Source organism: Molothrus aeneus, chromosome 4 (genome assembly GCF_037042795.1).
Source record: "Molothrus aeneus isolate 106 chromosome 4, BPBGC_Maene_1.0, whole genome shotgun sequence".
Lineage (NCBI taxonomy): Eukaryota > Metazoa > Chordata > Aves > Passeriformes > Icteridae > Molothrus > Molothrus aeneus.
In genome coordinates, this window is record NC_089649.1 from 5,543,084 (window position 1) to 5,686,329 (window position 143,246).

General features: G+C 45.5%; 2 protein-coding genes and 2 long non-coding RNA genes across 9 annotated transcripts; 2 read left to right on the forward strand and 2 right to left on the reverse strand.

Moving 5' to 3' along the window:
• Positions 1–944: 944 nt before the first annotated feature.
• Positions 945–23,740, forward strand: SMARCA5 (SWI/SNF related, matrix associated, actin dependent regulator of chromatin, subfamily a, member 5). 2 transcript variants are annotated; one of them, XM_066549485.1, is made up of 24 exons: positions 945–1,167; positions 3,496–3,570; positions 5,752–5,918; positions 6,517–6,617; positions 7,258–7,358; positions 9,332–9,511; positions 9,859–10,014; positions 10,131–10,262; positions 10,531–10,599; positions 10,976–11,085; positions 11,919–12,145; positions 13,587–13,708; positions 13,797–13,949; positions 15,209–15,345; positions 15,801–15,945; positions 16,331–16,450; positions 16,684–16,794; positions 17,333–17,446; positions 18,064–18,186; positions 19,414–19,546; positions 20,519–20,637; positions 21,759–21,971; positions 22,436–22,546; positions 23,446–23,740. In XM_066549485.1, the coding sequence occupies exons 1-24, from the start codon at positions 1,030–1,032 to the stop codon at positions 23,509–23,511; spliced, it is 3,123 nt and encodes a 1,040-aa protein (XP_066405582.1). In that variant the 5' UTR covers positions 945–1,029; the 3' UTR covers positions 23,512–23,740. The 2 variants fall into 2 exon arrangements, with proteins under 2 accessions (XP_066405582.1, XP_066405581.1); XM_066549484.1 differs by lacking the exon at positions 21,759–21,971.
• Positions 23,741–29,117: 5,377 nt separating this feature from the next.
• Positions 29,118–38,387, forward strand: LOC136555837 (uncharacterized). Its single transcript, XM_066548869.1, has 8 exons — positions 29,118–29,178; positions 29,448–29,564; positions 29,818–29,994; positions 33,167–33,291; positions 35,373–35,645; positions 35,998–36,152; positions 37,254–37,379; positions 37,716–38,387. The coding sequence occupies exons 1-8, from the start codon at positions 29,118–29,120 to the stop codon at positions 37,966–37,968; spliced, it is 1,287 nt and encodes a 428-aa protein (XP_066404966.1). The 3' UTR covers positions 37,969–38,387.
• Positions 38,388–50,879: 12,492 nt separating this feature from the next.
• LOC136555884 (uncharacterized) lies at positions 50,880–55,054 on the reverse strand. Of its 2 annotated transcripts, XR_010783546.1 has the most exons (6): positions 54,785–55,054; positions 54,195–54,259; positions 53,522–53,585; positions 52,783–52,858; positions 51,905–52,026; positions 50,880–51,231 (listed from the first exon to the last, which is right to left on the reverse strand). It is a non-coding gene; the product is annotated as an uncharacterized lncRNA (long non-coding RNA). The 2 variants fall into 2 exon arrangements; XR_010783547.1 differs by lacking the exon at positions 54,195–54,259.
• A 4,027-nt stretch (positions 55,055–59,081) lies between these two features.
• Positions 59,082–65,190, reverse strand: LOC136556333 (uncharacterized). Of its 4 annotated transcripts, none has more exons than XR_010783647.1 (3): positions 64,539–65,180; positions 64,326–64,452; positions 59,082–62,482 (listed from the first exon to the last, which is right to left on the reverse strand). It is a non-coding gene; the product is annotated as an uncharacterized lncRNA (long non-coding RNA). The 4 variants fall into 4 exon arrangements; XR_010783646.1 differs by having other exon boundaries at positions 64,734–65,177; XR_010783645.1 differs by having other exon boundaries at positions 64,326–65,190.
• Positions 65,191–143,246: the final 78,056 nt, after the last annotated feature.

Consider the following 143,246-nt stretch of genomic DNA (forward strand, 5'->3'; position numbering starts at 1 on the left):
TCTGTTTATTGTCAACCCCCCCCCCCTTCATCTTGTAAATCATGGTCTGGCTCCGTGCAGTCTGAAAGGAGGTAGAAGAAGCCTGGTTCTTCCCAACAAGGAGGCAGTAATTCTTCTCTTTGGGATTTCAGTGTCTTGTTACTGTTATTTCTGTGTGAAGTATTTCTTGATTATCTTATCCATTCCTTGAGCTAGTTAGAAAAGTATCTTCCATCACATCGTTTCTATTTTAATGTTATGTTGTTCTAACATAACACATACAATATTCATTTTAATATTTGCGAAAAGCCAATCATATAATACGCATTTTTCACAGGTTGGATTCAGGAAAAATCATTCCCCCATAGGGAGGCTGGGCCTGCACTGGAACAGGCTCCCCAGGAAAGTGGTCACAGTAGCATTGTGGTCAAGAAGCATTTGGACCATGCTGACAGGCACAGGGTGTGACCCCTGGGCATGTCCTGTGCAGGGCCAGGAGCTGGACTCGATGATCCTTGTGGGTCCCTCCCAACTCGGAATATGCTGTGATCTTACTCAGGGTATGGAACCTGATGCCTGCCCAGATTTGACCCGATGCTGCCTGTACAGCCCTAAATCAGGGGGAGGTGATGACTCCGCAGTTACAGAGACGACTTCCGCTGCCGGCCCGGCCTCAGCGGCCCCGCAGCCTCGCTGGGATCCCGGCAGATCCCCGGGCGCTCCGTCCCGGGAGCTCCCGGCCACAGCGCCCCCACCGGCGGCGGCGGCGCCGCGCGCTTCTCGCTGCCCGCCGTCCCCGCCGCGCGGGGGGAGGAAGTCTCGCGAGCGCGGGCTCGCGGCGCGGCTTGCGCGCTGCTTGGCGGCTCCCGCCGGGACGGGCCGGGCCGGGCCTCGCTCCGTCCGCCGGCCGCGCTCCGGGAACCGCAGGCCGCCGCCTCTTCCTCCTCCTCTGCCGGGATCCCGGTTTTCGCCCGCGCCTGCCCGCGGCGTGCAGCCCGCCGGACGCCAGCCCGAGCCTCGGCGGAGCGCCGTTTCCTCACGGCTGGGATCATGTCCGCCGGGCAGCCGCCGCCGCAGCCGGACGAGCCGCCTGCGCCGCCGCTGCCACCGGGCGCCAACACCAGCGAGGCCGGGGGGACGGGGCCGCCCTGCGCCGGCGGCCTGGCCGGGGGCGACATCAAGATGGAGGTGAGTCGGCTTGGGCCGGCGGGGTCCCGCCGCTCCCCCGGCGGCAGGTGGGACACCCCGGCCGCGTGGGGCCGCGGGAGACAATGGAGGAGCGGCCGCGGGGCCGCACCTGGCAAAGCCAGGCCGCGCTCCTGTCCCGCCGCCCTCCCTTCTGCCCTCCCTCTCGCCGGGAGCGCGGCCCGGCGGGGTGGGGGTGTCTGGGGGCGTCCCACCCCTCGGCGCCCCCTCCCCGCCACGCAGGGGCCCTGAGAGCCGCGCTCATGCTGCCGCTGGGACACGGGGACGGGAGCCCTGCGGCCGGGTCACGCCGCTTGTTTGTTGTCTAAAGCGGGCGGCAGGAGCCCCCCGCGCCCCCGCAGCCTTTCTGTCTGCTCCTGCCTCCCCGAGACCCTGCCCAGCCTGTGCACTTCCTGCTCCAGCGGCGAGCCAGCCCGGCGTCTAAAAAGCATGAGGGATGCTTGTCTGCTGAAGTGCTTCAAAACTTTTTTCTATTTCTTTTTTTTTTTCTTTTGAGGGGGAGGAAGACGGTGTGAGGGTTGTGGGAGGGGTTGTTTTGGCAACAGGTGCATATATTCCAGAAATTTCAAGGGGTTGGAAGTGATTGCCTGGAGATGCTAATTCTATCCCAGCGTTGTTTCTTTAATGATAGCAGGAAACTGGTCGGTCCTGCTTTTAGCGCTGGGTGTTTTGTACCCTGAGTCACGCTGGGCTGTTCAACCTACTTGTTCTAAATAAATTTGCAAATGCCATGTTTTTCGGATGAACAAGTTGCCAAAGTACCGTGGGAAATAAATCTTGCTCGAACCTGTGGAAATAGGGCAATTCCAGGCTGGAGTTTAGCGTGTGCAGCCTGAGAAACGCGTGCTCTCGAGGCGCTTGTGTGCGAGGGCTCTCCGTGCTTGCCAAGTCCATTCCTTTTTTACCTTGGGAAGGGATTTCCTGGCATACAGTGAAGTTTGGAGCTGGAATGCCTTGGAGCCGTGAGCGTTTGAAGGACTGCCCTTCCCCGGTCTCCAGCTAAATTGCAAGGTTTTGTCATGTGTGCAGCAGATGCTGGGCTCGGATGGCCGTGCTGCTCTGCCGCTGTGCTTTCCAGGCTGGGCATTGTGGGAGAAAGGGGGATTGCGAGCAGAAGTTCCAACGGTCCTCTCTCTGCTTGTGCTCGCTGGGCGTTTGCTCAGACCGGTGAGGGATAAGAGGATTTGGTTGTGACTTCACAAGAGCTTTAGCCATAATTTCTTATGCTCAATTCTTTATATTTTGACTAGTGAATTAAACATTTGTGTTAGGATTTTTCTGTTTCCACATGCTTTACCTGCCAGAGGAAATACCCACTGACAAACATCCTGTTTCTTGCCAGCCTTTGTTTCATCTGTTTCTTACTTTTCCTGTTCCTTTGTTCTGTATTTGCCGGTAAAGATTGAATTTAGCCCCATTCTTACTTGGCTCAGATAAACAGACGGTTAATAAACACTTGAAAGCATCTCGTTTGTTTCATTTTCTCACCCTTTCAAGAGTTATTTTGTAATATGTTACCTTAGCATTGTTTATCAGGGAAGAATCATCTCACTCCTTTTAGTTTTAACAACAGAAGATGAAAATGCATATGGGAGATGGTGTGGAAAGTGTTAACCTAATGACAGAAGAGACAAGGATAAAAAAGCCTTGATCCAAAAGAATTGGTAATTGAAGGCAGTATGTCAAGGATTTGGCAGGAAGGGAATGAGGGAGGACTGCCCTCTCCCAGCCAGCTGGTTGTACTGTTGTTAGTAGTACCGTGGGTGATAAACATTATTTAATTTATTAAACTACATAGGAGAAAAATGCAGTTTCATAAACTCCTCAGTTTTCAGCACAAAAGTGCAGTGTGTATTCTTGTTTAGATTCGTTCCTTTAATACAGAGAGATGAGGGATTGGGGTAATCTGGCAAAAACCTTGAAATTACCCTCACTTCAGGCCTGGAGCTGGTACTTTCACAGTCCACCCCAGAGCCAGCTTCAGCAGGGGGTGGCTCAGCACCCTAGAAGTGGCATGCTGATCTCCTGGACCACAGCTGTCTCCCTCATTCACATGGATGTGATGCTTTAATGATGGAGCTAAATCAGGTTAGAGATCAGCTCTGTCCCTCACCCCGTGGCAGGGATCTTGATCCATCTCCAAGTAATTGTATAGGAAATAATAATAGAGAGCTGACTACTGTCTGTCCACCATCAGGTGCTACAGCCAGCTTTTGCTGCTTTGATACAATGTGAGACAAGCTTGTTCTCCTTTAGATGAGTATCTTCCCTTTTTCAGAAATATTTCTTCTTAATTCTTTTTCATCTCAGGAGTCTTTTGATGATGCGTCTTTGGCAAAGCAAAAAGAAATCCAGGAAACAGATCCTACATATGAAGAGAAAATGGTATGTAATATCTGGGACTGTGTACAGCTGTTCAGTACTTATGCACTTATTTTAAAAAAGTAAAATAATATTGTTTGAAATACCTTAAATGGATTTTATAAAGATTTGTCTAGGTATTAAAAAATATTTAACTTGAAACAAAAAATATGCAGAAAAACACTCCTGGGACCATTCTCCTTTCCAGCATTTTAAAGTTACCTGTAGAGCAGTCCATCCTGTGGGCAGGGGGGATTATAAAGAGTTGAGCATTCAGCTTCTCAGTCAGAAATGGAAAGATTCTCTAGGAATCTCTTTGGGAAGCTTTTATTAGAGTCTTCAGGTTTTTGAAGATGGGTGCTGATTCTGTGCTTCACAGGTTAGAAAGGAGAAAATTTGTTATTTTCATTGGTTTTTATTTTTTCATAATTTTTATAATGTAAGAGATGGAGTCGCCCATTCTTCACCATCTCATTGCAGTTTCTTTCTTGGTTGCTCCCTGTTTGCCTTTTTCCTGTTTGTAATTTGTGACTCCATGTGAAATTTCTTCATAGGAAAGTGAAACTGATTTTTAAAATTTGCTGCTTCCTGTTACTTCTTCTTTCCACTGAAAATATCCCCATCATCTTCTGCATATTTATTTGTGCTACTTTGTGGCACACTGGAGGAAGTGGACTTGGAATCATCTCCTTAATTTCTAGACAGACACAGTAACAAGGGCAATTGTGTTTTAGAGATGCATTGAAAAAGAAAATGGGTAGAGTGTCTCTGTTGGTATAAGGATAGCTCAGGGTTGCAGAGTACAGCCTGTTCTTTTCTGTGTGCTGTCTTAAAGACATAGATAATGTTTGTTAGTCCCTTAAAAGAACATCCTCAAGTGCAGTGAAAGCAAGTGTGGGGATGTGTGTGCAGGGCCAAAACTTGCAGAAGATTCCTTACTTAAATTTTAGAATGAGGAACCTTCTGCAATGCAGTCTGCATCTCTTCTACTTCTGTTTTGTACAGCCAGTTTAAAAAAAGAAAAAGGGTCAGCAATTTGGATGGTAGTGAGATCTTACCTAGTTTAAACCTCAGAAACTTACAAAGTAAAGAAACAAAACCTATGAAGAATAGACAGGAAAACTTCAATATAGTGGATGTGGATTGTAGCTGTGTCATTCAAGCTTAAAATACCCTGAGAGTGAGTCTGAGTCCTCTGTGGCACATGGAGGTCTCTTTTGTGGTCTCTTTATACTCTAATATTTTGTCTTCCTGTCTCTTCCATAGTGCAGGATCTGCTCACACTAAGAAGGAAAACACTCAGAGAGCTGCCATTGCTCTTGGAGAAGCCTGGAACATATGTTCCTTTTTACTAAGAAAACTGACTTCCTGTAGCTGTGCTGCAAGTTGCTAAATACCAGGTTATGCTGTGGCAGAATGTCACAGTGGTTACTGTTGGCCTTGAAGCTGCTTTTGGCCTGTTTGTCTGTCCAGAGTTTTGGTGTAGCATTGGCAGGGCGTGTTGATTCCAAATGGAGCCTGTCTCAACGAAGCTGAACCTTTCCGATACCAATGCTGCCTGCTGTAATTTTTCTTGCGCAGCAGAAACAGCAACTCCTATCAAAGGGGCAGCCTGATGAGTTAGGCTGAGCATATCTAAGGTCTCTGCTACTGAAACAGATGTTCTGGCTTGTGGCTATGAGCTGCTCTGTCCTCACTGTCCCCTTTGATGCCAGCTCTGTTGCTTATCTGGCAGCACAGGGAGGTGCTGTATCTCGCTGAGCAGGCAGGTCATCAGTGCAGCAGGGAGCAGCTGTTGCCAGTTTGGTTAGAAATGAATTAGTACAATGAAGAATCCTGTGTGTGATGTGTGGGGGGAAATTTCTTGGGAGTGGGACTATCACTTTTGATTGAATAAAGTTGTTAAAGGGAGTCTGGCCTTATCTAGTGAGTCTTGGGCAATCTTTGTGCCAAAGTCAGATTGGCCACAGGTCTGTCTCACATCTTGGATCTTGGTGCGTAGCAAAGATGAGCCTTGGCCCCACAAAAGAGTATTGAATCTGTCAGCAGCAGGTATACTGATGTTACTCATCTCTTCTTTGGTGTTGTAGTGATGTGTATAAAGTAATGTGAATCTATATTGAAAAATATTTGTTTGTTTTTTCTTTTGCATTAATGCATACTGGAATGTCTCACTTGTTCCATTTAATTTTCCTTTGTCACCAGCAAACAGACAGAGCAAACAGATTTGAATATCTCTTGAAGCAGACTGAGCTCTTTGCTCATTTCATTCAGCCTGCTGCTCAGAAAACTCCAACTTCACCTTTAAAAATGAAACCTGGACGTCCACGAATAAAGAAGGATGAGAAACAGAATTTACTGTCAGCTGGCGAGTGAGTGATGACACGTACTATAAATAAGATTTTATTGTACTTTAAAAGTGGAAGTTGAACTTGCTAAGCTTTTGTCCTGTGTCTGTGCCTTTTTTTTTCAACTGCCCATCTGTAAGTTGACAATTGCTTAAGAATTCAAGGAGTTACAAGAGATTTGTGTTGATGCTTTCCAGCATGAAGAAAAGCAGGGGCAGAAAAGTAAGGCAGTCATGGCTTTAAATTGTAAGAGCTCATGGAGAGCATCACTGTGCAACACCTTGCAGGCAGCTTGAAAATTGTAAGTCTAGAAATTTGGATTGCCTTCATTGCAGCTTGTGTGGCTGCAGTGCTTGGCAGGTGCAGCAGAACTTAAATGCAGTGTTGTTCCCTGTCTCAAAGGCCACTACTGATGCACACATTAATCCCTGTCCAGTCACTTTGGGCTGGTATTTGAGCCTGCTGAACATGAATTCTAGGGAAGAATGCTGCCAGAAATTTCTTTGAGTGTTTGCATTCTGTATTGCAATATATACATTAGTTTACATGAGATTTAATTTTGCAGCAACTTGATGTCTTTTAAATTTGTCCAAAAACTTACTACATTCTTGGACTTTTCCAGCTATCGGCACCGTAGAACAGAGCAGGAAGAGGATGAGGAGCTGTTAACAGAAAGCTCCAAGACAACAAATGTCTGCACTCGATTTGAAGAATCTCCATCATGTGTGTTTCCTTCTTTTTTTTTCTTTTTTTTTGCCCCTGTTCTTTTTCTTCAAAACGTTTAAAATGAATTTGATTTGCATACTCTCCAAGGATAGTGAAATAATTTGGTGGGACAGGAGAGGGAGGAACTGAGCACTGAGCTAATGGTACAAAATGTATTGTTGAGGAACTGCTTTCGTTCTGGTCCAGAAAGATGGTCCAGTGAGTCTTGTCCCTTAGAAATCCAGTTGCTATGTTTCAGTTAATAAGAAAGAGTTTTTAAGTTTGTCATCTTATTATTTTTACATATGTAATTTATATTCTGATATAAAGCACCTAACAGGTTCCAGTTCATTTAATGGTATTCAGTATTCTGTTGTTTTAATGTTTGACTGTGTTCTCATTTTGACAGTGATGATGGATTTAGAATTCCTATGTGCTTTAGGTCCTTGTAGAAAACAAAGCGGTTGCAGCAACTTGCAGAAACAAAATTAATATGTTGCTGTCTCCACTCTGCATTGTCCTTGAATTTATTACATGAATTTATTACTGGAGTTTGTTCTGCAGCTTTGGTAATCACTGTCAGTTAGCAGCCAACAGGTGGTAAAGTTCTTTCCAAAGTTTTTGTCTATCTTTTAATCTATTCTTTGATGTCTTTTAGATGTGAAATGGGGAAAGCTGCGTGATTACCAGATCCGAGGACTGAACTGGCTCATTTCTCTGTATGAAAATGGCATCAATGGCATCCTGGCAGATGAAATGGTATGCACAGAGGCTGTGTTTAGGATCACTTAAGAACACATGCAGTACAATGCCATTTTAGTCCATCAGTGTGTGTATATATATGGGAGATTTAATAACACAAAATGCAATATATAGTTTGCCAGTCTTATTTTTCTACTGTGTTTAAAGTCAATAATTTTGAAAGTGTCAAAGGTATTTTAATTCAAATAAATCATGCAGGCAGGTTTCAAAAATACGGAAAGGGAATCCATCAACCTTCAGGAACATGAAGTTGGTGGAGGGGACTTGTTCCACAGAATGACATGTCCTTTGTTTTCTTTCTAAATTGCAGCTGTTATGTTATGGTATTCTTCAGCTGCCCTTGTGAGGAGAGTGTCATATATGAAAAGAGCATCAAATGTGGAAACACTTCCTGTTGTTAGGGCCATGTGTAGATATCAGGATATGAGTGTCCTCTATGGACTGATGTCCACAGAACAGCTACAGCAGGGGGAATTTTCTTGAAAAAATGATGCAAAGATAGATGTACCTAGGCAGCTGTGTTAAAATTTCTCATACATCATGACCCTGGGCATTTCAGTTGGCACTGGCCAACTGTGTGTTTTTTATTCCTTTTCCCCAAAAGATAAGGGATGAATGCAGAAGAAGTTGTAGTAGTTTCGAAGGCAGGTGTTTTTGTCCCCTTAATAATTTGAGATGTATCTCTTTCTCATAAGGAGTAGAAAAGAAGAAACAAAACTCTAAAATCTAATTCATTTCAGTGTATTGCATTTCCTGTATCTTGTAATTTCTGTGTAATAAAACTTAAAGATAAGTTAGAAACAAAAGAGTTTAAATTACTGTTTAGTAACATGCTTCACTTTTAAATACATCAAGGTCTTTTTAAACATACATGCTTATGAATAGATGATTTTTTTGGCTAAGTGGAGAGGGTTGTCTTAACAAAAACACCTCGGAGGCTTTATGAGTCCTTGGATTTGTGGTGTTCCAATATCCATTTTGTGTTAAAGATATTAGATATTATTATTAAAATTTTTGTTGTTTTTTCTTAGGTATTCTTTTTTTTTTTAAGTTATTAACACATCTGACACCGCCTATAAACACTTTTCCACTTCTTGTACCTGGTGCATTTTGGTTTTTTTTGAAGACAGAGACTTGAATTTTAGAAACAAATTACTTGTGCTGAAGACATTTGGGGTTTTTAATTCCCATGCATTTGAATCATATTTTTTAATTACTTAAAGTAGAGGAATGATCTGTTTTTTTCAGTTCTTCCTCAGTTTTCTTTTAGTTAAAATTATATGTTGAAGATACTGTGTTCTACCAGACTTTCAGTATTTGTTTTCTTCTTTGAGATATGCAGTTTTTTACACTTGTTTGGCTCTTTCCTCACAGGACCTGATGTCATTTCTGGCCTGTGGAAGCCTCCTTTTAAAAATTATTTAGAACATATTTACGATTATGAAGCATTAATAACATAATCTATACAAAATATGACAGCATATATGACAATACATAATATTGTGGTAACAGTGTTATTAATATTAATACTTAAGTAATTGAATAAATTAAAAATTCCTAAGGGTTCTTAATTTATTCACTTTTATGTCAAGTTTAAGAGAATACCTAAGTCAAATTTTTAAAGTTTGACCTCTAAATAACCTGAGTACGCCATAGTCTACAAAATAAAGTTTTAGGAAATAATGTTTCCTTGTACTTTTAACATGTTGTCTTAGTTGAAAGGTAAGGCAGAATTCTAACTTCTTAATCCAAGGTTTCAAAGTGATACTTTTGCTACTTTGTTGTTATGAAATGGGGGAAGCCCTGCAAGCTTTTCTTAACCCATGTTTTGATACCCTTTTTGTAGCTCCCTCATTCATTCACGCTTCTGTGCCTTCCGTGCTGAGCTCAGAGCTCACTCTTGGGTTTTCATTTTCAAAGGTGTTTTCTGAGAGGTTTTCTTTTTTCTAACACATTCATGTGTCTTACAGGGTCTTGGGAAGACACTGCAAACAATTTCTCTTCTTGGCTATATGAAACACTACAGAAACATTCCTGGACCTCACATGGTGTTAGTTCCTAAGTCCACTCTGCAGAACTGGATGAATGAATTCAAGAGATGGGTACCAACACTTCGAGCAGTTTGTTTGATTGGTGACAAAGACCAGCGAGTAAGTTTGGATATGGTAGTTTTACCTGTGTGTTCCTGTGTAAATCCAGCAGTCCTTTCCCTTGGCTTCCTGGGGAGGGACATTACTTGGATTTGTAGTGGTTTAAGACCTACAGTGCTGCCTACTTGGAGGTTAACCAGCTTAGAACTCATATGTGTGTTGCCCAGATAATGCTTCATCGCTTTATGTTCATAATTTCTCGTTCAAAGATTTGCAGTCTCCTTTTATGAAGACAAGACACTGCCTTCATGAGACTTAGAATAGGAAAATTGTAACAGTGCTGCTGTGGTTTTTTTTGCTTTAAATTTGACAAAGCCTCAGTAACCAGCTGTCACCTTGTTACCTAGGCTGCCTTTGTGAGAGATGTGTTGCTGCCTGGAGAATGGGATGTCTGTGTAACATCATATGAAATGCTTATCAAAGAGAAGTCAGTATTCAAAAAGTTCAACTGGAGATACCTTGTTATAGATGAGGCCCACAGGATTAAAAATGAAAAATCAAAGGTAATTTATTTTACACTAAGCAAGAGATCTGTGTGGGTTATTTAGGTGGTGGTGTAGGGACTAGTAATGTTTATATATATGTGTGTGATATTTGCTCATGTCTCACTGTCCTTCAGTTATCAGAAATTGTAAGGGAATTCAAGACTACCAACCGACTGCTATTAACTGGAACTCCACTTCAGAACAATTTACATGAACTCTGGGCACTTCTCAACTTCCTTTTGCCAGATGTCTTTAACTCAGCTGAAGTAAGTCTTTTGTTTCTGAATCAAATTAATTTTGCTGGTTTTCCCAATTTGAAAGTAGACCTGGATATGTATAGTTAGTGGTGTCAGTTACTGATAAGTGATAGATTGAGTTGGAAATGTTTGTTATAAAGCTTTTCATAAAATAGGCCAAATAAGGTAATTTGTTCTTTTACTTCCTGGCCATATGAGAGTTGTATTTGTTCACCATTGTGATGCTATTGTACCTTGAAAGGAAGCCTCTTATAAACCAATGATTTTGTTGATACAGGATTTTGATTCGTGGTTTGATACCAACAACTGTCTAGGGGATCAAAAACTGGTGGAGCGCCTTCATATGGTGAGTCCTTTTGCCTTTTATACAAGGGTTACATTTACCTAAGTTAAATCCCAAACAGTTCTTCTCATGCTTCCTATGATAGACTATTAGGATGAGAGAGATTATTCCACAACTTTTCAGTCAAGCAAAATTAAGTCCAAGGACACAGAACCATGTGAAAGATCATTTTGACCTAATCTTTGAGTCTTTCAAATAAAGCACACGTATATCCTATGTATAGCAAATAATTTCTCCATATAGGTTGCGCTTTTTTTTTTTCAGATTGTCTAACACTAGATGATGTATCTGTGATAGAGAATATCTGCTCTTTGATTCATCCATTGACCTGATCAGTGTTTCAGTTTCCAAAATGCATTTAATGATGAACCTCTTTCAGGTGCTACGACCATTCCTTCTCCGTCGCATCAAGGCTGATGTGGAGAAAAGCTTGCCTCCAAAGAAGGAAGTTAAAATTTATGTGGGCCTCAGCAAAATGCAGCGAGAATGGTAATTAATGCATGTGCTTGACTGGGCTGTGGTTCAGGCTCAGAAGGAATGTGCTGTCTGTGACTTGGAGGTAGTGTAGAACTCAATTTATTCTCTCTGGTATACTCCCAGTTTATACCTGTTTCTTTCTGACACTGCTGTGACAGAACCATGCCTGTCAGGGAGATTTACCTGATTAAATGAAGGGTAGGGTGAGCTTTAGACAGTATTTGTAGCCTAAAGACTTATGAAAACTTGCTTAACTTCTTGCTCAAAGGAGAGGAGGTTCAGGAGGAACCTTTTTGCTCTGCACAACTCCTGGATGGGAGGGTGCAGCCGAGGGGGTCATCGGCCTCTTCTCCCAGGCAACAGAACAAGAAGAAATGGCCTCAAACTACACCAAGGGAGGTTCAGGTCAAACATCAGGAGGAATCTCTTAATGGAAAGGGTTGTCAAGCATTGGAATAGGCTGCTCAGACAGGTGGTGGATTCACCATCTCTGGAGGTATTTAGGAAACAGCTGGACGTGGCACCCAGTGGATGGTGGTGTTTAGCCTAAGGTTGGAACTGATGATCTCAGAGTTCTCTTCCAACCCAATCAATTCTGTGAGTCTGTGCTACATTTCTGACTTGCCCAGAGGCAGAAGAATGACACCCAAACCATGTCCCATGGCTGCCATGATGCTGAGGGCAGGTTCTGTCTCCCACAGGCTTTTCCTGGTTTATGTGTATTCAAACCTTTCCTCCTCCTCCCCCTGCACCAGCGAAAGATGCAGCTTGTAAATCATCCCCCAGCTTCATTTTAGACTTCATTTGAGAGTGAACAGAAGGGTTTTGTTCTTTCCCTGCTGTAGGTATACCCGAATCCTGATGAAGGATATAGATATCCTGAACTCAGCTGGGAAGCTGGACAAGATGAGACTGCTGAACATCCTGATGCAGCTGCGGAAATGCTGCAATCACCCGTACCTCTTTGATGGAGCAGAGCCTGGCCCACCTTACACAACAGACATGCATTTGGTCACTAACAGTGGCAAGATGGTAGTTCTAGACAAATTGCTACCTAAGTTGAAAGAACAAGGTATGCATCTCCTTTCTGGGGTTTTGAGAGTTTTTTGGTTCAGTAACGTTTGTGTGTATTCTGAGCAAAACCCAGCGGACTTTAGCCAGGATTACTGTTGGTTTCTAGTATGATACCAGCTTGGATCAATAGTCCATTATGGCTTTTTGTGCTGAAGTGTTTTGATTTCTTTTTTTTTCCCATTTTTTCATCCCAGCTAAGTTCACACCATAAAAACATCATTTGATTGGGGCTTTAGATTTTCTTTCATAGTTTTCTTAGCTATCTGAAATATAATTATGTAGTATTTTAGCCACACCTTTGATTCGCCATGAAGGACCATTTCAGATTCAGAGTCCTCATACATAGTTCAAGTCAAATCCTGTGTGAAACGTTGGTCTTTCTTGCTGGATGTGATTTTGAACAGTACCTGAGGTTTTTCTGTGTATTCTATAAACACTCAGACATGGGGGAACTCTTGAGTTGTTTTAAAGTTATTTGAGCTTTGAAATGGGTTACTGTAAAGGTCACTTGCAACAGAGTTTTTGACACTGGAATAAATTTTTAGCTCACTATTTTTTGAGTATGCTTACAGTAGTAACCTTGCTGAAGAAGTTGGATGCAGGTTTGTGAGTGGGGACACTTTGCAGAAAAACAAAACCACGTCCAAACCTCAACCTTCTGTAGTATAGAAGTAAACTGTACTTTCTATCTAGGTATCATCCAGGCAGCTGTGACTGTATAACTCAAGACTAAAAACCAAGCAATTCAGTGGTTACTGTGCTTTTTTGATCTTGGTTTCTTCCTGATATCAGGTTTATTGATGAGGTGTTGTAATTAATACTGAACTGGTCTCAAATCAAATTAGCATCTTAAACAAGAGAGTTCAGTATTAACCCTTGAGTCCAAAGGACAAAAGGAAGTAGAAACTTTGTTATATCCTGTGTTTTACTTAAATTTCTCCAGTAGACTAGAAATGGTTGAGTGTATATGCATAAAGTACTGAACCTTTTTTTTTAAATTTAAGTTGTTCTTGGCAGGTAAGTAAACTGACAAGTACTTAAGAAGAATTCACTTTATTTCTAGAGATCTTAAATCCAAAACAATCAAATACTTCAAAATTTTATTATTTATACTTGATGATGTTTTTATGTTTGTGTTACCATCTTACTCTGCCATGTCTGGGAACTTTTTCTTGAGGAGTACAGCACAAAATGAAAAGGAGAAGCCAGCCATTAATTAGACAGTGACATATCAGGGTAAGACAAAGGTGTCCTATGGCATGGATGTGCTGTGGCAGCAGCAGCTGCAGCCCTGCATTGTAGTTTGGGTCTGAAATTCAAACGACTTTTCTTCTTAGTACATGGAATTGCCCTCCTTCCTTTTCTGGTAGTGCAGACTTGGAGAGTTTGTTTAATCTTGTATTTTGGTGAAAGCATAAGAAACCTTTTTACCCAAACAGGCTCAAGGGTTCTAATCTTCAGTCAGATGACAAGAGTTCTAGATATTTTGGAAGATTACTGTATGTGGAGAAATTACGAATATTGCAGACTGGATGGACAAACTCCTCACAATGAGCGACAGGTATTTACAACTTCAGGGATTGTATTTATGTAAAAATACTACTTGTAAAACATTTTGTTTAACTGATACATTCTTTTCATTTATTTAGGCTTCCATTAATGCATTCAACGATCCTGACAGCTCAAAATTTGTGTTCATGTTGAGTACACGAGCAGGAGGTCTTGGAATCAATCTGGCTACTGCTGATGTTGTAATTCTCTATGATTCAGACTGGAATCCACAAGTAGATCTCCAGGCTATGGTAAGATTCCAGATGGAAATTATGGGATTTTTTTTTTTTTTCTTATTCTCACAATACTTTGCTAGAAATGTGTACTTCCAAATTAAACTGGTATTTTCCCATTTTAGCACAGGAGCAGGATTTGTAAGACTAATTTTCAGTTCAAGTGCAGCTTCCACTGTGTGGAACCAGTAGTCCTCAGTCACATTTGGGTTATACAGTGTTTTATGTAGTGGGAAATGCTGGGTGTGTGCTACACCTCATAGTATTGTTTAATGCAAATAGCCTACTTGAGTAAGCAAAAATGAATTAAATCTAGGTCGTTAATCCCAAAACTATAAAGCTGTTGTGGGGAGTGGAGGTGAATGTGTTTTCACTGTTTTTCCTGCGATCTTGAAAATGAGATAAAGAAAAGTTGAATTAAAATTTTCAAAAACTGCTTTTATGGTGATGGTAATGAAAGGATCTCATTTTAGCGACTATCCTTAGGAGTTTTTTTAAGTACATGTGGATGCATCTCCATCCTGGATACATGTCAAGGACATTAGTGACCACCTAAGAAAGCAAAGCTGTCTAAAAACTGCCAGTGGATTTTTGGATTTTTGGTTGGGTTTTTTTTTTTTTTTTTTTTTTTTTTTTTTTTTTTTTGACAAATGAGGCCTTTCAGAGACAAGTCTTGGAAATGTCTTAAATTATTTCAGTTAACCTGTGGGTCTCAAGGACTCTAGCAAAAATCACTTCAAAAGAATGATGGAACTGGTGTCTAATAGCTCAAATGAGGCAGTACCAGCTACCACTACAGGTGTGTGTTGAGAATACTGATTCTCACAGTGGTTCGTGTTTCACTAGTCAGGAGAGGCAGGGTATTGTATTTTTCTTGAACTATTCATGGCACTACTGAAGGATTTTGAGAAAGGCAGCTTTTGATCAGCAGAGAGATGATTTCTTCATGCTTTGATTCTACAGAAGGTTGCTTAAGGTCAGAAGCATCCAAATCTTCTCCTCGATGTGATTTAATGAAAAACCCCAAATCCTGCTGTTTTTTAGCTATGACACATAGAGGCACACTCACTGTCAGTGTTATTGAAAAAAAAAACCCAAACCTGCAATGTAGATAAAAATGTAATATCTTGGGTAGCCATGGATGGCTGTAAACATTTAAGTAACCTGTGCTGTTGTGTTTTGTAAATTTGTGTGCTGTAAATAATGAAAATCTTAAACCTCATTATGTAGTCATGCTGGAAGGCAAGTGCTGAATTTTTTGTTACTGTTTTGGGCAGGATCGAGCGCACAGAATTGGGCAGACCAAGACTGTCCGTGTGTTCAGGTTTATTACAGACAATACCGTGGAGGAAAGGATAGTGGAGCGTGCAGAAATGAAACTGCGCCTGGATTCCATAGTCATCCAGCAAGGCAAGTATAGGAAGGCACTTGGGATCTAGGATGAAATTCCCTTCTTCTCCCATTGTAAATCATGGTGCAATCAGCCAGTAAGAACCAGTGGGAGTGTTGCTTTTGCCTCATCTGAGCTCTGAAGGGAGTTCATGTGCAAAGGCCTCATCCACTTGGAAATTTGTTTTACTGTAGGAGTAGGCATTTCCTCACTAACTTTTTGCTTACCTGCCTAGTGGGATATAGTCAGATTTGACTTTTTAAAGCACTCACTTTCTTCTTTCACTTTAAATTTAAATGAATGCCTTTCCTTTTTCTAATAGACAGAGAAAAGTAAGGTAACCTTAGTTGACTTGCTTGGAATCAGTAATATGTAGTTTGTATGTGGAAATATAAGGGGGAGAAAATCCTGTATTGCTCCTTCCATAACATAAACTCTTTAGTGAGTTGCTATCCTCAAGCATTTTTATCTTTAGGAAGATTGGTGGATCAAAACCTGAATAAACTTGGAAAGGATGAAATGCTGCAAATGATCAGACATGGAGCAACACACGTGTTTGCTTCAAAGGATAGTGAGATTACAGATGAAGATATTGATCACATTTTGGAAAGAGGGGCAAAGAAGGTGAGAAGGTTTGAAAAGGGGAAGCTCACCTGTAGATTTAAATGTGATGGCAAGATAGTGAGTCTCTGGATGATAACTTGGTTCCAAGCTGGAGAGAAAAGGGGTTTTTGCTGTAGAGGGTTTTTGTGTTACTCAATCGTGTCTGTTTTTTCTGATGTTGTCAATAAGATGTTTTATAGTCAAGTACCTTCTAGAATGGCTCCTCTTCTTTCTGGCAATGGGATGTTTTAAAATGAAGTACCTTTCAGAGTGGCTCCTTTCTGGAATGAGGTGTTTAATAATGACGTGCCTTCCAAAATGGCTCCCGTTCTATCTGGGAATGAGATGTTAAATAATGAAGTACCATCCAAATGGCTACTATTCTTTTCTGTATCCCCTGTCCAAGACTGCGGAAATGAACGAAAAACTTTCAAAGATGGGTGAAAGCTCCCTTAGGAATTTTACTATGGATACTGAATCTAGCGTGTATAATTTTGAAGGGGAAGACTACAGAGAAAAACAGAAGGTAATGTTTTAAGTTTCTTTTGGAGGAATGCACTGAATTGCATGTTTTAGTCATACTTATTTAAGAGGTATTGGGTAAAATACAGTGTCATCTATGAAAATAGTTTAAATAACACTTATAACACTTATAATGAAGTAGATGTAGATCTAATTTTACATAAAACTTGTTGCTGGTCTCATGATCTTGCAAGACTTAATTTTTGGTTTTGGGGGTGATGGGTTTTGTTTTTATAGTTGGCATTTACAGAGTGGATTGAACCACCTAAAAGAGAAAGAAAAGCCAATTATGCTGTGGATGCTTACTTCAGAGAGGCTCTTCGAGTCAGTGAACCAAAAGCACCCAAGGTGAGTTGACTAATCAAAAGAAATAAATTTTTTCAATATGTATGGTAAATGGCTAAAGCTCTAAGCAACAAATAGGTCTTGAGTCATAAAAACTGCTCTGTTCACTTTTATAAAGTGGAGGGACTATCTAAATTTAGAAAAAATTTCCAAAAGACTTGAGACAAACTTCTGTGAGAAAAAATAAGAACAGTATGAAACTTGTAAGACGTTAGGGAGGCTAAGATCAAGTTTTTTCTAGTTCTTATTTAAGCAGCTGTAAATTTTCCTGTGCAAGATTAATGCTTTAAACACATGTGACTTTTTCACCAGCCACCTCCTCCCAAAAGACCTCTCTTCCCCTTCTCTCACTGCTCTTTTACTTTTAGAATTCTTTGTGGTGGTTGGTGTGTCTTGCATGGTGTGACTTTTTTCCCCCCAAGTTAAGACAGTGCATTTTTGTAACAATAATGCTTTTTGTTTGCTCATAAACTTAAATTACTTCTTACAAGCAAGCAGATTCTGGATGTGAAAGGGAGCAAATGCAAACTTTGTGTTTCAGGCTCCACGGCCTCCAAAACAGCCAAATGTACAGGACTTCCAGTTCTTTCCTCCTCGCCTGTTTGAACTGTTGGAAAAAGAGATTCTCTACTACAGGAAAACAATTGGTTACAAGGTAACTGAAGAATTTCCTTGACCAGAGGGATGGAGCACCTCTCTTAAGAGCAAAGGCTGAGAGTTGGGATTGTTCAGTCTGGAGAAGCAAAGGCTCTGGAGCAACCTGATTGCAGCCTTTCAGTACCTAGAGGGGGCTTGCAGGAAAGCTGAAAAGGGACTTTTTACAAGGGAGCAGCTTTAAACTGACAGAGGGCAGGTTTAGGTTGGATATTGGAAGGAAATTCTTCACTGTGAGTGTGGTGAGGCACTGGCACAATTTGCCCAGAGAAGCTGTGGATGACCCACATTCCACTTGCTTGGAAGTGTTCAAGGCCATGTTGGATGAGCCTTTGAGCCTGATCTCTAAGCAGAAGGTGGCCCTGCCCATAGCAGGGGCTTGGAAAAGAGGTGATCTTTAAGGTCCAGTCCCTTCTGTGTTATTCCCTAAATTCTTGCAATGGAACAGTTTAATGCAACAGTTGGAGAATATGTACTTTTCCAGCCTTTCACAGTAATTTAAATGAAATAAAATCATGTTCAGCTGTAGAAGCTATTAGGTTATATTAACAGAAAGGTGACAATTAGTAATTATCTGTGAAAAATTAATTCAGTTTTACAAAGTGCAAAACCTTTCAGGTACCTCGTAATCCTGATCTCCCAAATGCAGCCCAAGCACAAAAGGAAGAGCAGCTTAAGATTGATGAGGCTGAACCTCTTAATGATGAAGAACTGGAAGAAAAAGAGAAACTTCTAACCCAGGTATTGTTGGGTCTTCAGTGAGACTGAAATCAGCCAAAGCTTGTTTTGTGTTTCACAGCATTATGGGAACATTTCTTGGTCACTGTGCCGTAGTTACCACATCTGCAAAGTTTGGTTCTGACTGAAAAGAGTTTCTAGCATTAGGTTTGTCATAGGCCTATGTCATAGGATATCTTTGAGGAATGTGCACCAAGGATTCTCCTGAATCCTAGTCTGGCGTTCACTATAGACTGTGATGTCTTTCCATGAGACCTTGCAGAATGGCTGCAGAGCTGGGTGTGCTGCATTCCACATTATTTAATGCACATATTCTGCCTCACTTTCACACCCATATGGAAGTGAATCTTGGAGTCTGAATGGTCAGTTTTCCTAAACCACATCTGGTAGTGGATAGTTCCCCTCACTGAAAGAGGGTGTGAGCTGAATAGGTATATAATTAGGAAGCCTGTATATTTAAATAATTTAAAGCCAGGTGAATGCTTGATATGCCTTATTTGGATATTTTATTTACACATTGTATTTTGGCAGGGGATCGGAATTACAGGACAGGATTTCTTGCTTGCGTAGTAATGAGCTGGAACAGCTCACTGTGGAGACACCAGAATCACAGAGGTCAGGAATCAGTACAGTCCAGTAAGCTGTGGCTAAATCACAACATGGCTGGCAGAACTTGCTACTTCCCACTACTTGTAAAAGCTCTTGGTAATATGAAATGAACCTACTTTGGCTCATGACTTCAGCAGTGCCACTTGTGTCTCTGCTGAAAATCAGCATCACGAGATGGCTTTAGTCCTTCTGAGGGAGAGTGACCATGCAGTGGTCACTGCAATGATGCAATGGCTGAGGGTGTCTGTGAGGCACTTGGGGGCCTTTTTGACAAAACAAAAGCCATTACACTACTTTCACTTGAGCAATTTTTTTTTCTTAGAAAGTAATCCCACAGAGAGACTATTAGGAGGAGGGATTAATTTTTCAGCTAAAAACTTACCAGAAATTACTAGGTAAATAAAGAAGTAGTGCTAGTCATTTTGCAGTATTTAAATAGAGAGACTACAGTGACTGCAGTATGAAAAGAGTTCTACTAAATTAAACTGCAGAGAAAGAAAAGGTTTAACACTGTGGAATGATGGAAGTGTTACAGGCAATTTCAAGAAACCAGTTGAATCAAATTCGGAGATGGACAAATCCTGAACCTCTGTGCAATGTTTCCTCTTGATTGCTGTATAGGGCTTCACTAACTGGAATAAGAGAGATTTCAACCAGTTCATCAAAGCCAATGAGAAATGGGGCCGTGATGACATTGAAAATATAGCACGAGAAGTCGAAGGAAAAACCCCAGAGGAAGTCATTGAGTATTCAGGTAACTTAATTCTGTACTCAGCTCTGAGAGTATCTAACTCTGCTTGGCTCATTTGAACTGCCTGAGAACATGGTAACATCCTACAGCTGACAATTTCTTACACTGCTGTTTTAAGATTTTTGGGGTAGAATTATATTGATGTATTTTGGATCTGCTGCTCTGTCTTTTACCATCATTACCCCCCGCACAACTAAGGCTGTACTAAAATGCACACATGAACTCCTGCTGAGCCATTTCACTATATCCTGAATCTAACTGGGTAGCACTGTCTTCAGTTCTTGTTAATTTTTGCAAAGGGAAATGCTGAGAAACACTGCTTAGCTGAAGAGATTTCCCTTTTCCTTGTATTCATTAATGAGAAGTTAACCTTTACCTCCTCCTCGAGAGCAGAACTCAGTAAATACATCACGATTGAACCTACAGCCACCACTGGTAACCTGAGTCTTAACCTCGCATTAGAAGAGATTTTTTATTTAAAAAACTTTCCACTGTAGTGCAGCTGCAAAGTCCTGGCACTACATTTCTAGAGGTACAGAGCAAGTTGAAAATGTGAAAAAATCTTGTACAAAAACCCCTTATTTAAACACCTAATGGTCTTTCAGGCACTTGCTTGTCTTCGGGCACTCAGTTGCCCTCTTGCTTCTCTTGATAAAACTGTATTCTGTTACATCTGTTTTCATTTGAAGAAGCTTTGTTTCCTTTGAGGAGACTGACACACAAAAGTCTTACTGGCCTGTATTGTACCTCACTTAAACTGAAGATTCCTATATCTACCCTCTTCAAAACAGCATTTTTACTACTGCGGCACATGGTAGCTGGAAGGGAAGGTTTCTTACCAGCTCAAGGCATGTCTGTTGTCACACAGCAGTAAGCTCTGGTAAAAGGAAGGAACAGCTAACATCCTTTTTTTAAGGTTAAACCTCTGACTTTTACAATGCATGATAAGATACTAAGAAGTTGTTCTTTTCTTAGCTGTGTTCTGGGAAAGATGCAATGAACTCCAAGACATAGAGAAGATCATGGCTCAGATTGAAAGAGGAGAAGCTAGAATTCAGAGACGAATCAGCATAAAAAAGGCTCTCGATACAAAGGTGGGTTTGCTCAGTTTCTTTTTTTTTTTCCTGGTGCCAGTGAGGGGAGATGCATGACCCCTGTCTGGCCAGTGCTGCTGATGTATGAAGACATCTTGGGCATGACAGTGGCCTCTTTGCATAACACTCAGCAATTTCTTCCTATGGGTTTTCCATCCCACGGAAGTGCTGTGATGACACCCTTAGCTATGGTCTACCCTGGTGTTTGTAACAGTCTTCTGTATTACAGCACACAGTTCAGAGTGCTGTGTAACTCCACATAGTACAGGCTTTGGGGAGGAGCACAGTTCCTTCTGGACACATGGAACTGAAATTAAGAGAGAGAGAGAGAAATGGAGAGAGGGGGATGGAGAGAGGGAGAAATGGGGGAGATAGAGGGATGGAGAGAAAAATGGAGAGGGATGGAGAGAGAGAAATGGAGGAAGAGAAGGGAGAGAGGTAGGTGGGTAGAGCAGTGGGGGAGAGAGAAACATAGGAAAACAGGTGGAGAGAATTGGAGTAAAATAGAAACAGGTAGAGATGGCAGAAGACAGAGGGAGTTAGAAACATGAGATTAGAGAGCACTTAAAAAAGACTAATCCAACAGAGGAAGCTTTTGTTCTTGTTCGTGTTTCACCAAGTAGTTGGTAGTGAAGAGATTTATAGTTAATTAAGACACTTTGTCGCAATTTTCTCCCCACTTCAGGTTTGCTGAGTTAGTTGTCTTCTAGGGAAGAAGTGTCAGAGTCAATAAACCAGAAGGCAGCCAAACCACGTGCCAGCTGTCACGTACCTTTTTACTCTTACTCTGACTTTACCGGTTCCTGAAGATTTTTGTCCAAAAGGATCGTTGCCACTTGAATCCTGACCAGTCTTGCCTGTTTTTAAGTGTAGTGAAAGCCTGCCATTAGTCAGAAGATGACAAAGCTGTCTGTTGTCAAAACCAGAATTTGCCTCTTTAGATAGCTTTGATAAATGCACTGTTCTGAACCTAAAGTCATTTTCTTGTGAAGACTTAGCATGGGAGATGCTTAAAGTTATAGTTTTCTGTCTTCATGTGATTTAATGCTTTTATACAAAAGACTTCCATGCTAATTCTGACCTATTTCTTAGCTTTATGTGGTCTTATTTGTTTTGTTCAGATTGGGAGATATAAAGCCCCTTTCCACCAACTAAGAATATCCTATGGTACTAATAAAGGGAAGAATTACACCGAAGAGGAGGATCGCTTCCTAATCTGTATGCTTCACAAACTAGGATTTGATAAAGAAAATGTCTATGATGAATTAAGACAATGTATCCGAAACTCGCCGCAATTCAGATTTGACTGGTTTCTCAAGTCCAGAACTGCAATGGTATATATATATATATCTATCTAAATATATATATATATATATATATATAGCTCCTTTTTGTTCATGAATGCCTATCACAATATTAAATTAAGTTAATTAAATTGCTGCTGAAATACTGAGGTAGGTGCATGGGAACAAGGTTTTACCTCTTAATAACTTTCTGACAACTGTACGGGTGTCAAATGTAGCCGTGGCAAATGGGAGGAGAAGTTCAAAATTCTAAGGTACGCTTTTACAGTTTGAGTTAAATATAAATGTCTTTTACAAAGCAAACATCTGCAATCAAATCCATCCCTGTGAAGCCAGCCAGGAAGTAAGTAGCATGAAACATTTAATTGTTTCTTTGTTATTCTGACAAGATCCAGCAAAATACTTACCTACTCACCAGCATTTTTAATATTCTGAGAGGATTTTTACATTAAGTGGCTGCCTAAGGTACTGATTGAATATGTTGTGTAATGCAGGAGCTACAAAGGAGGTGTAATACTTTAATCACACTCATTGAAAGAGAAAACATGGAACTGGAAGAAAAGGAAAAGGCAGAAAAGAAGAAACGTGGACCAAAACCATCTTCAGTAAGATTTAAAAAGGCATTTCTGTGAAAAAGCTCACTTGAAAACAGCGTTTTTCCAAGTGTCTAGGACAAGTGATATCTAAAGTTATTTGAAACCAGCAACTTAGAGAGCAATGTTAAAAGCTGCCTAAAGTTCATGTCAGTGTTCAGCTAGTCCAGTTGAGGATGTCAAATAAAAGAAAAAAGGTTCTTAAGTGTAGCTCACATGCTTTGGAGCAGATAAACTTGTTAGGTTTTGGATCACTGGGTTAGTACACTGTATAGATTTACCCTGGTAAGTACATCAGGGATGTATTTGGCATTTTGATTTATAGAATCTGCTAAATCATCCACAGATCTATTTACAAATGGGCCTGTAGAGCTAGATTTGGGAAAACAGCACAAATGCTTGACAGCGCTCTTTGCTGACTAAATTCAAAGTATTGCTAATATGCAAATAGGCCTATTTTGTAAATAAAATATCACCTTTATGTATTTTCCTACCTCCATTTGTTCAGGTTGTTGCCTAGAGCTGTTGAAGCAAAAACTTAGAAGCACAACTTAGTTGACAGATGTGCAGAAATCAGTAAGGTTAATAGTGATGGAATATTAAGTTTCTTAGACGTGTTCACAGAATATTTAAATGGGTATTTAGAAATACCTTTTCATAATAGGAAGCTTTATACCATCCTTACTTGTTTTTTATACACTTTCTACCTCTGTGAAATCATGCTCTTCCAGATTTGGAGCATGAAAAACAACAGAAAAGATGTGCATATTTGCTAAATGCCACATTTGCAATTGATCATATTTTAAAGCTGCCAGGGTGTTGATCTTCTCCATCTGCTTTGTTTTGAAACACATTGCTTGCTCACAGCCTTTCTGTATGACAACAGCTTAGTATAAAATCTTACCTTGCAGGCACAGAAGCGCAAAATGGATGGCACTCCTGATGGGCGTGGGAGAAAAAAGAAGCTAAAGTTGTGAATGCAGAACTTTTTTAATCTCTAAATTTAAGAAGTAGTTCTTTAATTTACGGGTCTTCATAAGATGTACTGTATAATGCTTAACTGTTTTGAAGAACATTGGGTTCATCTGTTTATTGAACTAGAACATAGTACTTAATTGTAGTTTCACTTTTTTAAATGCAACAGCTGTGCTGAATTTTTTTTACCATTAACACTTGAAGTAATAAATTGTCTTCATTTATTAATAAGGCTTCTTGTGGCCTTTTTTTCACTACTGTTTCCACTTCAATGCATAGTTATTTAGTCATCCCCCAGTTTGTTTCATCTTGGGTTGCTGTGAACATGATGATAAACAGAACTGTTTAGTGGTGTTTTCTTGGTACCAGCCGCCACTCAAACTCTATTTCTGGAAATTTTGTGGCTCTGACTTTACCTTTACTGAACTTATGGTACCAATATATTCAGTTCCTTGAAATTTGTGGAAAGGCTGGTTATTTACTTTTAGAATAATGATTGGAACAAAACTGTTAACACTTTTTGCTTAACATCTGAGCCAGAAGAAAGGTAGGTGAGTCAGGCTGAGGTCTGCACTTCATTAGAATGGCCTAAGCACGGCAGAATTGGGTCTGTTGGCAAACAACCACCAGGACAGAACAAGGAAAATGTGGGAAACAACCCCTTCTCTCACACACTCAGCTGTGGTAAGTGCAGTGACGGTTGTGACTGGAGTGAAAGGAACTGGTGCTGACTCCAGCTGTGCACAGTTGTAGTTTGCAACTCTCATTCTGCCCTGAGCCAGTCAAACAGTGCCATGCATGAGTGATCCCTACATTGTCCCTTCCTGATGCTGTATCTGGCATCTGCTGACTGAGATGCCATCATCTAACGTAGCATAATTTTGGAATCTACTAAGAAAACAAACAAACCAAAATGGAGCGAATGATCATAAGCTCTGCTCAGTTTTGGCCTGGTAAGAACCCAAATCTAAAAGGCAGCAGCTTTGTGTAAACAGAAATTATGAAAAGTCAGTTTTGCTGAGGAGTCCCAGATGCAGCACAGTTCTTACTGGCACGAGACACGAGTTTCTGTTTGTCTGTGACTGGTTTGCAAACCTGCTGCAAACAGGATGAGTAATCACACTTGCTCTTCAAATAGTCCAACAACATGATAACGTGTAGCAGTGTTAACAGCCAGGCCACAGCATCTCACACATTGAATTGTCCTGGCAGCCCTTGAAGAAATCAGTTTACCTGCTTGAACTTAGCATACCCTAAAGAAAAATGCTTTAATGCTGAAGCCTTCCTTTAAAAACATCCATTTTCACCAAAAAAACGCCAACCAAATACTATCAAAAAAACTCCAAAAGAAACCATGAGCATTTGTTTTAAATAAGTCTAAATAAAAACTTTAGGAGCAAACAGAAGGGAAAGATGTATTATGTAGTTAAGCAGCACTTTATTTGTAATGATTGTCAAGTGTCCACATGCAGGAAGTGACAGGAACTAAACTTTACTCTCCCAAGTGGTGTTCTACAAGTTAGAGAAAATGCGTTTGCTTTCAATAAGTAAGGAAAACAATGAAAATATTTGGCTTGTAGGTTATTTAAGTGTTTTCCGAGTGTCATCTGGAAAAAAAGCAAGCTGCCTTTTCATAAGTATTTGCCTGTGTTTTGATGTTATTGTCAAGCAAACAAACAGACATCCATCCCTATTCCTGGTGGTCTGACTGTACTTAGGCACTGCCCAGGGCAGAGGAACACCTCCGTGTTGCAGCTGAAGGAGTCACAGAGATTCTGAACTGGATCCACCCACAGATCTCAGATCCTGGTAAAGCAGATTAACACCCTTCACCTTATGCCAGTCAATCTAAAATTACTAAATCAAGTTGTTACCAAGCTGTTATCAAAAACTCTCAGGAGAGGAATTGCCTAACTTTAAGTGTATTTATTTTTGTATGTGAAAACAGTGTGTTCCATGACTATCACTACTGGTTTATCATGGGTTTTAGGCTCATTTTTAGTCTCATTTTCTGTTACAATTCATCCTAAATTATTGCCCTTATAGTGCAGTTCTTTTTAAGCAAAGTTCTCTCTTCTCTTCACTAGAGGGCACCCCACAACCATACATATGCACCTACCAATCTGCTAACATTACAGCAAGTAAAATAAAGTTCTTGACAGGACAACTGAGTTTTAGACTGATAAATGAGGGACTAATTAAAACCAAAATTATTTCTGGTCCAATACTGCCATTACCAGAAGTTTCCCTGATTACAGTTCCCATCAGTGAGTGAGTTCAGTGGCTGTGAGCACCTGCCCTGGGCCAGAATCAAACCGAGATCAAGAACTATTTTCATTTTTAGGTGAGTTATTCTGCATCCAGTCTGCAACTGAGAATAATCCAAGTCAAGGAGCCTCGGTGTACAAGTGTTCTATCCAGCAAATTCAACTGCTGCAGTTGCAGCTGAACTTGGTGGCCAAGTCTGTTCTGACAGTGTCTGGCCTGGAATGCTCAATCTCTTTTCCCCCCAGAAAGTTCCCTACTCTCTTGGTATTTCTCCTTTTATATGATCATGCTTTTGTTAAAACTTAGAGTAGCCATTCAGAAAAATCCCTTTTCCTTTTCCCTCTCTTTGGGCAGGATGTCCTCCTGAGGATGATGGGTCACCCCTTGAAGACTGATCTCAGGAAGGACAAATCAATTCTGCAGTGAGTCCTGGTGCTCCTTTTAACAATCAGCATTCCTGGTTCCCAGGGCTCTTCCTTTTCAGTAAGGCCTAAACACCTCAAGTTGTTCCTGCATATTCCCTGGAGTATTTCACTGTCTCAAGACAGACGAAGGGATCTTCAAAACTTTCTGAATTGGTTCAGCATGAGGTAACAATGCACATTTTATCCCCAAAACACCACTCTAAAGGCAGTGTCTGATTGCCCGTTTCTGAGGGACTCCAGGGCCACAGGGTGGGGTCACTGCCCATGTGTTGTACAGGGGCTGAGCCTGAACCATCTGATGATCCTGGGCCCAGAAAATCTCTTACTCTGCATAATCCCCGTGACCTTTTCCTGTGCCACTCACAGGGGCTGAATAATTTCAGACTCATCGGAGATGGAAATGTTTTGATAGCAAGCGCTCTCACAGGGTCCAGCCACGGTCAGACAGGAAAAGTCTCCTCCTCCCACCTTACTTTTCTTTGCTCTGATATAAACCTGTCCCTCTCTCCCCATCTCTGGGAGTCAGCACCCACATTCCTTCGTGCACAGTGAAGGAAAAAGGAAAGGAAGGTCTGGTTCCCAGTCCCTCCACAGGCAGAGTTTGAGTTGTTTACGTGAGGAATTCAGGGAGCAGAGATCTTCACTTCCATCAGATCTGTCCTGTCAGGAACAAGCTGACACCCTGGGCACCAAAACAGATCACAGGAGCTACAGCAAAAAGCAGAGCTCTGCCAAAGCTGCAGGCAGGAGCCTGGCAGGGAGAGTGATGGAGCAGGAGAGTGGTGTTCTAGCAGACACAGGGGCAAGGAAGGAAGAAAGGAAGAGTGAAAAGTGTAAGAAACTGGAAGAGACTTCAAGGGACACAATGCTGTTTAATGGGGCAGAAGCTGAGAGACAAGTGAGCTGCAGTGCAGGGTGATTTGCATTCTTGCAAGATGATTTGTAAAAGTTGTAGATGAAATGTTTTGATTCGCCTTTATCTCACTCTGCCTGTGCACTTGTGTCATTCATTTCATGTAGTAACCTCTACTAAACAGTCAGAGGCTGCAGCATAATTTTGTTGACCCTAAATTAAGGCAAAAAAGCTGCAGTTCTGGAATTTGGAGCTCATAGTACCTAATTGGCTGGAGGGCAAAATAAAGAAGCAAAGATCAATCACAGCTTTTCGTGTCATGTGAAAAGTCAAGGCTCATGCATCAGGGAACTTGAAAACAATCAGATTCATCTAAGTTCAACCTATGTCTCAATCCTAAAATTGCATTAAAATTAAACTCCCTGTTTCTAATTCTCATTCAGTGGAGCTTAGATGAGCCTCAGATTTTTGGTGTTGCCACGATGGGAGTTACGGGAATTGATTGATTTCTTTGCAATGTGAAGTGCCAAAAATGGGAAACAGTGGCATGTTTGGGGGCTCTTTCTGCTTTCTTTCCTTTCTATTCCTGTCTATCCAACATGGCAGAAATGCAATCTAATTGAGTAGCAGGAAGGGTGACCTCCATGAAGTTAGCAAGTGAGGGAAAAAAAAAGTTAATCTTTCAGGCTTTGAAGGAGCTGATACCAGGACAAAAACTGTGCCTGCAATACAAAGCCAGAAGTTATCAACTATCCCGAGAGATGTTTTCACAAATCAACAAAGAGCACAAGCCAGGAAAAAGAAAAGAGCATTGCTCTGCTCTGTGTCCCTAAGATGGGAAACTGAAAAGCTGTGAGCATAGAGCAGGTAGGAGCTGCCTGTCAGAGGAATGTCAGCTTCCAGCTGAACAGGAATAACTCAGACGTCTCGGGATGAGTCTCTGCTGCCTTGCACACTGTGCAGTGTTTCAGTCAAAGCCCAGAAGGAGCAGAGTTTCCAGGCAGCCACAGAACACCACGTCAGGCCGTGCAGAAAGAGGATTGCAGCAGAAATGGGGCTCCTCCAGATCTACCTAAGACCCAGAAGTGACACTAGATGAGGCTCAGCTGGAATAATTGTCTTAGTTCCTTCTTTTGTCCTCTCACCCCAAATATGTTTAGCTTGTATTTTGCTTCAGCATGCTTCTATAAATCTTCAGAGGATCCATCTGGGAAGCACTTCCAGGATGGAAATGCTCTGACCTTTGGATGTTGACAGGTGAGGTGCATATTCTCATGTTCTGTATTATTGACAGTAATGGCAGTGCTTCCTTTTTTTTCTGTGGGCAGTGTAAGTTTTACGTGTTTGTATGACTTCAGTATATAGTTACCCTCCTACAAAACAGAATTTATATGCCAATGCTTTTATTCCAGGGATGTAGATGCCGTTCCCCATATGGATAAGCACATGACACCATTTAAGCCAGTGTCTGCAATGGCACCCATCCAAGTCCTCTGCAGCACGAGGCCATGGATGTGCCCACAGAGGCAGGAGCCCAGGCACGGCCAGACTGCTCAGGCAGCTCCTGTCTCCTGTGCTCAGGGTGATTCCTTTTCCAGACCAGCTCTGTGCCAGACCTTGCTCCTGCAGATGTGCCCGCTGGCACCTGATGTGTGGCAGCTTTTAAGGGCGAGTCTCCACTGATGAGGGCTGCACAGCACTGCCACTCATCCCATTCAGCACTTGGACAAAATGTAGGACTGAACTCCAGAGGTAGGAACCAGTTCTTTGTTATTTCATTGTCTGAAACTTTTTCCTTGGAGCGTGTTTGGGGAAGGATGGGAGATAGACCTTTTAACCTTTCTGCTTTTGTCTCTTTCTGTGGTGCATCATATCCATCCCTTCCATAGCTGTGGGTCTGGACTTTGTGACAGGAATTCAACAGAAAGCTTTTTCAATCTTTTGTCCCCCTAGAAGCAGCCCAAGTTTTTGGGGCAATCCGTCTCAAAACATTTCTGTCAAATTTCCTTTTAGTTCTTGATGCTGCTCAGGGCTATCAGACTGACACAAAACCCCCTCAGTCATGTCCCCAGCCCCGGTGGAACGGCTGAGCTCTCTGAACTCCAGCCTTGCACTGTCCCACCGTAATTACATTGCAATTGTAGACAGAATTGTGGCAGGTTCTGGGCCACTGGCTCTGAATCCTCCTGAATCCTCAGGGCTGACCATGGCATTTGTCTGTACTTTCCTGTCCCTGGGGCTGATCACTCCGTGCTTGCCAAGGGACGGAACGCTCGCTCTGCACAGCTCCTTGGAGCTGAGGGTGCCTGCCCACACTGAGAGATGGGTGAGTGAGCGACGCCGTAATGTTCAGGTTGCTTCGGCTGATCTCGCGTTGGTTCGGCTTATCTAGTTCGGTTGGGCTTATCTAGTTCGGTTGGGCTGAACGCGGTTCCGTCGCGTTCCGTTCAGTTCACCTCAGCTAAGGTCGGATGGATTCGGCAAATCGCGGCCAGAGTCGGTCGTTCGGGTAGGCTCGGCTGTTGTCGGCTCCACTCGGCTGTTGTCGGCTGCTGTCGGCCACACTCGGCTGTTGCCAGCTCCACTCGGCCACGCTCGGCTGTTGCCGGCTCCACTCGACCACACTCGGCTGTTGTCGGCTCCACTCGGCCACGCTCGGCTGTTGCCGGCTCCACTCGGCCACACTCGGCTCTTCGGCCCTGCCTGACTCTGCTCCGCGCTGCAATGGCGGCCGCTGGCAGGGCCCCGCTCCCCGGCCTGAGCCCCGGGAGGGGACAGAGCGCCGGGACAGCCGCCTCAGCCCGGGTCATCCTGTCCCTGCCCGCCCCCGCGTCCCCCGGAGCGCGCCCTGCAGCGCAGAACGCGGCCTTTGGGCCAGGAGCGGGGACAATGCCCTCGGCTCGGCAGCAGCGCCGGGAGGCAGCGGGCGGTGCCCTCAGGTGAGCGGCCGGAGGGGAGGGAGCTGGGCCGGGGGCACCGGGGCCGGGGGCACCCACAGGGGGCCGGGGCTGCTTTGGGCGCTGCTGCGTGGGACCCGCTGCGGGTGGCACGGCTCTGTCCCGAGCCTTGCGGCTCTCTGGGATCGTGTGCCGTGGAATAAAGCTGGGGCTCGTCCCAGCTGCGGGAACAGCGTTTTATTGGGTGAGAAACAGAGTTCACTCTTTAGAATTTTTACACGTTTGTTAAGGGATAAAAGGCAGCGCTGGGGTGCTTGGCTGTTTGCCAGGAGCACCCGGTTCCCTTAAACCGTGTTCTCTAGATTCTGTTCCATTGCAGTGGTGTGTGCATATTCATTAGAGTTTATACATATTCAAAGAGTCCTTTTCAGTTTAGATGTTCTTTTGCTTGGTTTGAACCTTCGTGCCATCTTGTGGATTACACCAATATACTTTATTTCTTCCTGTGGTGCCATCCTGTTTTATTTTCACTCAGTAAATTTTTCCTTTTTTTTTTTTTCAGTGCTCTGGTTTCTGTTTCTGTTATCTTGTGTTTCAGATAAGATTGTCCCCAGCTGTGGGAAATCATTATCTGACACCATTTTCTGAGTTCCTTACATGTAACAGCATTTGAACATTTCACAGTCTCTATGATGCTGCAGTCTAAACTAGTGTCTGTTACAGTGCTGTTTATGAAAGCTGTGCAGTGCATACACGAACTGACAGATTATCCTTGATCCAGAGCAGTAGTTACAGACTGTCCCCTCTCGGGAGTTTTGTGGTCAATAACACCGTGCCAGAGCTCAGACATGAATGGCAAGGGCAATACCTGCATTTGTTATGTTTCATTCTGGGCTGGGCTGAGCTCTGTTTGCCGGGAAGCAGCGGGATGGGTGTCCCTGTGCCCACCCCCCTGGGTCCCAGAGAGAAGCTGCTCCTGTGGCTGCAGCTGAGGGGCACTGGGAAACCTGAACAGTCCTGATGGAAACCGATGCCAAACCGGGTTTGGGACTTGCCATTTTCCCCTGATCCGTGGGTTTTGCCTTAGGAAACAGGAACTGGGCACCAGGACATTTTGTTAGCCTAGAAGGGGCGAGTTTGTTTGTATTTATGTCCTGAGGCACCTGGATCGATTTGGATCTCAGTTGGCACCCGAGAGCCTCCTCTGTGTCCTGGGCGGGGTGGTGGCTACCAAAGGGGTAAAAGCTGGAGCAGGAGGGTGGGTGGAGAGGAGAGCAGTGGCTCTGTGGGGATTTGCATCTGGAAAGGGCCCTCAGTTTCCTGGCGGGAGTCCTGGAATCAGAGCTGAGAGTCGCTGAGCAGTGAGGATCGTGCAGCTGCAGTGCCGAGGTGCAGAGGCTGCAGTGGGCGTTGTCTGCTCGCTCTCCTGATGTCCCATCTCTCATGCTGGGCTGGCACCCAGGCACCTGCAGGGCTGCACACCCTCAGGGCAGGGGTGGTTTGTAAATGTTTTAAATGCTGCAGCAGCTCCCTCAGGCTGGATGAGTGTGAGGATATCCAGCTTTGCCTTAGGGCTTGGAGCACGGCAAGGGTGCAGGGCTCACGGTCAGTCTTGTTTAAACACTTGTAATAGCAAAATATTTTAAAGCAGAGACTGTGAGGCAATAACAAAGGCGAGTCTGTGGCAAGGATAGGTCCGAGCTGTCTTTATTAAAGATCCACACTGCTGGATGTTGTGTCAGAGCCCTCTGGGGACAGAAGGTGTCCCCAAAGCTTCATGAAGCCCTTGTTTCCTGCTGGCAGGGCAGGGTGTGAGCCCAGCCTCGGGGGCTGTGTGGCTCCTCCTGCCTGGAGCAGGGACAGCCCGCGGGGCTGAGCCCCAGAGGTTCAGTTGCTGGAGCAGGTGGGGATCTCTTTGTGCCTGGGAATTGTCGCTGCTGCGTTCCTGGCCCAGCTGCAGGGTTCCCTCAGAGCCCGTGCCCTGCAGCAGCACTGGGAGCTCCTGGGCTGGGCAGGGAGCAGCTCTGGCCTGGGGCTCTCAGGCCCATCAGTGCCCATGGAAACCCAGCGTTTGTTCTGCTGCCATCAGCCTCTCTGCTGTGCCAGCCTCGCTGCCAGGGCACAGAGCTGTGGGAAGGCTCCATCCCATCTGTGCCAAGCGCTGCCAGCGCTTCCAGCAGCGCTGCTGGGGCACCAAGGGCTGCCTTTGGAGCCTGGCTGGCACAGAGGGTGACACACTCTGCCCTGCAGCACCCAGCTGCATCCCACAGCTGCACAGTTCAGCCAGCAGGGAGCAGAGTCAGCTCTGGGCCCAAACCAGGTTTTGTCCCCCAGAGAGCCACTGAGCTTCCTGAGGCAGCACACAGATGTGCCCTGGCCTTTGGGGCTGATGGTGAGGGCTGCCAGGGGATTGTGATAAGGCTGAGCTGGAGCTTTCTTAGAAAAGCCATCAGCTGTAAGGAGAATCTCTGGCAAACAGGTGGCTGGGGCACTGGCTGGGAGCAGGTCCTGGCCTTTTCTCTTCTTTGCTTTAACCTGTTCTTAAGAGGAGCCCAAAACTGCAAAATGGAAAGGAAGGGGGCTGTGGGGGTGAAAGTTGCTTTGCATTTTTTGAAGTGTTGCTGTGGATTTTGGTGTGTCAAGTGGCACTACCAAAACAGCATTGGAATAACCAAACTTCAGGACTCTGCGCTTAATTCCTTGAATGTGTTTGTGTGGGTGCAGGAAATGCCAAATCCCAAAGCAATTCCATGTCTGTAACTTCAAGTGCAACATCTTTAAAAGCAAGTGCTCAGTGTGGGCTTTCCATGTGGATGCAAATGGCCCAAGGCCTTTCTTGTGTCCCAAAAGCAAAGAACCTTTCCCTGGGAGGTTTTGGAGGGGATTCTCTTTGGGATTTCTTGTGGTGCAGCATCCCGGGTGTCCCTTCCTTTGTGCAAAGTCCAGTGGGAAAGGATGGAATGGCTGCCACGTGGGCTCTGGGATAAAAATGGTTCTGTTCAAATGAGGCAGAGAATGCAAGATGAAAAATGAGCATCCTTTTATTGTCTGAAATAGTCAGGAATAAAAGTGCTGGCAAAGGACACGTTTGTGTTTGAATTGGTGTCACCTCTCATGGGTAAAACCCCATAGTGAGCCAGCAGAGCAGAGCTATGAGAGCAGGGATCCTTTGACTTCCACAGTGGACTTAATTTTCTTTTCTCCTCTCTTTCAGGGCAGGAAAAATCATCCAACTCCTCCCATCTTTGCCCACAGCTTTGGTGTTGGAGCAGCCAAAGGCAAGAGGCTTCAGCAGCAGGGCTCTGCGCTGGAGGGCTCTGGTCCTGCCCACGCTGTGGGGTGAGTCAGAGGGACACAGGGCTCCCCTTTTCCTCTCTGCTGGCATGAGCTGCCATGGCAATGCCATTGCTGCCAGCCCAGCCCCAGCTGTGCCTGCTGGAGAAGGGCAGAGGTGCAGAGGCAGTGCCAGAGTTCCCTGGGGATGCTGGAGCTGTGGTGCTGGCTGTGCCCTAGGGCAGCTTGGGCACTGTCTGTGCAGCCCAGGGCTGCTCTGGGCCTTCCTTCGGGAGCTCTCAGTGCATGCCCAGCTCTGCCAGGGCTGGCAGCCGCTGCAGGGCTGGGTGACAGCCTCTGCTGGGGCTGGGGGCAGGCACGGCCCTGGCACAGGGGCAGGGGCAGGGCTGGCAGCATTTGGGAGCCATGGGAGCAGAGTGAGGGGGGGATGCTGGGCACAGGGGTCAGCCTGTGCTGGTGTCAGCACAGCCCTGCAGGGCCCTGGCATCTGGGAGCAGCTCCAGCTCTCCTGGGGCCCAGGGATGGGCTCTGAGGGACTGGCTTTGCCTGGGCCTTTCCAGGGCACAGGAACAAGGGCAATGTGGTGCCAGAGCTGGGGCCCAGCAGGCTGTATTTCCCTCTGGGAAAGCAGAACAGACTCTGGGCTGAGCTGAGTTTCCTGCAAGGGCTCAGAATCCAGGGAAAAGGGAGTTCAGGAATTGCATCTGCTGCTGGGAACATTGCCTTAGGCTTGCTCAGTTTGTGTCTGTGAGCAGTGGGCTCTGGTTTGGAGAGGGGCTGTTGGCAGCAAAAGATGGAGTCAATGCTCTGCAGGGATGTGCAGGGAAGGACTGAGTGGGAGGGAAGGGCAGTGTTTAGAAATGAGATCAGCATTTCTCCCAGAATTGGGGTGCAGCAGTGATGGGGGTGGTTGTGTTTGCTCTGGGCCTTGTTATTCCTTGTGCAATTTGCAAATTCTGCTGCATGATTTACTGTCCAGTATCTTTCTAACAAAAACTGACAGAAATTGAGGTTTAGGATTAGAACTGAGGTCCATTCACTGCACAATCTTGCCAAGGCTGGAGGACTGGGATGATGGCTGCTCTCAGCAAAGGTCACTTCTCAATGCTGTGTCAGATTTGCCTCAGTGCTGGGCAGCAAAGGTGAGGGTTTGGATCAGGAATTGTGCAAACAAGGCCTGGGTGTGGTTGATTTGTTTGGTTTTTCAGTGAGCTGGGGCTGGCACAGGGAATGGTGCAGGTGCTGCTCTGGCACCAGAGCTGCTGCTCTTTGGAGCCATGTTAAAGGTGTGACCATAGAACACTTTGGGGGCTGTTTTCAGCACTCTGGGTTTCAGAGCTGCTGTCCCCAGCCCGTTGCCAGCCCTGGGACATCTGCTCTGGTTCCAGGCTGTCCTTGCTGGAGCAGCCTGGTCCCTGCCATGCCCAAGCCCTGAGACACAGAGGGAGCCCTGTGCCCAGGGGCCTTTGGCACCTTGTCAGGAACGTGGCAGCAGCCCCGGGAGCAGGCTGGAGGTGGGAACTGGGTGTTGGGAACTGAGGAGTGCTCATCTGGCTGGGGGGAAGGGGCAGGAGTTTCCATGCCCCTGGAGCTTTCCTGCTGGCATGGGGCAGCACAGGGAGCAGAATTCATTGTGCCCCTCCCACGGGCAGCGCTGGCCTCGGTGTCTGTGCTGTGCCACCAGAGCGTGGCACTTTGCTGCTGTCACTGCCACTGCCAGCCCAGCTGGGGGCTGTGCCCTCCTGCCAGCCCCAGCCAGGAGCTCCAGGGGTGCCTCTGTGCCCTGCTGGGAGCGTTTGCTGGGAATGTGCCCCATCCCTGGGAGCGTCCCTTTGTCCCTGGGCTGCCAGCCAGAGCTTTGGGCTGCTCAGGCTCAGGCTGGGATTGCCAAAGGCACCGAGAGGGAGCAGCACAGGGAGGGGGCTCAGAGAGGGGCTGGCAGAGCCCAGCTGGCAGGCTGGGCTGGCTGCTGCAGGTGGGGCTGTGTGCCCTGCAGGCAGGGAATGTCCCCTTCCCTCAGCAGCCCTGCAGATCCCAAGGGCTCCCAGAGCAGGATTTTATTCCTTGCCTCCCTTTGTGGAGATTCATTCTCCACATTGCCATGAGCAATTCTTGGATTTCTCTAGGAGCAAACCTCCCAGCAGAGCCAGATTGCAGTGGAGGCCAGAGCTGTGTTTGGAGCAGGGAGTGCTGAGAGCTGCGTCTGCCTGTGCTGCCCCAGCCTGAGCACAGGCACAGGGAACAGCCTGGACAAAGGGATTGGGGCAGTGGCTGATGCCCACGGAGAAGAGCACAAACCCACAGCCATTCAGCCTGACAGTCCCCTCCACCCAGAGCTCAGCACACATCCTCACAGGGAAGCCCAGCAGCTGAAGGAAAAAAACCCACAGAAGAAAAAGGTGAGTTATTTTGCTGTAAAGTTATTTCAAGTTGTTATTAAAGCCCAACCAACATTTGCTCTTGCTTTTGGTTGGGTGAATAACGAGCAGTGGGCACAGGTGATGCCATTCATGTGGCTGAAAACCTGGTGTGATCTAGAGGGGATCCAAGAACTGTTTGTGTAGGGCAATGGAATGTGAGGGGATGTCAGGGGCAGTGAGGTGGCATTTTGGAGGGAATTGCTGAGGTCATTGAAGGGAGACCAGCAGACAATTTCCCTGGGAAATCCCAGGCCCCTCGGGCCCACAGCCAGGACTCTCCAGGGCTGAGGGGGCAGCACTGGAGACTCCCTGTGTCCTCCTTCCTTGGCAGCAGCCAGCAGGGAAGGGAGAAGAGGATCCCTGTGGGATGAGACTGCAGAGAGCGAGCAGAGGAGCAGCCTCGGGCTGGAGAAAGGCAAAGGGACCAACACGGTGGCACCAGGGCACCTGTGAGGAACAGAATGGACACTTGGAGGCCACATGGAGGTGAGGAGTGCATGGTTTGGGCAAAATGTCAGTGAATCTCCAGAGAGATAAGGAGGGGATATTTAGGAGGGAAACGCTGAGGTGATGAGTTCACCCAGCCTGGCACAAGGTGTGTTTGCACAGGCTGGGGCCAGAGGTGGAGGTCAATCCAAAGCCAGCCCTGCTCAGCCTCTCAATCCCAGGATAAGTTGTACAGGCTGCCCACTGAGGGATTAAAAATACATAAAAATGAAACCAAGAGCATTAATGAGACTCCTGGGAATCCCATTAACTTGTTGGCAGAGCTCCTGACACAGTTTGGAGCTTTGATGACAAGAATGCATTTCATTATTTGGATTATTCACTGTGTGGGATATGGGGTTTGTTTGGATTTTAAAGCCCTCATGGTGGTCCTGACATGCTCAGGAGCTGGTAGAGAAGCAGAGTCAGAGCTCCTGGCAGGCACAGGGTGTTTTCCCCCATAGTGGATTGTGGAGCAATTGTCTGGGACCTGGATTGTCCCTCTGGGTGATGCCACTTGCTGTGGTTTGTATCATTCCATCCATTTAATTCCCAAAACCTCCCAGCCCAGGGGTTGGAGCTGACAGGGCAGGACAAAGATTGTTCTCTGTGTGGTGCCCAGATTTGGGGTTCCCTGTCAGCTGTGCCAGTTCTGATGAGTTACACCCATAGCCCCAAATTCCCTGCTCCATTCCCGCTGCAGTAACCTCTCAGTGCCCCATGGAGTGTGGGCATTCCCATGCAGAGCTGCTGCCTTGGACAGCAGCTGTGTCAGGAGCCAGCAGAGCTTCCAAGGAAGCTCAGCAGCACAGGGACAAGGCCAGGGTTCTATTCCATAGAAGTGGCTGTTGAGAACCCTCAGCCCAATGGTGTCCCTGGGCTCACTGGCCAGAGCTGCCTGGAATGGAGCCCATTTCACCCCCCTGAGCTCCAGGATGGAGAACATCCAGTGGATGGTTTAGAGCAGGGGAAGGCAGTGGCCAGATGTGCTCCCAGCCTGAGCTGAGGCAGCCCCTGTGCCCGGGGGGGACATCTCTCCCTGCAGAAGCTCAGCTCCTTTCAGAGCCTCAGCAGGGGCCTCTACAAATTCTTTTCTCTCAGGAAAGGGATGCACAGCTTTGTCTTCAGCACACATCCAGTGGCACCTACCTGGGAAAGCTTTCCATCACTTCTGCACTTCCAGCTGGATCCCTGGAAAACTCCAAACTCCATCCCACTGATTTTCAGGTACCTCTGAGGGCTGCTGCCTGGGATGGAACATCTGTGGGGGAAGATGGCCTTGGCTTTGATGCTGCTGATGGCCGATGGCCTCAGGCTGGGGAGGAGGGAAGGGATTTGGGGTGGCTGGGCCACAGCTGGCAGCTGTGGGAGCTCTGAGCCAGGAGTTGCTGCATGAGCCCCTCTGCAAAGGGCCCGTGCCTCCATTCCCAGCAATGCCAGCTGCTCCTTGGGGTCCTGCTGGGCTGCTGGTGGTCTCTGTCCGGGCTGAAGCATTTCCAGGGGCCTGCTCAGAGCAGCCCCTGGCCCAGGAGCCACGGTGCAGGCACAGCTCCTCCCCTGCAGATGCCAAAGACACGAGGGGCTGCTGCCTTTCAGGAGCTCCTGGCCTCCTCCTGCCCTGCGCTCCCAGCCAGCTGGGACACAGCCAGGGAACACCAAGGAGCATGGCTGGCAGCCAGCAGGAGACACCGAGGCCCCTGGGCCAGAAAAACAGCCCTGGCCCCAGCAGCCAGCATCGTTTGGAGCTGGCAGCACTCACCTGCAGGCAACGCCCCCCGGCACTCTCCAGAAGAGCTTTGGCCACGGAGCAAGGTAACCCTCAGGGCTTGTCTTGTTCGCTTCTTCCTGGGGAAACAAAGGGACATTGTGGGAGCACATTCACAGCTGCTGGGGAAATCCTGGCAAGGGCAGAACAATCAGGGCTATGGGGAAGAGTTTGGTGCTGCCATGTTGAGTGCCAGCCAGTTCTGCCCCATAGCCATTGCAGGGGCTGCTGTGTAAAGCAGCAGTAGCAGAAGGGAAGGAGCTGCATTTGTAGAGGAGTTCTCTTAGTGGTAGCAGTCATTCCCATCCCACACAGGGCCTTTGGAACAGCCCTGGGATTGGCTCAGGTGTTTGGAGCAGGGTGCTGAGAAGGCTAAAATTCTGGGTTTGATGCACAGCTGGGCCGGTCACTTCTCAGCATTTGACTTGATGATTTTCACGGCTCTGGAAATAAAGAACAAACTGTTTGCACTGGTTTTTTAACCCATGGAGTTTTTCCTAGCATTTCCCTGGGGCTCCAGTCCCACCCCAGGCACAACGGGAGCAGGAGCAGCAACGCCTCGGCCCCAGCGGCCGTCGCAGAGCGGCTGCTCCTGGCTGGGAAGCTGCAGCCCCCAGCAGGGGCTGCGGGCACGGAGCAGGGGCTGCGGGCGCTGTGGCTCGTAGGGGAGCGCGGCGCTCGTGGCGTTACCGGGCCGGGGGCTGCGGGGCGGTGCCGTGTCCGCCAGGGGGCGCCCCGCGGGGCGGGCGGCGGCGCTGAGCGAGCGGCGATGCCCAGGGGGTCCCGGGGCCGGTACGGGCGGTCTCGGTGTCCTTCCCGCTGCCAGCCGCGATCCAGAGGCTGCTCCGGGGAAGCGTCGTCCTCCTGGCGAGCACGGCAGCGGCACAGCACCGGCTCCCTGCTGCCGCAGCCGGAGCGTGCCTGGAGCCCCGGCGGGACCCAGCCCCGCGCTGGCTGCAGCCGGAGCGGCAGCGCCTGTCCCGGAGCGGCTTTTCCCGACCACAGCGATGATGGTCGATATCCCAGTCCCCTGTCGATCCTCCGGCCCCAGTACCCATACCCTATCCGCCGACGAAAAAGTGGCTCAGTCCAGATTCCACAAGAAATACCGGCAGGACCAGGATGCGAATCCCCAGGCCTAGATCCCGGTCCCAGCCGAGTGCCTTGGATCCCGCGCAGCCCCAGTAGCAGCCCCTGATCCGGATTTCCGCACAGCGCTCCAAGCAACGCTCCCGCCGCCTCCCGAGATGAGCATCCCCCGCAGAAAACGGGACAGGCGCCGATCCGCCGGGATTTATGGGCGGGCGGGGGGCGGGGGGAAGGCGGGGCCCCGGGGGCGGGGCCGGCACAGGTGCGAGGGGCGGGGCCTGCACAGGTGTGAGGGATCCCAGTGCGGCTGCGCGGGGCGGGGCCTTGGGGGATTTAAGGCGCGGGGAGGGCACGGCGGAGCCATTTGCTCCTGGGCGTTGGGTGAGGGGGGTTGCTGCCGGCCGGGGCCCTATATCTCTTTTTCTCTGCGTTTCTTTTCTCCTGCGTTTCTATTGTGTTATATTTCTGTGTACTTCTCCTTTCTACCCTCCCTTCCACCCCTCCCCCACCCCCTACACCCTCCCCCCCCCAAACCCCCCCCCTCCCTCTCCCCCCTAGCCCTCCCCTCCCTCCCCCCCTGCGGCCGCCCCTCTCTCGTTCTTTATCCTACCTACCTTACCCTACTGTTCCATCATCTGCTTTCCCTCCCCAGCCGGACTCCCCCCTGACCCCGCTCCCAGTTCCCCCTTCCCCCCCACCAGTCGCTCCCCACCCGCCCTCAATCCTGCTCCTTCCTCTACCCTGCCTTCCCCCCAGCCCCGTCCTCTGCTGTCCTGCACACCCCGATCTCTCCCCACCTTCTTCTCCGTTCCCCTGTTCTCGTTCTCCATTCCCTGCTCTCCTCCTTTCCTCGCAGCCGCGGGGCTCGGGGTGCCGGGCAATAATAAAGCCCTGAGGGCCGGAGCCCGGCGCCCCCGGCCTCGCTGGGGTCCCCACACGGGGCCGGAGCCGCTCTGCGGGTCCCCCCATTGCAGTCCAACACACGGCCCGACACCGCCGGGGCTCCGGCTTTCCCAACATCACACTGGGGGGGTCCTGGGGCGGGGGGCCCGAGTTACAGGGGCCCCCTCATTAGGAGGGGGTCCCAGGGGGGAGGGGGGGTTAGGAGGGGCCCCCTCATTAGGAGGGGGTCCCAGGGGGGAGGGGGGATAGGAGGGGCCCCCTCCGGAGGAGGGGGTCCCTGGGGGGAGGTCGGGGAGGGCCCCCTCCGGAGGAGGGGGTCCAGGGGAGGGGGCGGGGCCTGGGGGGGTAATTCCCCCTCCAAGCCCCGCCCCCTCCCCTGGATCCCCTCCTCCGGACGGGGTCCCACCCCGGCCCCCTCCAGGGACCCCCCTCCTCCGGACCGGGGCCCGGGGGGGAGGGTGGGGCGGGCGGGGACAGGACGGCAGGGGACGGTCGTGTGTCTGGCATTTTTTTTTTTTTTTTTACGTATGTTCACGCTGCAGAGTGACGTGCCCCCCTCCCCACCCCACCCGCCCTCCCCCCTCCCGGGCCCCGGTCCGGAGGAGGGGGTCCCTGGAGGGGGCCGGGGTCGGACCCCGTCCGAAGGAGGGGGTCCGGGGGAGGGGGCGGAGCCTGGAGGGGGAATTACCCCCCCAGGCCCCGCCCCCTCCCCTGGACCCCCTCCTTCGGAGGGGGCCCTCCCCGACCCCCCCCAGGGACCCCCTCCTCCGGAGGGGGCCCCTCCTATCCCCCCCTCCCCCCTGGGACCCCCTCCTAATGAGGGGGCCCCTCCTAACCCCCCTCCCCCCTGGGACCCCCTCCTAATGAGGGGGTCCCTCCTATCCCCCCTCCCCCCTGGGACCCCCTCCTAATGAGGGGGCCCCTGTAACTCGGGCCCCCCACCCCAGGACCCCCCCAGTGTGATGTTGGGAAAGCCGGAGCCCCGGCGGTGTCGGGCCGTGTGTTGGACTGCAATGGGGGGACCCGCAGAGCGGCTCCGGCCCCGTGTGGGGACCCCAGCGAGGCCGGGGGCGCCGGGCTCCGGCCCTCAGGGCTTTATTATTGCCCGGCACCCCGAGCCCCGCGGCTGCGAGAAAAGGAGGAGAGGGGAGGACGGGGAGACAGGAGAGATGGGGGTGGTGAGGACGGGGAGGGAGAGGGGTCGGAGTGAGGAGGGAAGCGGGAGAGGAAGGGAAAGGCCGAGGGGGGACAAGAGGGACGGTGCAAAGAGGAGGAATAGAAGGGAGTAGCGGGGAAGGGACACGACAGGAACGAGTGAGGGGAGTCGGGTTTGGGAGGAGAGGAAAGGAGCGTTTTAGGGCGAGAGGGAAGGGGGAGAAAGAAAGGGAATACGCGGGGAAGGAAGGAGGGATAGAGAGAAGGACAGAAAGGGAGGCCGAAGCCTCCGCGCCTTACCTGCGGAGCCCGCACAGGGAGCTCCCGTCCGCACCGTGCTCTGAGTGAGCAAATGGCAGCCGAGGCGATTTCCGGGGTCTAAAACACCTCGGCCCCGCCCCGCGCAGCCGCTCTGGGGCCCCGCACACCTGAGCCGCGCCCGCCGTGCACACCTGAGCCGGCCCCGCCCCTGGTCCCGCCCTTTGTGCCGCCTGGGCCCGCCCCCGTTCTCTCAGGCCCCGTCCCTTGTTCCGCCCGGTTCCGCCCCTGTCCCCGCCCCCTGTTTTCAGGCTCCGCCCCCCGCACCGCTGTCCCCCGCCAGGCGGGGGCGCAGTGCTCGCACCGCGCTCCGTGTCCGCCAGAGGGCGCCCTGCGGGGTCCCGGCCCCACACGGCGGCTCCGCACCGGGGAACGGCCGCGATCCCGCACCCGGCAGCGCCCCGTGCCCGCCGCCATCCCGGGCCCCAAACCGGTCCCGGGCCCGATGCCGCTTCCATCCGCCCGACGGGGGAGAGGCGGCACCGCCCGGCACACCCCAGCGGCGCTCTGCCCCCCGCCCACGGTGGCGGTGGCACCGTCGCATCGCCCCGTGCCCGCGCTCCGTGGCCCCGCCCCTCGCACCTGTGCCGGCCCCGCCCCCCTGTCCCCCCCGGTCCCGGGGCTATCGCTCGGGAGCCTCGCTCGGCGCTGTGCGAGCCCCGCCCGACGGCTGCTCCCGCCGGGGACCGCTCGGAGCCCGGGGCGCTGCGGCGGGGCCGTGACCGCGGCCTGGGCTGCGGGGGCCGAGCGCTGCCCGGCTCTGCCGGGAGTCCCGGCCGGTGCCGCCTCTCCCCCGTCGCCATCGCGACTTGGATCGCTATGGGGCGGGAGGGGCCTGGCTCTCCTGAGCCCGCAGAGCCCCGTCCCGGTGTCACCTTCCGTGTCCCGGCGCCGCGGGCGGGAGTGGCGGCCAGGGAGCGGCAACCGCCGGCCCCGCCTTCCCGTCCCGCTCCGTCGGGCCCGGGCTCGCCGAGCCCCGGCCGGGACCCGCCCAGGCCCGGGGACACCGCGGCTCCCGCCCCGCCTCCTGCCCCCGGCACCTCCCCGCCCGCCCGGCAACGGCCCCGGGGCCTCCGGCACCCGAGACCGCGGCGGGGGCTGGGCCCGAGCCCCCGAACGCCGGCCCCACGGGCCCCGCAACGCCGCGCTCCCGGCTCCTCACCCCCCGCCCATCGGCACCGGGGAGAGGCCCCACGAGTGTCCCGGCTCCGGGAAGAGCCTCGGCCGCAGCTCGGCCTCCGCTGCCGAGCGCCACGAGGGAGCGCCTGAGCGCTTCTCTCAGCCCCGAAGCCGCCCCCGTCAGGCCGGGGCCGGGCCCGGGCCCCAAAATGCAGGACTCGGCCTCTGTGCTCGAGGCCTGGGCGAGCCTCGTTCTGCACCCCCGAAACACAGGGCTCAAGTCCCGGCTTCACAGCCCTCGGCCTGCCCAGCTGGGACTGGGTCCAAGTGCCAGCAGCGGAGGACTTTGTCCCTGAGCCCTCCTCACCTTCACCACCACAAAAAAAACAAACAAACAAACAAACAAAAAACCCACAAACAAACAACCCACAGGACTTAAGACTCCGATTCTGAGACCAGAAAAATGCCCAATTTATTAGTCTCAGTTCACAGGGTCGTTGACTGCGGCCATCCCCACAGATGGTCACAGGGAATGGACCTCTCACCCATTTGATTCTCCTGTGAGAACTGCTCCAGGCTAGCAAAAAACCCACCCGTGGCATTAGAAGGTAGGAAGCCTGCCCTGAAAGGATGCCATAAAATGCAGCCCGTCTGCAATACCGCGTTATCCCAGCACTGTGATATCCCATTATCCCCAGCCGGGTTTGTTGCGCCGCCTCCGGCTCACGGAGCGATGCCGCTCGTGGCTCCGGGCGCTGCCGCGGCGCGGGGAGCAGCCCCGGATCCGCTCGGCCCGGGGGAACCGAAGGGGTGCCCGGTGCCCGGGCCGGAGCGGGCAGCAGCGGGTGACGATCCGGGCGCTCCTGCCCGGCTCCTGAGCTCAGGCTGAGGCAGCTCCCAGCTGCCGCCGCCGGGAAGGAGCAGCTCCCCAAGGATGGCCGCGCTCCCGGGCCATGGCAGCTGCCCCGCCTCTCTCAGGGACAGCGGCAGCTTTGGCAGAGGAAGCGGAGCCCCAGCGGCCGGGGCTCGGCAGCAGCCGGCACCGAGCCCCTTGCACTGAGCGGGAGCAGAGGGACGGGCCCGAGCCCGGGACTCGCATCCCGCCCGGGGACTCGGGGACGCGGGCTCTCTGCTCGGGCTCCGCCAGGAGGAGGAGGCGGATGGGAGTGCCCGGGAGGAGCCGGCACTGCCGGCCGACAGGGCTGCTCCTGAGGGGAGAACTCGCTCTGTGCTCCTTGGGCGGGATCAAGGCATGGCCAGAAGCTTTCATATTCATTTTACAGACTCTCGCACACCGACCGCTACCAACGTGCACTGTGCAAAGCAGCCACAATGGCTGCAGGCTCCAAAACAAAGATAAACAACGCTGTTCTCCTTTCCTTCTTTACGCAATCACACCTAGCTAAGATTCCTAACACCTGATGCCATTGTCTGTTTAAAACTCTGGCCAATACCATGCCACTGACTAGGTCTCAAAAGCAGAAAGATGACAGCCATCAATTAAAGCTGATGCCAGATCTTTGCCTATTTAGCTTTCCATGACAGAAATGCCTGGATGGATCCACGTGCTCCTCTGCTCCTATCAGCTGAGCTTTTGTCTCACTCTAATCTCATTAGGATGCCCTAAATCCAACCTGTTCTGCTTCTCAGAGCAAAGCCTGCTGCCATCTCTGCTCGTGACCTTTGCATGGCACACATTGTTAGCACACTGATAATGGCAAAACAAATTGCCTCTCCTTCTTTCTGCAGTGAACAGTTCAGCTTCTGGGGAGCTGCAGCTGTGACACTCATGAGCAGCTCTCAACGTGATCTCAACGTGGAGCTGCTCTTTTCCAAGTCTGCCCCTGTAGAAAATCCACGTTGTTGGAAAATGTCACCAAAGCGGGAATTGCTGCTGAAGCTCTCTTAGCGCACAAGGGCAGAGCCATTCCTGGGGCTACAAGTTCCTCATTCCCACTTTTCACTGCTCTTGGATCAACCTATGTGTTCATTTCCATCTTCCTGAGAAGCCTTGATCTTTTGTAGTGGAATCAAAGCGAAGCAGAGCTGAGCAAAACCCCACCTGTTGCTATGATCCTTCCCACTGCTTTTATTGATGTTGTTCCAGCTGGATTTATTTCATTATGAAAAGGCAAATTCAAGAGTCTTTTTATCTCCACGGTTTACATTGTCTTTTGCTGGCTTGGACTTTTGCTTTCTGCCCTTTGCCGGTCTGGGCACGTTCACCTTTCAGGATTCCCATCCTCTGCCCTGCCCGGGCTGCCTCTGGCTCAGCTCCCTTGGCAGCCGCTGCTTCCACCTGAGCTCTCGGCCTTTAGCTCGCGTCCCTTTCCATGGGCCACGCCTCCCAGCTGCTCCAGCCCGGGCATTCCCGCCTGGGAACAAGCAGGGATTCCCTGCCCTGGCCCAGGGAAGCCTCCGGCCCTGCAGGCATTGCCGAGGCTCAGGGGCCGCTCCAAACCTTTGGTGTCCCAGAGCTCCCGGATCAGTGCCAGGGCAGAGCTGGGAGCCTGTCCTAAGGAGCGGGACTGACGCACGCGGTGCCTGCAAAGTCCCCCATGGATATTGGATCCAGCTGGCAGGAGCAGGTGCGGCCAAGGCAGCCCATTCCATTTCCTGCCCACCGAGAGATCTCCAGCACTTCAGCCTGCTAAGGCTGGCACACAAATCCCTGCCCTGGGGCACGGCAGCGACTGCAGCGCACCCAGGAGAAGGCAAACGCAACGACCGGGGCTCAGTTCTGAGGCTGGGATCGAGATTCATTCTCAGCCATTTCAAACAAGGATTGCACCCCACTGCTCAGTTCTTTCTGCAGCTGGGACTCCAGGAGGAGGAGAAAGGAGGCAGTTTACTGGAGCCCCTTTCCTGCCAAACACTGAGGGTCATTCAGGTGCTGAGAGAAAGCACAGCCAGGGAGAGCTGCCCCTGCTCTGCTGGGATTGCACCCTGCACTCACGAGGGACAGGTGGCTCTGTGAAATCGGTCTCAGCATTTTTGTGCCTCATAGCTCCCACTGAAATGATTTTGACCAGAACTGAGGCTGCTGAGCGTCACTGAGCAGCACAGGAGACATCCAGCAATGCCCATGAGCTGGCAGAGATGATTGCTGGCGCTGGCCTGAGCCCTGGGCTGAGAGTTCCAGTGGCAGCAGCAGTGACAGCCACCCCGGCATTGCCCAGAAACAGGAGAAACCGCCCCTGCCCTGCCTTTGGGGAGAATGTCTGCTGTGCATCTCCCAGTTACAGCCCCAGCGCTCCCTGGGCTCCTGCAGACATTAATTCCTTCTGCCTTCCTCACAAGGCATCTCCACTCGTTCCATCGTCTGCCTGCTGGGCAATGCTCCCCTCCTTATTGCACAGGGGAGAGCGAGGAACTCTGCAATTGCCTGCACTGAGCTCCTCTCCCATCATCTCCCACTCCTTTCATGGCCTCACCAGCCAGGAGAAACATTCAAGGGGGAAAAAGTGTGCTGTGCTCTAGGCAAGGCCAGAAAGGGGCCTGAAGAGACAGATTTTGGATTAACTCTGGCTGGAGAAAACCAAAGGCAATCAGGATTGCCTCAAAATGAAAACAAGAAAGGAGGGGATTGTTAAAGCCATTTATAGAGTCACATTAAGGTCTGTTCCTCAAGGTTTTGGCTTTTGGCACTTCCGTAAGCAGCACGACAGACTGTGGGCAACTGCGACAGACTGCACAGAGGAGGGGGTTTTTATAAATAATATAAATAATATAAAAATAGATATATCATTTTTATATTGTATATTTCTTATATTTATTTATAATAAATATTTATATATATTGGTGTATATATAATATATATTTTTATATTTGTATTTCTATTTTTATATTATTTATATTATTTATTAAAAACCCAGCCTATAACCAAATAAAATCAAAAAATCCCCAATTTATTTTAACTATATTTAAATATTTTTAGATTTACAATCTATATTTATATATCTTTGGATATATATATAAAATAGACTATCATTTATATATATTATGGTATGTTACAATAATATACTATATATTATAGTTTTATATATTTATCTATTTGTTTTCTATATTTATGTTTACCACTATCATTTTATATTTATTTTTATATTTATATTTATTTCTACTTTAATTAATCTATATATTAGACCATATCAATTCATTAACCCAACGCATCAGAACCACAAAAATCCTGCGCCTTCGTCAGCACCGGTACGCAGCCCACGCTCATCCATCGCAGCATATCCAAACAAAACCTATTTCTAGGACTAACAGAACAAAGACCCCACGACATTTAACCCTAAGAAAAACTCAAATCAACCGAACTGTAAAGAAATTTGAAATCCCACTATAACTAGCCCAAAAGCTCCGTACATTCTCATCATAAACTTCCTCCTAAACCAATGGCTCAAAACCCCAAAAAACTCAGATACACATGGAAAATGACAGAACTGCTAGTAAAAACAAACACCCATGAAAAATTAAATCCAACCAACTCACTAAACTCAAAACCCTACAACTGACCCTAAACATTACTAAAAAAAGCCCCCAAAGCTCTACCTTTATGCTAACTCACAAATAATAACCAATAATCTATTAAAATTATTTTTAAAAATTAAAAAAATAAAAGCATGAAAATAAAAACTCTAAACTATTAAAATACTAAAAAATATCACTACCCAAATTTAAAAGCATATTGCCTATAAAAACCCACCATATAAATGCCCCTGCCTCCAAAAATAAAACTGAAAAAAAAAATCAAAGCAGAAAGAAATTGGAACTTAGGAACGCTAAAACCAGAACGTTCAAGAAGTTCCACCATATCCCTGATCATACACCAACTACAAACAACGTGAAACAATACAAACAATTCTTAAAAACCGCCTTAAAACCACTACATTAAAAACCCTTTCAACAATTCAAAACTGCATTGAACAAAAGCCATCTCATAAATTAACACCCAAAACTCCAGCAGCCCAGCTGGCCCTACCAAATCTCTCTGTTGATACATACAGTAAACAAAACCAAAATCCCAGGAATACCTGTCAGAAGTCTAGGAAAGAAACCTCTTGAAATTAATCCTACCTCAAATACAAACCAACCCGTCCAGAAAGTGAGCTTCACTCAAAAAACTATTTACACAGAGTTAAGAAGACCAAGAAATAAAACAACACACCATATACCACCAATTAATAGAGCAGTGAAGGAAAAAAACCCACGTTTTTTTCTTTGTTCTTTTTTAAACTAACTTCTTTTCTTAGCTAGAACCAAAGATTTTGCCAGGACTGCAACAACTTCTCCTTCTTCTCCTTCTGAAATGTCCCTTCTCCTTCCCAAATTCCTTACAACTTCTGAGTTTAAATCCAAGCCAAAAGCAAAATTCGTGCACTTGTGAGTCCGGTGCTCCTGTCAGATTCTCTGTCTCACTCCACATCTTCTCACACTTTCAGTCTGAACGCTGTCCTGCCCTGATGAGTTTGACAGAAGCATTGGCACATGTTAAGAGAGCATTTCCCTCCCTGCCTCCCTCGCCAGAGCTGGTTTCCTTAGCGCATTTCAATCGATCCCAAGCCCGCAATGATGCGCGCTCACCTCAAGGCTCACAGCAAGCACGCAGCAGCTCAGGCTGACTTGGCTCCAGGGCTCCGTGCCTTGGATAGCTGAGAAAACTTCCCATGAGCCTCTGTCCCAAGACATTGGAATGCAATTTCCCTGCGCATTTGGTGGCAGCTTTGGGTCCCTCTGGGGGACGGCACCCAGCGTGACCCCCGCCCCTCGCCCGCCCCCCACCTGCTCCTGCACCGCAGTGGGGCTCCCTCTCCTGGGCACCTCGGGGTGCCCCCAACGGCATCAGAGCCCCGAGTCTTCACCCCCCCTTTTCCCGACCCCCAAAGAAGGCTCAGAACGAATCCGCCTGCCCTGGACAGCAGCACAGCGCTTCCCCCAAGCCCTTCCCACACGTGCATGGCCCCAGCAAGGGATTCTGCTGCAACAAGAAAGCGGGGGCAGCCCCCAGAAGGCTTGAGGTTCCTGCCCAGCCTCGCTGTCACGGGCCGGGGGCAGCGAGAGAGGGAGCGGCACAGACGGCGGGGACGGCCCGGCACAGGGCGGGGGCCGCTCTCAGCGCGATGCCGGCAAAGCCGCAGCTCCGGCGCTGTCGGCCGGGCTGCTTGAGCGGCACGGGGGGATCCGCCGAGAGCCTCCGGCCCCGCGCGGGGACTCCTGCAAGGGCCCAGGGGCGCCGGGCTCCGGCCCTCGGGGCTTTATTCTCCGGCAGCCCGAGCCCCGCGGCTGCGGGGCAAAGAAGGAAAGGGGGCACGGGAAGAGAGGAGCGAGAGCAGGGCATGAGAAAGGGCGGCGAGGGAGCTCGGGCTGCGCAGGAAAGCGGGACGGGAAGGGAAAGCCCGGGACGAGGGTACAGGGAGGCTGGGCAGAGGAAGGAGAGAGGGGGAACAGAAGGGAGTAGCGGGCTAGGGACAGGACAGGAAGGAGCCGGGTTTGTGGGGGGAGAGGGAATGGGGGAAAGGGAGCGAGAGAAGGCGAATACGGGGAGAAGGAAGGAGGGCTAGAGAGAGGGACAGGCGGGGAAGCCTCCCAGAGCCCCGGCCGCACCCCGAGCCCGGCCCGGCGCCTCGCCCTGCCCGGGATGCTGCGCTCGGCGGAGCTCGGCTCGCTCCGGAGACGCTCGGCTCGAGTCGGCTCTTGTCGGCTAAACTCGGCTATTGTCGGCTAAACTCGGCTCTTGGCGCCTGCATTCGCCTCTTCGGCCGAGCTCGGCTCGCTTCGGCCCAACTCCCAGCCGCTCTGTGCCTTGGGCTCCGCTCGCCTCGGCTCGGCTCCCTGAGGGCGGGCGGGCAAGCGCCGCCGCCTCACGTTCAGCTCGCCCGGCTCGGGGCTCTCCCGCTGCCGCGTCCCACGGGCGGCCCGGCCGTGGCGCGGACACGACCGGGAGCGCGGGCTCGGGCAGGAGCTCATTAGGCTGGGACCGCACTGGCGCTAATTAGCGCGCACGAGAGCGGCAGGCTCGCTTCGCCTGAGCTCGGCTCGCTTCGCTCCAGGCAGCCTCGGAAGCCTCGCCTCGGTTCGCTCGAGGCCGTCAGGGTCGGCCGCTCTCGCCTTGCTTCGGCCGAGCTCGTGCGATTCCCCCGAAGGCGGCGTCGTTCGGTTGTGTTTTTAGAAATATCTTTCTCTATCGATTGCATCTTTCTATAGTTAGATTTATATTTCTAGAATACTTCTATTAATCCAAATAAAACAGCCATCTCTAACCAAATAAATACAAGAAAACACCTTCTTTTAAACGATATCGAAATATTTTTATATTTTGTATAATTATATTCACATTTATATTTATAGTTTCTTTTGATGCAATCTATTAATAATTATATATAATATCTATAAAATTCTAGACATGTATTTAAAGTATTATTTATATTATGTATCGTATCTACTGCTGCAACTGATTTTTTCTTCTATTTTTAAACTTTATCTGTATGTATTTATGATATATTTCTAGACTTAGATTTCTACCTTCATATTGTTTGTATTTATAATTTTTATCATCAAAACCCTGCCTATTGACAAGTAAAAAAACCCGCTTTATTTAACGACTTAAAAATATTTTATATTTATAATTTTCCTATTTCTATTTATCATTTGCTCTCTAGTACGTGATAACATACCTGCTCCTGCACCGCAGTGGGGCTCCCTCTCCTGGGCACCTCGGGGTGCCCCCAACGGCATCAGAGCCCCGAGTCTTCACCCCCCTTTGCCTCTAGTTAGAAACTACACTGGAACTTTTTTCTGGAAACAAAGACACGACCTAAATCCTCTCCCCATGTCCCAGACAGACAGATGTTCAGTTCTTAGTTGACTGGGCAGCAGTTTCTTCAATAGAATGAGAAACAATATGGAAACGTTTTAGCTACAAGCAAATAGGCAAATCTGAACAAGGTCCTGGTGGCCAGCCGCTGCAGTTATTTTGAAGCCATTTTTTAAACAATCCAATACTGATATCACAAAAAATAAAGCAAAAAGCTGACTACTGGCTAAGAAAGAAGGAAAAATTAACTTTTGACGACAACAACAACAACAACATTCCAAGGACACAGTCTTTTTCCCAATGTCATACCTTATTACTACCTCTCTTGGGAATTCTCATGGTGGATCCCAAAAGGAATAAATCCCTCAGAGTGTCCTAAAGCACAAAGTAGCACGCTGGAGCTCCTCACACTCCCAGGAGGGCAGCACAGCATGCACCGAGTCTGCAACAAATTCTGCTCAGTGAGGGTCTGCAAACAAAGTTTCAAGTGATGAACTGAACTCATTTTCAAGGGACGCTTCCTAAGCACAGAAGCACAACAAAGAACAAGCAGAAACAATCCTTACAAACACCGGCGAGTTTTATTTAGCATGTATGCGACTGATTGCCACCCTATGGCTTCTCCCTTGGTTTGTCTGTAGGTTCAGGAGGATGATAATGCACACTCTGCCTTCCCTGAACCCCCCAGCAGCCGAGCGCTGCTCAGCGCGTTCAGACCATCGGGAACTGGGTCACGCACACCCGGATGGGCCGGAGCTGCTCTGCTGGAGACTGGGGAGACGAGAGCAGAGAGGCGCTGGCCCAGGCGTCGTCCCAGTTCTATTGCTGTGTGACGAGAAGGAGTTTGTTCCCAACAGCTGCAGCAACCCTCAGCTCGCTCCCGTGCTGAGTATCAATGGCACACAGAGGGCAGCCTGAGGAAATAATGGGCTGGGCTCTAAGGGGCTGGGACAGGCTCTGATTTTTTGTTTTGTATTTGCATGATCATCGGTACAACAGGGCTCTGATGGGTGACTCGGCAGCACGCAATTAAAAACTCCTCCGTAGGATTACATGGACTTGTAGGAAAAGACAAAAGCCCATCACCCTTCTGAAATCTCCTTTGAATCCCAAGCACGTGGATTGTCACTGTACTGCAGCTTCCAGGTTTTCAAAGCAGCTTACTTCTGAAGGCCAGGAAACATTTATTCCTACAGAAACAATGGGCAGCACCCAGGCTAATCTAAGCACTCCTGTTTGATAGGGGATCTGCAAGTGTGCCAGTCCAGCCTAAGGTGTGCTTTATTTCAGTCTAACGTCCCCACAAAATTCTTCTCATATCTCCCATCCCTGAAACCTAAAGCTTCTCATCATTAGCAAATTCAAAGTAACATGTTCTTTTTTACAACATTCAAAAATGTCATGCTGGACTGAACTAGAGAGTAATTTTCCAATATAAGCTTAGCAAAGTCTGAATTGACTCGTCCAGACAGAAAACCTACAAGTGAACACCTACAGCTGCCTAAAAAGACCTAACGAGCCCCTGGCAGCCACCGGCATCAAAGCACAGGGGATGTTTCTAATCCAGGCTAAGGAGAACAATATCACCTTTTGTTCTCTCCAGTTTGTTTCCTCTGCAGTCCTATTTGCTCCTTATGATTTTTACAGTCTCTGTATCTTCTCGGGCAGCGCTGAGTCTGACGACCGGGATACGAGAGTCCTTCCCTGCCCTACGGAGAGAACCAGGAAAAAAAGTTAAAAAAAGAACAGGGCAGTTTGAAGTTAATACTTCCGACGAGAAGCAGCACCTGACAAACAGAGTGAACAAAGCGTGACACCTCCCTGGGGACAGAAGACTTACAAACTCTCCGGGATTTACAATCCTAGTAACCAAGCCCTTCAGCACAGCAGCCAAGTGTCCCATTAGGTGGTGCTGCACCAAGGAATGATCCGAGAGGTTCCAAAGAGTGAAACGCACGTTATTTTCCAAAGACGCAAAACCTTGCAAAATACCAAAACTACAATAGATCTAAACTACAGGGCAAGAGTACAAGTGTTAACTTGAGGAGCTGGAACCATCCAGGTGAGCAACTGCTACCTGGATCCTCAACAGAGTTTGAGGAACCCTCCAGGATACAGAAGGGTTTTCCCCAGAAATGTCACAGGCCGAGTTTTGATAGAAGTACACTGGCCAGATGCTCAGAAACGTCACCCATCCTCCTCCGGGTGTCCTGAGAGAGCTGCGAATGGCTCTCACGTGGTTTGAGCTGGTTCTGTAAGGGCTCAGGGTGAATTTCACCAGATGCAGCCAAACTGGGCAACACCCAGTGGGACAGAAGGAACCCAAAGCTTGTTTTACCCAAAGCTTGGGTAAGCAGAGCTCCAGCAAATACTGAGGAAACGGACAGAACAGGGTAACAAATAAAAAACATACCTTTTTTTTATGTAGGTGAACAAAACAATTAAGGAGAAGGTGAAAAACTCACCATGACTGAACATTTCATCATCTGTAAGCTGACCATCCCTAGCACAGAGGACTCCAAATTTAAAATTCACCGATCCCTGGAAAATAAAACCAAATATTATTTGGTAAACAGTCAAACAGAAGATGTAAAACTTTGTTTCCTCTAAGGACTTTCAAGTATGTGTGTATCTTTGTATACATGCTACACATTAGAACGTACATCTCATACGACCTCCTAATACATAATCATTTACCTTTACATTTTGATAGTATAGCATAAAATTATTTCCTTAAATTGGTGATCTATTATTATTAAGTTGGTGCTTTAAGCTATTTTTGCTATCATGTTCAAAAAAACATTACTTATTTTTACTGTAACGAGCAATTGATTTCCAAGCCATCATAAGCCCATCAAAATACAAAGCTGCATTCACCGGACGGGTCTGTGAGCAAGAAGTAGTCAGGCTTGTACTCACCTCTTGCCCTTCCAGAACCAATAAATCCTGTCAACAAAACCAGCATCTTTAGCCCCCTCCTATTAAAGATTCTACAAAGATGATGGTTTTATTTGTGTTTACAAGTTTGGATTTTAAATGACCAGTTCAATGGATAAAGAGACAGTTTAAGCAGTATCACATTATAGTTACTACTATTATTATCTGCTGCTGGAACAGACAAACCAGTGGTATCTATACTTAATTACTTCTATTTCCAGAAAATAATAAAGAAAAAGAACCAAACAAAGAAAAGTCCTTTCCTACCTTTTCTATCTCAGGATGAAAAATGTCTCTTGGGCTCTTCTCCAGTTTCTCCAGACTCCTGGCACTGAAATGCAAAGGAACGAGTGCTTTAGAGGAGGGCAAGTGCACATTCCAACCCCGAACCACCAACCGATTGCAGTTACAGCGCTTACAAAATGAATCGTTCCCAGAGCCTCTGGGAAATGGAACGATTGGTGCAACTGCCATTTCTTCCCCAAAATACTGACTCCCAACACTTCCTAAACTTCGTTTGCATTTTAAAAACAGAAATTAGGGAGACTCAGGGTGGAGATCAGGTTGAAATTGATTTCCTTCCAAAGCACAGGGCTCTGTTCCATCACCCTTCACTTTGGCTCCACACAGAATCACGGGGAGCATTTTAGGAGGGCTCAAGAACCAATTCTATTTCTCTCTTTTTCTAGTTCTCTGTCTTCCTAAATAATTCAAGGCAAGTCAAATGAAAAATGACAAGTTCAGCATCAAATCCACACTTTTCCCATTTGTCTGCTCAAGAACAGGCTTTAAAACCACTTCTTGCTGCCTTCAACGATTAAGACTTGCAAAACCATTTTTACATGTTTTATAGGTTTACACAGAACGCAAGCTCTGAATTACAGGAAAAGGTACACAGGCAAATATCTCAGCTGATGGTGGCTTATTTGTCAATCCATACCTTAACGGAGATTGCACTGAGAATGTTTCAGTGGGACTCTAAGGGAGACAGATTTTCTGAGTACCCTGTAAACAAGAAAAGCTGGGATATATTACAGGACATACCCACTTTTTCTGCATATTCAAATAGGATTATCAATAAAAACATGTCAGTTAAAAAAGAAGGAAGAAAACCAAGGTAATTTTACTCAGCTATATTTACTGCCGATTTAGAGAAAAAAAAAAAAGTCACAGGTGCTGCAAAGAAAAAAAAAGTGAACCATAAATGCCTACAGCAGAACTTTAAAACAATTGCTTGGATAAAAGCAGCTCGTGGAACATGAAGTAGAAAAAAAGCGAAACCAGGATCAGACCTGCCTATTTTCTTACCATTGCACAAGAAAATCCGACAAGCGGTATAAAGTCACTGCCTAAAACCGATCCTAGGATGTAACCAAGAACAATTGAGGCATTTGCTAATCTAAACGGAAACCTTTTCCGGACCCTAGTGTCAAATCACACGTTTTGTCTTGCAGCAGCTCGAGGCTGGAGAGCATTTCCCCTGGGGGTCGGGAGGGTAGGGGCACCAGGGGCTGAGTTTGCGGATCGCACCTGTGCCAGCAGAAGGATCCAGCCCGGCGCTCCTTGCGCTCGCCATTCTCCGGGCCATCGCTGTGTTTTACTGCTCAGCGATGCCGCTCCATCTGTTTGCGTGGAAGAAAGAGCCACGAGCACTGAGGCACTCAGCAGCCGTGTCATTCCAGCCGCTCGTCCGCCCCCGCCCGCAGCAGCGGCAGCAGCCCGAGGGACACGGCTGCAGCTCGGCGGCTCCCGCGCCTCCGCCCGCCGCCGCACAGTGACCGCGGCAGCGCCCGGCGCCGCTCGCCCGGGGCGGCTCCTGCAGCTCCCGGCCCGCGGCAGCAAAGCACCGCCTGGCGCTCCGCCATCGGCGGGCTGCAGCGCGCCCCGCCCGAGCTGAGCCCCCGCCACCGGGACCGCTGAGCGAGGCCGAGGCACCGGGCGGACGCCCCTTCCGCGCCGCTCGGCTCCGTGCGGGCGGCCGGCCGGAGGCTTCGCCCCTCCAGCGTCGCTGCCGCGGCTCCGTCCCGCGCGGGAGAGGCGCCGGGAGCTCCCCGCGCCCAGCCCGCTCCCCCGGCGCGCGGCCGCCTCGGCCCGCCAGCCACTCCTACGGCGCGTCGGCCGTTGCGTCAGACGCCGCGCTTTACGGCCGCAGGGCCTGCCGGGAGTTGTAGTCTCGGACTGACAGCCACCGCTCCGTTTTCCGCCACCGGGAGCTGCGGTCCCGCCGGGGGATCAAACGGCTCCTTCGCTCCTGGGCGCGGAAGCACCTTAGGCAGCACCGCCCCTCCCGAATGTCCTTTCTTTTCCACTCCAACTCTTTCTTCTTTTTTCACTCTGTTTTTCACCCCCTTTTACACTCTCACTCCTCCTTTTTCACTCTCATCCTTTTCCTTTTTCACTTTTTTTTCTTCCTTTCTCTTCCTTCTTTTTATTTCTTCATTTCCTTTTCCTCTTTCTTTCTTTCTTTCTTTCTTTCTTTCTTTCTTTCTTTCTTTCTTTCTTTCTTTCTTTCTTTCTTTCTTTCTTTCTTTCTTTCTTTCTTTCTTTCTTTCCTTTCTTTCCTTCCTTTCCTTTCTTTCTTTTCTTTCTTTCCCTATATTTTTAATCTTGGCTTTCCATTCTAGCTTTAGAATAAAAAAGCAGCAGTAGAAACGTTCAGGCTACCTAGGAGTGCAAAAAACCCCAAAACGGTAATGATTTTAGGAAAACTATTTCCTCCATGGGAGCCTGAAATTTTCTACAGCTGCAGGTGACATAGAGCTTTTATTTCTTCTTCTGTATAGTTTATACTTTACACTCTATTTATACAGCGCCCCCTGCCGTCTGCACCGGCGCACTGCAGGCACAGCGCCCCCTGCCGTCTGCACCGGCGAACTGCAGGCACAGCGCCCCCTGCCGTCTGCATGGGCGCACTGCAGGCACAGCGCCCCCTGCCGTCTGCACCGGCGAACTGCAGGCACAGCGCCCCCCGGCGTCTGCTTTGGCGCACTGCAGGCACAGCGCCCCCTGCCGTCTGCACCGGCGCACTGCAGGCAGAGTGCCGCCTAATGACGTCAGCCCGTCGACACGGCCCCCCCCGGCCACGCCCACTCGGTCGGCCGTCGCCATCTTGTACGGCATTCCGCGACGGCCACGGCGCTGCCATGTTGTACGGCACCCCGTGACAGCCAGGGCGCCGCCAGCCTGTATAGCACAATTTTACGGCAGTGGCGCTTTACGACAGTTTTTTTGCGACAGTCGCGCTTTACGGCACCTTTTACGACAGCGGCAATTTACGGCAGTTTTGCGACAGTCGCGCTTTACGGCCCCTTTACGACAGTCGCGCTTTACGGCCCTTTTGCGACAGTCGCGCTTTACGACCCGTTTTACGACAGTCGCGCTTTACGGCACCTTTTGCGACAGTCGCGCTTTACGGCCCCCTTTACGACAGTCGCGCTTTACGGCACCTTTTGCGACAGTCGCGCTTTACGGCCCCCTTTACGACAGTCGCGTTTTACGGCACCTTTTGCGACAGTCGCGCTTTACGGCCCACTTTACGACAGTCGCGCTTTACGGCACCTTTTGCGACAGTCGCGCTTTACGGCCCCATTTACGACAGTCGCGTTTTACGGCACCTTTTGCGACAGTCGCGCTTCACGGCCCCCTTTACCACAGTCGCGCTTTACGGCACCTTTTGCGACAGTCGCTTTTACGACCCGTTTTACGACAGTCGCGCTTTACGGCCCGTTTTACGACAGTCGCGCTTTACGGTAGCTTTTGCGACAGTCGCGCTTTACGACCCGTTTTACGACAGTCGCGCTTTACGGCTCCTTTTACGACAGTCGCGCTTTACGGCCCGTTTTGCGACAGTCGCGCTTTACGGCCCCTTTTGCGACAGTCGCGCTTTACGGCCCCTTTTACGACAGTCGCGCTTTACGGCACTACCCTTTATGGAAATTTTATGATACTTTAGAGCACTTTACAGTTTTTATTTTGTTTTTCATTTATTTTTAATTAATTTTATTTTTTAAATTTTATTTTATACTTAATGTTTATTTTTAATTTTTCTATTTTTAAAGCTTTTATTTTATATTTAATTTTTATTTCTAATTTTTCTATTTTTAAAGCTTTTTATTTTTTTATTTTTATTTACTTATTTTTAATTTTTCTATTTTTAAAGCTTTTTATTTTATTCTTCTAAGTTTATTTTTATTTAATTTTTATTTCTAATTTTTCTATTTTTAAAGCTTTTCATTTTATTTTTCAAATTTTATTTTTTATTTACTTATTATTTTTAATTTTTCTCTTTTTAAAGCTTTTTATTTTATTTTTTTAATTTAATTTTTAATTTAATTTTTATTTCTAATTTTTCTATTTTTAAAGCTTTTTAATTTAGTTTTTAATTTAATTTTTATTTACTTATTATTTTTAATTTTTCTATTTTTGAAGTATTTATTTTATTTTTTATTTTATTTTTTATTAAATTTTTATTTTTAATTTTTTAATTTTTAAAGTTTTTATTTTATTTTTTTAATTTTATTTTTTATTTTTAATTTTTCTATTTTTAAAGCTTTTCAGTGTTTTTTTTATTTGCTGCTGCCCAGACCAACTGAAGCTGGTGATTGTGGTGGTGTTTGGGGGTCTTGCATTACGGCACTACCTTTTATGGAATTCTTACAGCACTTTACAGTTTTTATTTTGTTTTTCATTTATTTTGGATTAATTTTGTTTTTTTAAAATTTTATTTAATTTCTATTTTTAATTTTTCTATTTCCAAAGCATTTTATTACATTTTATTTGTTGCTGCCCAAACCTGCTGTAGTGCATTTTTATACTTTGTAATACTTTGAAGTCATTTTGTTTTGTATCCCCATATTTTTCCCAAATGGTTTATCCCCAACTGTACCCCCCTCCTTCTACCTGTGTTATCCCTCTCCCGGGATGAGATCATCCCCAAACGCCCACCCTGGCTCTCTGTCAATCACTCAGCCTCCCATCCCCTCCATGCAGAAGTTTCGGTCCAAGTCGTCGAGTGATCAGCCAGGGGCCAGGGGTCAGCCCCCCAAGCCTTGCCCCATACGCTGTCCTATATGTCTGTCCCCCAGCATCCATCCCTTAGGGTCACTTAATGGTTGGGAAGATGTTATCTACTTTTGGTTTCCACCTCCCTTTAAAGGTGACCTTGACACATCTCCCTGGGGCTCTGGGCAGGAGGCCCCTGAGGTGCAGGAACTCCTTTGGGACTCCTAATAAAACCTTGGATTAACCCCTGCTAAGAGTCGGCCCTTTATCATCTACCGATGTCTCTGGTGTCTCTTGTGCTGCACAGGGGCCCAGCCCAGGTGCCCTCAGCACCCTCGGGGCACACACAGAGAGTGTCTCCCCCCAGCCCAGGTGCCCTCAGTACCCTCGGGGCACACACAGAGAGTGTCTCCCCCCAGCCCAGGTGCCCTCAGCACCCTCGGGGCACACACAGAGAGTGTCTCCCCCCAGCCCAGGTGCCCTCAGCACCCTCGGGGCACACACAGAGAGTGTCTCCCCCCAGCCCAGGTGCCCTCAGCACCCTCGGGGCACACACAGAGAGTGTCTCCCCCCAGCCCAGGTGCCCTCAGCACCCTCGGGGCACACACAGAGAGTGTCTGCCCCCAGCCCAGGTGCCCTTAGCACCCTCGGGGCACAGAGGGTGTCTCCCCGCTCTCGGCCGTGTCGGGGCTGCCCCCCCGGTGTCTGCTGACTCAGGACCGGCCAAGGGTTCCTGAGAGGCTCGCACAAACCCGCTCGGCCGCTGATTGTGGTGGTGTTTGAGGGTCCCCAGGATGAGGGAAGAGACGAGAATCTTGACTCCACCTTTCAGAAGGCTGAAATATTATTTTATGATCTCTATTATATTGAAAGAAAATGAGATATTAGAACTATACTAAAAGAGCAAGGAGACATCAGAAAGCTGGAAAGGAATGAATAATAAAAACCTGGGACTGCTCACAGCCCCAACACAGCTGGACCATGATTGGTCATCAAGTAGAAACAATGCACAGGAGACCAATCCAAGATGCCCCTGTTGCTAAACCACCTCCAGCCCACACTCCACAGCCAGCAGATTGTTACTGGTTCCATTTCTGTTCTGAGGCTTCTCAGGAGAAAAATCCCAGCAAAAGGATTTTCATCAAACACGTCAGTGCCAGGTGATGGCACAGGCAGCATCGGCCGGCCGAGGTCACTGTGTCATCCCTGCCAGCCCAGGTGTCACAGCAAGGAGCAGAGAGTTCACCCTGTACTCACCCTGTGCTCACCCAGCCCTGCCAAGGGACCGGCTGCCAAAACAGAGCCGTGCCATGCATGCCAGTGTCTGCATGGCAGAGAGAGGACATGAAAAGCCGCTGAGGAAGCTGCCACCTCCTCCCTGAGCTCTGCCCTGCAGGCCGGGCCATGGGCAGCCACTTTGGGAAGGCTGCATTTGCTGCCCATCAGCTGCTCTGTGTCTGACAGGAATTGAAATAGCCCAGGTTTGGGTTGGTGCTGAGCAGAGGGCAGGGAGGAGAAAGGGAGAAGGCTGTGCTGCAGGCCAAGTGGATCCAGGCAGAGCCAATTTGGGCAGCAGCCTTGCCTAACAGCATTTCATTTTCCACTTCTACTACATTACGTTTCATTTTGCACTTCTGCTAGAACTGCATGTCAACAGCTTTCAAATATCCTCCTCAGTCCCAGCAGCCTGCTTGAAAGTGCTGTGTCTTTATCAGACCATTGATGGTCCTTCTGAAATGTGAGTCTCACTGGCTGCATCCAAACCTTGTGCTTGAAGAGCATTCCTAAAAATTAAAGCAGATTGGGCCTTTGGGGACAAAGGGGCTGCAAAGCATCTCCTAAAGCATTTTCTACTCCAATTTCATTGTGAGGAAACACACCTGAAGGATGATGCAGGGATTAGGATTGAGACAAAGATGAGTTTGGTAGGTCAATTTTACTTTGAGAGCTTGAGAAGCACAGGAAGCCCAAGTGATGATCCCAGAGGGTTGAACACAGAGGTTTCACCCTCCCAGATATACAAGGGCCTTACCTTAAAACCACTGCTCACAGCACGCAGTTGTCTCAACACTGCATTAATGTTTTCTCCTCTTTGTGCACGTGTAGAATTGAAATCCCTCTTGGGGAAGAAGCTTATTCCAAGTAAATTCCTAAACAATCACCTGAAAAAAACCCTGAAATGTTCTTTCCTATCCTTATATATTTTTAAAGCCTTTGACATTTGAAACACTGTTCCCCTGCAAGGCCTTCTCCTAAATCCCAGCTTCTCAGAAGGCCCAAGGGGAGAGGGTTGGCCAAGGGTGGAGCTGTTCTGGATTTGTTGGTGGTGCCTTGTAGCAAACGGTGTGTTCAGAGCTGCTCTGCTGCTTCTGCCCATCATTTGACAGGGAAGGAGTGTGCTGGGATATGATAAACCACTAAATTGTCACTTCTAAATGCTGCTTGCAATGAAAACACTGTGCATAAACCCTCCTAAATGGTGTTAAATTTGTCTCCTATATTTCTTCCCTCCCACCCCACCACTGCTGCTCTAAGATCCCTTAGTAGCTCAGTCTTTCTTTGTGTTTTGTTTGACATTTATGCCCATTTTCCCCAAAGCTCTGGGGGTTCTTTTTAAAATATGATATTGATTTTTTTCTTGGTTTTAAAAAAAACCTGAAACACACACACACACACACTAAAGAAGCAGGTCTCCATGGCTCAGCCCTGAGTGGTAAAGGAAGAGCAACAGGAAGGGTGGTTTGTGGTGCTGGAGAAAGTCTCTGCCAGGCTTAAAGGAGCATCCCATTTCCACAGATGACTTTTTTTTTTTTTTTTAATGGGTTATGGTGCTGGGAAGATCTGGAAAGAGTGCAAGTCCCTCATTCCAGTTTGGATGTCTTGTTTTAAGAAATGTGTTCTTTCAGTTCTTGGAGAGCATAGTTTTGGATTCATCCTCACATCCTCCAGTCTTGGTGGCTCTGTTGTTTTTTTATTTCCCTTTCTCTGCCCTTTTCCCTGCCCTCACTCCCCTGATGGCTGCAGGGGATGTGATTCAGGCACTCATCACTGCTCTGTAGCTTCTTTACAGAGCTAAAACTGACTGGGTCTCTCACCCTCCTCTCACAGCAGTGGTGCAGAGTGAGACACGTGGCAGGGCAGGGCTTTTAGCTGTTGTTTTATCTTCTGGTTTGATGTTTAACACATGAGGCAGAACCCCAAGCCCCTGCTCACCATGTCAGGCTAGGCTGCAGTGGAGCACATTGACAGCAAAACAGTGGCTGCACCACAACCACCATCAATCAATCTGATGGAAAAAGGGTTTAAGGCTTCTAACAGTGCCACAGTGACTGAGCTGAGCCCATCCTGGGTCTAGCTTAATCCCTGATCTGTGTAAAGCCCTCTTCTGTGCTTTCCTGAGGCTGGGACAGCTGGAGATGTTGCTCTCCATGCGCACAGGATGGCAGCTGTGGGCTGAAACTCGCTGAGCTGCCTCCCCAGTAGGGGATGGGCTTGTGAGGGATTTAAAAGAAAAAACATTACCATGTCTTTGTCAGTCTGCCATGCTCACTTAAGCTGGCTGTTGGTGATTTGTAGTATTTTTTAAAAGAAAAACCAAATGCTTTCCCTTTACAAGGAAATATGCTATGAAGAGGGCTTCAAAGGAAAGGTGATTAGTTACTATCCAACTGTTGCTAAATTCATTGCTTGATGGTCCATATACTGCATCTTTTAATGTTACTGATACAGACCATTCCCAAGCTGTTTGATAATTATTTATCAGCCATCTGCATCAGCATCATCTGCATGACCAGTGATGGCCAAAAAGCAGGAAGGAGAGAAAGGGCTTAAGCTGTAGGCAGGAAAGGGAAGGCAGAAACCAAGCAGCAAACAATTGGCACCTGGGCTCCATTGAAGACTAAAAGTGGGAAAAAATGGCTTACTTGAAAAATCTGCCTATTGTGTGTGCAGTCTCCAAGGGGAAACAAACAAACCCATTCAAAGGAAGGGAAAAAAAGGCAAAGAATTAAAAAATCCTTGTGCTGTTATGCAGAATTGGGGGGTTTAACTCTTCCCAATCTCTTCCCAGTCTCAGGCAGAAATATTTCTATAACCAAACCATCTCCCTTTTTAAAGCATTTAGTTGGATTGAGTAATTTCTTAAGTCCTCCATCATCAGGACCAGTTTGGGTTTGGCAGCTCAAACACCTTGGCAAGGCCAGGACAAGTTCAGTGGTTCTCCCTGTCCTGAAAGAGAGGAGAAAAGGGAAGTTAAGCTCACTGCAGAATCAAAGCCTCCTGCATTTCATCTTTTGGCTTAGATTGCTCACCATGGAGTATGAGCCATAAAAAAAGGGGAGGTGGCACCAAATTGAATTAAAAAGTGCCCTTTCCCAGTGCTTTTATTCCAGACATTCAAAGGAAGCTCATTTTTCTTCTAGCATTCTTTCCCTCATTTTAGCAGAACCATTCTCATCCCAGACCCCACTCAGCAGTTGTTCAATCTTTTGGCACTGGATCTGGACAAAGGAAGGGACACATCTGGGTCACAGGAAAGCACAGAGGGAAACCCTCCAAAACTGGCCAGAGAAAAATGAAATGCAGGAAGACTTACCTGCAGCTGGATGTTCTTTGCACTGGGCGTCCTTTAAAGGAATGGATTTGCTGCTAAACACATCTCAGGCTCAGATGTGACCAGGGAGAAGGTGGGATGGAGATGAGGAGTCAGACAGGGAATAGCCAGGGAGATGCAGGGCCCAGGAACATGAAGGATGGAGAAGAGAAGGAACAGGGATTGTTCTCCTTGTTTAGATCCATCAGTGCTGGGAGCTTGGGAAGCACATGAGGGTACCAGAGGGATGCTGGGCAGGAGCAGGAGAACTCCAGGATAAGGGCAAGCTGCTCCCACTCCAGGGCTGGGCCAGGGAAGGAGGGGAATTATTTCTCTCCCCCTTCCAGTGGGATGCAGGTGCCACCCCATGCAGAGGCAGGAAAACTGCCTTGCAATCAAGTACAAAACCTGCCTGGCAAGCCCAGGATGCCAGCAGCCATTTCTCCTGGATTTCCTGCTTACAGACAATTTAAGCTTGCTTTGTCTCAAAATGCCCTTTTTTGCCAAGGGCATTCCCATTTCTTTTGGATCCTGAACAGAGGTTTGGAAAGCTGACTTTGATGAGGGAACTGTTTCTATTTTGATCCGTGTTAACTTGGGAGTTTCCCTTGGCACCAAAATCAGGGGGTGAACCCAACCCTTGAAAGGCCATAAGATCCTAACTATCCAATCCCCAATCCCCTCAGCATTGGCTTGTGGAACCTTCTCAGGGTTAATTTAGCAAATTAAGGGTTTGGCAAGTTCAGGATCGAAACAACCAAAAAGATTCATGAAAAAGAAATGGAACTGAGGCTGGCTAAAAGCTAACGACTCATTACAACAATTCAGTGAAAAGGAAGCAGGAGTGATCCTGTGAAAAACGCCAATCACTTGTTTTTAAAATTTTAAAAGTTTAACAGTAATTACATGCTTATAAAAATAGTAATACAATCAGAGTAATAATAATTTGGACAAATTAAATTAGGACAATATGAGACAATAGAGACAAAGAGTTACAGACAGTCCGGGTACCTTTTTCTGGGCAGCATAAGCCCGAAAAAGGACCCCCGTTAACAAAGGATTAACCCTTAAAAACAACAGCCTGTTGCATATTCATACATCTCATACATGAGGAATAAATTCCATTCAGACACAGGATTCTGTCTGGTCATCATCAACTTCTTCCTCTGAATCCTAACAGTGCCTTTGAGGCAGGAAGAAGTTAATTTCTTCCAATAAGAGAGCAATAAATTCTGTTTTCTCTGAAAGATTTAGGTGTCCTGTAGCTGCTATCTCACTGCGAGTCCTTTCTTTAAAAAAAGTCTCCTACATAACATAGTTTCTCTTTTAACATTTTGTTATAACCTAAAACTATATTTAGCACGCTATTGAAGAGAATTAATACAGCATTACTTTTTAACACAACACATATCATATTCATTTTAATATTTGCGAAAAGCCACTCACAAAATACGGATTTTTCACATTTTCAATACTCACCAAGCCATCTGGCCAGAGTTCTGTGCCCACCGAGGACACAGAAACCAGCAGGGACCTTTCTCCCATTCTCCAGCACAGGCTTCTTCCCTCCACACGCAGGGAGCTGCAGCCACTCAGGGAACACCGACTTAGACACAACAGGAGAGGTACAAGGATAATTCGGAACTCCTTGCAACCTCAATGCCGCCCAGACCCAGGAGAAAGCACTCTTACCATCAGACGGAGCGGGGTATTTCCTGTACCGCCCTCTCGTCCCCCTACCCAAGGCGCATGAGCACACTGCCGCCATCATTGGAAGGGCAAGTGAGTGCCGCCCTCAGCCGCCATCTTTGGTGTGGCGTAAAAAGGACCTTTTTTTGTCTCCCCTTTCCAGTTTTCACCCCCTGCAGAGGCAGGAAAACTACTTACAAAACCTGCCTGGCAAGCCCAGGATGCCAGCAGCCATTTCTCCTGGATTTCCTCTCCGCAATCTTTGGTACTGGCAGAAGCCACTCCCGGCCGAGCCGCCATCTTTGTTGTGGTACCCTTAAGCATCCCCCGCTCCTCACACAGGCGTTTCTCTTGCTGGCTGCCTCAACCCGGTCCCGACGCCGATCCCGCGCTCTCAGCGCCATTTTCTGCTGCTTTTCCCGGCGGGAGAAAACGGTTGGCGGGGTCAGTGGCACCGGAGCCCCGCGAACCGCGGCAGGGAGCGGCGGAGTCGCCTCTGCCGGAGTCGCCTCTGCCGGAGTCCTGCCGCGGCCGCCATCTTGAGTGCGGCTGGAGCCCGATCCGGCTCACGCAGGATCCTGGTACGCGGGCGCTTCGCCATCTTGAAACGGGAGCTCTGTCCCCTGCGCGCCTCCGCCGCCCGCCGAAACCGGCCCCGCCGCTGTCGTTCTTCCCAGCCACCGCCCCGCACGGCGGCCCCTCAAGCCCGGCCGCGCCCCTTTGCACTCCTCGCTGTGCTTCACCGCTCCCCTCTGTGCACAGCACCGCTCTGTGCCCACAAGGTGGCAGCACCGTCCCCCGCCCGGGCCGGGCTGGACGCGCCTCGGGGCAGGCAGGGAACGGAGACCGAAGCTGCCGGAGATTGATTTTGGATTGATTCCCTTCAGCCCCAGCAGCTGTTCCTACGGTTTAAGGGCACTCGATTCGTTCATTCCTAGGTAAAAACGTTATAACATTGGTTTCAAAACGACTACGCATCTCTAGTCAGAGTTTCCTGCATTCCTGTATACAATAGAATGGATAGATTCTTTCCAAATCATTCTTTCCAAATGGTTTTAGAGATAAATTCCAATTCTTTGCCCATACCTGTAAAAACGAAAAACTTGACAGGTTTTGGTGTTCTACACCCACCCCTCCGTGTGAATTTTCTGGCAGCTTTTGGTCCCTCTGGGGCAGGGTAACCCAGCATGACCCCCCCTCATTCCCCACTCACCTGCTCCTCCATCACAGCCTGGTGTGACCGTGTCCACAGGAGTCTGAGGATGCGGGAAGAGATGAGGAGTTGACTCCATGTTTCAGAAGGCTTGATTTACTATTTTATTATCTATATTCTATTAAAAGAATAGAAGAAAGGATTTCATCAGAAGGCTAGCTAAGAATAGAAAAAGAAAGAATGATTTCACAAAGGCTTGTGTCTCGGACAGAGAGTCCAAGCCAGCTGGATGTGATTGGCCATTAATAAGAAACAACCACATGAGACCAATCCCAGATGCACCTGTTGCATTCCACAGCAGCAGATAATCATTGCTTACATTTTGTTCCTGAGGCCTCTCAGGAGAAAAAATGCTAAGGAGAGGATTTTTCAGAAAATGTCATGGCTACAGCCTGGCTCTCCCTCCTAGGGACATTGCGGTGCCCCAAATGCCATCAGAGCCCCCAAGTCTCCAGCCCCTCTCCCTCAGCCTTACTTCCTCACCCCCAAAGAAGGCACGGAAGGAATCAAACTGCCCTGGACAGCAGAGTGGTGCTTTATTCAAGCCCTTTCCACGAGTTCATCTCCCCCAAAAGGAACTCTGCTGCAACAAGAATGGGGGGCAGCCCCCAGAAGTTCCTCCCCAGCCCTGCAGTCACAGGAGAGAGGCAGAAAGAGGGAGGGGCAGCAGAGAGGACACTGGAAGAAAAGTAAGAAGGGGGTGCAGAATGAAGTTGAAAAAACAACTAAAAACAAAAACAACAACAAAACCTGGGATGGGCAGCATAACAGAGAGGGATTAAAAAAGAATGGGTTTTGGTTCCTCAACTCTTCCTCATCAATTTCCTTATTGGTGACATTCAGCAGTGATGCCAAACAAGCACAGAAAACAAGTGCAAGAAGAAATGCAGATAGTCAGCAGCCACCACCTATCAAAATTCATTTTAAATAGTATTCAAAGGTCTCTAAGAGCAAGGTGAGGTGTAAATGGAGATACTCACACAGAAGTACTGCCAGCTGCTATTTTCAACATTTCCTCTGAGTTTATGTCTCACCTAAACAAGAGAAAAAAACCCCAAACAAATGTGACCTTTCAGGCAGACAAAAAATGTGGCTGGTCCTTAAGAAAGCATTTTATTCTGCCTGTATAATAACCTGTTGGGAACAGTAGGAGCTTTTAGCAAAACATCTCTGTGCTGTTGCAGTTTTTCTGCCACTGTGAGAAATCACAGGCACGGCTGCAAGGCTCCTGCAGCTCACCCTGGTGAGGGTCAGAGACCACTTATCCCTGCAGGGATCCCTGGGAATAATGATGGTGGGAAATGTGGAGGGAGCTGGATGAATAAATACTTGCCATTTCCTTACCAAAAAACCCCTCAAAACAAATCTATAAAAACAGTTTGCCTCTGAATTAGGAGAATTTCAATTAACTCTTTTAGGTCTGCTTTTGGTTCAACATTCATCAATCTGAATTGGAATATGCATAGAGGAAGTAATTAAAGGTAGCTGAAATTTAAGAATAAAGGTCTATTTCCTTGTTCATAACCTACATTGAAAGACATTAAAACCCAGTGTTTTGCTTTAGAGCTGCTTGGCATTGACTTCATTCAGTCTTAGACTCATCAGGTTATAAAAAACACAGGGAAATATATTCTTTGTTTCATGAAGAATGCATTATTAATGAGAAAGGCATAGCTTTATCAGTCACTGCTGATACCAACATTGCTTGGCTAAGTTCAAAGTACTGACACAAGAACATCATAACAAAAGCAATGTCCAACAGAGCCTCAAACATAAAGAGTTAAAAGTTTTTCAGATGTCCTACAGTTGCTAAGGTATCTCCAGAAAGATGAGCAAACCGAAAATAGCACAGGAAATTTTAAACCCATTTCCCTTTTTTTTTCCCCTTAACTTCCTTGTGGGCAAGAGAAAACTCCTAATCCAGGGAATGAAATGTAGTTTTCATACCTCAGTCATGAGTAGTCCCCTCAGTTTCAAGCAGACCCAGTGCTCAGTGAAATCTTAGAAAGGGTCAAATCATCAGTATGAAATTCCAATTCTATTTGTGAAAGTAGCCATTTTTTCTCCATTCCCCTCCCTCCCCAACATCAAGTGGGAAAGGCTCAAATTGAAAAATAATTCTTACAAAATTATACTTTGTCCTAATAAGGTCGCTACAAGTTGCACCAGAAAGGAGAGCAGAATCAGAGGTTATCAAACTCAATAGAAAATCCAGCTCATGCTATCTCCAAAGGCCTCATTTCATTTATCCAGGATTTAAAAAAAACCCCACATAATAAAAACTTCACATATTTTGTTAAATGCTATCATTTCTATATGAAATATTAATTACTACTCTGCTTTTCAGAAGTGAATTAGAAAGTTTTCTGCACCCACCTTGCCCAAATCTGATTCTAAGTGCTTGCCAGTTTAATCCCTTAGGAAGCAAAAGTAGCCCCATGTGTCTCAGGATCAATAGAAACTAAACAACAAAGCTTGACAAAGTCTATTAAATTGTCAATAAAGTCAATAAATATTTTCCACTGTAGAGACAGCTATCACCAGCCTGTGAATTTTGCTAGGGCAGGTTTAGTGAAGGAAAAACGAGGTCTTCATTGCCAAATCAGTCAGGAGTTGTTCTACTCTACTGCCAGTGTGAGGTGAGTGTAAACACCACATTCCTCACAGCATCCCCCACAAAGAATTCCTCTTGAAAATGAAGGCTGCTTTGAGTTGGACCCAACAGATGAGAACTCCCTGGTGTAGCACAGTGATGGCAGCATGGCCAGGCTCTGCACTGGAAGGCTGGGACCCAGCAGCAGATTCCTGACCAGATCTCCAAGGCTGAGTGTGCAGGGGTGCTGTGGTGGCCTGGCCCCCCTGGCCGCGCACTTCCAGCCACCATCACCTCCTCTCAGAAGGACAGGAGAGAAAATAAGAAAAGCAGGAACTGCAAAGTTCAGGCTAAAGTCAGGCAGGTCACTGATGAAACAGGGTTAACTTGAAAAATCTTATTTATCAGCAAATAAAAAGAGTATTTAATTATGTTATTACACACTATTATTAGACAGTCAGCCAGCCTGACCCCAAGCATGCTGCAGCATCGGGGCCAGGCAGTGCCCATCTCCCAGGAGCTGATTTACCCATCCTTCTCAAGGGAATTGACCTGCACACAGTTCCACAGTGGAGCTGCCAGGCTGCCAAGAAAAATATCTCTGGCTAAGAGTCAAACCCTAATACATAAACCATATTAAATGATTAAATGATATTGTGTTACTGGCTCTTTCTTCTATTTCAAATTTTGAAAATTATTCCCAAGAATTTTCAAAATATTTCATAGGAAAAAGGTCTTTTAATGCTAAGATGTAAGGTGTGCATGATTGAATGTTTCATTCCACATCCTTACAAGCTGAGCCTTGACCAAGTTAAGAGGTGGAAGGACATGCTCACTGTAATGGAAAGATGGAAATAATGAAACTCTGAACACAAGAGAAAGGTTCACAGAAAGATTAAAATTCCTTGCTGAGCCAAGACAAAGGAGATAATTTTATTCAACAGATAGAAAAGCTCAGGTCAGAATAGTGACCGTTGCTTCTCAAGAGCAACATCCATTGAAACACACAGTCTGCAGGTGGAATAAGGTTAAACCTTGCCAAAATGGGAAAAAACCCTTGACTCTGACCTCGATTATTTTTTCATCTACACTTATTTACCATTTGGAAAATAGTACTAGAGTGTTCTTGTGACTTAAAAATCTTTGTCTGAAAAATCACCACATTAGAGAAAATTTTACGTCAGGATAACCTCGTGTTGAAATTATCCAAAAGAACGGGATAAAGTGAAATGATCATGCTGCAGACTTTTTCTGATTTTTAGCAAATAGAATGCACTCATATTGAGGGATGTTTTGAACAAAACAAACACACTGACATTACTGCATGGTCATGTGAAAAATATTCCTCTTCATCTTCGGTATCTCTCACAGAATTAACAGCAGGATGAAGTTGCAAAGTGAAAAACACTGTCTAAGGAGTGGTGTTGCCCCACACACGGGATACCTGTGTGCGCTTCAGAGAGATTCATCCTGAGTTTGCTCCAGCCCCTGTCAACACCATAAACATGAGGCAACCATGGGACTGTTCCACAGCTTCTCTCCAAGCTTGTGACATGGGTTTATGCTCCCAATAGCTATTGCAAGGAGTACAAGTCAACAGCAAGGGGTGGCGGAATTGGACAAAAATACCAGCATTATTGGCACATGAGAAATTAAATATTGATTACCTAAAAGACCTGAACTCTGCACCTTACCTAGTGCAACTTCAATGCTGAGGCTTTCAAACAGACACTGTAATTTACAACTTCTAATTTTTATGTCCTGTAGATGTGAAATCCCCAGCCTCCCTCTCCAGAGTAACCAACTCAGATCTCTTCACTATGAGGATTTTATACCATGGCCTTATTGTTTACCATATTTCTTTCCAGCAAACATCCCAGTTGCATGAACAGCTAAACTCAATGTATTCCCCACCATTTGCAAACTGTTACAAAGAGAAATAGGGGTTTTCTGAGCTAATTGTTGACATCATATGTTAGCAGGAGTAGAGTGAGTAAGGAGTAAGATTCTAGATAGCAAAATAGAGAATGCTCCTAGACACAAAACCCTCCATCCTAGCCCTGAAATCCTATCTTTACTCATTTCTTTGGCTTTGGGAAGACATTAAGACAGCCTGCAGCTTCCCCAGAAATGTAACATTGACACTGACAATCCTAGTTTAGGCAGCTGTTCTGGAGATGCAAAGGAAGATGTAGAATGTTTCCTGGACAAGCAGCCTGAAAATTACTCTCTCACAGATGAATAAGCATCAACACAAAACACACTGTTACAAACCTAGTATTTCCATATAACAGATAATGAAAAACCATCTGTCCATTCTGGCTATTTGCCAAGCAGCCAGCCCAGCACACCATTTTACTACCTGTATCTAAGGTATCCTACTAATAAAGACTATTTCTCAACTGTTTTCATTTTGTCTGGACATGCTGATTAATAACTTCATCATTTAACCCACCTCTTCCAAAGTCAGTCATGTACATAACAAGGAGATTAATTCCTGAAAGTATAACTGTGCTCCTCTTTTGGATTTGGAAAAAAAAAAAAAAAAGAAGAGCTTCTTTAGTGAAATCAGTGAAAATTAGGGCCAACATCTTATTGTGCAGGAATTTTCCCAGTTAAGCATAATATTTCTATGGCCTTCTATGATCAATATCCTGTGCTCTCAATATCCAGTTCCAGTCCTGGTTGTCTTTTAGATACCAGAAGCCAGCGGGTATTAAGAGACAAATTGTACTCAGCGCTACTTTAGTCCAACATTTAACATGAAGAGTATGTTTGCAATTAAAATTCACACAATGCAGTATTTGAAGTGAACACATTTCACTATCAGTAGCAGCACAAGGCAGTGATGAAAAATCCCCAATTCCAGCTTCACTTCCTGTAGCTTATTTTTTCCTTGTGTTTTCTAGGAAGCTGCAAGCTTATAGCTGCTTCTAAGGAACCTGAACAACGTGACCTTCATGTGATCCAGTGGCTTCTAAAGCTCATTCCCTGCTCCTTGCACAGGTCAGAACAACTCTTGTGTGGTTTTTATCTCCTTTATGTGACCAACTTGCATACAGGCAAGCACCTTTCCCCATCCCTAGAGATCATCTGTCACTGTAACCTCGAGTGTTCATCACATTCCTATTAAATCCAAACCGTTTCAGTAGAACATGGTCACAGTCATTTTTCTTTTCTATCCCTTGCATCATGACTTGCCTCTTCACTTTATTATACTCAATTTTATATTTCAGATTTCAAGCTGAAGAAAAATCCCTCTCTCTGAAGAAGATTTTCCCATCAAGTGAGCCATATATATTTTTAATAGGGATATCAAACCCAGCCTGACGGAACAAACACCTTGAGACACCTTCTGGACATGAATGTCTCTTTAAAAATATTAAAGCTCTAAAGGTTGAATTGTTTGCAGGTTTATCTGAACTGAAAGAATAAGAGACGTTGCAATAGGACAAAATGATGACTCAGGTCTCTATCAATTTTATAGGATTTCTCCAACAGCCCTCGTCCATGGGGGTTTGTACTCCTGTTCACCCATTTAACATAGAAAATATGTACACTTAAAAAAGGGTTACCAAACTATAACACCATTTCTTTAATCTATTAACAAAAGCTAAATGAGATACTTGGGAAAATCCTAATGCAAAGAAACATTTTGAGTGTAGCATTTTACTATTGAATAAGCCCTTATTCTCTTAGCCAGATTACTGGGGTGGAAGCTGGCCTTTAGTTTACATTTTTAACACTAATATTGTGAAATGGGACGAGAGGACCTTTAGTTCCAGCTGCCTGTGCTGGTTTCTGCTGACCCTATATTGACACCAAATAAACACAGTGCTGGGGGTACATATAAATTGCTGCAGTAGAAGGAGAACTTCAGTTATTTCTTCAGAAAGAGTCCCCTACAACACCATAAAATTTCTTCCCAAGCCAAGGGAAGTTTAGCTCCCCTCTATTAATTTTACTGCGTGCGTGCTAGGTGGAAATACAGAACTGTGAAAAGGCTCATTTTAGCAGGGATAACAGCTCATAGAAGTTATTCTGAGGACTGGGCTGGAGGGAATCCCATTCCCACGTGGCTGGCAGCAATCAATGCTTCCTCCTAGCAAGGCCACTCCGGGGGATGGAGAAATCAGAGCTGTGACCAACCCAGGAAATTCTGCCTGACAGCTCCTGCAGGCAAACCGCCCTGCTGGGCACTGGGAGCGCGCTGGGATGTCGGGCCCTGCTGCTGGGAGCAGCCATTCCACAGGGGATCCCATAACCCACTGCCCTCCCTGGGCCCGGGGCACCGAGGGGCTGGGGAGCTGGGGAGCAGTGCAGATGTTGGGGTGGCAGAGGTAGGGAGCAGTGCAGATGTTGGGGTGGCAGAGCTGGGGAGCAGTGCAGATGTCGGGGTGGCAGAGGTGGGGAGCAGTGCAGATGTTGGGGTGGCAGAGGTGGGGAGCAGTGCAGATGTTGGGGTGGCAGAGGTAGGGAGCAGTGCAGATGTTGGGGTGGCAGAGGTGGGGAGCAGTGCAGATGTCGGGGTGGCAGAGGTGGGGAGCAGTGCAGATGTTGGGGTGGCAGAGGTGGGGAGCAGTGCAGATGTCGGGGTGGCAGAGGTGGGGAGCAGTGCAGATGTTGGGGTGGCAGAGGTAGGGAGCAGTGCAGATGTTGGGGTGGCAGAGGTGGGGAGCAGTGCAGATGTCGGGGTGGCAGAGCTGGGGAGCAGTGCAGATGTCGGGGTGGCAGAGGTGGGGAGCAGTGCAGATGTCGGGGTGGCAGAGCAGGGGAGCAGTGCAGATGTTGGGGTGGCAGAGCTGGGGAGCAGTGCAGATGTTGGGGTGGCAGAGCTGGGGAGCAGTGCAGATGTTGGGGTGGCAGAGAGCAGGAGCCCAGAGGAGGATGAGGTACAGGATGAGGTGCTGCACAAACAGGCTGGCACTGTCCAACACAAACCCAAAAATGGGGAGATCAATAAGAAAAGAGAATTTGAGGGGAAGAAAAGCAAAGCCTGGTGCTCCAAGAGGAACAAACCCCACTCGCTGATGCCCCATCCCATTCAGATGTCTCTCTGGGGCCCAGCTGAGCACTGCTGATGCCAGTGCTGCTGCAGGTATTCCCTGCAGTGTCTCCTCAGTGTGCAGGTGGAATGTGTGCAGCTGAGGCAGCCCAGTCAGTGCTGGTGTTGGAGGGGCCCCTTTTAAAACACCCCAACCTCACTGGGCCCAACCTGTCCTGCTGAACAATAATCCTGCCCAGAGTGTGAATATTCCTGCAGGCCCAAGCCACAGCACGTGGCGATTGCATCTGCAGCCTCCAACAGCCCCTAGGGAGCAGGGGAGAACTCCTGGAAGGGAGAAGCAGCATTGCCCTGCCCATCAGGGACCATGGCAGCCCCTTCCCTCTGCCTGCCAGCCCTGACACCGGCGCTGCTGCGGCTCCTGTGGGAGGGAGCAGAGGAGAGCACGGAAGGTGCAGCTCCAGGGTGGTGCCCACAGCTCCTGAACTGCCCCTGGCCCCTCTCAGGAGCAGTGATGGGATCTGAACTCAGAGCCTGATGCAGCCCTGCCCGAGTTCCCGGGACTGGAGCCCATGGAGCAATCGGAGGGGAAATCACTGCAGTGATTGCCAGGCTGGTGCCAGCAGGAAGGAAAGAAGTGAATGGAATTGAAAAATTACACATTTAACCAGCAGCTGGATGGCAATAACTGCTTTAGGCCAACACCAAATTCTGTCTGGGGCCATTAATTGTGTGAGTCAAGCTGCTGATCTGAGTGGGAGGGAGGGGTTTGCAAACCACAGACAGCACAGAAAGGATCCCTCCCACTAGCAGCCTGTGACCAGCTCCTCAGTATTTACCAAAAAAAAAAAAAAAAAAAGTCCTTTTGCCTGTTGCTAAATGCAGCTTAACAGCACTCAGTGGCCCTGTTAGCCCAGCTCAGCCTCTGAAAACATCCCTCAGTAACGTTGCAGACAAATCACAGCCAACAGAGGCAGCTTTGAACTCTGCAGCCTCTGTAACCCACAGCCACAAGGATGGGAAATGAATAAATGGAGCTGGATCAGGGATGATCTCTGGCCAGGTGCCAGAGAGTGGCACCAGCAGTTACCAACAGGAATCAGAAATGAGGCTGAGGAAAACACCAGGCATCTTATGCTCCTTGTGGCTTTGTGCTACAGAGATTGGCATTATTATTTTTCATTTACCACCATGCTGAGGAGTGGCCCCAAACTGCACATGGAATTTCCACCAGGATTTCCACGGCACAGCTTTGCTCTCTATCCCATGCTCAAGACTCCACCGGATCCACTGAGAGGCTGGGAAGGAAGGAGGAGGCGCTGGAGCTTCCGCCTGCTGAAGGAGCCTGGAGGCTCAGGAGGGCCTTTGGCCAGAGAGGGAAAAGGGGCTCGGTGAGAAGAGCCCTGTGTGGGATGCGCAGGCATTAAGGCACTGCTGCAGCTGGGGTCAGGCAAGGAAAGGCCAGAGTGCTTCAGAAATCACAACGTTGTAACAAACACACAAATTATCTCTTGGAAGTACAGAAAGAGTCAGACCTTAAACACATCCTGGTTTAACCCCAGCCAGCAAGGAAGGCTCACACAGCCCCTCCTTCACCCCCCTCAGTGGGGTGGGGGAAAGAATCAGAAAAGTGACAGTGAGTGTGCTGCTCAGCAATAACAAAGTCACTGAATCAGCAGCACTGATTTCAGCACAGATCCAAACACAGCCCTGTGCCAGCTGCTGCGGAGAAAGGGAACTCTTTCCCAGCCAAAACCAGCACACCTATCAAAAGCATCTGCACTCAGAATAGTGGATTTGCTCTGCCCAGACCAAGTATTTTGATTTTATGTTGACTTACAGAAAAATAGGGCCCAAGAAATCTTTGGCTTCACAAATTCCTTTCCCTCACCTCCCTACAAAAGGAAATGCATTAGATGTGAATTTAGCTATAAATATTTCCATTGTTAAGATTTTAGTTCCTACTACAGCTCTTGCTGTAATGCTAACTTTAGCATAATCCTTCAGCTTCAACAGATTTTTAAAACACAGGAAGTCTTTTTAACACAGGGTTTACTACAAGGAGTGACTTTTGGATTATCTGTACACTTTTCAAATTCTTGTCAAAATTCAAACTGCCTGATGAAATATGTGTTCCGGCCCCTGAAATGTCCACATGGAGTGGTGAGGGGGAAATCAGTTACTACCCCACCCTTTGTGCCACATAGATGAAACACACTTGGAATCATGACATACAAAGAACAATAAAAAATGTGGGCAACTCCTACAAGTTACTGCAAGCATGAGAAATTACTGCAAGCATCAGAAATCTTGCTAGATTTTAATAATCTCTTGATGAAGGATGTGCACACATCCCAGCAGAGTTGTCCATCCCCAGCTGTCTCAATACCTCTCCTAGCTGCTTTTGTGCCTTCAGACCAGGAGCACAGTGACAAAAACGTCACATATGTGACAAATCCACAGGGTGATGTAGGGTGCTGTTAATGTTTCTGTGCATTCAGCTCATGGGCCACAAAGCACACCCTGTTTGTGCCTCACAGCTTCTCTCCAAAAACCAGTCAGCCCTTCCTCATAAACAAAACAAACCAAAAATCTGAAACATGCCACAATCTTTGTCTTCCTCACAAATCCCTCAATTTCTCACTTTTAGCCACAATCTCTCCCTCTCATTTTCCAGCTTATGTAGCCCAGATTCAAATCCTCTTCCAGAAAACACGAAAAAATGAGTAACAGCTATTTCAGAATAAACATTGACTGTCACATCTCTTCAAAGCCTTTTCTGAGTTTCTGCCCATCCTGCACCATGCCACCAACACCTGCAGAATTTCCTTGCAGACCTTCCAAGCCGTGATCCTCTTGTAGCATTCAGCTGCTGTGGTCCCACCACCCAAGGGCAATGACAGCGTCTCTGGTGACGCTCCAGACACACCCTGCCATTTCTGTATGCATGGCCAAGCTGCAGAGGAGTAATTCACAAGGAGGAAAATGTTCTCTCTTGTAACTGCCAAAGACGCATCGGCCCGGCTGCTTTTCCCTTTGCCTTTCCCAGGGAAGCCCTGGCACAGAGCATGAGGCAGCTGAAATCGCTGCCCCTGTTGGTGCTGCTGAGGCCCGCCCGCCCTGCACAGCCCCAGCCCCGTCCGCTTCCCCTGGCCAGAGCCAGCCCCGCCTGCTCCGGGCACAGCCCTGCCTGCAGCGCCGGGCTGAGGAATCGCCCTTCCCGCTGCTCCTGGAACAGGCACCAGCGGCACCCACGGCGGTGCCCAGCAGTGCCTCCTCCGTGCCGTTCCTCAAATGCCACAGCTTTATTTAAAGAGGAGAAACCCACCAGCCTCATCCCCCAGAATGTTACACCAGACATCTTTCAAACACACCAAAGCGTGTGCAGCACCTTCCTCTGAGAAGTTCATGGCTGTTACTGTTGAAGATACTCCCTAACTTTCCCGCTTTTATGTCCACAGGAATTTCTGTGGGAAGGAGGAGCTGCTCTCTCTCCCTTTTTTAGCCCATCTCTGCACGAGGCCTTCTCACCTTCTCAGCCCCCTTGCTGAGCCTGGCAATGTCCCTGCTGCTGCCCCCTGGCAGAGCTGCCGTTTGGCAACAAAACCAGTTCAGGACTGCCTCCCAGCAAAATGCCATCGAGTGGCTTAAAGTTTGCAATAAGAAGATGCTGTCGCTCAGTTTTGAATCTAAAATTTTCAGTTGATGATGTCTTTAAGAAGATGAGATGAAGAAAGGCTGCAGTCAGAACAATCCCCATTTATGTTTCAGAACTCCCAGGTTCTCCATCCCTTTCTATCACTTCAATAAATGCCACTCCTCACCGCCTGTCAAGCACTTGGCATTTCTTGAAATCCAGGCAAATTATTAAGGAGCCTTAGCAAGGTCTGCAGGACGTACCTGTCAGTGTCTTTTTTCCTTTTAAATATCAGGAGCTGTTTTAATTCACTGCATTTCCCACGTAGGTGGCAGTTTTCTTCTCAGCTACACCGGGCAAAATCCCAAACTTCCCTGAACTGCAGGGTAAATTGTGTGAAAAGTGCTCAGCACCACATGTAATAAAGTTTAGGATATGGGAAGGTGAGAGTGTGAGCCTATTGAAAAAAATACTGAGATTTGCTTCAATCACTGCAGTGTAACTGGAAACTCTCATGTTCAGAAAAACTTACATCTGAATTTTCCAGTTAGCTTTCATGTCATTAAAAATAATTTTAAAAATGCAGTTTGATGCTCTAATAATTCCAAACATATGGAAAGCCAGCCAGCTGGACAGACCCTCAGGATAAACTGCAAGCACTTGGGCAGTATCTTCCCTCATCATTTTGAGGGATTTTAATTAAAGACACCTCTTAGAGCACAGCCTAAAGGAAGGACCCTTCCAGAAGCTGGATCCTCATGCCAGAGCCAGGCCTGGTTTCAGAGGTGCTGGCTGCACAGAGCTTGGACAGAGCAGGGGCTGTTCCAGCAGCGTTCCTGCAGCAAGGAACTGCCTTTGCTCCCTTCTGGAACCAAGTTCTCCTCAGTCACACATTTAAACCATTTGAGGAAAGAAGGAACGACACCTAAACACACCTGGAGAACAACCTTCAGAAGCTGCTGCTGCCCTTACAGCTCACACAGAGGGCTACAAATGGGCATAAAGGAATGCCAGCACTTTTTGCTGCAGATCAGGAACTCCCTTCCCAGGGACAACATCTCACAGGTTAAGGGTGCTCCTACACCTAAGAAACACTTGGGATTTATTAAACATGCAAAAGTGCAGGAAGGCAAATGGATGAACACAAACTAAAAAGGCCAAAAGAACCTGGTGAAAAACCCAATAGTTGCACTGTGGGTAAAAATGATGTTCCACCAAAGGCAGCAGAATAAATTCTAAGGGATGATGCATCAATACATCTTGCTCTGACAGGCAGCCCCTTGCCCTGATAATGTGCACACAGGGTGAAAATACAGAACTCAAAATCCTTACAAATTTATAAAACTGAAACACTGCACTGAAAAATGCAAACTCCACCTGCATTATGTTATTAACTAAGGTTTAATGCCCCACAGAATGTAGTTTTGGAACTGATAGATTGCTGGGTTGTTATCTCCCTTAATTTCTTTTCAATAAATTAAACCCCACCAATCTGCTACAGACACCCTTACAGGTAGAGGGAAGGCATTTGATTGAGAATGTTCCTAAATAATGACACTGGGATGAATTATCGCCTCCCAAGATTAGGAGATTATTAGGTTGTGGGCTCTATTTTCTACTTCTTCACTTCTAAAGCTGTGATTCCAAGAAGAAAATCCTTGTAGATGTTGCTGCTTTTACAAGAAAGGTGATGTGTGGGGATACAGAAAACCATGGTTCTCTCTTTCCCAGGAGTATTTTGGCAGCCTGCAGGGAAACCTTGGGAGAAGCAATGGCAGGCAGAAGATGCAGGACAATCCTAAATCCAGAGCAATGCACTGCATTTATGGCAAGGCAGGGGCTGGATTTAACATGAGGATGGTGCAGGGAGACAAGGAAGGAGAGAGGATGAGCAGATGTGTGCCACTGACATCCATTTCCAAAAAGCCACTGAAGAAGTTTGCCTGCACGTGCAGAAATGTCTGGGCACGGCTTTGTGGATCAGGAAGAAATAGGTGGAAAGGACCTGAACCATCAGCCTGGGTGCTTCATCTTTAGAAACCTCATCCATCCCCATGGATGTTCAATAACAGAGATCTCAAAGCTCCTTTAAGCAGACATTGCAGAGCTTGTGTGCAAAGTATGTGCTCACACAAAGATGTTAACTTCAAGTTTGCTGGAAATAAGTACTTCAAATCTGGAGGTTTTATTTAAAACTGCTCTGTTAAAAGAGTAGTAAATTAAAAGACTGAATGCCACTTTTCAAGCTGCCAGTATAAATTCAGAAATGAATTTTTAATATCTCTAATGGCATGTTTTCCTATACATTACTAAAACCATAGCCAAAGGGAACCATTATTATCAACATGAGTCCAGGGCATCAGACAGCTAATTAATAGCAGATCACTCTTCTCCCAGTTCCATGTTTTTTTTAAATGTGAGGATCTCCTAATTGAATGCCATACAAAACATTATGCAAAGCATCCATCTTTTTCCCAAGTCCAGCAGGAGCTGAGTGCCATGGAGAGGATGTGCCAGCACAGAGCTGGAGGAGCTCTGATGTTTACTCATTGAAAAGCTACAAATGCAAATCACAGCAGGACTCAGAATGGAACCTGAGGGAAGGTGAGAATAACTGGAGTCCAGCTGGAATGAAGAATCCTCTGGAGCAACAAATTCAATATGCCAAGAAAAAAAAATTAGGTCTGAATCCAATAAAGTCTTGCAAGCAGACTGGCAAACACAGCAGCAAAAGCTATACTCAGAGATGGAAACCAAAATATCAAGGGGGAGGTTACCATGGTGGGAATGGGGACCTGAAGCACAGTAATTAATTGCATTCTCCCAAATTAAAACAAGGACACTGCCATCCCTCAACTCCTGCGTGGAACCAAGTGCCTCAGCTTTCTGCTGTCCATGCACAACCAAGCTTTCTCTGTGCCTTCCTAATGAAATATGTGCAATACCCAATTACCAATCAGTTGCCAATTAAAACCCTATTTCCCAATAATATGATCCTACTAACTGAATTTCCATGCAGCCCTTGGCACCCTGGTTCATGAGCAGCTCTGCCATCCATCAGTTCTTGTGCTGCCAGGTTTAGGGATGTGATGAGCAGATGGCCAAGGATGCTGCCTGAAGTCCAACTGCTGGTTTCCACACAGGCAGAGGTGGAGGGGGTGAACAAACATTTCCACGTGGAACACGATTAAAATTGACCCACGAGGTGTCACTGTTGCTCCAGAGAAATTCAGCAGCCAGGGGATTTTTCTGGGCATAAACCGAGACTGGCAGTGGGGGACTGACTCCAGTGGGGATGCACCAACAGGAGCTCAGGTCACTTTTCCTCCCTTTCCCAAACTCCACACGTGCCCACGCCTTTAAAGAGAAATCCAACAGCACCACCTGCCCAGATGCCACCAGTTGTTGCTTCCTTCTGCCCCTGGCTCCCTGCCTGCTGTCCTGCTGTCCGGCTGCCAAACCCCCAGGTGGGGTGGAACCAGGCTCTGCCATGGCTCCAGCTGCTGGAGCTGGCCAGGTGAGGGCAGCGGGTCCCAGCTGCTTCCAGAGCCCACCTGCAGCTGCCTCGGGGAACCAGAGAGCAAAACCAACAGGGAACAAATGCACTGCTGGTCCCAGCACACACCAGGGACCATGGGCTTCCTTGGGCTGCTTCATCCCAATGAAATATTTACAGCAAAAATGAATACTTCAGTAAAACCTTCCAGAACATGCAATTCCAGAGCATGACTGGCTGTATTCAAGCCTACATATTCCCAATTTTAATCAAAAAAGGGATTCATAGCATTTACCCTGTATGGAAACACACCTGCTGTAAATATTCCAAGATTTATAGGAGCAAAGATTCAGACTAAGCAAGAGCCCCTCCCCACAGTATCAGTGCCAGGCTTCCCTAACAGCTGTCCATGGATTAACTGTGCCAGTTTGTTTTTCCCAAGCTCTGAGAGGAGAGAGGTCAGTGGCTCCTCTGTGTTTGATGACTCCACTGGAACTTCCCAGCACCCCTGCTGCAGGGGGGTGCCCAGCTATGTCCATCAGTGCTGAACGTGTGGGGCGAAAGGAGAAACAACTGCTCCTTGGGAACAGTGAGCTTCCCTTGGGATGAAGACACTGGCACTCTTAAAAGGAAAAATTCCTGATTTTCATCATAAACCAGTCTCAAACCCCATCTGCACCATTTTGCATCTTTCTCATCTTGCACCCTTCAGGACCCCTCAGGATAATGGGCTGGTTGGAAATACAAGTGCCAAGGCTTTGTGATTTCCAACACCCCCAAGGACCAGCCACACTCTCTTTGGCTATGGAAGTGATCCCTGCTACAGAACTGCCAAGGATTTTGGAGAACTGGAAGCAGAGTGAGCAGGGAGCTGCTCTCTCTCCTGAGGCCCCTTGTGACACTGGCTGTGCCTCTGCTGCTTTGGGATGAGAGGAGGCCCAAGCACCTCCCTGTTAGAGGGCTCCCATAAAAAGGGCTGAAAGAATCAGACCCAGGTTTGGGGCCCCCAGAAGGAACCCACATTTCCAGCCCAGAGCTCTCCTGGCTGGTGTTTCTTTGGGTAAGACTTTCACAGAGCTAATCCTGGGAACCACAGCCTGCAGAACACTGGGGTTTAGGCCATGGGCTACAAAGGCACCCCTGGGTTTGCTGAAAGCCCCCAAATCACCCCAAAACTGCAGAATAAATGGACAGTGCTGTGCAAGGTAGAGCAGTCTCAGTGTGCCCTGGCCTCTCATTCCCTTTCCATCGGAATGCATTAAAGGCTCTCCAGAACCAAGCCAGTGTCTGTGCCCAGATAATTGTGCATTTATGGGGCACATGAGGCTTCCACTAAATAAATTCTGGGATCTCTCCTGGGCTCAGGAGTCCCTGCAGCTCCTTCCCACAGTGCCAATGGATCACAGCTCCATCGAGCAGGGAGCTGGAGCCCAGACTGCCAGGACCTCATTTACTGAGTGGGGACATGGAGGTAAAGCTGCTGCCCCTGGTCCCTGCCAAGTGTCCCAGTCCCATCCTACACCAGGAATTCTGTTTCCCTACAGCAGTTACAGCTTCCATCCACTGTCCCTGTGCCTGCAGAAGTGGCCTGAGGCTGCAGGGGCTGTGCTCAGCCAGGCCTTGAGCCCCTCTGCCACCATGGAGAGGGCAGGAAAGGAGGAGGAAAGGAGCCAGTGCAAGAGTTGTGTTTGGAGCTTGCCTGGACAGATGGATTCGTGCCTGCTCCGTACCCAGCTCCAGCTCCCTGAGCTGTTAACAGCCTTGGCCTCTCTCAGTGTTAGCCACAGAAACCCTGCTCAGAAACAGGGGCCATTTCCTTGGCCCAGCTGGGAAGAACAGCCCCTTACACTGGGAATACCTTTCTCCTGCCTGATTGTCTCAGGACTGTCCCAGCACAGTAAATACAGCTCTGGAACACACATCTGGCCTCTGAACTGAAGAGTTACATGCCTAATGCTAACTAATTTTCCTTTAGAGACCACCCAACTATTGCTCTGCATTTGTCAGCACTTCCTATAAATACTCCTAATACTAGATTATTATGGAAAATGTTTAAAATTGGGTTGCTCCACTTGAATATGTTAGGTTATCTTTTCTGCAGACAAAGGACCCAGTAAACAGTGAGCTTTCCTGGAAGATTTACCTGCTGTATTAAAAACCACAAAGGCCGCTTGAGTTGCCTCAAAGACATGGGAACCTTCTCTTTGCTAAAGGGAACAATGACCCATGCATGCTGCAGCAGAAATTGCTCTTCTCCTGTTCATTATCCAGGGGAGGCCTTTCCCTACCACATTGCAGAATCATTCCATTCTATTTCAGAGTTCACTTTCCCCCAGGTGCTCTCCAGCGTGCCTGATATGAATTATTTGTGATAGTTAACATTTACTGAACAGCACTGTAATACCCTGCCAGCCATGGGGAAAGGGAGCCAGGACCTCAGGCAAACACAGAAGGGTTTCCCTATGGAAAACCAGCTGTGCAATGTGAGGATCACTGATTTCAGCAGGGCTGGCTGCTCCACACCAGCTGTGACCCAGGCAGGGCTGCCTGCAGGAATCTGAAAGGTCTGAAAGGAGCAGTTCCTTACATGTGGTACCCACAAACACATTATAAATTGGCATTACAAAATCCTGACTGTCAGCAGGAACTCGGGATTCCCAGTGAGTTTTTCTGCCCAGAAATCTTAAAACCAGAAACTCTTAAAAACAAACAAGTGGGAGTTAAGTGTTGGTAACACAGACATTACTCATGACTTGGTTTGAAACACACACACAAATAGGAAAAAAACCAACCCTGTCACTAAGACATTTCTGAGTTGTCCCAACTGATTAAAAAAGCCCAGCCCAGCTGCCACATCGATATCCAGGTTTTCTGCTTGGTGCCATAATTGTCATCAAAGGCCACCAAGGGAAAGTGGTTTTGCTGCATTTGCCATGAAGGCACGTGCCAACAGTGTCTAAGCACATCCTTTATTTGAGATGGACCAGCAGAGACCCTGCAGGTCTCTCTAACCTGGAACTGGGTTTAAATTTGGGCTGCTCGTACCAGTCTAATCCTAGGGAAGTGTCAGCAAAGTCAGAAGCCATCAGAATTTCAGCTTTAGTCTGGAACAGAAGCAGCAAGGGCCCTGCCTTTCATCTCCCTACAATTTCAGAGTTCCAGCACTTGCCAAGTATCCTACTTGGGATGCACCTAAACAATCTGAATCCTCAAATAACACCATTGCCTGGGCAATAAAATGGAATTTTTGTAGATTGTTTAGGATCTCCAGAGAATACAGGGCAGGGGGAGGGAGGGTGAAGCCTTGTGAATGAAAATACAAAGTGAAATTGGAACTGAGGCATTTTGGGAACACTGCTGAGCTGAATGGCAACTCAAAGAATCCTCACTAAGTGATGGATAAAAGCCCCAAAACAGCTTTATTTTAGGCTTGGCTGCACAGGGAACTGTGTGCTAATAAACTGAATCATCAAAAATAAATTGTTGCCATGTTCATTTCTTTAGAATGAATACCTGTAACCACGGTTTCACCACATTCATTAAAGCTTGCGCTCTGGCGTTGCACAGGACAAGTTTTGAGGAACTGTGTTCTGTGTGCAGAATTGGGCTACTTGCTTTTCTACAGGGAAAGTTTCCTCTCCCAGAACAGCAGCTATCCACAATGATGGGTTTTAATTAGGGAAAATTTCACGTACAGTGCTCAGCTGCAGGGGAAGAATTCTGAGAGGACACAGAGCAATCCAGGCACATAATGCCATTAGCTGAAATACTGAAGGACATTGCTGAATTCCTTTAAAACAAACCAAAATTTACTGGCTAATGGTACTTGCACCTCGGTAACTGGTAGAGGATCCAACTAAGCCAAAGTCCTGTTTAAGCAGCCCTGGTACAGCAGAGGAGAGGGGAAAAGGTGAACATCACAAATGTGAAGCTACTTCAGCATCAGCTGTGTGCACAGCCTGGAGGTGAAAGTCACTGCTCCCAGTAAACGGGACCGGGAGGAAGGCACCTTCCTCCTCCTCCCTGTGCACATCCCTGAGCTCGGCCCCAGCCCTCTGTGCCAGCCCCACAGGACACTCCCTGCAACGGGAACTGTGGGAGGCACAGTGAGGGCAAAGCCGTGAGGGCTCTGCGGCTCCCCCGCTTCAGCTACAGAGCCCAAACTACAGGGGCAGATCATCAGCTTGGCCAGAGCCATGTGGGGTTTGTTTTGGTTTTAGGTTTTTTTTTTTTTTGTCAAACACAGTTCTAAGCATCTTTCAGTAAGAATTTCACAGTGTATTAAACAAGTGATAGCTATTAAAAATGCTTTTTTAAAACGTGGCACAAACAGAAATAAACATCCCACACCTCAGGCTGCAGTCCTGCCCATCCAACCCCATCTCTGAGAGCCGAGCAGGCCGTGCCTGGAAGTGCTGCTGAGGGAAACAAACTCCACATGAGCATTAATGGTCCCCTGGGGCAGGGCAATGCCAGCCTGGGCTGCACTGGAACAAAGAGCCCTCGTTACACTTCGGTGATCAGTATCTGCCTTGCACTGCTGCAGTTATCCGCGGGCTTGGGTAAGGGACTGATCTGGGTGCAAACAGCAGAACTGGCCCATGAGAAAAGAGGAAGGGATGTGGGCAGTGCAGCCTTTCAGGGCATTACAAATAAATGGCAGCACAGGGAAATGCCACTAGTCACAACTAATCATTTTGCCATTCTCCTTCAAATGAAAAAAAACAAGAGGAGATTTGCATTTTTGCATACAGAGTTTATACAGTTATCCAACAAATTTGAGAGCTTTTTGAATAGCCTTCAGAAAGTTTTAAATGGGTCATTTTTTAAAGTGCACCCAGAAAGTCATGATCTATATTGGCTGGGATGTGAAAAAAAAGGTAATGAACATTTAGCCAGAAGCCTTTTTCTGAACAACAATAAACAAGAAGATTATTGGAATAATACTTCAGTTTGTTGTCACTTGCTAGAGAGTGGAGATAAAAATCAAGCAGAGAGCTGGAACTTTTTGAACTCCTGAGTTCTGATTTGTGGAGCATTCAAAGGATATTAGACTGTACACAGAGTGTACATATCAAATATCTGGGACACCTCTCCTTTATTTACTACAGTTTCACCCCTGAACTGACCTGAACCAACAGCACTCAGCGTGTCCTCAGTGCATTTCATCTTCCAGCTGCCCTGGGCACAGCACCTTTGGGAGAGGGCAAGGGAGGGCATTTCCTCACCCCTCACCTTAAAGGTGGAGAAACAGCAATTAGGAATTGTTGGGCTCATGTTCCATGTTCATGAGGTTTCATGTTCATGAGGTTTCATGAAAGAGGCTTCAGAATTGGGTCTAGCTTTAGCTAAGATACATGAACGTTGTGTGGGCAGCTTAAAAACATGTCATGTCCTCAACTATTTACCTCTGTGTGCTGCAGGGCTTGGGAGGGAATAAAAACTGCCACAAGAAAGGCACAGTGAGGAGTTAATAAACAAAAGAAAACAGAATCCCTCAGGTTTCCCTATGAATGCACCTTGCAAAGGAAAGTCCCCAACCTGTTCCTGAGAGCAAACTGACTGATGAATGTGGTTAATGCACAGACAAATAACAAAGCCAATACAACCCCTGAAGTGGCATCTCCCTTGCACCCTGCAATTGCTGATGAAGGATGAGTGACACTCTTGGAAAGGTAAGAACATGAACAGCGTTGTCTTGATTTGTTCTGGAGCACCAGGGGAGTCTGCCAATTTCCCAGTACGCACTGATCTGCTCTTCAGGATAACATTACACAGATTTGCACTGTTCTTATCTCAAACTCAAATAACTCCTGAAGCCACACAGCAAACAGTTCTGGGGGTGCATTTACATCAGCTTGATCAGGAGGCATGAAAAATGTGTACTCCAGTCAGTGCATGGTGGCTGCTCAGTTTGTGCTGCTGCCACTTCCAGCCCTGCTGCTACAAGCCACACTTGAGCATCACTTAAGCCATTTCCTTTACATTCTGACAAATAAATCTCTAAACCACCACCCTTTTAGCTCTCTATCTAACCAAAATGCAATCAGATTTTAAAAAAAGAAAAACAAAAATTGACACTTGGTGTTGAAAGCAAAAAGCCCACAAAACTAAGACTCTGCAATTACTAACCAAGAACTGAGGTATTCTGAAAGTCTCAAGCCCTTTGTGGCAATTCCAACCAGAAAGAGAACCACAGCACTAATGCCAAACCCAAAAACCACATCAGTGCCATCACAGCACAAGAGGACAGGAAAAGCCTTTTTGCTCTCTGAAGTGGCTTCTTCAGGGCCATGCTAGAAAATCTTCAGGCCATTCAGAAACTAAATTATGGCCACTGAATGTTGTAACTCTTCAACTGAACAAAAGCAGATCTAGCTCTCCAGATGTGTTTATTACACATTAACAGAGATAGAAGAAGAAGACCTTTTTGAAAAAAGGTCTCATCTGAAATTTCATAAAACCATGTGAGTTACAGAAATGTGCTAAAAGGACAGCAGGAGTCTTCATGCATCCCAAGACAGCAGAAATGGTGATGCATGCTTTGAATATCTGAATTTCTGTCCATACTGCAAAAAGCAGTTCAAGAGATGTGAGCTGGTGATAACAGCAAAACAAATTAAGCTTATGACAAAATACATTTTTCCCATATTGAACTGCCTGAAGAATTCTGCCACCTCTAGAACTGAAATGCAGAAACAATTCCCTTCTGAAAAAGATACACTTACTCGAAATTCATCAAGTCCAGTGAGTTCCTGACCTCCAAGGAGGACACAGTGAACGTCAGCACATAATTCCCTTGATCAGACCCTTAAAAGCTGCCCTGTCCCAAGAGTGCCCAGTTCCCAGAAACAACCTTTGCCAGCCAGACTCGGGTACTGATGTGTAACTCAAGTGTGCAGACAGCCAGGGCTGCTCCTGTGAGCAACCACGGCACACAAACACTCCCTCCTCACCCTCAGGGATGGGAGGGGGCACAGCATGGCAGGAACAACGTGGTCTCTGATAACTCAGCTGAAAGAAATGCACCAGCATTTCCTGCTTTACAATAAAGTGAAGTATTAACTCAACTGGGAACTGGAATCCACATCTTTCCCTTATCTCAGAGATCTCTCTGACTGCAGCATTCATTCCCACTGTCCTATCAAATATTCACATATTTTACATAACCTGGGGTGCACTCACTGCAAACAGAGCCAAACAACCCTTTGAAAACCTATCTAGGTATTTCTGACAGGGTTTCCCATCTCCAAAGGTGTTAAGAGGAACAAAAGCTGAAGGACAAAAGACACAATATGCACCCATATCCTGACAGAGAGCTCTAAGTGTAAACCTCTGAGTTCCAAGAATGCCACTATTACCTGCAGTCAGCAATGTGTCAGCAAAGGCTTGCTTGGTTTTCCCTAAGAAAACCCCCAAGCATTAAAAGAGCTGATTTATGTTGTGGGGTTTGTGACTGCAATATTCAGGTTGATTTCACCAATCAATAATCAAACCAGCCCTAGAGAGTCAGGAGTTGCCGATTATCTCCAGCTTGCAAATGAATTCCTAAGACAACACGGAGCTGTGAAGAGCAATGGGGTCCTAATGTGGTAGGAGGGGACAGAAAAGATGGGACCAAATCAAACTGGCATTGCTTGTATGGCACAGAGTGATCCTGCTGCCCAAATAAATGAACCAGCAAAATAATAAGTGGAGGAGCTCTTAATTGGCTTAGCTAACCAGCCATTTAAAAAGAAATCCAGCTTGATGGACTTAATGTTGATTTTCCAAGCCAGAACCCTTTTGTTCCTGGTATGATTGTTGGGATTAATACAACTCTACCCAGGTTCCCCAGGCCATTTATTACCAACCAGCAGAGATAAAACTGAGCAAGGGGAATGCAAATTACAGAGGTGAGAACCCTTTACAGCACAAAGCTTTGCAGCCAGAGGTCAGCTCCCCATCCTTCATGCAACATCCATCAGCAGTGGCAACACATCAGCTCCACTCCCAGCAGCAGCTGGAAAACACAGATTCCCCAAACAATTCCCTGCCTTGAGCTAAGCTAGGTGAAACCCAATTCGAACAGCCAGGAGATGAGAAAGATCTGAAACTCCAATAGTTTCACTTTGGGGTTTAACTCAGCCTGCAAAGATCTGGAGGAATGCCTTGTCACCATCTGTTCCCAGTTATGTGGCACCAGGACACAGCACAAGGACTGGGCTGCATTTTCTGTTCTCTTCATGTGGGGCTGGTACCTAAATGCACAGATTGGATTCACCTTTCCTTCTCTTTAGACAGAGGCTTCTTTGCTCACTTTCTTAACTGTTTTCTCCTTTTGCCACCTTTAATCATTTGAAGACTCAGAGTTTAAACTATAAAATATTTATTATGTACAAATTCAGAAGAATAAAGATGCTTTGGGGCTAGAGATGCTGGTAACTCTTGAATAATTCAAGCCATGTTTTTAAGGGGAACACCTCAGGTATGGCAGCAGCCACCAACACCCAGGTGCTCTGCTCCTGCTGCTGTTTTAGCTCCTTCTCATCTCCATTGCCCCGAACAGGCTTCATTTACCTTAGGTTCCCTCTCATCTGCTTCATTTGCAAAAGTGTTTCAGATGAATAAATAACACAGAGGATGAGGTAAATGCACACAGGCAAAGCTGACAGTTGTCAAGCTTCCACCAGCACCACACATTAATGTTCTACATCTCCCCACCCATCTCTTTCATGTGTTCCTGACGTTTGCACTCAATGTTGGGCACAGATGTGAAAAGGCCCCTGCAGGGAAGGCAAAGAAATATTAAAATGCTCAGCAATGATGTAAAACCTGCACATTCTTTGTTCTATGTTCAACTTAGGCTTCCAATTAAAAAGAAAGAGAGGAAAAAAATTTAAAACTGAGAATCCAAAAACATCCTAGCACTGCCTGCTAGGCTCAGCTGAAACACTGCCCTAATGCTGTCATTAACAAAAGGAGTGACATCTGTTATAACAGTGACAACGTCATTTAACTGCTAAGGAGAGCTTTGGAAATGTGTGAGCTGCCTTGAAAAGATCTGGCATTTGATGACAGGGGCTCTCACCACAGGGCTGCAGATGCAGCTGGACGGTTTAGAAACCCAGATTTGGATCTGGAGATCATCAATCACACTTTAAACTTATTTAACAGGATAGGAAATATTCAGAGAGATAGGCTAGGCTATTTTAAAGAGAGATTACACACTTGTAGGACTTTGTGTGTGTGCAGATGGACTGTCAGCACCATCCTGAGTTCCCTCTGTCCCTCACAAACACTCCTCTGTAGCAGCAGCTCAGACCCAGCCCCGAGCAGCCCTGGCTGCAGGAGCACCAGGCTGTGCTCCTGGGGATCAGGGACACCCAGCTGCCCTGTCCCACGGCTCAGTGTCACTGAGGCTGTGACAGCACCAGCCACTACTCTACAGCCCTGCAAAGCTCTTCTCTGGGCCCTCAGCACAGCAGGGCTTTCTCAGGCAAATACAAACACTTTACCCACTCCCACCAGTCTGCCAAGTGTCCTACAAAACCAGTGAGCCCTGTTTCCCTCTCCAAATTCAATTTCAGGAAGTTGAACTGAAGCGGTGGCCGGGTTATAGAGAAATGCCCAGGCTAGTGGAGGATGCGTGAGTCCAGCCAGGCTCCAGCTAACCAACACTCCCTCGGCCCGAAGCCAAGGGCTTGTGTTGAACCATGGGTCGGGTTCACGAGCAGACGGCTGCAGATGAGAAAGCTCCGATGCCGCAGGTCAAAGAAAGAGGTGACTCTCCAACTTCTCTGGGTAGTGAGTTTAATAGGGAGCTAAGGGGTGGAAGGTTGGAAGGGATGAGAGCTGGAGAGCCCCGAGCCCTCTGGGGACCCGGATTATAAAGATCAGAGGTGGGGTCTGGAATAACCAATCATAACTCAGGGACGGGAGATACATTTAAGAGTGACAAGAGGAAGGGGCCAACAGAACAGCGTTGGGGGTGGAACTCCAGCCCCACAACCAATCACCCGACACCCTAGCCAGAAGATTCTGGAAAAAGAGGCAGGGGTGCCGAGTGACGGGCAGGTAGCCAGAGGAGGGGACTGAACATTACATAACAGGTAACTAGGGAAACAGGGGAGGGGTACAATGTTTGACAAATAACTGAACATTGGACTAGACCATGAACTTGAACAAAGAGGGAGAAACCGAACAGGCAAAACGCAAACCACAACATTGAACATCATGTGCCACATCAGTGGGGTCCCATTTCTTAGTTTAGAAAACAGAATCAAAATTATGGGTAGCCAGCATAAGCCTTGGAGGTACTCCTGAGGTTCTCCTGCCATGCTGCAGGTAGCTGCAATTGATAGTCATTATTTCCTTATTTAACCTGAGAAATAATTAGCTATCACATGTCCTTCCATGGACACATCCAGAATGGAGTCATAATGTAGTCCATAAATAAACACAGCAATTGTTCACCAGCGTGATAGCTTGACATTCCACAAATTAAGAAAAAAGAACAAACAACCTAAAAAGGTTGTGTGATTATTTTAAAACTAGAATTAATTATATGTGTAAATAGATTAGCGACAGCAACAGCTCTGGACAAGCAATTAGACAGCTAATTACAGGGAAAATGCAACTGAAGGCTCCAACAATGACCACCCATCTGCTCCCCAGCCCATGTGATCGAGAACTCTCATGTTTGTTTGTTTGTTTAGCTTTAAAAAAATCTGTTCGTGTAACTCAGACACAGCCACAAAGTGCAACACACAGAAGTGAAAGAGAAGCTCAGCTCTCCCACAAACAGCTCCCTTCTCCTTTGTCTCACCACTGCTGTCAGCCCAAGGAACAGTTCTTGTACCACCAAAGCAGAGAAACTTACACGTGAGCTCTGCTCCCTTTCTGCCATCATAAACCCACTTTCCTGTTGGAAAAGAAATGCTGTGATCCTTTACATGGGAACATGCCACTTTTTCCTGGGTTCCTGCAGTTCTTTTAGGATCTGCTGGTTTCCCTCACTAAATACAATATTTGAGAAGGGATGTTTTTCAGTAATTTATTCCCTCAAGAGAAATTTACAGCAACTAAACTGATTAGGCATGAGTCTAAGTAAACATGAAAATGCTGATATGCTTCCAAGCGCCTGCACCTACTTAATTAGGTTTTGGTTTATATTTATCTCTCAGCCCGTGTCAAAGTCTCCCATGTGGCAGGAGCACTTCATTTCCCTCCCACGTTCAATGCCACCTCACCCTCCACAGCTCCTGTCCCAGTCAGGAGGGGACAGTGCCCCAGTCTGTGCCCCAGCAAAGACAAAAGGATTATTTGACTGAGAGCTGTCCAGTCATGGCTCAGGAACTGCTCCCAGCCCAGCTCTGCCTAAACCATTCCGACAGCTCCAACCCTTCTCATCGCGGGGGTTTTCCAGCACAGCCCAGCCCAGCTCAGCACAGCCGGCCCGCGGAGAGGCTCCAAACGCAGCTCCACTGACGGGTCTGAGAGGCGGGGATTCCAGGGAAGGGCCGGAAACGGCTCAGGATGAGGTGTGGAGCCGCAGGAAACCTTGAACACAGGTACGGAATCCGAAATGGGCACCTGGCAGCAGCGGGACCGCGCTCTCCCGGCCGCACATCCCAGAGAGGGGCACAGGGAACATCCATCGGGCTGTGGCTGCAGCCCTCGTGGGGAGCCCCAGACCCAGGGCTCTGTGACAACACCCACAGCCACGGCCCCAGCTTCTCCTTTGCCCTCATTTTAAGAAAATGCCACAAAGTTCTCTCTGTCAACGAGTGAAACTGGAATTCTCTAACTCAGAAATCCCAGCTCTGCTACTCCACATTTTTCACAGTTTTACAGACAAACAGAAAAGCATCGCTTAGCTGAATACCTCTAAATATATCATTTGTAAAGCTATATAACACAATGTCAAGAAATGCAGCAGCAGGAGAAAATAAAAACAAATATTTTTGCTAGTTATTTTTCTTTCAGCTGTATTAAAAAGCCCACAAAGCTGTTCCTGAGGGACACAAAAACATGGACTTTCTTACCTTAATGATGTGCAGAGTCATGAATCAGGTGCCTTCCTCCTTTCTGAAGTCCTCCCTCATAGTTGGATTCTTTGACAGGTTTCCAGTTAATTTTACATACAACTACTTACATGTGGTTACCTCTTTTTGCCAACTATTAGCTGGCACTAGTACTAACACACCATATACACCCACTGTATATAACCTTAAATCCCAAAGGGTAAGATTTCCCTCTGCAAGTATAAGTTCTTTAGGGAAAAACGACCTCTCCTTTTTTCTACCTTCTTTTCATGTTCTCAGAACAACCCCTAAACACCAATCATTTCCATAATGATTCCATGTTTTTCCAGCCTGTGACTCTCAGCCTTGCCAGGAGAGATGGTGGCTCACTGGCAGGGACCACTGGCTCTCAGCAGGGACCACTGTGTGCAAAACAGTGACATAATAAGGGCAGAGCAAGAATTTACACAATAAATCTTAATTTAAAATATTCCCTTCTCAAAGTACAAATATTATATGGAAACACTTGGTTTAAACATTAACATCAATTCTAGGGGAAGAAAAAAGATCTCTTGATATTTTTGAAAGGGAACGTTGTTTCTTAGTCAGCCTTGTTTAAACTGTAGTTTACATTGGCTGTTTGTTGGAGATTTGGGGATGGGAGACAATTTAGCAATTAAAGCCTGAGACATTTTCTAGCTACCTGAAGTTCACATTCCATGAATTAGACAAAAACCTTGCATTTAAAGGAAAAGTTGCTGAGAGCACCTGAAGCCTGCAAGTTACCATCGCCCTCAGTCCCCCTCAAACCCTCCCACACCAAATGGAAACATAATATTGAAACACTTTCACAAAAGCTTTTCTCCTACTGCAAAATAATTATCAGCTAGATCACACAAAACCATCAGAATTATTACAGACCAGAAAAATTCCAATAAACTTTTGAAGTTTGTGCATTTTTACAAATGCTTCCTTTCTTGCCCATCTATAATTAACAGCTATAAAAACAAAGTATCTTTAAAAAACGCAGCACATACCCGGTCACGGTGTCACAGTCCCGGCTTCAGCAGAAGGCAGAGGCGGTGGATGAGGAACGCTGGTGGGCGATATCATTGTCCTTTGCACCTTCACCCCTTGGGTCTATCCAATGCATTTGTATCAGTTTTCCCGTCACAAATACAGTGACAGTGTATCGGTTTCAGTGACAAATACAAATAAAATAACAAAAGTCAGTGGGATTTCAGGAACAGTCCTCGGCCGGGGCTCCTGCCTTCCCCTCACACACACTTTGTGCGTCTTTAAAGCTTGCTGATGATTCAGGCAGAAATCATTGTGTCCATTCACATTTAATGACTTCTTCAAGGGCTGTTTTACCACTTTTCGAGCTATAAACTCAATTATGTATATTTTTTCTCCACACTTCACGAGGAAATTTCCGCTCTGGAGCGGGGCTGTAACAGTGACCGCAGCTGACGGGGCTGCGGTGATGGCGGCGATCCCGAGGCAGGGCCGGACGGGCTCGGGGCGCTTTGAAGGGCAGCCAGGGTTTCCACAGGATCCTGGGATCCCCCACATCCACAGCAATGAGGTTTCCGGGGAGGCAGACCGGGAGCAGAGCTGCCAGGGACGGCAGCTCCCACACCTCGATCCCGTTTTCACACGGACACCGGGAGGGGCTTTTGCCCTCGAGGCTGTGGAGGCTTCGAGCCGGCCCGAGGGTTCGGCTCTTTCCAGCCACAGCAGTTCCCACCGTCTCAGAATCCAAGCTTTGAGCAACCAGCACTGAAATTTGCTGGGGTTTTTAAACTTCCTCCATCGAGACTCCCAAGTTTTAAGTGGAAAACACGAGATTCTGAGCAGTGTCACAGAGCCACTTCTCTGCCGGCTGGGCTGAGCCCACGGCGACGCCCATCAGGCCTCAGAGCCATCCAGCCCCTCAAACAGCAGAAACTGCTCTTTCTATGTCCCTGAAACAAGTTTTTAAAAGTTCTTTTTCTCCAAAACTTGCTATTTTATGTTCCTGATCATCCTGGAGTCTGAAGTAGAAGGCAGTATGTGCAGGCCTCCCATATACCAGCATTTGCTCACTATATTTGGACTGACACTTTCAGTGTTCTTTTTTTTTTTTCTTAAAAAAAAATCCTAATTGAAAGTCCCCCAGAGAAGCTGTCAAGTTAAATTTCTGACAAAGGTAGCTGCTTCTGCAGGTCGGTTTTCAAATCCATGGCTTGAAGTATGACTGACAGAGTGACACATGGTGACAAGAAAAGAGCTCCTTTGGAAGAACTTTTAAAAATCAGTGGTTTTATAATTGAGCTGAAGTTCAGGAAATGGGAAGACAAAGATGCTTTGCTCGTTTTCCATGCATTTAGAGGCCGTGTTTCAGAAAATTAGTTTCTCAGGAAAATGTCTCTATGGGCAGCATTTAAGGATACCTTTAAGTCCCACAGAGATCCTGCAGCACTGAAGGCTGAATAGAGATGCAAATGCTGCTAAAAGGGTTGATTTTCCTGACAGGCTTTCAGATCCACTGTGAAGGGAATATGCTTTTAAAAAGGGGCTCAGACCCCTAAGCTGTGCCAATATTGCTGGCAATAATAAAGTATTGGTATGCAGGCATTTCTGAACCTCAAAGTTCCAAAATTTCTTCTTAGCTGCAATTCAGTCTTTTTTTTTTTTCTGTCCGAAATCTTCCTTCCTTCCAATGCTCATTTTAACTGAAGTTGGTAGATTAGCATATTTTATCAACTGCTGCAGTTCCACCTTTGACTGTAATTAACTTTAGGTCAGGTCCTGAAAAAAAAGTACAGACTATTTCAATAAATGACTTTTAAAAGTCTTAATATCTTAAAAGTATTATGGAACAGTGCTTTAAATGTATATTCAACCACCTTTTTTATAATTATTCTAAACAGAAGATCTGGTTTTCCTTGTTTTCAAAAGAAATCACTAATTCTGGAGAATTTTCTTAAAGAGATCAAAATTGCCCTTAAAACAATGTCTTTGTATTTTGGGGTTGTTTTATTGTCTTTTTTTTTTCTTTCTGCATTTCTTTAAACACTGACCAAAACCCCACTTCTACTTTCAAAACCTTTATTTTCAAGAGTTTCCTTAACTTTAATCAACACAAGTATTTTCTCCAGAGCCTTTCAGAAAACTCCAGAACAATCAGAACTTCAATTCAAACTGAAAAAAAAACCCCAAAACAGGTAGTTAGAAAAGGGAAGAGACAGACAGAGGAAGAAAATAAGCCCTGACAAAATGCAGGTTCTTTCAGCTGTTACTTTACCATGGCAAACAAGTGTTCTCTTTTCCCAGTGCCAGGAAAGGTTTCAGGACTGCTGGATCCTCAGGCACAGCCTGGTGCTGCTGGAGAATGGTTTTTAATCCCAGCCTGTTGCTGGAGGGTCACAGCAGGACCACAGCCTTGCTAAATGTGTTCAATACATGTGGCTGTTCCAGCTGCAGCAGAGGTGCACCCTGCACTCTGGGATGGGCTAACAGAGGGGAAAACCACAGGGATGGTGGCAACAGGAGGTGACATCTTTAGTTGGTACCAGGAGTGTGTCTGAGCCCCTGGGTCACTGACACTGGTGATCATCCTGGCCTTAGGGGCAAGGGGATGTGCTCCTTTGGGAGCTTTCCCAGACAGAAATAATTGGCTCTTTTCTCAAAGACACAATGCCTTGTTGCATGGACTGGAATGGTGAAAAATTCAGGTACCTGGACAAATGTGAAAGAGAAACACAGATTAAAAAGTAGAGCTATTCTAATACCCAAACTATTAACTGTAAATACTTATACTCATTTTACGTAGGATGTATCTCCAGGATATATTTATATGCCTGTAAACAATGAACATAACTGAAATTAGATGTAAGGATATAAAACCACGAGGGCTGTGTTAATAGATAAAGGTCCAGGCAAATCTAAGTCACTGGTGTTGTGACTGTGCTGCAGCAGAGTAAGGTGAAAAGCTGAGATCCAGGTTTCCACTCCAGTGCTGTGCTTCCTCCCAGAAGAGCCCAGAGTAATCAATTTAATTATCAGAGCAAAAATAGCTGAAATTTTACTGTTTCCTTCCTATTGATTCCTGCTCACCAACGAGCTTTATAGGGCCCTGATTTACATCACACTCAGTTCATATTATCAGTTCATTTATGGCCTACACCCAGAGCAGCTCATGACTTCACATGTGGATGGTGACAGAAGCACTGATAAAATGAGCTGTTTATGAAGCTCAGACACTAATTATTGAAACTGGACTGCTGAAAGGTGCCTTTTATCTGCACAGTGTTGCAGACAGACAAGTCTCATCTATTAAGCTTCAAAACTCAAGCCAGGGGTTCCAATCACAAACTAAAGCTGGTTTTCCCAGACCAAAAGAAAGGAAAAAACAAAAAAGAAATAGAGGTGATGAAGGCCTGTTGTTCCTAAGAAGTAAGAAGCACCTCTGGATGCTGCAATGGGCTGCTTTGTTTATTTAAGAATTCCTCCTTCCTGCTTGACTTCTGACAAGAAACTGCTGTTGAGGCAGTTCCTTGGGTTGGAATTCTAAAGTTAATCCCAGCTCCATTTTGTTTTATCTTTGTCATGAAATAAACACCATTGGTATCTGAAACAGAGCCACAAACAGCTGTGCTAATTATAATAAAACAGCACCTCTAGTTAAGCTCCTTCTTTAGCACTTAACTAAATAGTAAATTGAGTATTTACACAACATATTAAAAAAATGCAGATTACACATACCAAAAAACTCTGCACCTGTCTGGAAACCATTACAACCTATGAACTGTGCAATTGATAAAAAAATGCAGTCGAGGCAGCCTGGTGGTGGAAGTACCTGACCAATGTTCTCTCTCAAAATGGACAAGAGTTACATGAAACCAAAGAGATTTGCAGTGCTCCTGACAGAGGCTGCTATCAATTGTAATCCTCCAACCCAAAAGCACAGAAACTGGGGACACAGCCAGCCACGTGGCCACAAACCACATCTGGTACCCATGGATATTAGCAGCCATGAGGAATGGGTCACAGGGAACCAGCACAGAGCAGCAGCACCTCTGGAAAACAAACAAAAAAAAAAGCAAAACAAATCAGCCTCAGCAAACAAGGACAAGTTTGTCCTGTTTTGCCTTAAATCTAAGTGTTCTGACAGTCATGAAAGTAAATCCGTGATCTGCACAGACCATCCATGTCCAAGTGCTACTCCTCATTAACATGGATAAGATCTTAAATTTCTAATTGATATTTTTATCTCATTTACAGGAGAGGAATATTTTAATCCTGGAAGTATGAATTGGGTGTTGAATATCACACATTATTCTAAGAGAGGGTTTATCAGAACAGAAGTTTTAGAGTAAATTTGGCTCATTCTTATCAAAACATGCATGCTATTGAGAAATTCCTCCTCCAGTACTCCAAAAAGGCTGATAACTTTGTATCTCCATGTCTTTGGCACTCCTTCTGTAAGAGGGGGTAAAAATGCTTCCCAGGGACTGTTCTGCTGTCAGCTCATCCAGGTACATGAAGCACATTTACAGAAGTGGTTTCCATGATGTGATGATAATAAGGGAAAGAATGGATTATAATCCAATTTCACCATTGTTCATTTTATTGAGTCCCATTTAATGGATTTCCTTGTCTTGGCAGTGTTATCCTAGTGCTTCACAATACAGTACAAACTCTGGATTTAATTGATAATTTAATTAATTTTCCCTTTACCTTTCCCCAGGATTGTTAAGAAAAATATAAATACAAGGTCTAGCATTCCTCGTTGCTTTTGTTTCATTCTGTTGCTCACTTAATTGGTTTCATTCCCTTTTGTGCATTGCAACCCACTGTAAAATTACTGTACACTTAGGGTATTTGCTACAGAATAAATTAATATTGCCAGAATCCAAGTGGGAATAAATTAAGTATGCCCTCAAACAGCTAATATCAGCTATTTCCTAATTTTTGAGGCACTGACTGCTGATATGGGTTTAATTGAATCCATTTGGATAATATGTATATTTCTTGTACATAGACATCCTTTTCTGAATTATCTTAATATGGGTTATACCAACTATGACTGTGTCTACAGGGAAAATGTATTACTGAAGTTGTTATTTAATAATTAATCAGATATTAATCACAGTTTTTTGTGTTTCCAGCCATCTGAGGCATTAATGTTTTTTCAATATTTACCAAGAAGTGACATTTTTACATAGAAATAATTTTTTCCAGTAGATGCAAGTGTTGAAAATGTATACAGACAAAATCCCTTTATTTCTCACCATTCTACTCAGAAATTCTCTCTTCATTTTTGCATTGAATAAAATCTGTTGGTTTAATGAGCACTTCCAAGGATATGTAGATATCCTAGAGGCTTAGAACATACAACTCTCATCAAAATCTGGATTTTAATTTCAGACTACAATTCACATTTGCCATTTGAAATGGCAGCTCCTGTTTTTAGGCCTCCAATTAACTTTAAATCCCTTTAACCCCACTACCTCAGAAGTGGGGATTTCCTCCCTTCTTCCTCCCCTCATCATAACTTTTAGAATTTCTTTGATTTCAGCAGACCTGGCTTGCCCAGGCAGCTGCAGCGGATGCTGACTCCATTATCCTGGTGCTGTGCCTGGCTGAGAATTGGTAGAATTAGTGAAGTGGAATGGGAGGAGATCAATAAAACACCTCTCTGTGCTGTGAGCAAAGTACCTCATACGCTGTGCTTGTGTGCTGCACAAAGAGCAGCACTGTAAAAGCTGGAAATCACCTCACAATTGTCTCAAACAGACATTAATCACTTGGTTTAATATCATTATTTGTATCTGATACAAGACCAGCCAGGACCCAGTGCACAGCCAAGACACAGAGAAAGGTGGATGCACATTATAAATATTAACTAACACATTTCAGGCTATAAACTCACTTTGGATCCCTCTCTTCCTGAAGGATTTATTCTCCAACACAGTAACTGTATCCATCCTGTTCCATCATGACTCTTCTTTCAGACTGTTCTTTTCTCCCCTCATGGTATCTCTTCCCAAGCTTCTCCCTGAATCTCATCCAGAGCAATACTATGTGCCCATAATGGCAACAGTATTTCAGAATATTTTTGGAAGCCCACTGAAACAGCTAATTCATCTCATTTTTTTTCCCAGAACATTTCAGCAGCATACAGAACTATGCGGTGAACTCTGGATCACAGTGAAAACAGGTGTCATGTCTGGGGCTGACCTTTTTGGTAAATAAATCACAAGGAAGCAGCCATCCTTCCAAGGCTGGTGGCATTACCCTGCTGTTCCCCTGTGCCCCTGCGTACTCAGCTTTTTGCACAGTGCAAATGAAAAAGAACAACAAGGATACATAGGATTTTTTTTTTTACAACAGAACTTTTCAATACATAGGATTTTCAACCTGAGTTTTCATTTTGCTTTGCCCCTTTCTGTTTACTTCTTTCTTTCTTTCTGCATTTGGAATTCTCACATTTTAGCTTGTAGCTGAAATCTCCAAAGGCTTTCCAGAGGATACCAAGAAAGTTAAAGCTTAATTCTCTTTCTCTAAATGACAGAAGGGTCTTAATGATTTCTGTTCCCAAACCTTAGCACCAGTGGAGAACAATTTTGTTCGTAAACACCAGAACCTTTTCTTCCTAAATACGTGGGATCAACCACAACTGTGTTATCCTGTCTAAATGAACCTTCATTGCTGCTCAGTACAACAGCAAGTAAATTCTCCTGAATCTTGTAACTAGAGAATTTAATAGAATTCTGCATAGAAAAGTTATAAAGGAGCACATTCATTCACAAGTTTCATAGGATTGTCTTCTGCCTCCCTGGATCCTCTGGTACACAAGAAGTATGAACAGTAAATACTACAAGTGTGTATTATACAGTGTATGAACATTACATACTACATTTATCTATTATATAGTGTATGAGCACTACATACAAGTGTGCATTATACAGTGTATGAACACTTCATACAAGTATGTACAAGTATGAACCCCAGAAACTGAGAAACAGCCATCCCTTTGCACTTAACAAATGCTGTCTAATGCTTTTTGGGTTCCTGAATGAGAAACTTCGTTTGGAGTTTCTCAGTAAGATGAAATACTCCTCTCTGTCATGTCCAGACTTCAGGCAGACAGGAGATTTTCTCATTTGTATTTTTCTCATCACATTTGGAAGCATATGCTCTGCTGAAAAGGAATGAGGTTTAAGGCCCCAAGCCAGTTCTAGTCTGAAGGTCACTGCCCACATTCATCACCTCTTAAAGGCCTTCCCAGAATCCATAAAAGAAAAGCTTTTCTAGATGTTTTCTGAGAAGAACAGAGTGAATTAAAACTTGGTACAAGTCAGCAGCTTCCCAGATGGCTTACTATAATATTTACATCATTGCAGCAAGCCTTTCTTTCCCCTCAGAAGGGAAAACAGTTGAATGGAATAGGATGAAGAACCTATGTTTACGTTGAAATTTTTATTTTTGTTTGGTGAGATTTCACTAAGAAACAAACATTTAACTTGACTCATAACTGGGGGCCCTGCTGAAGTGTGCTATTCATCATCTTCTCCTGGTAAGATTGCTTTCCTGAAGTACTGCCTCAGGACCACAAATCCCTTAGACAGAACACGGGAAGTGCAAAAGAACTGCTCCAAACGGATCATTCAAATAAATACCCAGCTTCTGAGATAGTCTGAAAGCTCACTTATATCCTGTAATTATATGTATTTTCAAATATAACAAGGTGTCTTTTCAAACAAGAGGTGTGTTCATAAAGCAGTAATTGCAGAGGACAGCACTCTAATATGCTCTGTGAAGTCAAAGCCAACAAGTTACTGAGAGACTGAAACTTCCCCTTCTCCACCCCACGAGCCCAGAGGAATAAGCTGCATTCAGTTTGCTTTGCTAACAAAGGTTATTGAACCAATCAATCCAGGAACTAGCACTTCTATGAATCAAAAACAAGCATTGCTCCTGCATGTTGCAACAGCTTGTATGTCCTTTAAATTAACTTTTAAATCACAGAAGTCTCCTATCTTGAATCTGGTCTCCAGAACACAGCTGTGTGAGACTCAAGGTAGTTTTTCAGTAAAACTTGCACAGAAGGAAAAATAAATGGTGACCAACTGTGTTTTGACACAGGCCACTTTCTCTCCATCAAGATTGCTCAGAAGAATCAGTGGAGCACAAAAGGATGCATCACAAACTCCCAGCACATTGACTGATTGCAAACTGCATTTGGAAAGACTGGCCACTATATCCACTAAACTTTTCTTACTCCTACCTGGACTTCTTCAATTTCCCTAGGGTTTGTTTTGGATGAATGACAGTCTCCAGAGAGAGCAGACTACAAAGGGATGTGAAAGGAGTAGCACTACAATAAATCCCAAGGAGAAATTTTCTGAGGAAGAGCACTAAGCAGAAGGATATGAAAGAGCAGCAGCTTCTCAGGCGCTACACAAAGCTGGAATTATTTAGACCAGACAAAACACTCACAAAAATAGATTAGAAGAGAAGTGAGAAGGTCAGAGATGATACAGATGCAAGAACATGGTTATTAAGCCTCTTTCACTCTGGATCAATGGCAAAGATCACCTTGTTTGTGTATTCTGGGTCGGACTTCTCTTGAGCCACTTCCCATTCACTAATTTAGAAATCTCACAGTGTGTTCCCAAGTGTTCCCAAGAGCAGGAAATGTGCCTCTCCCTGGGACACAGAGACACCCTGTGACCCAGACAAGCTGTGCTGAGGGACTCCTCCCACGGGTTTGCCTTCCCTAGGAGGCTGGACCTCTGTGCTGGAGCTCCCTGAGCTGTTCCTGGGTGTCCTGGGACAGCCACTCTGTGCTGCTGGAGCTCCCTGAGCTGTTCCTGGGTGTCCTGGGACAGCCACTCTGTGCTGCTGGAGCTCCCTGAGCTGTTCCTGGGTGTCCTGGGACAGCCACTCTGTGCTGCTGGAGCTCCCTGAGCTGTTCCTGGGTGTCCTGGGACAGCCACTCTGTGCTGCTGGAGCTCCCTGAGCTGTTCCTGGGTGTCCTGGGACAGCCACTCTGTGCTGCTGGAGCTCCCTGAGCTGTTCCTGGGTGTCCTGGGACAGCCACTCTGTGCTCCTCAGCAGGAGCACCGAACAGAGCTTCACCAGGGCTCCCCCAATGTATAAGTCCCCAAAGAAATCATCTTCCCCAGGTGATGGAGGGTTGGGATGTAACACTGCTCACACTCCCAGCACTTGTACAAGGCAGTGCAATTCTGCACTTTTCCAAGGCAGTGCAATTCTGCCCCATCCCACTGGCAGAGCTCATCTGAGCCTCGTGCTGCTGCAGCAAAGCAGCCTTGAGCCCATTGATCACAAACCTATTTACCTTAGGAAGGTACCTCACTATACAAAGTCATTAAAAAAAATCCTATTTTAGTGTGCAAAAACAGCCCTGTTTAATAAGTTTTAACCTAAATAAAATGGCCAGTTTGAGAAAAATTAAGTAATATGTCTAATAAAATCATGACATACAATTTTAAGCTACAGTGAGCTGAGTAAAATGTGGCATAGGAGCCTGCATTTTTTATTAGAGCTCATTAATCTTGTTAATGACTTATTGAATATCACTGTAAAAATTGATCCCAGTGGCTACATCCTTGTCTGCTTTAGCAACCCCTTCCAAGAGCCCCACTGAACTGGCAGAGTGTTTCTGTATCCACTGCCTGCAGCTCTGCAGGGAGCACTGCAGCAGATGTGCTTTATGATGGCCATGGGTTAAAAGGTCTCACGTGGGTCTGACCTGAGCAGGAACATCTGTTTTTCCCTCTTTACATGGATAAGAGGAGTGTCTGCACACCCAGAGTAAGTTACCTATGAATGCAACCCATCAGCTTTGCTTCTCTAGTTTGCTGTTCTGGCTTAGGCTGAAATCCTATTTTTAATGTAGAATATTGCAATAAATCTCACATATAACAAGAGAATTTCTGTCCCAAGCTTAGGATGTATAAGCACTACTTGGGGAAGGCATTCCAGCAAGACAGACCAAATGAATCTGATTTAAATGAAGCAGAAAAAGCTGGCCTAGAACTACTTCCTGGTAATGCTTTCACTGCCCAACTTGGCATACACGTTTGTTTCTTTGCAAGAAATTTACTGAATAGAAGAAGTGAACACACCCCCTCATTTATAATTCCTTGTTTAAATGAAATTTTGACATATTTAGGAATAACTTGGATACAGTTAAACACAAATAAAACTTCATAGTGCACATTAAAATTAATTACTTCAGGTCTTCTTTCTAAGTGAAGCAGCAGCACTTGACAGTATCATTAAATACTACCAATACTACCTATTATCAACTCACAATTTCAGGAAAAACAAAAAAGGAGAACAAGTTTTCCCTAAAAAGGGACAGACTTGTAATAAATACAAAACCAAGCTACTTCAGGTAATTTATCACTACAGGAAATAACACTATTAATTGTATGTTAATTCATCTAACTCTAGTAATGACTAGATTAGCAGCACTGTTGCTTTATATTAAAAAAACCCTATTTATTAAAACTGGAATCTATGTTCTAAGAAATGGGATCCAGCAAGGCACTGGCCTTTTTAGCTTTGCCACACCAACTATGAAGTAGCTATTTATGTCAAGTCTTTGGGTTTTTCTGAAGTCTCCAAGCTGATTCCCATCCCCTCCATGGGTCAAAGTCTGCTCCGAATTCATGGACTTTCCCCAGATAAATTTTGTGGAAAAATGAAGCAAGAAATCACCTCCATCTAATTTCTCTCACAAACCCTTTTATCGTTCATGCTCTCATTCATCATGTTCCATGTGCACCCAAGACTGAAATAACAATAGATAGCAATTAATAACTTAAATACCTGGTCACATTTAATAGGAAATTAACTTCCATTTTATCTCAGAGTTTTCTACCTCCCTGCTGCAGTTTTTGTATTTCCCAGTTTCCCCCTTGCTTTTTTTTGCTTATGGAAGTCAAGAATCCTGATAAAATGCTGAAGTCAGTGATATGCCTGCTAAAGCAGTTCCCTCAAAGCATGCCATGCCAATTGATTTGCTGAAATAAATATACTAATTTATTTTAGGGATATAGGAATAAATCAAATGCTTGCCAGAGGAGCCTTAGCAGATATGATAGAAACAAGCAAAAGCTGCCCACCTACTGCAATTGTTTCAGAGGGAGGATTCACATTTCACTAAAAGAGCACATTTTATGTTCCTGAGATTAATCCTCTGACTCTTTGGCTGGAATCCCAATGCTGCTCCCATTTAGTGGACAGCACATTTCATCATATTTTTATACAGCTCATAAAGCAGATGAAGTCTTTTCTGTGGATGTCACCAAGCCCTGTGTTGCCTCAGCTCCCTGTACTGGAGATGGAAGGTGCTGCTTTGGAGCAAAAGCATTTTCCAGTGGCCAGAAGGTTCATTCTGTGGCATGTGACAAACCTTGCTCTCTCCTCTGGGGCTCCTGGCAGGAATGATCCCAGTGCTGTAAATCACCACAGAGAGAGAAACATTTCCACAGATTTAACAACAGAGCAAGGGGAAAAGGGGGTGAGGGGAAGACACAAATGGAAGCTCTAAAAGCCCACCTAGAAAAGACACCAATAGATTTCATATGATGGCAGCTGCAGTAAATGAATTTATAACCCAAGGGAAGAGCAGCACAAACCCTTCACACACATACAAAGACATTCAAACCATTGAATCACCAAAAGGTGAGGAGCCCTTGCTCAGAGCTCTGGGTGTGAGCCAAGGAAGGGCACGTTGGTTTGTATCAGTAACAGAGCAGAAACTATTCATTGTGGCTGCTCATGGTGATAACTGAGCTCACTTCTGGCCATATGTCAGGAACAGAATTTCATTTTCCATGTCTGCCTGAGCTGTTTTCTACTTCACTTATGCTACATCAGGCTGTGGGCACATAGTTGTCAAAACAGAAGAGATAACAGAGATGGAGAATAAATTGATTAGGGCAGACCTGCAAGAGGTTGGCACAGGAAGAACCAACTGGAAAAGGACTGGGATATTTCAAGAGGTGAACACAAGAAAGAATGCAAATGTAAATGAATGTTTACTTTCCACAGTGCTTCGTGTCTTCAGGCAATCACTAGCAACGCCCAGCAGCACTTGCAAAAGAGGCAGACATTTAAGGCAGGAAAACACCAGCCAGTGCTCCAGTGGGCTACAGGCAGCTGCAGGCAATCCCAATCCCTGAGTGACAAGGTACTAACTATGGGCTGGGCTGGGCAGGAAATTCCAGCCTCTTTTTGCTGAATTCTGCATATTTTTGTTCAACAGGCCAGGGACTAGAGATGTTTTTATTCCCTCTCTTCTGCAATGGCAGGCACGGAGCACTGCCCTCAGCTGGGTTCTCTGCATCTCTGGTGTTTCTCAGACAGGGGAATGGACACTGGCCTGGTCTGGGCCAGGGCTCTGCCCCCACCTCCCCTGCTGAACAAAGATCATTCCTGGCCCTGTTCCAGCAGGAATGCCCAGTTTGGTACCTTCATCAGGAACTTCCAAGCAACAGCAAAGCTGAACTGCAGAGCAGCCTCCCAGAACCCTCATTTCCCCATCTTCACTAAAGGCTCATCTGGAATTAATTCAGCACTTCCACAGCCATGTAGTAGAAGCATACTTTTCTTAATAAATATAAGATTTAGTAAATTTAAAAAGTAAATTTCTGAATTAAATTTAGGTAGGATTTTCAATTAAAAAATAGCTGTAAGAATAAAGACAAAGTTTGTCCCACTGCAGTATAGTCTCTGAAACTGTTCTGATCCATAAATGTTTTAATCAAGATTCATCTGCCAGACCTTATTTCCACTGGATGATTCCATCATTGATTCGATACATGAAGCAATTTACATTAATACCCACAATATTACACCCATTATTTCTTTCATAATCAAAGCAGAAAAATATCAAAACCTTGCCAGAAACTGATATTAAAGAGTTTCTAAAGCCTCACATTTAAATAGCTGTAAAATAGTTTAGCTGCACATACTTGGTAATGCAAATCTAATGGTTTCAGAGGAATTCTCAGACTGTGTAAATTAAGCCAAGCTTTAAGAAATCTAACCATAAAGCATTCTTTCCCCCCTGCATCATTAGGAATTGTGAGGATACTTCTCTGAGCTGGTAGGGACAAAATATAAAAAGAAAAGAACATATGCCATCACTTTCTTCTGCTTAATTTTTATGTCACAGCTTATGCATAGCTTCATGGACCATATTCCTGGGCTCTATTAAAATCTAATTCCTGTGTGCAAGTAAAAGAAATACAAGTACTCCGTGAACACGGTGGATCCAGGAGTGAAAACTTGCAAGGTAAAGAGAACAGCTAAAGCACAAGATAAAAAAAAAAAAAAAAAGAAGTAAAAAGAGAATGAGCTTATTAACATTCTAAGGATTAATTTAGCCACAGAACATCTGTTTCCACATGTCCCTCTGCTGAGATCCAACGTGAGGGCTTGTGTGGGTTGGCTTTGAAGCTGTATTTTATTATCCAAGAAGAGGTTCTGAGTACAGATTTTGAGAGGGATTATGGATATCTTAGTAACAGAGGGACCCCTGGGCCCCTTCTAACTACTCTTACTTCCTTGATTTCCACTTGACTTGTATCCATACGGCATTCTCTATTCCTTGTTGAAAAATTCTCCACTGGGCACACTTACAGCTTATATTCTATTTTAACAACATGAAATGTTCCATTCCTCACCTGCTTTCCCAAAAAACAGGGCATTTTAATTCTTCTGTCCTGTATATTTTGCTATACAGCCAGCTAGTTACCTAAAAATCAGACAAAGCCCTACCCATTTCTTTAATTCTTCTGCACTTGCTATTCCCCTAATTTAGTAGTTGTTTTCTAATAGTGTCTTTCCAATCATGTTCATACAGGGTTCTAACAATAAAGAAGCCATCTGCAGCACTGTAAGAAATATCTTTTAATCTGGAAAGTTTCTAAGTCCCCTGCTTGCCCTCCTGATTATAAAAATGAAATATAAACTATTTTAAATCCAGACAAATGTTCCTGGTGGCGCTCTCTGTGGACAAGGCTGATGGATTTCTATCAGAGAATACCCATGCAGAAACTTAAGGCTTTTAACACAGCAAATCTGATCAATCCACACTGACCAGGGTAATTAAACAATTCAGACTCAGAGATCAGCAGCAATAATTCATGCACACACAGAGCTGTCCCTGTAAATTAGGGCTCAGGCAATTTGGTGGGCTCTCAGCAATGGTGGCACCGATGTTTTTGAACTGCATCCATTCCATGTGGAACAGATTTCTCAGGCTTTCAGCACTGGCCTACCCAGACCTCTTTAGGAACAAAGAGTTATTTTCATGAATGAACTGAACTAATCCCACCACAATTAGCAAGTGGCTTGTTTTCCCATCTGCAGGTAACACTAACTTGCAGGTCATTAACTCCTCTCCCACTAGATAAAGTCATTAACACATGCAGTAACAATGTTTTCCATTGCTCTGTTATTTCACTGAGCATCACAACTACAAGATAAAGCATTGGATTGACAGCAAAGTCATTTCAACTCACCCACCCCCATTAAACATTAATCAGTCTCTAACTTGGTCATCACATTAAAATCATCTCCCAGGAAAAAAATGCTAAACTTGTTGACTGCTGAACAAATTGAAGCAGGAAAGAGCGTTTTGTATTTTTAAAGGAATAATTGATTCAGCTCTGTGGCTGCTGGTCAATACCACAGTAATTGGAATCATCACGACTAATGCACAGAGCATTTTACAGGCCTCTCTTATTAGCATGAACATTGCTCAGCTCACCTCTGGTGTGCTGGGCCAGGATGCTGCCCCCATTCTTGGAAGAATCAGCTGTTAAGCTACATGTGCAGATCTTATTAGGCAGAGCAAAAAAATTCTATGCATGCTTCAGTTTATTAAAAGCAGAACTTGCTACTAAGGTACTGTTCTGAGTGTGTGTGTCTAATTACAAGGGCCCACACAGGGAAACAAAATCCCTTCTGGTCCATCTTGGGTATATTGTCAGCCTTGATTGCCATTTATATCAAAAAAGAAGGATTTTCAAAATACTGACCACCTTCTTCTTATTCCCCTTTTGGAAGTGCCAGTTTGGAACTCTGGCATCTCACTGCTCCCTTTTGGAGAACATGAAAATAAAGGCCAGTGCACCCTGTCCTTGTCAGACACAGACATTTTCCTACCTCCTGCATAAATCCTGTGCTCCTCCGGCATCTTCTGAAAGGTTTTTATATATTTATTAGCAGACAAATGATCTGTTCCTCAAAGACTTTAATGCATTCCCTTGCCCTCGACTTGTACCTAAAAAGCAATTGTGATTCCAGATGTGTCACTGTTAAATATGCCATTAATTACCTCAGGAAGGCATTAGACCATACTCAGAACAGACTGTAAACATTTTATGTCATTAGGTAAGGCACTGAGGCTGTTTTTAATGCCACAACAGCTCTATTTATATACTGTGCTGCATAATTAGCTACTAATGAGGCTCTAACTTTCACTGCTATAAGGCCTAGATAGCTGTTCCTCTTTCAATGAATTCATTTTTGCTGTCTCATTAACACACTAAAAACCCTGCAAATTGTGTTTTAATTAAAAGCTAAACTACCTCTGTCTGGAGACACTAATGAACAGATACACTCCAAGGGAGATGCAAGAACGTTGCCAGTCAAGAGGACAAATACCTTGCCAGAAGAGCAACACAAAAAGATAACCCAGCTCACTCTCTCATTTTCAAGGGCAGCCTCTTCTCTACTTCTTCCCTTTTTTTTTCTCCTTACTTTTCTCCTTTTGTACCTTCAGCAAGGCTGCCTACCCTCAGACTGACAAATTGCAAGCCAGACCCTGAGAAACAGCAAGACTGTCTTAAAATCACGAGGTGTATGTATTTTCAATCTTCCTGATGCTTGCTATTCCCATCAGTCTTCTGTGTCACATTTCCTGTTTTTTTCCTGTAGCTGCAAGGGCTGAAAACACAGCAGCAGAAACTCATCCAACTCCATGACTTCAGAAGCTCTGCAATAAAATCTGAGCACTGACCACAGTGCCTCATTTCCTGACTGCTGAGGGCACTTCATGCAATTCATCAAGGAACATTGTCAAATACAGCAAGTCACCAGGAGGAAACAGGGTTTGAAATGCACTGGGGAAGGAAGAGCATCCCACTGATCTTACCAACACACACAGAGGCAATTGATTGTACAGTGTTCCAGTGGCAGAAACAGACACTCAGGTTTTTTGAAAAGACCTCTTAAGGCAACATAAAAAATAAAATGGAAAATGACATTCAGAACTAATGTTCCACACTGTGTTAAAGCACTCTGAACACATCCATCTGCAAGGGAATAACCCAGGAGCAGGACAGAATAAATAACAATTAGCACAGGAGAGAAGGAAGCAGCACTTTGAAACAATACAGACAGTTCCAGGAATATTCAGGAAGAAGCTCCCCTAAGATCCTACAATTAGTGACAAAGAAGGGAGTGCATTGTTCTTCCTGGAAATTGCTGATAAGAGCTGTGTCAGAGAAATACAGTGGAGGGAAGATCACCATGGAAAGGTTTCTGGATTAACTGCCTGCTTCCCTTGCAAACACAGGATCCTGAACTTGCTGCTCTGCCTCACTTCATGGGATAACTGGCAGCTCACTTCCTGGGATGACTGGAAGCTCACCTTGTAGAAGACACCAAACCCCTAAATTAGTCCTAAATTCAGGTACTTCATTCCCATCTCCTTCATGTTCCTTAATCTCTTGTGAAGGGTTTTCCTAATATTCAACTAAGTGGCAGATATTAGGAATGCTTAGCAGCCTATTCTCCCTAAAGATGAGAATCCAAAGTAAGACAACTTAATTAAGAATTAATTCCCTTTAAAGCACAGCCCAAATTTCTCTCGCTGATCAATTCTTTGCAGCATGAAATGATTTACAGGACACAGGGGCAGATTCATTTAGGTGACAAAAGTGATTTCAACTCTCATCAGAAATTTTCCATCCTGTTTTTTAAAAATTCACCTTTGAAAGGAAAGTTTTGGCCTGCTTGCAAGGCTCTGTGTTTTGACTTTGATATTGCTTCACACACAGAGCCCCAATGCCATTTTCATTCTATTACAATCCCTTCTCTCCACTTGCTAGTACTTTACTTTTTTTAAGAAATAAGTCTTTCTGACAAAAAAGCAAATAATAAAAGCAGAACCTTCTTTCTCATGATCAACTATGAAGGCTGAGCAAATAGGATTAGAGCAGCAAGCTGGTCTTGAGTAAAAAAACTTTCAAAAGTATTTGAATGTATTGCAGATATCATTAGAGAAGGATATGAGCAGCCTTCAGCCCAGACTTATGGAGAACAAAGAGTCATTTAAGAGGATCTATAGCTTTACTCCTCGAATATTCTCTTGAATTATGTACCACATTGCACAAATCTGATCTATTACAAAAGCAACAAAATTGCTTTAGGAAGCATTTCCCTCTCTCCTGTTGATGAGGGTTATCTGTTTACAAATTCCAGGATGAGGAGCTGACATATTTTATCGAGTGCTTCTCATCAATCCCAGGAATCCTGTCCAATACACTGCCAGGTGATGAGTTTTAAATGCTCAGGAGAGTTTTCATTTCAAACATGTGTGTGTGTTAATGAGTCACACAAATGATGATGCAAGCAGGATGCTGTGTGTGAGCAAGAGCAGCTCAAAGAGCAACAGCTGCATGAAAGCATGGCTAGAAAAACTAAAAAACATTTGAAATATGGAATAAAATATGCAATAAAGGATGGGCCTCTGCATCCACATTTAGGTCACCAATAAGTTTATCCAGTGCTGATAAAGGAATACAAGGGGTTTGAAATCAGCTGCAGTGCAGCAGTTAAACCACTCTTTTCCAGTCTGTGTTCCAGAGACCCTTGGATGTCCATGGATTGCCTGTGGAGTCCCAGGAAAGGCTTTGCCCATAAAAACAAGCATTATTTGTCCAGAGACTAAAATGAAAACACACAACTCCTCAAGCAAACCAGTAGGAGATGGCTGGAATTTCCCAATGTCTGCTGTGCAGCACTGAACACTGGAATAGCAAACTGCATGAAAAGAACCATTATCAGCAAATACTTCAACAAAGGAGGATGGGGTTGGTATTTTTCACATGAGTAATTCTTATACGCGTCCCAGTGTCATCTGATTATACTTGAAAAATATCATTAATCAATGGGACTTCTTGTGTGAATGAGGATAACTCTCCTGAGAAGCTGAAGAATTAATTCCCTGATAGTTAATTCTAATATACAACAGAAGCATTTCAAATGGCCTGTTTACACAGTTTTAATCTGAATAAAATAGGAAATGTCACCTCAATGCTAATACAACATTCCTGTAAATTATGCACATTTTTAAAGCTAATGAAGCTTCGTTATCTCATTAAAATTTGTCACAGCAGTTATTTTTAAGTTATCATTGTGACTTTTAAAATATTTTGCAGTTAAATTAGTTTAATTCATTTGTATTATTTGTATGCTTGTATGAAAATTATTTTTTTATCATGCCTATTAGGATGAATGAGAGCACTGTGCTGTATTACACATGTTCATGTGGCTGCCTTCACTTCCCACATCAATATGGATTCTTTCAATCCTGCTCTCAGTGAGAGCAGAAACTAAACTTCAGTTGATTTCACTAGAAGCAGGTCTAAATAATGAATTCATGCTGCTAGGAATAAGGATCAGAAGTGGCATTTAACACTGGTTTTCAATAATTTACTATGTATGGAACAAAAAGATCACAAATACACTGCTTTTAATTTAATTTAACTGGGTAAATGTGGGTCAGGCCTTAACCAGTGTAGAGAGACATCTCTTCATTTGAAGACTTGATGTGTCCCTTTATTCCAGAGCAGATTGTCTGCAGGTCTAACAGGAGCCCCCAAACACAGGATCAGCGTGTGTGGCTGCTGGGGAGCACAGTGACAGCAGTACAAAGCAATCACCTGGGAAACCCTGCTAATTATAATTACACTCATTCCCACAATTGCCCTTTTCCCTGCACATCCCTGCAGTGCACTCCTGGTCCTGTGCCCCAGCACAGACACCACCTGGAATGTGCCCATCCAAAGGCAGGTGAGCCTTCTCCATGACACAAACGTCACCTTCAGAGGGCTGAAGGTGACCCTGCCAATGTCACATTCTGCCCCAGCAGGACCCAAAGCCACACTGCCATCCTGTCTGCAGCAGGGTCCATCAGCTCTGCACACTCCAGTCCTGTCAGTGCTGGGAGTCACAGCAAAACTCCTCCCACTGAGACTTTACACACAAATTCCTGTTTCTGGAGAAAATGTGGGGAAATATCCATCACAGGCAAGTGATGGATTAGGCAGCCCCAAAGGATGTCCTGGCCCTGTCCTGAGGCTGTTGTGCTGTTTGCTTTCATATTTAGGCAGCTTCTTAGCACAGACCTACGAGTGCCATTTGTGCAACCAACACAGAGAGCTGGAAAAGTCCCCTGGATAATGAGGAGCTTTCAGTCCCCAGAAAGATTGAGGCAGCAATTCAGGATTCATGTGCAACTAAAGGAGAAAAAGGCCCGCAATTAATCAGATGCTTCAGTAATTCCTAAACTTTTTCTGTGATTCTGCTTTCCTCAAGAATGTATAAATGAGACTTCAAAAATACACTTAATAATTTTTTTTCTTGGTAATGAAGATAAAAATTCTGCTACTAAAATGAGAGACACTCTTGTAAGGAAATGAAAGTGCAGCTGGAAGGTGTGGTGGTATTTGCTGTGTCACAATGCATTTATTAGCATGGCAGCTGCCACTCATCAGACAGAGGAAGAAAGCTGAGTAAAAAACATCTGCTGATTTCATCACTCATTTAATATTTTGATAAGAACTCAGCTAAATCACTGTCCAGTAACTCTGCTTATAAAACAGGAGAGGTTTATGGGAATAACACTAGATTAAAAAAGCTCTTTGCAGGCTTCATTAAACAAGATACAAGGCAGTGCACTGCAAATACAACACATCATTTCACAAGAAGAGGCTGGAGAATTGGAAATTTCCTCCAAGAAGTATAAAAACATAAATGGAAACATGACCTTGCAGGATTAGGACCTGGAACACGCTAAGCTGACAGATGTAAACCCAAGCATTGACAGATGTCACACATGGTGAAAATGGGGTTTGTTCTCCAACACCAGCAAAGGTTTTGACTGAGAGAATCCCTGAGACAAAACCCATCAAGTGACAAATGCCAACTGCTGATTTGCCTTTGAGGATTTCAAGCAGGACCTGCCACACAACCTTAAAATGCCCATGGTTTTGTGTCATGGCCCTGGCACAGCAGCACAGCCCCAGGCTCTGGAGCAGGGTGAACAGAGACACTCACCTGAAGCTGCTGCTCTTCTGGCCCCACCTGAACCAGGTTTAGTGACAGAGGCCATTTTAGTCCACAAGTCAAACACAACCTTGCTAAGGATTACAGAGCCAAGGACTTGGCTCTCTGGCAGGTGTGTTTTGCCAGCCAAGCAGAGCATTCCTGCCTGTGGACAGGTGGAGAAGCTTGTCCCATTCCCACTGCTCTGGATGGAACTAAACAGCTCATTGATGGCTCCATCTATGGATCACTCCCACCAAGGAAGTGGATTTTGTTGTACCAGCAGTGCCAACAGCTCCCAAACAGCTCCAGAAAATCACCTGGGAGCACACAGCAACCTGGACTGGGCACTGAGCAGCTCTCATCAAGGGGAAAGGCTCACTCACTGCAAACCTTCAGAGGAGCTGACCAAATGCCCACACCCCAGTAAGGAATTCCTTCAATAAAGATCCAGGATAAGAAGCACATTTTGCCATTATCTTCCAAGAACTTGGAATAAACTGCTCCTGTTTGCCAGTGGGTTAGGATTCCTGCAGGCTGCCCCTCCCCAAAATACCCTATCCCTCCATTAGTACGAAATATTTAGATTCTCTAGTGGGACATAAAATATAGAACATTCCTGTAGATAAACAAGGGAAAGAACTTCACAGGTTAGGGAAAAAAGAGACACTCATTTCTGCAGTGATACAGATTCTCAGAGTGACAAAGACAGTTACATTTTACAGAGTTTTTCTCTGCAGTTTCAGAAGTAGAACAGAAGGAATTTTCCATTGGGGTATGAGTATCTTATCATATCATTATCTCAAGCTTATGTCCTCATTTGGAAAAGTTACTTTTCTATTACAGGCTCTTCAAAAATTGAATTAAGATGAGCAAATAAATATTATGCAATCAATTATAGTCTTAATGATGTTTTCCAATGGCAGACCAGAGAACAGCATCATTTAATTTAGCTTGTCTGTTATACTGGTACTAACTTATCTGAACACATAAAATACACTGTACACTGCAAGAAATAAACAAGGATGGATGGAATGGATGGAATGGAGAGAGTGACATATTTTCCTCATTCCCTAAGAAAATTGCCTATCTCTGATTAAGTATAATCCCTGTTTTCCCACAGACTTCTGGTGTGATTGTTGCTATTAGTCCTTTTAAGATGAAATCCACAGTAAGTGCTACACACATAAATGATTTCTAGCTGACATTTAGATACTCAGCACCAAATGACCAATCCCAGTTAGCTCAGTTCACATGAATCCACTAAAACACAGTGACTTGGGGGAGCTGGCCCACACATCCAGGGGGATTTAGTGCATGCCCCACCCTTTCAGAACAAAGTGCAATCCCCTGATGTGCACCTCTAACTGATTTTTCTCTGACATGACACAAATGATATTACTGGACTCAATACAGCCCTACTGTATTAGACTGCCCTACATAATTCCTCTGAATAACCTTTATTTTACATCCACCAGGTAATTTATGACAAGTCCTCGTGTATATCCTTCAAGATATTCAAGTGCTGCTGAAAGGGGCTTCACTTCTTAAATTATGGCTATATATGTAATTTTTTTTATCTTCACAGAAGGTACTTCTTACCACATTAAAACAGACATAAATCTACATTGCTGACTCACCTCCATGGTTTGTACTAATTCAGATTTCATTCACATGCCATGAGTGGTCATATGCTTCAGTGAAGTTTTTTGCAGTAAATACAACCCATGTCAGAAACTTTTTAAAAACAAAAATAAAAATTAGAACTGGATTGTTATGTACGATTGGGAATATTAATTCATCAGGTTAGTACCCATTTACTCAGGAGCCTTAAACTACCTTTGTAACTCCTGCTCTGCATTTTCAGGTGTCATTGTTGGACAGAGAGCTGTGCAATGTTCACTCAAGTCAGCCTATGCTGGGACCTTGGAAAAGTCCAGCTGTAAACACTGATCCAGCTGTAAATACTGCTCAGCCAATCACAACAGTCTGGCTCTTACTGACATCAAAGCTCCCCTTCTGCCTCACCGGTGCCTTTGGGAGGCTCCAAGCAGCTTCCACTTACCTGGGAAAGCAGCCCATGGTGGCTCCTTGGCAGAACAGATAATGCTCGGCCAGTGATGTCACATTATAAACAGCAGGGGGAAAGCGTTGATTTTTCCATCAGAAACACCATGAAAGAGTCTTCCTCTGAAATATCTCTGCCTGGCATCCCAAAACCAAAAACACCATGGCAAATGATTAACTGAAGTGCAGAGAGAGGAATAATTATTTTCCAGAACAGCAGACATGTTTCTTACCCTTGGTTCAGTGGTCCCAACAGATGTTGTTCCCTGAACTGGACTCCCCCACTCTTCTGGATTTGTGGTTTCACTGAAGAGCTAAGTCCCACAGGATGTCTCTGTTGATTGAATTGACAGGTTAGTGGTGATCTGAACTGAATCTACGTTAAATCAGCTGATGATATCCTGGGTCTCAAAATAAAGAAATGATACAATACTGGTGAAGGTAGGTTTTCATTAAAACATTTTAGAATAAAAGCTTTGTCAAATTCAAGCTTTGCACATTTTGTAGAACTGATCTTCTATAAATTGAACCTTTGGCACTTGTTTTAAAATATGCCTGTACTATATTTTTTTCATACTATGAAATCTTCCAAGCAATCATAAACAAATTATCTTTCAGCAAAAGCACTGATAACAAATCTGACCTGTCTGAAAGCCTAGGGACAGGTTCCCATGGCAGCTCTACAGGGTGCCAAAAAGAGGCAGAAGGAAAACAGACATTAAGGAGGAGCTTTCCCTATCCTAGAAAAATTCCAACAGGAGAGGCAGCACCCTGCCATTAACTGAAGGCATACCTGTGCTTTATCACCCTTCTTTCCAAGGTCTGGTTTATCTCCATCTGATGGATGTTAAGGAAGGATGGGTTGAGCTGCTGCCTTTACAAGGGGAGATGAATGCAGCAGCTCCACCAGAGACAGATTCTCAGAGTTAGGGAAATGTTTGGAGCCTGAGCAGCTGGAAGGGTTTCCTTGCCCTGTGGCTAGATTTCCATGTAGGAAAACCAGAGAAGAGAATTCACTTAAGAAGAGCTGCTGGTTGGAGAGCCTCCCTTGGAGGTGCACTCAGCAAGGCAGAAGCTGTGACAGAAATGAGCTCCTGTCTCTGTGGGCACTCAGCCTCCAGCCTTTACAGCCCATCTGTCTCTTCCAGAAGCAAGCAGTTTTAGGAGATTTGTGTGACAAAGCCTGCAAGGGAACTCCTGTCTCTTTTCATCTCTCTGTTCCTTCTTCCAGCCCTACTAGATTTCCCCCATCTAATCTAATAATCTATGAACAAAGATTTGTTTTTAAATTCCCCCCAGAGAATTTAGTTCTCAGCCTCTGAGAGTGGCAGCTGATCCCTAAACCTGCCTTCTGTTCCCTGAGGAAAGGCCAGGCTGATCCCTCACCCACCTGGCCAGGCTTCCTGCTGTGAAGAGGATCTCCTTGGAGCAGAGAGCAAAGAGCATCTGGACCTTTGTACACAGCAGTGAACTTTGGGCTGGGCACAGTGACCTGACCCAGGAGCAGCTCAGGAGCAGCCTCAGGGGTGCTCTGCATCTCAGGCAGCTGTGGGAAATGTCTGTAAGTAAATAAATAAAGCCCAGAATGCTTACACCAGAACTGAGCTAAGGCTCCCAGGAGTTCCCAGGTCACCAATCCTGTCACTGATTCCTGTGCCTGATGTCCCAGGCTGAAAGCAGCTGCCCCATTTCCCACCCAGACACAAGTGGGGCAGTCCCTGCTGTCTGCAGGAAATGCTCTGAGCCCTCTTCCCCTCTGTCACCACCCCAAATGTCCCACCCAAACCACAGAGCTCCTCTGGCGTCAGAGCTGCTTTGGGGCCAGGCTCTGCATATCCAACAGGAGACGTGGAATATTTCTGAGGGATGAAGTGTCCTTGGCAAAGCCAACTTTTGTACCACTGGTATTAACTGATTTTCATAAAACTTCATTTGTTTCCTGTCTAATTCTGCCTAGGACAAACAGTTTTAAACAACCTACTGCAACTTCTCTACTTGCTTGCCTTTCATTTTCTCCAGAAATTAAATACATTACAGCAGCATATCCTTAATGTTTATTATAGAATAAATGACTTATTCAGACATAAAAATACTTTGAGCCCTGTTGTGATATGTACAATGGTATAATAGATAACCCAAATTCAGACAGTAAATGTGATGCCAGAAAACAGCAATACATATTTTATTGGGAGAAACTTGTGCTCTTCAGATGTGGCTTTGATTTAATATCTCTTTGGGCACTGTAGTTTAGCTGATTTAACTTTTAGTCAAGAAGATGAGTAATAAGGATTTAAACTATATGGTTTTCCAACTGCAAATTACTTATCTGACTGGTTTTCACTTACAGCAATGTAAAAGTACTGAAGTATTTAATTTATTGGTATAGCAAACAGTGCCTTAATCAATTTAAATTTCTTCTTCTCTTTTCCTTCTTTCAGTAGATTGAGAGAGTTGCATAAACTGATACAGTTCATTCTACTTTGACTGAGCTTTTAGACTGAGGGAAAGGAGGTGACCACTCAATGTAAATGTGGGGGGAAAAATTCTTTCTCAAATTAGGATCTCTTCACAGATCCTGATCTGATTTGTACTGTTGCTGAAATCAAGCCTTTGTAGACCAAGAACACTGTGTTCACAAGATGAACTTCTGAGAAGATAGCAAAATTGAGGCATGCATATCAAAAAGAATGAATCAGGTATGTCCTTCAGAATGAAGATAATGGATGAAACCTACAGTGATCATTGGGAAACCTCAGTGAAATAAGAACATTTTCATCCTGGAGCAACACATTTCTAATTTGATATTACTTTCTCAGTAACCTTGACTAAATATTACAGACTGCAAGGTGGACATCCTCAAACATTTGCCTGTAATATGGAGAACAGACTGTGCCCATTGGAGGAGCTGAGTCAGTGCAAGACCCTTTCCATTAGAAGCACATCTGGCATTCCCATGGCTGCCAGGCAGATGTTTTAAGGCAGTCACTTGAAGGAAGGGTGAGAAGATCCATTTTGGCAATGGGAGCCCTGCCCAAGGGGTAAATGAGCTGCTGGCAGCCCTGTGCACACACTGCTGAGCTCTGCACAGTCAGGGACCTGCCAAGCACTGGCACCAGCCCAGGGGAAGGAGCCCCTGCTCCATCCTGCCCTGGTGATGGATGCAGGCACACACAGGGGCACAGAGGTGAGAGCCAACAGCCCCAGAGCTGCATTCATCCAACATCCAAGCACAATTCCACACTGCATTCCCTGCCTTGTTACCAGCTGAGCTGCTGTGGGTGTAAATCCATGGGCATGGCTGATTCCCCAGGAACTGAAATAAATGGCTGCTCCTTTCCTGCCCTGCCAGGGCTGCACAGCCAATGGAATCCTAGAAAAGGGAGCTGCTTTCAATTCTGGCTTACCAGCACTGGCATCAACTCAGCTCTCCCTGCAAAATCTTCATGGCTGATGAGGCAAAGAGCAGCAAAGGCAGAGCTTTGGCTTTCAGACCAGAGATGAAGCTTCCAAAGGTTTCTTCTCTTTCTTTTGTCTCTGACAATTAAAAATAGATTAAAGCAGAGTCACTGTAAGCAGCATATCTGCAAGCACAAACCATCTTGATGCTGTACACAGGCAGAATCCCACTTGGAGATGGAGCACTGAGACACAGAGTCCCTTCTCAGAGCCTGTGTATTTCAGAGAAGTGTTTTAGAGAGCTCTCTGCACCCCACTGATGGCATCTCTGACACGGCATCCACTGCCACGGCCTGCTTTCCTGCTGCTCTCCCTCTACTGTGTCTGACAGCATTTTTAGCATTCCACTGACCTAAAAATGGCTTCTGCCTGTTCCTGAAAATGCAAAAAAAGATTCCACTAAAAACAGCACTTAGGGAGAAATGAGGATTAAAGAGCAGGTGGCACTTAAACCATGTAAATGTGAGTGATGTCAAACTGACTGCAGTGACAGAGCTCAAGAGCAATCTAATGGTGCTTTCTGCTCTTTCAAGTGAAGCATTGAAACATTGCCATGTAAGGCTGTTTTAAATGCACATTCTGTGACACTTTAATTCAAGCTACAGTAGTGGCTTGATAAATCTCCTATTTCTGATTGGCACACAGCAAAAGATCTCCCACACCTCTGTGTGTTGAGTCCTGTAAATTTAACAGCATTTTTTTTTACACTGTGTATCCCGCAACATTTCTGTGCTGGAAAACCTCAACTTATAAAATCAGTGTCTCTAAAATTTTTGCTGTACCCTGCAGCCAGACCATAACATGTGGCACATTTGAAGGCCTAAAATTTGCAGCTTTAAAATTTCTCTGACTGCAATAATTAGATACTGCCTTGTATGCCTGCTACAATGTTTTGCACATAAATTACTTATAAACCACTGTGAGATTCAAACATGAATTTAACAGGGAAAAATAGGTATAACTCCTGTGAGTAATTCAGGCATGTCAAAACTATAAATTGTTACCTTACTTTTTTCTTTTTATGACTTGTGAGACAAGAATGGATTACCTCTGCACACTGTTTTCTACTTAGGTTATGATTTTTGTCGTTCAAATAAGGGCAGAGCAAGAAAGAATAAAAATAAATTATTATGGCTCAGTGTAAACTATTTGCTGATAGTCTTAAAAAGGAAATTAATAGAAAAAATATATTCCTAAATTTCAATTCTAGTAATGAGAACTGTAACCTTAAGGGAAAAATCATGTAAAATTAACTAATGTATATCTAGTTTTAGTACAATTATTTAATTCTCCATGCTGCAGCATCTGACAGCAACTCACATACAATGACCTTGAAATTCTAAAAATAATGACTAAAATTTTTACCTTTCCTCTCCATTGTTACAGTTCACTGTCACTACAATTCACTCACCTGGTGCCATTTTCCCAGCTGGTTGTAATTCTTGTCACAGAAATGAGGAATTTGAAACCTTCTCCAGATCACTTTTAGCATTCTGCATTTGGTTCCATTGCTAATTCTAGCCCCACATTCATCTACAGGCACAATCTCTGAATACATTTTGTAAGGGTTCACTGAGCCAACCAAGTGAAATATGGAATAATAACAAAATGAAACTTTCCTTGCTGAATGGTGTGTTACCACATATCACTAGACGACATCCCAATTCTTATAAATCACACTGCACCAGGCATAAGAAAGGGGAATGACTCAGGAGAAAAGGAAAAATATCATTGGTGCGCTCTTAAAGTCATGTCAGAGTCACTGCTAGATGCCTGCAAGTGTGACTGCACTGTGACATACAGGTGTATTTCACTGGTTGTGCAAGAGATTGTATCAGGGTACTCTATTTTAACAGCAGAATGATGCACTCCAGTAACTCTGCATCCCCATTCTGAGCCTGACTCCAAATTCCATCATAAAGCCAGCATTCCATGGATTCTGTTGTACAAAGGGCCAGCAAACTCACCGTGCCAGTCCCAGAGCCTGGTAACATTTCCTGAGATGACTTTTCCTTCAGGTACTGAGAAGTTTCAGGAGGAAGGTCAAAGTCCTCTGGTTTGCCAGTGAATTTGTCCTTCAGCTCCACCTCTCCTTGCAGAGAGGTTTCCTGCAGCACAGAGCTGCCCCGTGCCCCTCTGTGCCTTGCAGAAGGTCCAAGGCTCTCAAAGCCCAAATCTCTCAGGGACAGAATTAATAACAGACTGCCAGGAAGTACCACAGCCCAGTTCCCAGCCCTTTTCCCTCCAACACACCTTCTCAAGGAATGAAACACGCTGCAAACACAAGCTGAAACACGGGGAAATGCAAAATGTGGGAGCCTGTGGTACTCTAAACACAAATTTAACTGCCTGGGGCAGAACGCTCTGAGAGGCTTTGTGCTCAGCTCAGCACAGGGAGAGGTCAATGCTCAGATGAATTTTTCCAGGCAGGCAGAGCTCAGTGTCCTTCCCTGTGTTCAATGGGTGCCCCCAGGCTTCCCTCACTCCCCCAATTCACTCCCCTGAATGCAGAACCCAGAATGATTCAGGGCCACTCAGCCACTCAAACAAACAAGGAGGTGCACATTGACATCTAGGGAAAAAAACTCTCACAAGTGCCCCCCATCATTTTAGACCAGGATCTTTAACATGGGAAGCTTCCCTGAGAACTGAGTTGCTTCAAGAGATTTTCTCCTATTTTAAAATGTTAGCCATCTTTTGTGTGGAAGAAGGACTTGTTTAACCCTATTCGTTTCTGGCTTCATTGGTAACTCTGGTGTGAGGGATTTGAGCAATGGTGTAATACTTGCCAACAGCCCTGTGGGTCTGAACCCCACACAATTCTGCAATTTCAAAACTTCATGGACTCATTTCAGTATTTTCCCACCATCCCTCTGTACAGTGGTGCAAAGCACAAAGCATCTGAGAATTCAATCACACCAAGAGGTGTCACTTGTATCACAAACCAGGTTTCAATATTGTTATTCTTCTACTTAAAATGCTTCTGGTTTTATGTCTAACATGAGGTGTGGCTTCAATAAGCCAGAGAAGCATTTGCAGTTTTTTCTGCTGCATCATGAACTTTTACATGTACACAGATCTGTCCATCCAGGCACCTCCAAACGTGATGTAACAACTCTGTCATTTCTCATTCCACCAGAGCTCCTCTACTTATTCAAAGCAATGTTACAAAACTGTTTTCTACTTTTACTAGATGGATAACTGCAGAAGATAAACAATATGAATTTAACTTTCTTTTTCTAACAGAAATAATGTAGGCTGTTGTACTAAAACCTAAAAAAACATACTTACTGATATTTGAGATGCACTTGTAATTCTATTTCTCCTCTTAGCAAGGAGTGAACAGAGCATCATGGGCTGGGAAGTTTGCCTTTCTTTTCCATTCCTAAATATTATCTTTGCAGTTAGAAAAACAGTGTAGTGTTTAAAAAACACAGCACAGTAGCTGTGAAATGTGGTATTGCATCTGGGCACCATCCATTTTCAAGAAATGCCATCTACAGGACTGAATTTGGATCTATTTTGGGGACAAGCCAGGACTTCCAACACTCAGTTTAAAATTTGGCTATTTTTCTCTTCCTTTGGTTATAAAATCATGTCGATTTATGGGAAGAAAAAGCTGTTCTGAACGTGATGTGTTTATAATCAATAAGATGGTTGAGAGAGATTTGGACTTTCAGACATTTGGACTGAATTTCAGCTGTGTCTCAGCACAGTAACTGATTATCTCAAAAATCATTCTACCTTCAGCTCAAGTCTGTCAGACCAGACAATTCAAAATGTTTTTAAAAGCCAGGCTCTTTTAACCACTTTGCAGAATGCCAGTCTACCAGATGGAGAAAGAAAACCCTAGTAAGGAAATAATGGGATTATTACGTTACTTTAGACCGTGGAAGTCTCTCCATACATAAAAACATCTGCTGTGTCTATGTGTGTGCATATGTTTAACAAAAAAAGGCTGGCCTGTCTGTGTGCACACGTGTACATGTCTGCACACAGTCTAACAGCTGAAGGCTTTGCATTTGAGAAAGCTATTTCAGAAAAAAACAGATTTTTTTTCATGTTCATATAGATTTCACTGATGTTCCCATGGAAAAAAAGATATTAAAGAGTGAAAGAAGTTCTGCTAACACATGAATTAACAAAGTACAGATTCTTCTGAGTTTAGTCTGCTTGTTCCTTATGTCAGAGCCAGAGAAGGTCTGGCCAACATCTTCCCAACCACTGAGAACAAAAATGGACCTCTCTCAACCAAGAGGGAAGGAAATGCATTAAATGTTCATTTAATGGTGAGAGCCATCACTGGGATCAGAGATGCTCATTTATTGGTGAGAGCTATGACCAGGATCAGGGATGTTCATTTAATGGTGAGAGCCATCACCGGGATCAGGGATGTTCATTTAATGGTGAGAGCCATCACCAGGATCAGGGATGTTCATTTAATGGTGAGAGCCATCACCAGGATCAGGGATGTTCATTTAATGGTGAGAGCCATCACTGGGATCAGGGATGTTCATTTAATGGTGAGAGCCATGACCAGGATCAGGGATGTTCATTTAATGGTGAGAGCCATCACCGGGATCAGGGATGTTCATTTAATGGTGAGAGCCATGACCAGGATCAGGGATGTTCATTTAATGGTGAGAGCCATGACCAGGATCAGGGATGTTCATTTAATGGTGAGAGCCATCACTGGGATCAGGGATGTTCATTTAATGGTGAGAGCCATGACCAGGATCAGGGATGCTCATTTAATGGTGAGAGCCATGACCGGGATCAGGGATGTTCATTTAATGGTGAGAGCCATGACCGGGATCAGGGATGTTCATTTAATGGTGAGAGCCATGACCGGGATCAGGGATGTTCATTTAATGGTGAGAGCCATCAGTGGGATCAGGGATGTTCATTTAATGGTGAGAGCCATCACTGGGATCAGGGATGTTCATTTAATGGTGAGAGCCATGACCAGGATCAGGGATGTTCATTTAATGGTGAGAGCCACCACTGGGATCAGGGATGTTCATTTAATGGTGAGAGCCATGACCAGGATCAGGGATGTTCATTTAATGGTGAGAGCCATCACCAGGATCAGGGATGCTCATTTAATGGTGAGAGCCATGACCAGGATCAGGGATGTTCATTTAATGGTGAGAGCCATGACCAGGATCAGGGATGTTCATTTAATGGTGAGAGCCATCAGCGGGATCAGGGATGCTCATTTAATGGTGAGAGCCATGACCAGGATCAGGGATGTTCATTTAATGGTGAGAGCCATCACCGGAATCAGGGATGCTCATTTAATGGTGAGAGCCATCACTGGGATCAGGGATGCTCATTTAATGGTGAGAGCCATCACTAGGAGCAAGGGGAAATGAAGCTTTAGAGCTGCAATCCAGGGAGGAACATTTTCCCTTCCTCTTCCCAGCCCAGCTGTGCTGTGCTGGCAGCCCAGCGCTGCCAGGGCAGTGCCTGGGCAGTCCCTGGCACACATTTCCTCTGCTCTGACCCTGGCAGTGCCCACAGCTGCACTTTGGCCTCTCAGGACACTGCAGGGACCCTTCCCCTCAGGCAGGCTGGGCTCACCTCCCTGTTTGTGAGCAGAGCTCAGCTCCATGAGCCTGGGGGATCTCCTGCCTTTTGCCTGCTCCTTGTTCTGCCTCCTTGCCAAGGAGGCTGAAGTAATTTCATTTTTTTGTCACATATACAAATGCAGGCTGCAAGTCCAGCTCCTAAGGCTAACACCTTGTGAGGAAGTCCTCTTCTGCCACAGGTCAAGTGAAGCAATTTGTTCTGTACTGACTCAGTTTTCAGAATGTTATTTTAAGCCCAAGATGGATCAGTGAGATACCAGGCTGTCCTGACACAGAGGCAAAACCACCCAAACCTGTGTCAATGAGGCACAGATATTAAATCTCCTGCTTATGTGAAATATCCCTCTTGTGTAGCATCTTAAATCTCAGCCAGAATTTCAGAGGGTTGTTTCCTCTGCATCAGGGCTCTTTCTATTTCTTTATCACAAAATGTGCTCACCTTCACACCCTCTTGCAGTCAGAGCCAGCATATTCCATGGGGTTTAAGTAGCTGTGTAAAAACCAGATTTTTTTTGAGTAGCACAGGTGTGTCAGCTCCCCCAGACTGTGACACAGTTTATTTCAATTGAGCTGGCCTCTGTTTTGGGTAGGACTGCAGTTGGTGGGTCTTAATTCCAAGCTGAATCCAGCAATGCCAGCTCAAAAATGTGGCTGGTGAGGATTGCTTCACACAGACTCCAAAATCATACACTGTGTATGGGACTCATCAACTCCTGACCATCCCAATTCTGGATAAAGCAGGTGAATGAAAAAAAAAGCCACTGGGCAACACAAGAAACCAGGCAAGGCTCTGGTCCAAACTGATCTCCACAGACAAGACTGAGCCAAAAGTCACATTCTGTGGCCAGCACCTCTACAGGACTCCAGAACTGACTGCAATCAGGATCAGGCACAGATGCAAGGAACCCTACAGAGTTAATAATACTGAAATGAGCTCCTTCAATTTCAACTTTCAGCTGCAAAATATAGCCATTTAATATCCATGGACACCACTAGTATTATTTTGCCTTTTCTTTCTCAAAGTTAGTGAAAGAGATGGGAAACAGAACACACATCCCAATCTAATGCTTGCAGTTCAAATAATCACAGGCCATCAGCTGTGTGCATGTCCACAATCACTACAAAAAACGTACAGGAAAAATCTCAGCAATGTTTCTCCTGACCAGTATTACTCAGATTATACAGCTGTTAAAAGTAAATGTTATATTTCTCTTTTACGTGTGCTCTCTGGGGAAATTTAAGAAAAACCATGATGAACAATACCCTGGGTTTAATGAAGATAATAGCATAGATGTAGACTGACCTGATTTTAGTCATGCTCTGTACATTTGAGAAGCATTAGAAACAATCAATAGGGCTGATATATCTAATAGATAAATTCAAATTTCCACTACTTTCCTGTACACACCAAGCAAAAGCTGCTATGGAATAAAAAATGAAATACGCAACAAAAGAGGACTTTTAAATTCCTAAAGAATGCAATATAAAAGTCATAAGAAAAAATTAAAAACAAGAATAAATTCATTTTAAGGACTGTTATTCTAGCGTTTTGCCATTAGCATCCAAATTCTGAAAATAAGAAATAGCAGATGCTTGGAAGCAGGATCTAAAAATAGAACAGCATTTTACTGCAACAGGAGGCTGGAAAGTTATAGATTAATGCTGAAACAAGAGAAACAATTTAAGGAATATTTTTACTTGATGTGATTCACCAGGAACATTACAGAAATTCAGAACAGGTGTCAGGAACTCAGTGGAAATGCATCTCTTAAATCTACACTCACATCTGCCCTCTTGCTTTCACACACCAATTGTTGACAGGGAAAACCCTTAAATACACATCCCAGTGTCCAGGTCATTTCTCAGACAGACTTCCTCAGAATTTGGATCCACAGAGACTCTGATTTGGCAGCCATACACAACAGCATCAGGAGGCTCTGCTGGTTTCACCTGGAATGAGTTCAAACATCCCCTTTGCAAACAGCACCCAAAGGAATGGGAGGACGCTTTTAATTAAGAGCTCTACAATGAAATATCAAACAACACATCCCAGTCTCAGCCTGACCAGGAAGTGATGCTTGGATCTCTCTTGACATAAGTTCTTTCTTCATCTTCTGCCTCTCCTGTCCTTGTCCTGCTCTAAACCACAATTTCCCTCAGCTAATGCTGCATGCTGCAGTGTGCACCAAGGCAAAATGTGTTCCAAAGGAATTCAATAAAAAAGCTGTTCCCCTGCATTAAGGCACCAGTATTAACCTTCTCTAATTCTTTTCATGTACTCTTCTTTGATTAAGGATTTTTTAATTGTACTATAATGTTAAATGTTCCCCATCTGTTCAGGAGGGTGGTGCCATTCTCCAGAGGCAAGCATGAACTGAGAGGGATTTGCTCTGGAGGTGACTTCTGGGGCTTTGCTGCTGCTGGCTGATGCTTCCATCACAAGCACTGTATAAGTATCACCAATTGTATGGGGCACTTGGCAACAGATAAAGGAATGGCACTGACTGGACCCTATGGATAATATGTGAATGTCCTGGAATGAGACAGTCTGCTCTGTGTCCCAGACAGATCCTCCCATTAGTGATATTGGGATGATTTCCATCATTATGAGGAGTTCATTGTGCTAAGGCAGTAAAAGCACATCCCCCCAGTTTTATTTATTGTCTGCTCTAATTTTGTTATTTCAGTTTAACACATTTATGTTCCAAGTGTAATAGTGGTTTGAATTCATGCCCAGCTTACATCATAGAAATTAATTTGCTAAAAAGGCTTTCTTTTAGTATCTGGTGTCTTCTGAAAGGACAAATATAGCTCTGGCATTTCCCTTCTCTAATCGTGTTACTGAAATACATAAAAAAGTCCTTTAGAGATTAATGTGAACTGGTTGTGTAGATATGATAGAGTTCTTACCACTTAGAACGTTCATTAAAAATCCACATAACAAAGGAGAAAGACAGCTCTCCATAGATCCAGTTTGATATCTGAAACCTCCATGGGGAAAAAAAAGCATCTATCACTAAGAAGCAACAAGAAAAAAACTATTATTTTCACAGTATTTCAGATAATAATTTCAAAGATAAAAACCTGTTTCATACAGAAATATTGGCATGTCTTCCTAGCCATTCCTTCAATTTGCATCATTAAATGCATTTACTATATTCATAACACATAAAATGTGTGTCCATGGATTACAGGACCCAACAATTTAAAGCTTCAAACTTTTGCTCTAAAATAATCAAATTCCATGCATCACCTTCCCTCAAGTGTGGAAGCGCAGCTGACATTGGCAGCGCCTCCCTGACACCAAGGCCAGCCGGTGGCTTTACCCCACCTCTGCATTCCCCAGTCACATTTTGTAACCTGGCTGTGAAGCCCTTGCTCTGTTTGGGCTGGAACTGGATGTGCAGATGAGCTGGCACAGCACAATCAGCTTTTCTCCTCCAGTCTGCACCCCCTGCTGCCCCTGGGTGATGTCCCTGGCCTGTCTGGATGCAGGGACTGGTGCCCCAGGCTACACCCTGGCCACAGACCAAATATCCCAAATATCTCTGTTCTCCCTCTCACCTGGGAGCTCATTGTTCACAGAAACTGCCCGAGGCCCCTTCCCCTCCACAGCAGCCCAAACCAAGCTGTGAGCAGAAATTCCTCTTGGCAGCCTGCAGGGACTTCTCCTTTCCAGCCTCTGATCCATCACTGGAGGGTTTCCACACCCTCTGACCCCATCAGTCACTCTTTACATTTTTCTACCTCATTTCTACTTCTTTTCATTCTGTTGCTAGCCTGACTTCTCTCTGCTCACCTTTGCTTCTCATTCTGCAGTGGCCTGGCTGTTCTTTTAACTCCTCCTTGCAGAGCCTCTCTCATTCCCCTCCAGTTTGCACTGAAGTGCCTCATGAGGCTCAATCTGTGACTGAGCACCTTCTCCCTCTTCACACCAACAGCACCTGCAATCCCTTTGTCCAGAGTTTAGCACAAGGATGTCAGTTCTGACAATTCTAATCCAGGCAGTTCATTTCTGATGCTCTAAATGAATCACTACAGATGAAATTTGGAAACCAAGCTGCTGGTTCAGAGGAAAGCTGTTACTGCTTCTGAGCAGAGCAAACAAGGAACTTAATACCAAAAATCAGATTTTTCTCCCAGAGATGATGTTACCTGTGACTCTAAGGAAGATCTTCTGAAATGTTAATAAACTATATGGGATTAAGGTTTCTTGAAGACACCAGTGTCCCCATGAATTCCTGCAGTAAACAATAACAGAGTAAGGAAATGATACCAGGAATAAAGATGCTGAGTGAAGTCCAGCCTCAAAGGGATCAGAGATGAGGCATAAAGGTGCCCATTTAAAAAGGAAGCTGAAACATTTAGCTTATCTAGCTAAACATATTATTGCTATCTTAGCATTATTTTTATAATAGCAGAACCATATTTAGCTAATGCTCCAAAAATAGAACTAATTAAACTGCATTTAAAGTATTTTATTTATAATGTATAATGATCTATTTCCAGGAGATCAGACTAATGAGGCAAGTACTTAATTTCTGAAATTATTTTTTAAGAATGTGCATAAATTGGCATGGCTACAGAAACTTAACACTTCCTTGGAAGATCTAGACTGCTCTGTGTTGCTAATCAGTTAGAGGAGATATGGTAGGTGAGCTGGGCAAGCAAGCCTTTAGCACACATTGCTGATAAAACAGGGAAGTCAGTTTTATTTTTACAGTTCCAAAGCTACAATCTATCAAAAGTCTGCACAGACAAAAAGCTAAGTAAACTTGCAGAGAGAAATGGAACCCAAGTTCTTCCTTTGACCTTACTTACATTGCTGCTCTTCATCTCTTGAATCTGGTGGGATTTTTTTAATCACAGCACACATCCCATTGCTCACTTACTAAACCAAATTCTAACCTGGACTCTTGATATTAGAAATAGAACAAAAAATACCAGCTGAAAGTAGTGAACTCAGAGCATTTCCTGGAAAGAAAAGGACAGCAAACCTTCAGGGCACTGGTTCAGGTCTCACACTGACACCTGCTCAGAACAGCTGAACCAGCTCTGCTGCACAGAGGGGCTCTGGGCCGTGCCCTCATTTCTGGGGCAAACCCTTGGGACCGATGCATGTGGTTACATGGGTGAGGAGACCGAGGCACAGGGAGCAGAAAGTTTGGGTAAAACCCCCCCTTTCTGCCCATTCCTGATATTCCAGGCCAGTATCTCCCTTCCTGAGGAAAGGCTCAGAGAAGGAATTTGAGCCATTCTATCTCCCTGTCAGCACACACCTGGTGTTCAAAGCTGTCTCCAGCCCACAGCACCTGCTCACAGAGCTGTGCTTCTGCTCTGGTTGTTAAAGCTGTGTAAACCTCAGAAGAAGATGAACAATATGCCAAAAGATACACGAAAGCAAATTAATTAAATTTGACTAACCTAGCCTGCTAAGTCTGGTTTGCACTGAAAATGTCAGGCTGCTATTAGAAGACATATTTGTAAATTACCCACACAATTTTTCACCAATATAATCTTCCTTTCCAATGTCTACTTTAAAGAAATCCAATTCTTTTTAATTAAAACTCAGTAAAACCAAACAGACCCATTTAAAGCTTGTCAGTACTGTCCCTCCTTTCAGGCAGCACAGTTTTAGACAACACAGATACATCAGGGGTCGTCAGACAGAAATCTCCAATCAAGGTGATTAGTTTAAAGATCACAACCTTTTATTTAGAGGCCCTTGTTTAATCACAGAGCAGTTTCAGCAGCTATAAAGCACTTGCTAAGTTCTAAACTGGAGTAAACACCTTCAAAGAAATCTGGCTTAATGAAATTAACAGTTTCACCAAACACTCTTGCAGCAGAAATGAAACAAAACCACCCATTTGGTAGGACAGAATTATATCTATTTATTTTTAATTATTATTTTTTAATAGTTGAAAAGTCTAATTCACTGAAATCAGGACTGATCTTCCCCTAAAAATCAGTGACTCCCATACTGCCTACTATAGAGGATCTGGAATTTCTTCTGAACTACTTTCAGGTACCAGTGCACATTCACTGAGTCTCTGCTGGTAAAAAACTTACCAAAATAAAGCCATTTTGAGGAAAAAAACAGTTCCCACTCACCCAATCACACCTTTTGCTACACTTGCAGTAATTTTTGCAAACCGTTATTGCTCACATCCAGAGTGAACATTCGGATTAATTTTGGCTGGGGCTTGTACAGAGCAAAGTGCTGCAGAATCCTCACACGCTGGTTTTGGAAAGTTTTAAATGTTTTCCATTTTAAATTTACCACTGTAAAACTGTCACAAAATCCCTGCAAGATCACAGCTAACAGAAATTACAGCTGGTATGCCTAGATCTGGTGTGTAGGGAGTTTGTTAAATTTGCAAGAATTCTATCATTTCATTGCATTATTTTCTAATTCTCCAGCAAAGCTTTTCTGCAATGTTCAGTCTAAGAAAGAAGTTTAATCTCTTAAATGCCTGACAATCTTCCAGAACTCTTCTGCTAAAGCTTTCATTCAAAACTATATTGAAAAGAGAAGCTGAGTAAAAGAGAACAGAACTCTGAGTGCTTTGAGGCATTTCCCCAGTATTTCTGTGTTTATCCACATCTTCCAAGAGACATAAATCAGTGGTAAAAGTGCAGCTACCTGGTGCTATTGGCCAAATGAACAGGCTCTAACTTTTGATATTACCTGTGAGAAATCTTTCTCACATCCTTTTCTATTTTGTTGCTGAAAAAAAATAAAAAACAAATGTCAAGGAGTCATTAAAACTTGTCAAGCTGGCAAGGTATCACAGGAGGAGAGAGAAAACATGCTGTGAACAGCACAGGCTGTTTCTCACAGTCAGAAATGAGGGTCAGTCAGAGGGAAAAGAACTGTAAGCTCCAAGGAAAGATCTAGATGGAACTAAGTTAGGCATTTTATCATTTTTACCCTTTTCTCTGCATGCTTTGAGCTTTGGGGGAATGGAGGGGACAGGCAGAAGCGTTTGAAGATGCTGGTTCAGAGTCAATCTAATCAACTTCACAGTTCCAGAGACTTAAAGCACTCACAGGTACCAATTTCAGCTGGATTGATGCTATGAGCCCAAACTGATAAAAGAGCTGGTGCTAGAACAAGCAGGTCACATCATGTCACCCTCAGCGAGATGCCAAATGTCAGCGCCATCACTGGAGGCCAGGAGGAACACGTGAGCACAGAGCACACACCAAATGCCGCTCCTGCTCTCCAGGAGTCAGTGCAGCCCCCCTGGCTCAGTCCCAGACACCACAGGCGGAGCCGCCCCGCACAGCCCCGACTTCCAGAGCGCTGCTGGGCCCAGCTGGGAGAAAAAGAGACCGAGACCCGCCCGGCCCGCCCCGGCGCCTTGCTGAGCCCGCCCCGCCCTGCTCTCCTTTCCCCAACTCTCCCGCAGCTTCTGCTCTGTGCCCCAGGAGCTGGAGATTTCTGGCACCTTCCAAACCCAGATCTCCTCCACTGCAGCCCGACATTCATCCCTTTAAGGAAAGGCAAAGAAAAGGAATCACTTTTCCTCTCCCATCTTTCTGGCTTAGACTTTTCCTTAGACCAAAGAGAGGTGGAGACCCTCGTGTAGAGCAGCACGATCACCCCGACGAGTGAGAGTTGTTTTGGGCAGCTGATTTCACAGCTCATTCAACCACGGATAGATCTGAGTCATTCTCCTAACACAACACAACAACCCGGAGGCCGAAAAAAGCCTGGAGCGAGCAGAGCAATGACACAGACACCGATGAGGGAGCACAGCCCAGATCCTGCCCTCGGGAGCTGTGGGGGCACCTGAGAGGCTCCCTGGCCTGGAAGCCATTCCAGGGCCGGCCATTCCAGCTCCAGCTGCAGCGTGTGCCAGAGCACCTCACACTGTGGATGGCCTGAGAGCAGCAGGGGCAGACACACGGGGAAATACGGGATTATTGATAACTCTGCTTCAGAGACAGGAGAAATAATAAAGCTGCTTTCTTCCAGCTGCCCACTAAGACAGCTGAGTTCATAAACAAAAAGTTCATAATCTGACTGTAATAGATTTTGCCTCCTCAGGCAACACAGGGCTATGAAAGTGTTTTAAATGGACTTTTCTCTGTGTAATCAATAAAGCTTTCACAGAGATTGGTTCTATTCCAAAGGCTTTTTCAGCTGCTTGCACAGGACTCCCAAACACCAAATAAGCCTTTTATCAATTTCTATTTTATAACTTTCTCCTATTTCTTTATAATCCCTCCTCAAAGTACACAGAATGTAATGGCAAAAGATTTATTTAAATCATGATCTAAAAAAAACCAAAACCAACTCATCATTTTGAACTGAGATTGTCACTATGTACAACTTCAGTTCTAGTGACAGAAAAAGTATTTGTATTTTATAGTCCTCTCCATGATATCTGCATTTGAAAGTATGTCCAGGCTCAGAACCTCCTAAGGGCCATTGAGTGGGTATTGGCTTTACATGGATTGCCGCCAAAACCAGGAGGTTTAAATGGTTAACATCACCAAAATCAGAATATTCACCTTCTTATCCAAATAAATCAATTTTTCTTTTTTTTCTCTTTATCATAAAATGTTACTTGTCACTGTAATCACATGACAGAATTTTGACTGGGCACACCACACCTACAATTGTAAAACCTTAATTTGGGCTTTTGTGCACAGCACCTCTGCAATCAGTTCAGATGGAAATGCATTAGCCCTTCTCCCACAGCAGTGTTCACCCTCTAACCACTGACCACAGGCTCTGGCACAAGTAATTCAGGGGCTGCAATAAAGGATCAGAATTTTTCTGTATGTATTTCAGAATAGTTCATCTGACTTTCCATGGCTTCTCTTGTGGTTGCAGAGGTCAAAACTCCACTGCAGGTCTGTGTACTACAGAACCAAACCCAGCTCTCAAATCCCCCATCCTTGCCCATTTTCCCAGCCCACATGGACTTTCTCCCCCCCTGGAATCAAGCTGAGTACACTGCCAGGCAGAGCTTTTGCTCTCAAGGATTCTCTTCCTCTGCAGAAATCATTATCCTGAATTTGAACCCAGAGAAAATGGTCCAGGGGAGAATTGAGTGGATGCCTTACCTTTCATTGCACAATGCTGAAAACTGCCATGCAAAGCTGACTTCACTGCTTTTGCAATGAACAGCAAGGGAAGCTGGATAGTGCTAGGACTACTTAATGTGTTCTTGTAACATCGGCTTCCCTCATATACCAGCCATTTTCCCTAACAGAATTACAGCAACAGGGACCCTGAGCATCCATTTCTCAAGAACTGAAGATTTCCTGCAGGTGCTAAGTGCCCCCAACTCTCAGAGAGATCATCCACATTCTGAGATTTTAACCTGCTCTCATTCTTCTCTTGACTTCCCTTGCAGGAGCTTGCACAAATGAGGCACAAGGAACAGGACCAGACTGTCTGCAGATGGAAGCCACGGGGGGATAAATCAGGGAGGGAATTTCAAGTCTTGTAGTTGTTCTCCACTACCCCTCCGTGTGGCCACATTTAGTCCATACAAAAATATTCCTGGTGTGGGAATTACTGTGTCCACAGTGGAGCTACTGCAGAATTGCCACACAATGGGAACTGGGGGCTGCTCCACATATTTTATAGCTGGACCCGTGCAGTAATTCCATTTTATTCTAGATAACATGTTTCTTTAACCTCTAAGTAAATATTGGGCTTTTTTTCATTAGCAGCAGTCAATGAGTGGTTACCTCATATTTATGATCTGATATTTTTAACATCTCAGCACTGACTGTCTTATTACCTTCCCCTGCCAAGCACAAGCTCTTGATCTACCACTTTTAACTCTGAGGGTCTCAGAAAAGATCAATTTTTTTTTTCCTCTGATCTGTGGAGAAACTACTAAAATTGTATATAATCTGCTCTGAGAGGTGCCAGGGACTTGAAGAGCTCGAGTATTTTTTTCCCTCTGAGAAGATGTGGTCAGTGTTGTCACAGGAGAAAAAATGGACAGTGTTTGGTATCTGTAGAACTTATATATTAACAAGGCTGAATATTTAGGCAGTGAGAAAGTCAAGTGACCTAGAGTAGCAGTTTCAATTTATTTCAGCTGCTGATTTCCACATCCATTTCCACACTCAGGAGGTGCTGTCTGCAGCTGTGACATCCTGGTAGCACATTTCTGAACTCTACCCTGAAGTGCCTCTGTCCCTCCTGTTCCAAATGTCACCATTAGTGTGTTCCTCTCCCCTGAATTAACAGCCAAGGCCCTGAGCCCTGTGCAGTCTGTCGGGGTGATGAAAATGCAGCACTCAGGGCTGGCTGTATTCCCAATGACAATCCAGTTAATTCAGATTCATTAAACAACCATGAAAAAATACCTTTGGATTGCTGGGCTGCCACAAAAATTCCCAGTGATTCTGTGATATTCCCTGTGATATTCCCTGCCACAGAGAGCCATTTTGTCTTAGCCTTCCATTGCCTAATACATTTTATATGTACTCTTTAAAATAGATATTTTTTTACAGCGCAGAAGGTTGCAGCAATGCTAGTGACTACTGAACCCAAAGCAAGTATTTATGAGCAATGTGGGCCAAGGAACACTCCTACCAAGACACAGTTATTACAAGTTAAATCATCAGCTGCTTGCAATTCACATCTAAGATGCTTACACAAAAAGGACAAATGCTACCCATGATTATATTAACAATAACAGTTTGTCTCAACCAGCACAATAACCCTCCTGCTCTGCTCAGCAATGCTCAGGCTTCAGCAGCAGCACTGATGTGATTCAGCTTGGGACATGACATTTCAAAAAGACAAATTGAAATCCAAGCAGATGAGAACAACAGAGATGACAAAAAGGCTTAGAAAATAGGATTCAGAAGGGTTTATGCTTGGCATTCTTTCCACATGTATAAAGAAACTGGGGCTTGAGAAATACCCCTCAAAGAAAGATGGAGTAAGAAAAAACTGCAGTTTCACTGAATGCTGAAATTGCTGCGTTTATCACTTTCTGTTTAATAATTTGGGTGAAGACAAGAAAAACGAATGGGCAGACAAGTGAGGTTATTTTCCCATTTGTTATGGCACAACATCATATGGAGGTGCCATAGTTGTGCAAGGTGAGGAGGTGCTCGCTGAGGGTGCTCTGACTGCAGCAGTATTTTCATGTCTGTGTCCTGTGGTGCTAAGTGAACACTTCTTCACTGTTTCATTACCTGCCCTCACTCTGTGCCCAAACACAGGGCTGAACAAAAGGCCCTGTATTTCCTGAAAGGGCACCATTTCTTTCCTAGTCATTCTAGTTCTTCCATCATGTTCAACACTACAATTAAAATGGTAGAGAAGATAAATTTCCTTAAAAATAAAACAAATAATAAAGCCAGAACACACTTTTGTTCTCCTCCTTCCTTTCCCTAGAAACGTTTTGCAGAAGAAGAACAAAAAGGAAAGGCATCCAAAGCTATCCAAACTAGACCCTGAATGTTTCATCCTGTAGTCCAGAACTGGTGACAGCACCAACAGCCAAGGTGGGTCACAGTCCCTGGGGTCCCAATCCCTGCAGGAGAACAGCTGCAGAGGGAAGGAGGGAAAACAGCAGCAGCTCACTCAGAGGCTGCATTTCTCGAGAAGGTTTAGTGCCCAGGGCATTTTCAGAGACTGCAGCTACCAAAATCCACATGTTTCTAGTAAACGTCTGTAAAATGGGATTTTTCAGAGGCTGGTGACTTGATAGGCAAATTTCACAGAGATAGAAAGAACTCATCCCAGGCAAAGATTGTTCCTCTGATCTCAAGTCTCTGCTCCACCGTGCAGAGGATATGAGATAATTTGGATTAAATGCTTATGTGGTTTTATTAGCATGGCCAGTAAGAATTTTTCCTCAATTCAGTTTCAGAAAATGGCTATTTCAGCTGCAATAGCAGGGAGAAGTTATCTGAAAGGAGACAGTGGCAGGGGAAGGAGGGAAGGTCACAGGCACTTTGAAGCTACAAACCTACCTGAAAATAAGGTCTTACAGTAACATGTGCTGGGGGATGGTGACAATAAGGGGCACTAACAAGCCCACCTTCCCTATCTATGGAATACCAATTACCTTATGTAAATATGTAACCCTCACCATCTTTTCACACTCAATGGCTGAAAGGAAACAGCCTAAACTGAGTGGAAATCTGACTGCAGTTTAGGAAGCTTTGACCCAAGGCAGCAATATTCATTCCTGGTTTATTGGGAAGGTTGCTTGGGGTTTTTTCAGAAACATACTTATGCAAAAGTATGTTTCTGAAAATATATGCATTTTGAAATATTTTTTTATTCCAATTTTCATGTTATTTATATGTGAACTTCAACGGAAAAAAATGTTTTCAGGAAGAGAATTCAGACCTAATTCTGTAGTCACACATTGTCCCCCCTACTCACCCGTGTCCCCCCACACTGACACTTGAGTGATGTTCCCTTATTTACCTTTGGCTGCCAGAGGGGACAAGAACATTATGGGCTGCCAGTGCTCAGGCTAATAGCAGCAACAGATGTTTAGTGCTTTGGAGGAGTCTGCTCCCCCAGCACTAAATTGTCTTAAAATAAACAGATAATAAACCAGGCCATAATCTGTCATACCTAAACCACTGTAACCACCTGGTAATTCCTGCATGTTTATTCAGGGCTGACACTGCAAACAACCTGATGGTGAATATTTGTATTCATGGTATCCGGAGCAGACAAGTAGCTCTGAGGCATCACAGAGTTTAATGAATAAATGCCTGACTGCAGGGCCTGAAAATGAGTCTCACAAGATGAAAAGCTTAACTTTTGAGTCACTACTCATAAAAGGTTAAATATATATAGTGAGAGAAGCTAAACCAAGAAATTGACAATTACTTAGCAAAATATAAAACCTTTCAGTTACTGCAAACTTCAGACTTGGTAAATTTCTACAATTATTTCAATGCTCTTTTTTCAGGACTGCTGCAAACTTTGCCACATTTAATGATCAGAAATGCACTTCTAATTTTCAGAGTTGATTTACGCATAATGAGTTGAAAAACTGGTGTTTGTTCTAGTTGTTGAAAAACAGGGTGTTAGTTCTTCTGCCTCTAGTATCCACACATCTGATGCCGTTTTAACACGTGTATCATATTGTCTGTCTGTCTCCCCTGTGTGCCAGCCTATCAAACACTGTTCTGCTCATTTTCCATTCCCTCCTGGGCCCTCTGCATCCCTCCAGCCCCATCCTTCCTGTGTGGGGGACTCAGACTCTACACGGCTTCCCAAGTGAGATCCCATCATTCTTTTCCAATAGTATCAATATTTTTCTGTAGGAATTACCTTGCTGGATGTGCTCCACAACCACATCTGCCTTTTCCTCACTGTTTTGGTGTCTACCTTCTGGCATTTATAGCTGGTCCTTCTCAATCTCTAATTTCCTCCAGTTCATGTCTTCAGTTCTTGATGTAAATTCTTGTTACCTGTCATCAAGAAAATATTGCCTCATTTCATAAATCCCAGTATTTTAGTTTTGAAGATAATCCAGTTTTCTCTGAATGATTTGGTAATTTTCTATTTGATAATGTCCCAGATTTTATTCTCTTTTTATTTTCTCTAGATTAGAATACACTTGTGTCTCAGTTTTAAGACAAAAGAGAGAACACTCTGCAATGAGTATTCTTCTCTAAAGAGTTTCAACAATTCCCTTCCACCGACAGAAAATGCTAATAAAGTGAGGGTCAAAAAACCAAACCCAAACCCAACAGTTTATTAACAACAGAAGCCAGAGAACGTGGCAGATGTTGAAGAAATCTCCCTTCCTCACTTGTGATGCGCCGGCTTTCCCTCTGAGGGAAGCGGCGCTTCTACAGAGCTTCTCTTTTCACCCTAGGGAAATGGAGCTTCCACAGAGCTTCCTTTTTCACCCTGAGGGAAATGGAGCTTCCACGGAGCTTCCCTTTTCCCTCTGAGGGAAATGGAGCTTGCACTGAGTTTCCCTTGTCCCTCTGAGGGAAGGGCGGCTCCAGCCCGAGCCCAGCACCTGCCGGGGCTCTCTGCTGTCGGGCTCCTCTCCCGGCAGCCAGGGCCGGCGGAGCAGCGGGGCTGGAGCCTCTCCCTGTGTCTCTCCTGTCCCTCGCTCCGTACCTGTGCTTTCCCTCCCCGGCTCGGCCCGGAGGCAGCTGGAAGATCGCTCCTGCAGCTCCTCCGAGCCAGGATGGGAGAAGCTTTTTGCTCGCCTCAATAAAACCGAGCTGGCCGAGCCAAACCGCAGCCCCCGCTGGGCCCTGAGGCTTCCAAAGCTCCACGGAAAGAGCCCAAAGGCCCCGGGCCCGGCCCCTCACGCACGGCCGGGGCCTTAAGGATCAGCAGCCATTGGGGGCAGAAAGCTGAGGATCCTGAGCAGGCTGCCATCAGAATCACTCCAAAACAACTTAAAAACATGTTTTAATAATCTTTATAACATCCGACTTTGTTTCAACTTTTGTCAAATCTGGTTTCAGCCCAATGTTCCTTGATCTCCAAAACTTGACCATTTTCTTCATCAATCCGTTCATTCTAGTCTTTGGGCGTTCTTATTCAATCCTACACTCTTCTGGAAATAAGCTTCTCATTATTTTTAGAGTTCCTTATACGCTTTCCCATACTTTTTATATACATTTGTGATAGATTTTCCTTTTTTAACTCAAAGTCTTTCTCCGCTTATATCCACACAACTGACTTCACACTAAGAGCTCCTGTGAACCAAAATATGTCCTCTTAAAAGTGACAACTTCAGTCACAGATGTTTTTGCCTACAGCTCTCACTTAGAATGAACCAACTCATCCTTCATCTGGATTCTATATACTTTTCTGACTGCCATTTTCCTTCCCTGTACTATGCAAAACTTCCATGCTGTGGTGTGGATGTTATTCCATCGTGTTGCTTTTTGCAGTAGTATAAATACAGAAGTAGTTTTCATCAATTTACCAAGTGTCTCCACTTTGCTCCTTGAATTAAAAAGCAGCTTCTTTTTCCTGGTGACACTGCTGGGCCTATTTATCCAAGTACCCTTCTCACCATTAACAGGTTATTCTGGTTCCATGCTGCCATACAGAAATAGTTCATTTCCTATTGTCAGAAACAAGCACAAAAATCTGCTTTTCCCCATTACCAGCCTTTATCTCCAAACAGGGCACACACCCCTCAGCCCCGTGCCAGGCCAGGGCTTTTCCCAAAGCTGACATCCAGTCACACAAACAGGGACCTGGGGCCAGGCAGGAGCACAGAGCTGGAGGCTCAGCAATGCATTGATCAGGCCAAAGTCACTGCTCAAAGTGGCATTTACAAATAAACCAACAAACTTCAGGCTATTTCATCTAGAAAAAAAAGTCCTCATTTTGTTTACAGCTGAAAAATAATTTTATCTGTGAAAGAAAAAAGACTCTTTTTCACTAGAATTTAGGAAGCCAGTGAGAAGAGCAGAGAAAAAGATATCAGCAGCAAAGCAAAACTACACTGCACTAAGAGATTATTAATGGCCATGCCTGTGAACACATTCATCTCTGCACAATTTTTCTGTTACCAGAGAAACAGCACTGTTAGGTTCCCTTACCACTAAATTCAGCTTGGACTGATTCTTTCTTAGCAGTGTTGATAATAGAGTCTGGTCTGATCACTCAGTAAAACCAACTTTTCCCCTTTAAAGAAAACAAATATATATTTTTTAAAAATTGGTGCAAGACAGTCCAGATAAAATACTGACTTTTTTTTTTTAACACAAATGTTTAACACAGGCAAAAGAAATTTCTGCCAGTGCCAGATACTCTATTTTCATATACACACTGGGAGTAGAGAATTAAATTAAATTAGAACAGCAACAGCTGGAAAATATCCATGGATTTGCTTTCCTCTTTGATGTCCCCATGGTTTGAACTGTGTGTGCTGGTATTTTTCTCTGGTACTTTTTAAGTTCTCTCCTCATCATTACTGGGCTCCTTATTCATTCCTGTGTGCTGTCTCTTACCAGCTGCCTGCTGTGATGATCATCTTTGCAGTATCCATCTCTGCCACGTCCATCTTGAGATTATTGCAGCAAAATATGTAACAAAACATACAAAAATGACCAAAGCAGCAAACAGGAATGAGACACATGCTAGAACCTCAGACTCATGAAAGAACAGGCAGGATTTGATGGAAATCTGTTTTCTTTGATTCATAGAAAGCTACAAAAATGTGGTCACTTCTGTTTCAAATGTCCTTTGAGAGAGATGTGACTTTATTTAACAACATAACCTCCCCATTTCTGGACTTGGCATATCACCAGCCCCACTCTGCACTCCAGTCTGCCTCCAGTTCTGTTCTTTGCTCATTTCCCATCTCCTGTTCCCTCAATGTCAGTAAAAATTTGGACACATATCCATGTCCTACATACAAAGGAGAAACTGTTCCCTACTTCTGATGCACTTCCTGAAATAAAGAAACTGGAACTGCACACGTGGTTCTAGATGTGGACATGTAATTTCATAATCTCTATTCCTTTCCAAATGACTTTTAGTGATGGATTTGCATTTTGACCTTTAGCTGATGAAGGTGATCAAAGGAAACTAAAATCAAATTGTATTGAAGGCTTTTGTAATGGAAATTTAAGAGAAGTGGGAAGCAGTCATTTCAAAATTGAACTCCTTAATCAAAATTCAAGACTCCAGAGCTATCAGCAGCCACAAATGTTTTTGCAGTGGATGACAAGATGGTATACTATCAACAGATACTCTCCTCTATTGCAAAAACAAGTGTCATTTATTTCAGAGTGGCACAGCCAGCAGACTGAGCAAAGTTATTACATACTCAAGGCAAAAGAAGCCAAGTGTGCTTTACTTGCTTGGCAGATTTTAAATTCTTTTGACAACAGAAGAGAGCCTTAGAATAGAACTCAATTTGTGGAGCTGATTGTAGCATTATTTATAAGCAAAGAAATAACACTGACTGATTATCTATACATTATCCCATAAATTTTCCAGCCTAACTGGGCTACTGAAAGAGGGCAGAGCTCCTTTGGTTTAAAATCTTCACTATCCCAGGGATAATGACTGATGCTGTTTCCATGGAGAGAGTCCAGAACTTTCCCCAGCTCTGATTTCCTGTATAATGTGAATATTTTAAGGCAACAGTACAATTTTAGGGATTTAGACTGAATATTGTTTCATAGATTAGGTAAGAAAATAGTGTGACTTTGTATTATTCAAATGAATGTGAATAGGTAATGTCTTCATATATATCCAGGTAAATTTTCTGGCAGATTAGAATAATCTGACTGCAAAAACCTTTAAAATTAACCTACAGTTACTCCTGCACTAATGAAAGAACTTCCTCTCCAGGGAAAGAGATTTTCATTAAATTCTTATCTCATAGAAATGAAGAAACACATTTTCCAATACAGAATGAGAGCTTCAATGCCCAGAAATCCTGCTCAGTTTGACTATAAGGAGTATTTCCTAAAGATGGACCCTTGATCCTTGCTACAACTACCCAGATTTTTCACTGACTCAAGTGGTAGCTCTTTGCCACTCTGAGAATTGACAACAATGTACACGTCAGAAGATTCTAGATCCCTGATTTCTTATGACAGCTTCTCTCTGAGATAAGAAATATCCACAACTGAGGAGCTTTGCCTGCTGCTTATCTCACGTGTACAAAACCCCAGTTAAAAACTGGAACTTCATTCCAGGCAATGGAAACTTCTCATCTCTTCTAACAGGGCCAGGATTCCACCCACACACTTTGCCTTCACAGACATTTCTGTGGAGTCCTCCAAATAAACCTAATTACATTCCACACATGGAATATGCCAGGACAGAATGGGTAAGAATTCCAAGAGCCACTTTCATAATTAAAAAGCACAATGGATTGGTACAAAACCTTGCTGATGTCACGTACCTGATGGAAAAGAACAATTAATGCTCTGTCCTAAAATTGATGGTGGGACTTAGGCATCACCACAGAAGTCTATTGGATTTAGGTGGATGCTCTTAGCTACAAATATTTTCCCTAATTCAGTTGCCATTATGGAACTTTACTGTAACAAAGAGGGGGAATTTGTAGGTAAGTTCTAGAAAAGAAAGATTTAAATATGACAAAGTGTGGGCAACCATTTCATATACAGAAGAAAAGTACTATTGACAACCACACGTTAAAAACCCCACACAACACAGGATAATACCAAAAACTGCACAGAACTTTCTCAGGATACAGGTGGGTCAGTCTGAGGCAGCACAAACCCCATGGGCTGGGGCAGGAGGGGCAATCACAGATGGAGCCAGTTCTGTTGGAGCTTGCCAGCTCAGACAGA

Excerpts from the sequence above, each read along its gene's own strand:
- SMARCA5 (XM_066549485.1), top strand. The coding sequence starts at position 1,030 with ATGTCCGCCGGGCAGCCGCCGCCGCAGCCGGACGAGCCGCCTGCGCCG. Across the intron at positions 1,168-3,495 it reads GGGGCGACATCAAGATGGAG|GAGTCTTTTGATGATGCGTC; the intron begins GTGAGTCGGCTT and ends TTTTCATCTCAG. Across the intron at positions 18,187-19,413 it reads AAGAGAAACTTCTAACCCAG|GGCTTCACTAACTGGAATAA; the intron begins GTATTGTTGGGT and ends ATTGCTGTATAG.
- LOC136555837 (XM_066548869.1), top strand. The coding sequence starts at position 29,118 with ATGTCCCCAGCCCCGGTGGAACGGCTGAGCTCTCTGAACTCCAGCCTT. Across the intron at positions 35,646-35,997 it reads AAAACCCACAGAAGAAAAAG|CAGCCAGCAGGGAAGGGAGA; the intron begins GTGAGTTATTTT and ends CTTCCTTGGCAG. Across the intron at positions 37,380-37,715 it reads TCCATCCCACTGATTTTCAG|ATGCCAAAGACACGAGGGGC; the intron begins GTACCTCTGAGG and ends CCTCCCCTGCAG.